At 46.6% G+C, this 121896-nt stretch overlaps 1 protein-coding gene across 5 annotated transcripts; it reads left to right on the forward strand.

The window, feature by feature from the left end:
- The first annotated feature begins 36675 nt into the window (after positions 1-36675).
- WHRN (whirlin) lies at positions 36676-121619 on the forward strand. Of its 5 annotated transcripts, none has more exons than XM_053564760.1 (13): positions 36679-38041; positions 60935-61153; positions 69541-69666; positions 99952-100154; positions 101184-101220; positions 102364-102576; positions 103210-103419; positions 105643-105675; positions 116198-116269; positions 117248-117785; positions 119662-119843; positions 120353-120475; positions 120764-121619. In XM_053564760.1, exons 1-13 carry the CDS (start codon positions 37424-37426, stop codon positions 120944-120946), a joined length of 2757 nt encoding a protein of 918 aa, XP_053420735.1. In that variant the 5' UTR covers positions 36679-37423; the 3' UTR covers positions 120947-121619. The 5 variants fall into 5 exon arrangements, with proteins under 5 accessions (XP_053420772.1, XP_053420735.1, XP_053420743.1 ...); XM_053564768.1 differs by having other exon boundaries at positions 119665-119843; XM_053564797.1 differs by lacking the exon at positions 69541-69666 and having other exon boundaries at positions 36676-38041.
- The last annotated feature ends 277 nt before the right edge of the window (positions 121620-121896 follow it).

Genomic DNA, 121896 nt, shown 5'->3' on the forward strand with positions numbered 1-121896 from the left:
TGCACGTACCCCCTTTCATTCTCAAAAGGTAACCCTATCTGTCCTCCAAAAAGTTGAGACTCCTTAATAAATATTTGGTGAAACACAATCTGGTATAAGAAGACATCTTAATTGGTCCTTGTCCTATCCCTGGTTCCAAGCGAGGAGCTTCTAAATCCTTTGGAATTTTCTGAGTAATAAGATCATCTTTTTTATTCATAAGGGTCCCTTTTAGCCATGTATGAAAGTGTATCCAAATAAGGTAAGTCTTGGTGGGCACCTGGGTGGCTACAGGATGGGAGTTGGGAGTCATTAGAAAAACTAATACAATTCGAGGAATTTTCAGCCCCACTAGGGAGGGGGAGCGGCTGGAGGTTGAGGATTAATGGCCAATGAATTAATCAGTCAGACCTATGTAATGTAACTTCCACAGAAGTCCCTAAACAGTAGGTTTTGAGAAGCTTCTGGGTTGATAAACACATGTATGTGTTAGGAGTGTGGCACACCCTGATCCCTTCCCCATGGGGACAAGCGCTGCTCCTGTACTTGGGACCCTTCTGGACTTCACCCTGAGCACCCTTTCATCTGGCTGTTCATTTGTATCCTTTATAATAAACTATAATAGTAAACATGGCATTTTTTCGAGGTCTGTGAGTCGTTCTAGCAAATTACTGAACCTGAAGTGGAGAGGAGTCACAAGGATTTCTGACTTTGTAGCCAAGTGGGCCAGATGTGTAGGTAGCCTGGGGACCCAGGCTTGTGACCTGTGTCTCCCCTGTGTCTGAAGAGGGCTGTCTTGCAGGACTGAGCCCTAAAGCCTATGGCATCTGACACTAATCGTGGGTAGAATTAGGGCTGAATTGTTGGGCATCCAGCTGGTGCGGGAAAATGAGAGATAGCCCTTCAAGTTACAAATGGTCTAGAGATGGGTCTTAATGGCAATGCCAGACAGAGGCTGTGCACCTCTCACCTCCTCCCTTGAGGTGCCAGGACCGCTGTTTCACACACCTCCCTGGGCACCTCCACAGCTTATTTTAGGTAGAAGTATGGAGTCCTTCTTCTTTATCTCCTAGGGAGTAGAAACTCAAGGTGACCTTCCTGGCACCCTCCCATTCTGATCAGCCTCCACCATGCCATCATGTGACAATTGTCCTTGCTCAGGTCGTAGATGAGAAGTTTATCAAACCAGGTAACTAAACAGACCCCAACTGAGGAACAAGATGCCAGTGTCCTTCCTTGTGGACACTCCATTTGGAACCCTGCATTTGTTTTGGCATTAGGGAGGGGAAAAGGGGGCATCCCTGACTGAACACTGCACTATCTACAAGGGCAACCACCTCTAATATCCTTTGGGGGTGTGTGTATCAATTCCACCTTTTCTTCTGTGTGCTCTGAGAAAGGGGACGTGCTCAGGCTGGGTAGCGTGATAAATGTGGCCACCACTGTGGTCCTGCTGCTCAGGCACTGAGGCTTGTTCCTCCTCTGTTCATATGCACATGTGAGGCTTCCTCAGGGACCTTCTAGAAACATGAGACTTTACCAGGCTCTGGGCTTTTGTATCAAAAATCGAATTATCCATTCTTTCATATGCATATTAGTATATTTATTTGACAAATATTTATTGAACACTGCTTTATGTTAGCCATGTGGTCTAACCCCATAGCAGAGAAAGAAGGAGTCATCTTTTTCTGGCCTGGGCCAAGGCCACTACCCCCTTCAAGTCTTCCTCCACCTTCTCCCTCACCTCCAACTAGAGGTCATCATTGTCTCCTCTGAGCCCTGGTGACGCACCAGGCCAGAGCCCCCACTAAAGATCCGGGACCATTTACTTATGTCAGTGCAGAATGATTTTGGTTACAAGTCACAAAACCCAACCTGTAGTGACTTAAATGGAACAGACACTTATGATCTGACTTAAGAAAAAAACTAGGAGCTGGAGGATCCAGGGCCAGGATCCAGTGAGGTCATTGAGCCCAGTCTTTTCCTACCTTTTAGGTCCTCCTAAGCTGTTAGTTTTTCATGTTCTTGTGACCACAGCAGTTAGGCACTAATCTTCATACCAACTTCTCAAACCAGAAAGAAGGGTCACAAGCAAAAAAGCCTTCTCTATTTATTTATTTATTTATTGATAGACAAAGTCCTGTTTTGTCACTAGGCTGGAATGCAGCAGCAGCATCTTCGCTTACTGTAGCCTCAAACTCTTGGTTTCAAGCAGTCCTCCTGCCTCTGCCTCCTGAGTAGCTGGGACTATAGGTGCAAGCCACTACATCTGGCTAAATTTTTCCGTTTTTAGTAGTGTAGGGGTCTTGCTCTTACATAGGCTGGTCTGGAACTCCTGACCTAAAGCAATTACCCACCTCGCTTTCCAGAGTGCTAGGATTATAGGCGTGAGAGACCATACCCTGCAAGTCTTCTCTTTCTGACGCTATCTTTTCTCCAGAAATTGAGGGTCTCAGATCTCTTTGGCCAGAACTGGTGCTGAAACACTTACAAAGGGAGCTGAGATCGCCAGGGCTGACTTAAACAGGGTGACTCATTTCTGGTGCTGGGGGCAGGAACTTGCCCTTACAACAAGCCAGGGAAGGAGGTGGAAGGGTGGATAATAGGCATTGGGCCCTGAAATGGGCCAGTGTTGACCACCTGTCTTCCCTTACAGGTCAGGTCCTCAAAACATCTGCATCTTCAATGCCCCCACCATGCTTGCAGACACCCCAGATGAAGACCCCTTTTTTCTCTCTCCCAGAAATACTTCACTCTTCCCAAAGACTAGAGAGTACTTAATGTTTCATGAACAAATGAAAATCAAAATAAGAAAAAATTGGTTTTATGAAGGGTAGGGGGAGTGTGGAATTTGGAAGAAACATATTTCATAGACTTTTTTTTTTCACAGCAGTAGAATATTTTTGCAGCCATAGACTTATTGAACAAGTAGAGCACAGAAATTCTTTGCCAGAAGCCTACACGTGGGTGTCAGAAGGTTCCCTGAACTCTGAAACTATACGGAACATTTTGTACAAACGTATATACGAATTTGGGAGAGGATGTGTCCTTGGTTTATTCACATGCCGAAAGTTTCTACAATCCCCAAGAGACTTGAAAGGCCCACCTCAAGTGACCTAGAACAACACTCTCCAGTTATGAGTCGGCAAAGTAGAATCCAGTGCCCCACAGTGAATTGTCACCTAACCAGGCTGGGCACTCAGGGCCCCTCATTCCCAGACACCCTTTTCAGCTGCAGGCTCTGTTGCTTCTATTTTGAAGAGGCCAGTCTAATCATGTTATTATTCTGTCTCCCAGCACAGCCGGAGCAGAGTGGCCAGACTAGGGAAGGCGTCACTCCTAATGACTCGCCACCACCCTCCCCTGAGTGATGGTCTGCAGGCTCCATCACTCACTCTTGCCGACACACTGGACTGGAAAGAGCTGAGCCTGAGTCAGTGGTTATTTGTGTATGTCAACTACTGGGGGACAGGGCCACAGACACTCCACCCAAGAAGAGGAAAAGACAGTTTACCTATAGATGCCACAGCCAGCCAATCAGTGTCAAAATTCCCAGCAGTCCCTGCAGAGCTGACAGCTTGTAGACAAAGGTGACAAAATGGGAAGGCAGACCTCCTCGCCCTCAGTGGACAGCTCCTTCTCACTTTTAGGATGCAGAGAAGGTGTTGTTGAGTCTGGCTTGGGAGTCTGAGTGGGCTGATGGGAGGCTGGCACCCCAGCCCCACCCCATAATTCAGCATATGAGACCAAGCCCAAGAGAGTGTTCACCATTCAGGCCCCTAGGTTTGTACCCTGGTTGTTGATGCTGGACTCATTTTGTGATCTTGGGAAACTCATTTGGCCTCTCTGGTCCTCGGCTGATTTCCTTGTTGGAATGTTACAAGGTTACACTAGGTCAGCAGTTCTACATATTTCTCCCCAAAAGCCTCTGGCTCTACAAAGCAAACTCTGGGCAGACTATGGAGGGGGAAGCTCCAGTGAGGGCCTTAGAGGCTAGAAGGAGAGGCGCCTTGGGAGATAAGCGGGAGCCCCCCAGAAGAGGAAGATGGATGTTGGCCTCTGGACATTTCACATTGATGATTCTTCAACATGCCTGCCCTTTGGAACTGCAGATCTCGGTAAAAGTCAGAGTTGCTTTCTCCAGACCCACCCATCTGAGCCTTACAGAGATGCAGACTGGAACCTGGACTTTCAGAAAGCTCTCCAGAAACTTCCAAAGCAGCGGGAAGTAAAGATCCAAGATCTGGGCCCACCCAGTGTGCTGCTAACTACCCCTTTCCCGGCTGCACTCTGCCCCCAGTGGACATGCCCCTTCCAGGAGGTAGCCTCTGCCCCAAAAGCAGAGAAGAAGCTTTCTGAAGCCAGGAATCTCTAAAAACAGTGATTCACCAGACTTCACCAGGCCCTCCGAGGGCGGCAGATTTCCTATTGCCAGATGCTCCAAATGCTTTCAACTCACATGCATCTGTTGCCAGGGCCCCAAGTTTATCAAAATCCTGAGTAGAAATATTACCACGGTTTAGCTGGTGACAGACACAATACCAACGGTATACTTATTATCACTAGAGAAAAACATTGAATGGGTTTTAAATAGCCACAGAATGGCTTACACAGTGCACACAAATTCATTATCAGACTTGGCCCCCACTCCTCCCAGACATGACTTTGGCATGACTGGTTTCTCAAATTTGCATTCCTAGACAGAGGATGCCGGTTGCAGACAGCAGGCAGCTGGGATTGGGTGGGGACGAGGAGGGCTCACAAATGGGCTGGGTGGTGGTTGCTAGAAAAAGAAGGATATGGGCTGGAATTCTTCAGTGGTAATGACAAAGTCTCAACTCTAAGTGGTTAAAGAAAAAGAAATTTACTGGCGTCACAGGAGAGCTCAGAGTTACAGCTGACTCAGGATCACAAGGAATCGCTCTGCAGCTCCCGGTTCTGCTTTCTTCTGTGAGGGCTTCCATCATGAGACAGGCTACGTGGCAGGTTACCAGAAAATATGCTCCCCAAAAGTACATTGCCAGCAGGCAAGACAGGCAGATAAAGAAATAACCATGTAGTAGACAGGCGCAGTGGCTCACACTTGTCTTCCCAGTGCTCTGGGAGGCCGAAGCAGGAAGATCACTTGAGGCTAGGAGTTCAAGACCAGCCTGAGCAACACAGTGAGAACTCCTCTAAAAAAAGTTTTTAAAAAATTATGTGGGGCATGAGCCCAGGAGTTTGTGGTTGCAGTGAGCTATGATGATGTCACTGCACTCTGGCCTGGTAGACAAAGAGATTTCCTGTCCTTAACAAAAAAAAAAAGTCATTGGTGGCCATCTCTGTGGCCTTCCTCTTTGGAAGGGCTTACCATGTCAATTGACCTTTTTCATATGGGCTTCTCCACAGAGCTGCTTGGGCTTCCTCACAGTGTGGCAGCTGTGTTCTGAGAGTGAGAAGTCCAGGAGATGAGACATGGAAGCTGTCAGTGTCTCAAGGTCAGGGTCCAGAAACTGGCACAGCATAACCATAAGCTGCTGTTATTCCACCAATTGCCCAGATGAGTTCACAGCTGACGGCCACCCCCATATTGCCAACCACACGAGTGAGCTACCTTAGAAGTGGATCCGCCTTTTTGGCTTGTTCTTTTGCTTCTGGTCTGTGCCTTCACACTTACACCTAACTTTAACCAGCCCCCTCACAGCCCAGAAGCTTCACTGGCAGCCCAGAGTTCTCAAGATGACATTCAATCTCATTATGCTGACACCAGGACTTTTACAATCTGGTCCCTACTTACTTGACCAGCTTCATCACTGTCAAATGTCTCCCTTGAATATATCACATATTTTAGTCACTCTGAATTATTCAGACTTTCTGAAAAGATCAAGTCTCTTCAATGCCTTAGAATCTTTCCTCTTCTTATGCTCCTTCCTCTTCCTAGAGGGCCCTTTTTGTTCTGTCTAATTGAGACTTGGATCCAATGTCACCACTTCCATGAAGCCTTCCTTCAATCTCCTTATCTCCCAACTGGATCAGTGCACCTGTACTCTGCTCCCACAACCCCAGTGCCTCTTTGGCCATAGCAACTATTACACTGTATTGATGACACTGGTTTTTCATTTTTGTTTTCTTTTTTTTGGTGACACTGGTATTTATGTCTGTTCCCCACCATCATCATCAGGTTATGATCTCTTAGAGAGCAGTGATTTGAGCTTTTTTTCTCTTCTAATGCCATGGCCTAGCACAGAGCTTGGAATGTGGTTGGCATTCAGTAAACATTTAGCGGATAGATAAATAGTTGCCCATTTTTTTAGATGATTTAAAAATACAGAATAAACTTTATTTATTTATTTTTTTTTATTAAATCATAGCTGTGTACATTGATATATTCATGGGGCATCATTCACTAGCTTCACAGACCGTTCAGAATAAACTTAAAAGTTAACCAATAAACTGGTTAAAAAAACCCAAATGGTTGTTTTATATATATGACCAAGAGTTAATATATCTATAATACAACGATCTTTTATAAAGCTACAAGAAAAAAATTGGACCTCCAAAGAACAATGTACTAAACACATGAATAAAAAATAATGAACATCAGTGGCCAATAAACATATGGGGGAAATGTCTAACAAAACATTACAGAGGCCAATACTTGGTTTCAATGAGGTTTTAGGGAAAGGAATAATCACACTGCTGGTGGCCTATCCCTGATCTCAACTCTACAATATGTTCTAAAAGCCTTTGAATGCACAGGCTCTGTTGACCAACTATTCTACTTCTGAAGTGTTTACTTCTAGGAGTTAGTCAGTAATACATACACATGTTTACATGTAGCTCTCATTAATTCCTCATTATTTCCTGATTGATTGCCTTGCTTCTGAGAACTGACTAACATTGTAGTCACAAGAGCTGATAGTGACTTACTACTACCTTAGGGACAGGAGCAGAAAATCTTCTCGTTTGACAGTGGTTTGAGTACTGGCTGCTAACCTGTGGGAAGCATTTCTGAAGTTGCTGCAATAAAGTTGATTCAACAAGTTCACCATCTGCTGAACCATTTGGAAAAGACCAAGCAATTACTTTAAAGATCAGTTTGGGAGGTGAATTCTGGCTTGCCGACTGAGAGAGGAAATTATTAGGCACTCTTTGATGTGCCAAGAAATTACTTACATGATCTCATTTTATCTCGTGTTGGGTAGCCATGATTATCTCTATTTTACTCTGGGAAACACTGTAAGGAGCAAAACTAGGACATGAACTCTATCTCCCCCACTCCAAAGCCCATGACATTTTTCACTGCAGCACAGTAGAAGAATCCATAGCAACATTGCACTTGAATGTGCCAATAGTTGTTTAAGCCAAGGAGGATTAAGCTCAGTTATTCTGGTTACTTTTCATTCCTTTTCACTGAATGAAATATTGTACAACACCTACTTCCAGCAACCTCAAATCTTTCACCAGGTACAAAATAATAGCCTATCATTCAAATGAAATGAGGGGGAAAAAATTCTGATGGCAAACAGGACAGAAGGAAACAGATTCCTAAATAGATTCTCAGGTTAATTCCTTTAAGAAGTTCTTAATCAAGGTAACTGAGCATATTGTGATGCTTGATTGGGGACAGACTGCCCTGACCTGGCAGCTTGGAAGTTCATCTTAAATGATTCCTTTACACATTCTATAAAAAAACACACAAGCCTCATTGCCTTTGCATCTAAATCATAAGAAAATGTTAATACATAGTGATTGGCTGACACCTCCGGGCATCTCCACCTCCCCATTCCCCACCCCCTCGCCCTAGAGCCATATGTATTGAGTTTTCATGCCTTACGGGAGCCCTTTGGTGGGTGTAGGGAATCGAGACTTGGATCTGAAACTGAGGTCAGACACCAAAGGGGAAGGACCAAGAAATACTAGTTAGAAATAACTCAGCGGGTCTTGTGTTTGTTTTGTTACTGTTGTTTTCAGGATTAGTTCAATTCTTAGTGAAAATTTAAAAAGTATTTCTGTTTGGTTTGTTGGAGGTTCAACAAATATACATAGTTTATTTCAAGATTTTGTTTGTTTAAGTTTGGGTTTTTTTGTTTTTTGTTTTTTGGGGTTTTTTGCTTGCTTTAAGTTCAAGCACCTGCTTTGAATATAGGATGAAATATGTAATTATTCACGAACACACACATAACAATATAGCCATGGAATATAATTTGAACCATTCATAACAATAATCAAATTATGTAACTAATATTTTTCCAAGAGAATGATAAAAAATGATTAAAAAATGTAAAAAATGTTATTATGTGGAATATTTTCACATTAACTGTCGTATTTTATCTTCTTGGTCTTTCTATGTACTATCATTTTACAAATGGGAAGTTTATTGTAAAAATTAGTTAACTTTCCAATATTATATCTTTATCTTAGCCAATAGTTTTTCCAGTGATTCTCAGTCTTCTTGAGGTAGTAGGCCTTGGAATAATGGAGTTTGGGGTAGGCCATATCTAGGGATTCAAAGACTTAAAACATGTTGAATGCAGTGGCTCACACCTATAATCTTAGCACTCTGGGAGGCCAAGGCGGGAGTATCCCTTGAATTCGGGAGTTTGAAACTAGCCTGAGCAAGAGTGAGACCACATCTCTACAAAAAATGGAAAAAAAATAGCCTGGAAGCTGAGGCAGAAGGATCACTTGTGCTCAGGAGTTTGCGGTTGCTATGACACCACCACCGTACTCTGGCCAGGGTGACAGAGCGAGACTTTGTCTCACAAAGAAAAGAAAGGAAAAGAAAAAGAAAAAGAAAAAAGGACAAAAGAACAAGATAAAGGGGGTAGCAAGAATTCTGATGGCTACTAGAGTGAGAGAACATTCTACAGTACCATTAAAAAGGCAGACATCACACTATTTCCAGGGAAGGACCCGCTCCCCCAACTTGCCCCTTACGAGTAAACTTCGTTGCCCTGACCGTACACACACACCCTGATATCCAGACCTGTGCTGGGCAGTAACCACCATCCTCCTGTTGCTAGTGAACACTTGAAATGTGGCTGGTCTGAATTGAGATGTGCTGTAAGCATAAAATACACACAGGATTTTGAAAGCTTAGTAGGAATGAAAAAAATGTAAAATATCTCAGAAATAACTTTGTTACTGATTACATATTGACAGAACACATTGGGCATGTTGGGTTAAGTAAAATGTTATTAAAATTAATTTCACCTGCTTCTGTTTACACCTTTAAATATGGCTCCCAGAAAATGCGGGATTATGTATGTAGTTCACATTATATTTCTATTGGACTGGTTGCTTGAGAGGTCAAATTTTGTTGTGTTCCAGAAAATACACAGCACGTCCTTGGGGCTGGTTTTGCTCCTTCCCTCTTAACAGGGCAATGCAGGGGTCTGAAAATACAGCATGATTCAAGACAGACCCTGACAAAGGCAAGTGGATACTTCAGCTTCCCTGCTCAAGAGACACAGCCATGGGTCAACAGCAGAAAGCTAATGTACAATTCATCCAGCCCCTTTACTGTTCGAAAATTATTCTTTGTACAACACATTATTTTTTTAGTTTGGGAGCACTTGCTTTATTGTAAATTCTGCACACAAAATAAAAGCTTAATTAATATCTTTTGTATCACAATATTTATAGTCAACCAAATTCCGATTGACATGCAATGTGTCCTTGGAGTGTGGTGGGGGGGGGGGGGGGGCGGTTTCTACTTTGCCCTGCGTCTCAGTGTTCCATCCAAAGGACAACAAACAGGGGCCAGTAGGTCTTCTCGTATACGGCAAAAACAATTTTACATCATGTAAAGTTTTGCACCACACAGGTAAAGACAGTCCAGAAGCTGAGAAATGCTGAATTAGTCAGGAGAGGGGTCAAAGCAGAGGGCTCTTTTCACCCTTAAGTTCACATAGAACAGCACCCCTCAAAGAGTAAACTTCGGACCCCTGTTACTCAGAGACCACCAGAGGGGGAAGCAACCTCAGAACTGTCGGCTCCAGCTTCTGCCTCATCCATGCAGGGTTCTCTTTTGCATAATTCTTCCCCCCTTCCCCCTGCAGTTTTTGGCCGGGGTTGGGCTTGAACCCACCACCTCCGGCATATGGGGCTGGGGCCCTACTCACTGAGCCACAGGTGCCGCCCTCTTTTGCATAATTCTTGATAGCAGCCTTCTGGCCTCTGCTTGGAATCCTCTATAATGGAATCCCTGCTCCTATCAAGGAAGCAAGGTGTTTGTGTGTGTTGTTATTAACAACTCTGTATGAAGTTTGTGTTTATATTGAACTAAAAGGTCACATGTTCATTCTGCCATGACTTGTGTGAGATCTAGGATTCAAAGCTACCTCCATCCCCCCCAAAATGATGAATGTAAATATGGGCTAAGCTATTTAAGTTTTTTAAAGCCTCATAACCAGTATCAATTGCTTCATCTGAAAAAAAGGCAAGGGAAAGGTATGAAAATACTTCGCATACGGAATTGTTGCAAAGAGAAGGCAGAGAAGGGCTCTGCAGCGGTTAAGGGCCCCTGCACCCCGGCCTGTCTCCACTCAGATGCCTATTTCTTGAAAATAGGCAGAGGCTGCATTCCAAGTGCTCAGCAAGTTCTTGCTATCACGAAGATGCATTGGCAATTACTCAGACGCCTGTTCTCTTCTGGGCATTTACAAATTGATTTGTTCCCATGTTTTCAGGTATGGAAGCTGAGTAATGATGCGGGGTGAGGACGAGCAGTTCAGAGAGGGCTTTCTATGTGGGGGAAGAGGTGCAGAGCCAGGAGGAGGGGATCAGAGCGCTGTGCAGGAGAACAGAGGGTGTGTGCACAGTGTCCACAGACTTCAAATAAACAGCAGGAGCTCAGAGCGCATGGCAGAAAGAACACGGATTTGGAGTAAAACAGGCCTGGGTGTAAATTTCCATTGCGTGAGCATGGAGAGGTCACATCATCCCTTTGATTTTTGTCTTTCATCAATAGATGGCAATATTAATATCTACCTTCCAGGATAAAGTAGTGCTCGGGTATTTGGCATCCGGAGCCAGTCTGCTATCTATCAGATGTATGACCTAGGGAATTTGTTTTTGTTTCTGTTTTTGGTTTTAGGATTGGTTCATTAAGGTAGCGGTGACCTAGACTAAAGTACACACGTTTCAAGTCTGCAATTTGATGAGTTTCAACATGTGTAAGTGCATGTGACATCATCACCACACCTCCGTCACCGGCAAAAGTTTCCTCCTCCCCCTTCCTCAACCTTGTGATCCTCATCTCCAGAAAACCATTGATCTGCTTTCTCTCACGATGGATTAGTCTGCGTTTTCTAAAAATGTACATAAATGAAATCATATGGTATGTGCTCTTTTTAGACTGGCTTCTTTCACACAGCAGCATAATTTATTTTGCAACTCAGCTATGTTGTGATGTGTGTCAACAGTTCATTCCTTTTTATTGTTGCGTAATATTCCACTGTATAGATATACCAGATTTGTTGATCCATTCACCTGTTGATTGACACTTGGGCTTATATCCAGTTTTTGACTGTTGCAGATAATGCTTCTATGGACATTTATGTGTAAGTAGTGGTATGGATATATGTTTTCATTTCTCTTGGGGAAATATCTAGAATTAGAATGGCTGAGTCACATTGGATGTGTATGTTTATCTTAAGTTCTGCCAAATTGTTTTCTAAAATGGTTGGACCACTTTTACATCCCATCAATAGCATAACAAAGTTCTCATTCTGCCATATTTTCGTGAATATGTCTTAGCCTGTTGGGGCTGCTATAACAAACTGCCGCAAAATGGGCAGCTTATAAACAATATAAGATTGTTGATCACAGTTCTGGAGTCTGGGAAGTTCAAGAACAAGGTGCTGGCAAGTTCAGTTGTCTGCTGAGGGCTACGTTCTCCAGAGGGATGGAATGCTGTGTTCTCACATGGCAGAAGAGCAAGCGAGATGAACACGACGTGAAGTCTCTTTTATAAGGGTCTTAATCCCACCCTCAAGGGTGGTGCTCTCATGCCCTAATCACCTCTCAAAGGCAATTACACCTCCAGACACCACCATGCTGGTCACTAAGTTTTAACACATTAGTTTTGTAGAAGACACATTCAACCCATAGTGGCCAGTATTTTTAATTTTAGACAGTGTAATAGATGTGCAGTGGTATCTCATTTTAGTTTTAATTTGCATTGCCTTAATGGCTAATGATGCTGAGAGATTTTCATATGTGCATTTTCCATCTATATTTCTTCTTTGGTGAAGTAGTTGTTCCAATTGTTTGCTTATTTTAAAAATCATAATTTTTATTTGCTTGTTGAGAGTTCTTTACATATTCCAACTACAGGACCTTTATCATATGTGCGATTTGCAAATGTTTACCCTCAGGAACATTTACTGACAAAGCTATCCTCTTTCTACCAAATTGCCTTTGTATCTTTGTCAAAAATTGATTAAACATATATAAGTGGGTCAATTTCTGGGCCTTTTTTCCCAATGACTTGTTTATCTTCACACTAGTACCACTCTGTTTTGATTACTACAGCTTTATGAACGTTGAAGTCAGGTAGTATAAGTTCCCTAACTTTGTTTTTTATTTTAAAAATTGTTTTGCTATTCTAAGTCCTTTGCATTTCTGTATGAATTTTAGAGTCAAGTCACCAATTTGTACAAAAATATTATGAGATTTTGATGGAGATTGTCTTGAATTTATAGATAAATTTTGGGAGAAAATTAACATGTTAACAATATTGAGTCTTCTGATCCATGAACATAATACAGCTTTCTATGGGGGGGGGGTGTCTTTCATTTCTCTTAGCAACATTTTCAGTGTATGAGTGCTATATTTAGCTGTTTTATATTTTTATAATATGTAATGGTTATTTTGAGAATTCAATTTCTCATAGTTTATTTCTAATTTTTAAAAATACCATTGGTTTTTGTATATTGATCTTGTGTCCTGCAACCTTGATAAACTCGTTAGTTCTATAAAATTTTTTTAGAGATTCCATGGATTTTTTTTTTTAACTTGAACAATCATGGACATCTGTCAATAAAGACAGTTTTGATTCCTCCTTTCCAATCTGACTACCTATTGTTGCAATTAGCAATATTGCACTGGCTAGAAAAAATGCTCGACAAACTCTATCCACTTTGACTTCCTGGGACTCTCAGTTCTGATTCCTCAACTGAAGGCATATATTGGCCTCTTCCTGGATTCCCCCTCTCTGCAGCAAGGGCTGGAAACTTTCTTCACAGTGTGCCAAAGCAATTGTAAGGTTCACCTCATTTGTTTCCTATCTTTCAGGGATCACGGTCCTATGTTAAGAACTGTTGGGATTTTCAGTTTTTTTGAGAGTGAGAGTAAATATGATCCCTATTATTTCAGTTTAGCCAGATATAGAAGCCAGAAAAGTTATTTAAATTCTCTATGATTCAATTTCTTCACCTACAAAATGAGAATAATAACAATACCCATTACCTCATAGAGAGTTGAAAGGATTCAAGGAGATACTAATTGTAAATCCCTTAATACAGTATCTAGGATATGGCAAATGGGCCATAAGTACGAGCTATCACCATTGTTGTTATTTGCATTATTGCCATTGTTGTTATTATTGTCAGCAATAGCTAGGATCTATGGGTGCCTTCTGGAACTCCTGAATTTTCAGTCTTCAGCACAGCACCTAACACTTCATTGTGTTAAATATTTGTACCTTACCTACCATATTGCCTACCCCTCCAACAGATAGTCACTTGTCTTCTTACTTTGGAGCAGGCTAAGAGTGACCTTTGAGATCTATAACAGCCATAATTTCTATGCCTTTGAGATCTAATTGATATTCTCAGTGAGCAAATTAGCTTTTGCAGCAAACATATTTCACTATGGATTTATTATGTTCCCTAAATTAATGTAACAACGATTTTCTGAAGAGCTAACCAGAGTTTAATTCATATGCATCTGGAGGTTGGCATCTGGGTTAGCTGGAGGAATTCAGGGCAGAAAAGGAAGATCTTACCCCAGTTTTTCCCAGGCAAACAGAATAGAGAACTCAGCTCCTTCAAAGAAAGAAGCCTAATTGAGATATGCAGTTGAAGAGAAAGAAATAGTGGCTCTAGTCCTCAATCCTTTTAATTTCCTACTCTTGCCTTCCCATCTTCCCTGAGTGTTGATGTGGTTAGTGTCAGATGTGATGTTTGTAACTCTTCACGGTCCAGGCACCTAAATGGATCCTCTTAGAGGCCAATACTTTGAGACAGATCACAAAGTGTCACCTGGGCAAGAAAGATGCTCTGAGGCAGCCTCAGGCAAAGTCTGCCTTTCAATTTTCTTGTAAGACCTTTCCCTTTCCTTCAGCTTCAATCAAACAGATATATAGGATCTGTTTCCCACTGGCCCATTTCTGCCCAAATAGTGTAAAGACAGGTCTCGGGGGGGCTTATTAATGCCCCCAATAATCACATTAGAAGTAGAAGCTCACCTGCATCTATTCAACTGCTTTACCTCATTTAAGAAAAGTGGTTTATTGTCATAACTAGAATTCTTATGATAAAATCAGCAGCAACCCCTTGACATCCTGGTTTCTCATTAATGGTATTTGCAGTTTATTAACAAGCTGGAGTTTCATCTCTGAAATCAAGATAATCACAAACATAATTTTCACAAATATTTATGCACTAAAAATGACTAAGTCTGGGCCTAAAGGGTAGAGATGATAGGTGGAATATGGGAGGATCCATGACAGGGAACATATCTGCCATAATTTGGGGCCCACATTAATTCTTTTATCCAATAGTTATTAAGGAAAGGTCTAAACTAATTTCTTGTTTACAGAAAGCTGCAGTTCAGCTGGGGATAAAAGAGAAGGATGTAAATAACTGGAACTCAAGGTAGAAAATGCTTTGGTCTGGGAAGTGGTATCACATAGCAGTTACGATTTAGAATTTTGGAGTCACATCCAGGTTCACCTATTGGTTTTGACTTTGACTTTGTGTGTTCTTGGGAAAGTCATTTTCTCTCCTGGGCCTCGGTTTCCTTATTTGTAATATAAGGGTGGGACAGCAGTTGTGGGAAGTAAATGAGCTGCAATATGTAAAGTACTTGGTACATGGCTCCAAGTCAGCATAGCTTTCTAATACAACAAAGCTATTGTTATTAATTGTTTTTCAGTCCAGAGAAGGATGAGCTTGTAGACTGTTCGGGGGTAGGGGTGACCTCTTGGTGGCTCTCTGGGCCACAAAGAGGGTGGGACTTTGGAACCTGAGCATTCTACTTATAACCCCTGCAGGCCAAAAGTTTCCTAGAAAATTAGAAATGATTCGACTTCCATCTGGAGACCCGAGCAGCCTCAGTGGTCCACTGCTTTTCTTACTTTATGTTCTTTGACTGTTATATTCACTCCTGTAGTTTGAACTCCTGCTTGAAATGCTAAGATTTCATATTTCTGGACAATACAGCTTTATCCCAACTGCTTCTCTGTCTGTGGCTTCAAACTCACTTATAAAAGGCATCATTGTTCCAGGGACTGACACCAGAACCTTACAGACAACCTTGGTGCCTCCCTTTCCTCCTTCCTTGACCCTGTATTTCCCCCCATCCAGCCCATTCCCCCATTCCCATCCTGTACCTTCTGGCAAGTCTGTTAATTTAACCAGCTAAGTATGACCTGAATCCATCACACGGCCCATCAGCTGTTGTCATCTTTCACCCAAAGAGCCGGAGCTGCTTCTCACTGTCTGCCTCTGCCTTCTCATTGTCAATCTTCTGCTCTGGACTGAAATCTACCCATGGGTGTGCCCTGCTGAAAAGCCAACCATGACTCCCTACACTTATTAACTGTATGTCCATCCTACTAAGCCTATGTTCAATTTCCCTTCTTTTCTAATGGATTCTCAATTTTTCTTGGAGCAGCAAAGCACTCATTGAGAAATCTTACTTGCCACACTCTCTCATCACTTTGTGACCAGGTCATGTCAATGAGATGTTAGCAGAAGTCTACAAGGCAGGGTCGCTATGGTTTTCCTAATAATAAGGAATGGATTCACCTGGCACAAAGCACCTTTTGCTCTAAAATCTTTCTTTCTGCCACACAGACTGATGCCTGGAGGAAGAGGAGTCATCTTGACAGGAGAAAGATGAAAGTCATATCTTAAGGCCAGTGCAGCAGGAATCTAGAAGGAGCCTGTTTTCTTGATGAATTCCTGGAACAACCACAGGAATCCAGAACTGTCTAGCTCCAGACTTCTTGCTATTCAAGAAAAGGAAATCTCTGTTTAGTAACTGCACCTTGGTTTCCATTATTGGAGTCAGACTCCGGGTTAGCTGATGCACTTTCCCATCAGCTATAGAAGCAGTGTGTATCTGAATCCCCTGGGGTATTTGATACAAATTCAGAGTCATGACCCCACCATAACAGATTCTCTCCCGAGTGCATTTGCAGTAGGGTCTTTGATTGGTATTATTTTAAAGCACCCCAGAGAACCTATTAAAACTATTGCACACGGAAGAATTAGAGAAACAACAAATTCTGAAAATTACAGTTAGACAATTAAAGAAACACACAAATTCTGGATTTAGAAGAAATTTTATAACTGGCCCCTGCTTTTCCCTCAGTCTCATCTCTGGCTATTCCTGTTGCCTCTATTTGCCCAGAACCTGCCTTCAGTGGCTCTATTCACGCTGCTTTCTCATCTTTCTGTCCCTGGAACCTTCCCAGTCTACAAGACATTACTCAGGCATTGCCTTGTCTGGGAGGACTCCCACGATGACAAGGCTGTGTTCACTTCAGTCACCAAGGAGCTCTTGAAAAGTTCAGGACGGAGAGAACATTTCTAGGATAGCATTCCCCAACCTTTCAGACACCGGGGACTAGGTTCATGGAAAACCATTTTTCCATGGATCTGTGGGGATGGTTTTGGGATGACTCAAGCACATTACATTTATTGTGCACTTTATTTCTTTTATTATTATGATTTTTTTAATAGATAATGAAATAATTATACAACTCACCATAATACAGAATCAGTGGGAGTCTTGAGCTTACATTCCTGCAACTAAATGGTCCCATCTGGGGGCGATGGGAGACAATGGCATGAGAAGTGTGTTGCTTATGTCCATCTACTCCATAATTTCATTGTGTTTGCTATCACTCATAAGGAGCGGCAACCTAGATCCTTGGCATGTGCCATTTGCAGTAGAGTTGGTACTTCTGTGAGAATCTAATGCTGCTGCTGATCTGACAGAAGGCAGAGCTCAGGTGGTGATGCAAGCCATGGAGCTTCACTGCTCCCCACTGCTCACCTTCTGCTGTGTGGCCCCATTCCTAACAGGCCAGAGATCAGCACTGATTGGTGGCCTGGGGCTTGGGAACTGCAGTTCTAGGAGATAGAGACCTGGAAGAATATATATGCATGGTCAGATTTACACGCCCACCTGCTGCCATTAGTTTGGCTTGAATGAGACTGGGAAGATGGGGAAGAGGCCTTTGGGGGAATTTTAATTTTTGTTGATTTTTGTTTCAGTTTTCCTTGTCCATTAACTCCTAGAGTCTGGAATCTGCGCCAGAGTTGAATGGCCCAGAAATTTACTATTTTTAGTGGGCCGTTTTCTCCTTTTCATTTTTCATTTACATGTCAAGAGTTAGTCAACAGTGGACATCATAAAAGCAATCAGATAGGCTCCAGTAGAGCCAAGGAGCAAACATCTCATTACATCCTTGCATTTGCAGGTCTAGCTTTCAAGGGAGGGGAAAATATCGACTAGTTTGATATTTATGGAACGCATTCATTCTTCATTCAATCAGGCATTCCCTCATTTATTTATTCACTCTGTACTGATAATATTCTCTTGGTTAGAGTAAAAAAAAATGCAACTCAAGCTGCTTTAAGTCAGAAAAAGAGAATTCATTGGCTCAAGTTTTGTCTCTGACTCTCTTTTCCCTCATCCTCCTCTCCTTCCTCTTTCCCCTCTTCCTCCCTTCCTCCTGTTTTTCTTTTTCTTTTTCCCTTCTCTGACCTCTCTTCTTCCCATCTTCAGTCATGCTCTTTCCTTGTGGCAAGGAAAAGAGCCTCCAGCCGCCATAAACAAACCTCTTAGCAGCTTAGCAACCCAGGGAAGAGAAGCTGTCTACTGTTGGCACCAGCCAAGAAGACCCAGGGAGAATGCTGGCACCTTGACTGAAAACAATTTATGTGGACAAAAGTTTGAGATAGTTCTGGGACACATGACAACAGTGAAGAGTGTGAAGGATCAAGTTCAACCCTACTTACTCACAGGAAATGTGTGCCCTTTGGGAAAGAGAGATTCCATACCCAGAAAAGGGAGGAAAGAACACTGAAGAGATACAAGCAACAGAGTCCACCATTCTACCCACTAGTCAATCTATCTATCCATCCATCCATCCATCCATCCATTCATCCATCTATCCTTCCATTCATCTGTGGGTCTATCCATCCACCCACCATGGATCTGTCCATTCATTTGTCATCTAGCAAGCATCTCTTTGAAGCTTTTATGCTGGGCACTATACAGGTATTCATGCACAGGTAATCTACCAAACAGCTAGAGGGCTAAAGCTGTTGGGGCTCAGCACAAGGTTTAGAACAAAGTGGGTACTCCGTAGGAGTTTGAATGAATGAATAGATGACTCTGAGTTTTAAGCCTAGGTTACTAGGACAACGATGATGCCCCCAACAAAATTGAGAGCATGGGCAGGTAAAGTGTGGCTGTAAAGTGTGGGGCGCCAGGCTTGGCAGAGTGTTTGAGTGTTTCATGTTGCCCCCATGACTGGTCATACCTCCACTTTTCCCTTGGCAGCAGGAGAGCCAAACAAGAAAAGAATTCTCTGCTGCTGTGCATTGCCAATCTCAGAGTCTGGGGACAGAGACAATTATTCTGAGTCACCAAATGAATAAATATTTTGCAAAGTAATGAGAGTCAGCAGGGAGATGTGATGGGATTTAAGCAGTGACACAGTATTCTGGGCTGCTTTGGGGAGCCCTTCTACTTAAGGGCATGTTGGAGAGATCAGAAAGACAAGAGCCCATCAACCATGGCACTAATCACGAATAAACCAGAGACTTGGTTCTTCATTTCCCTCCTTTCTCTTAGGGGTTGCTCACAGGAAGGGCAGGACATTATGCTCTGGTGTCCTTTTCCCTGTTAGGTTCATCCACGTTTGGATCATGTCAGTGGGCCTTCTGTGCATCCACCAGTGACGGAAAATTTCCTGGGAGGGAAAAATGGAGTTTGCTATGAGGACATCCACCACCCCACTTGCCACCCACCATTAAATAAGCATTAGCTTTGTGCTAGCCACATAGAACATGAGTAGAGTGGGAGCTTGAATTTGGTTGAAGGACAGAATTGTAATGAGTGTTCTCAACATTTAGTACATTCCTTAATTTATTGGATTCTTATTATAATTTGCTTCACAAACAAACTTTGGTGAGGCATATCATTAATGTTCCCTCAGATCCCTCCTTACTGATTCTGTGCCACACACAGAATGTATTCCAACAGCCAGCACCTGTGGCTTTTTAGGACTGTTCTTGGGCCTTCACATCCTCTCCAGCCTCGGAGTGCCCTTAACAAGTGACTGAGGAGTACAGGAGTCAGAAAGCCCCAGGCCCCTGGATTCTAATCAGGAAACCTCTGGTTCGGGGGTCCCCTAGAATCAAGTTGCTGTCTGAGGAATTTAGTCTAAAATCACATTCTTGTTCAGAGGGCTGGGACTAGGCAAGTGAGGCAGCCAGGGCACAAAATTTAAGGAGACATTTACTCTCGGGTTCACACACAAACCTTCTACAGTTGGCACCACAAGCACCTCGCTTGTGTCTCCCAGCCCTTGGCTCTGCTTGCGAATCCTCTTCTCTGTCAGTTTCCATCTTCCTTTGTGGGCTTCCTCTGGGAGCACGCCCATAATAAATCACGTGTCCTTGAATCTTCATCTCTGGGTCCATTGCCAGGAAACCTGAATGAAGATGGCAGAGTAACTTCAGTGTTCTGGAAAGTATTCTGTGTATACAAAACAGAATAAGGCATGGTCTCTGTCCCCAAAGACCTCACAGCCTGGCAAGAGTGTGCCATCCCTGAGGAAGGGAGAAGTTGACCCTAATGCATGAATGACTGGCCTCATTCCTACTCAAGGCTGCCCAAGGCTGCTGCTTTGAGGAGAGTCCACAACAAATGGAAATGAAAAACACTTTTAGAAATAATTGGCTTTGAACGATCAATTGCTGCAGACATTTGTGGATTTGCATGCTGTAAGGACAATGAGATTTGTTCTTAATTATCTTATAATATTTGTGGTTTGGTGCAATCCCAGCTACAGAGGAGACACTTGTCTATTGTCACCGTAAAGCCGCATGTAAAGTAAAGGCTCAAGGTCAGGGTGCTCAGGGATGTCCACAGGGAGGAACACTGGAGCCAACAAAGGGATTTCGATCTTAGACTAAGTCCAAGGAACACTCTGCATTCACCCTGTAGCAGGTTGAAGAGTAGCCTCCCTCCCAGAATCCATATGCACCTGGAACCTCAGAAGGCCACCTTGTTTGGAAATAGGGTCCTTGCAGATATAATTAGTTTCACACCAAGAGATGAAATCATCCTGGAGTTAGGATGGATCCTAAATCCAATCTCTCGTGTCCTTATAAGAAGAGCACAAGACACTCAAAGACTCATAGGGAAGATGCCATGTGAAGACTCAGGCAGTGATTAGGAGGATGGCAAAGCAAGAAAAGTCAAGGAATTCCAGGAGCCTAGGAAGAGACAGGGAAGGACTCTTCCCTAGAGCCTTCAGAGGGAAGGCACGTTCCCCTGCTGAAACTTTGATTTTGGACTTCTGGCCTCCAGAACCATCAGAGAATAAATTTCAGTTAAGTCACCAGATTTATAGTCATTTGTCACAGTAGTTCTAGGAAACTAATACATCCTCAAGCCTCCTCCAAGGGTTAAAGGAAGGAAGGGACCAGGTGAGGTAGAGCCACAGACAGGGAGTCAAAACACTGCAAAAAAGTGGCAACTGGCTAGCAACCTCTAATGTCATCTCTCTCAACTTCTCACTAAATCCTATGACTAGGCAGAACAAAAAAAGGAGAGAGAGAGGGAGATATCTGAAATTCTTATCCATGTAGGAACTTAAGTTGGGGTCTCAAGTTAAATCCAGAATCTAGGAGGAACTGACACTTATTCAAGGCTGCTGATACAGGTAGATTGGGGCAAACCTACCCAGGTTTAAGTGCAAGGCATACTCTCTTTTTGGTTCCAAGTTCAAGAGACACCCCCAGAGATGAGCTTTTCAAACTCCATGAGCACAAATCACTGAGGACCTTGTTGAAATGCACGTTCCTATTCAGCGTGTCTGGGTGGGGCTGGGACGGTGTGTCTCAGGAGATCCCAGTGCTGCCAATGCTACTGGACCACACCTGGATAACAAAACCTGAGTATTTTCGAACCAGATGCTGAGCATAGGAGAAAGAGCAGATGTTCACCAGATGAAAGCCTGTTAGAATCTGGGAGCTGAACTAAAGTTGGGGTCGACTACATTGCATTTGCTGTTCACAATGTTGGCGGTACCCTCAGGGAGCTCCCATTGACAACAGAACCTGATGAGCAGCTCTGCCAGGGGGATGTGGGTAGGTCACTTCTGGTGGACACCTGTAGACCAGTGTGTGGTGCATCACGCTCCCCTTCCCCTGCCATAGACCCGGCTCTGCCTGTTACTAGCCCCAACTCACTCTTCAGTATTCTCCTCTGTAATGCTGAGGCTCCTTTGCCACCTGTTGGAGGCTGCAGGTAGGGAGAAGGGAGAAGAGTCTTGCTCACTCCTGTTTGCATGCTGATCCTGTCGGTGTCTCCATAGAAACAGCCTTTCCTCCTGGCATTAAGGGTTTGTTCCAGTTCCCAGGTCTCTCAGCCAGCTCAGAGCCAGCCTCGTTGCACCTCATATGAGGTGCCTGCACCAGAAGAGCAGCACCCCTTCTTTAGAGGTCTGCCAGGAGCTCTGCTAGGCTCCAATAACCCCAACTTCTTCCTTTTGTTCCCCTAGACTCATGGGGTGGTCTTTGCTTCCTACAGTTAATTCTCTGTATTATTTCACTGTTCTCTTTTTATTTTTCATTAGTGCTCATTAAAACAATTCCCTGTACCAAATTCTCTTTGTTAAAATAGCAGTGTGATTTCTGTTTCTCTGATGCTCATGTCCAAGATGCAAGATCCATGTGAGATCCTCTAGGAGCTGAGTTTTGGAGTAAAATGATATAGGGCAGAGTCTTGGCCAACCTGCAGTGGACATGTGGTCTGAGCAATAAATAGATCTTCCTGCTGTGACCCACCAAGATTGTGGGAGTCATTTTGTTATGTGGCATAAATCTAGTTAGTCTATTTTGGTGAATACAGATGTCACTTCAGCTGGGGCTATGAGGAGTGTATTCTATCACAGTGCCAGTGAGCAGAGAGCCATACCCAGGATTTTACAGGTACTTCAAAGTCTGGACAGATCTTGCTGTGTGTAAGGTTGAGTAAAGGTGGGGAAAAAGCCTGATATTTAGGTGTGTATATTTTTATTATGTAAAGAATTCTTATAGTAAAGAAAAGACAAACACACTTGTAGAAAAATGGACTACATTTTGGAAAAATATATGGAAAACGCTCAATTGGATCCATACTCACAAAATAATATTAAAGTCATGTAATACCATTGTTATGGATTTGAATTGCATCCCTTCAAGAAAAATAAAGAGGAATGTTGAAATCCTAACACCGCCCCCTTCCTCCCAGGCCTTAGCATGTGACTTTATTTGGAAGTAGATCACTGCAGATATAATTAGTTAAGATGAGGCTATACTGGACTTGGATAGGCCTTTAATCCAGTATAATGGGCGTCTTTATATGAAGATGGGCGTCTTTATATGAAGATGGCCACGTGAAGACAAAGACACAGGGAGAGGGCCACAGACAGTGAAGGCAGGAATTAGAGTTAACACAGCTGCAAGCCAAGGCATGCCAAAGATTGCCAGCCAACCACTCGAAGGGAGGAAGAGGCACAGAATGACTTCTCTGCTGGTTTCAGAGGCAGTATGGCCCTTTGACACCTTGATTTGGAAGGCTAGCCTCCAGAACTACGAATAATAATTTCTGTTATTTTCAGCACAGCGTTCGTGGTACTTAGACACAGTAGCCCCAGGAAACTCATACAACCTGATTGATTAATTGTTTGATTTTCAAATTAGAAAAGAATTAAAAGAATAAATTCCCCAGGGCTTAGCAGAATGGTCATGAGGGGTGAGTTATTGGTGCTTTTACACATTCCGTTCATGGTAGACTGTACTTCTAAAGTCTTTCTAAGGAGTGAGTTGGCAAAATGTATCAATAATAGTCGTACAAAAAGAATGTACCCTTTGACCTAGTAGTTAAGTTTATATGAATTTATCTGAAGGATTAAAAAGATGAAAATTTGTTTATTTATAGCTATGTTGATAAGGGAATGTTAAAAAATCATCTAAGTGTACGGTAAGAGGGGATTACTTAAAGAAATCGTGGCACATTCTATGCAGTCATTAAGAATGATGATGTAGATTTATATGCACTGACACAGAAAGGGATTTCACAAAATATTGTTGGTATGGTAGTGAAATTAAAATTATTAAAATATATACAGAGGGGGCCAAAAAATTATATGCATATTATAAGCTGTGTTATCTATGTATTATATATTTATGTATATACTTTGAGCACCTCTTATAATTTACACATATCCATATGCAAAGGAAAAGGTCTTCCGGGTTTAGTAACGCACTTGGCAATTAGTGGCTACCCAATAAACATTACTGAATGTGTACAAGAAAAACAAACTTATTCTTTTTTTATTTAAAAAAATTTTTGAGATTAATATGAAGGTACGGATGATTAAGTTACATTGTTTGCGTTTGTTAGTTGAGTCCTAGTTGTGTTCCTTACCAGGAGGTGTGTCGTGTAGCCTTACATTGCTCCTGTTAGGTGAAAGCACACCAATCCTCCTCCCTCCTCTCCTGTCCCCTTCCTTCCTCGCCCCACAACAAACTTAATCTTTATACTCAACCACAACACTTTTGTGAGCCCAGGTGTGTGGGGTTTTCCCCCGCAATTCTTCAAGACCAGCTGGGTATCCTACAATATAACTTAATTCTGACACTATCGAAGTTAGCATAGACGCCACGGGTTGAGGACTCAGTCCCACTTCAGACACCAATCACAGGCTATCTATCACCTGGATGAGCTATAAGTGGGAGGTTCCCACAACCCCCTCCTCAGATTTTATCATTTGCCAGAACAGCTCACAGAACTCAGGGAAACATGTTTGCCAGTTATTATAAAAGCTATTGCTAAAGAAACAGGTGAGCAGGCAGAGGAAAAGACGCATCAATCAAAGCATACGGGAAGGGACGTGGAGCTTTCATGCCCTCTCTGGAGTGATCACATGTTCAGCAGCCTGGAAGCTCTGCCAGCCCCGTAGTTCAGGGCTGCTCACGGAGGCGTCCTCACGTAGGAATGATTGATTATTCACACAGTCCCCAGCTCCTCTCCCCTTCCCAGAGGTTAGGAAGAAGGGCTGAAAGCATCAAGCTTCTAACTACAGCTTCATCTTTCTGGTGAGGAGGCCTCATTCAGGAACCTACCCTAGAGTTGCCTCCTTAGAACAAGAGATATTCTTATCACCCAGAACATTCCAAGGGCTTAGCAGCTCTGTGCTGGTAACTGGGGTCAAAGAACAACACCACCAACAAAATAAATTTCTTATTATAAATCACATCACCCTGAACAAATGAATGAATAATTAAATAAATAACAATTAAAAACCAAAACGTATTCGTTTTCTGTTAAGTGGTGAAATTACAGGGTGATCATCTTAAAAGTGTGTTTTTACTCATTTTGAGTCACACCTAATTTCTAAATTTGATACAGTAAGCACGTATTACTTCTATATATAATGATAAAAAGAAACAAAGAAAAGGGTTTCTGTTAAATTCTGCTATGAACTTGTTTTCTGACCTACAATAGCAGGACCATCCCATCCTGCTTCAGAGTCCCCAGCAAGAAATGGGAGTTGGTGAGGTGACCCCTAGGCCCTTTCCCAGTGGCCTGGCAGAGCAGGGGTGCGGAGCTGAGGCAGGCTGTGCAGCAGATAGGACAGGAAGGAAATGGAGCTGGGAACAGAAAGATCCCCGTGAGCGCTGAAAGTGTGCAGGTGAGTCAGAAGCTGCTCTGCTTGTATCTTGTCAGGGCCTCAGAGCCCAAAAGGGCACCGTTTGTTAGAGCCGTGCAGACGCTGTTAATTTGCTGGGTCTGAAGCCATGTCACAGCTGAATCCTGGTTTGTAGAAAGCTGACAAAGAAACAAAACCACCACCACAAACAACAAAGAAGGAACTAAAAGCTACACCAGCAGGTGTTAGCTTAAAAGACCCCAAAGGCTGATGCTCAAAGGCTATAAAACGCTAAGGCTTACTGCAGCCCTTTTTGGAAAATAGTCTAGCAATTCTTTGAATGGTTAACATTGAGATATCGTACAACTCAGCATTTCTGCCCCTACCTGTATACCTTAGAGAAATGAAGACACACGACTACCCAAAAACTCAGACATCAATATCACAGAAACATCATTCGGAGTAGCCTAAAGGTAGAAACAACCCAAATTTCCTTCAATTGTTGAATGGATAAACCAAATGTGGTAAAGACGTGTGATGGAATATTTTCAGCCATTAAAAGGAATGAAGTGCTGATACATGGATTGAACCTTAAAAACATAAAGGCCGCGTATCAGGTGTTCCGTTTTTACAAACGAAGATCATGCAGAATAAGAAAATCTCTAGAGACAGAAAGCAAATGGGTGAATTTTCAGGGCTTTTCTAAAATTGAGATGATGATTACACAACTCTGTGAAAACACTAAAAACCTTGAATTCTATGCTTTAAGTGGGCCAGTTGGATGGTATGTGAATTATACTTTGATAAAGGTGTTACAAAAAAGAGAAAAGAAATTGAAGGCTGCCTTTGCCTAATTCATGTTACCAGTTCATCCTGCAGGAAGTGTAATTATAGGTTTCATTGGTTAGAGGCCTCGCCTATCCCCTGGTAAGAGTCTTTTTCCTGACATGGAATTGGAGGACAAGGGATGTGTGGGCCTGGAGCCCCACAGTTGCTCCTGGAGCCCCAGACAACAGCCAGTGAATGAACAGACTCATGAGTGAGGCTCTTCTAGACCATTCAGCTACCATCTGACTCTACTACTGACCATAGCCACATGAAAGAATCTAGCAGAGATCGGTTAAGCAGGGCCAGACCAGAAGTCCTGCCCAGCTGGCCCACAGAAGCATGAGCTAAACCAGCCAAGGTTGTTTTAGACACTATATTTGGGGATGATTTGTTACATAGCAGAAACCAACTGACACACTTCTGGGGCAAACGTGTGAAAGTTCCTCCAGGAAATATACCAAGATATGGAGATGCTGGGTGTAGAGTTGGCAAGATTTCAAGTCTACTAGCCGCTGCCAAGTAACGCTCCAAAGCGGCCGAGCCAATTTACACTCCCACCAGCTCTCTAAGTGCCTTCCTCTTGCACCACAATCTTGCCAATAGTTGGTAATATCAGATGTTTGATTTTGCCAATCCGGTATGTGAGAAATGGTATCTCATTGTGGTTTTAATTTGCAACTCCTTGATCACAAATGAGGCTGAAATACCGTTTCTGAAGTTTATTGGTTGAATGAGGTTTCTGCAAAAAAAATGACCTTAGTTAGCTCTGTGGTTTTGTTCCACCTTCTCAACCTGGCACACTCCCAGATGCCTATGAGTCTTCACTTCTCTTCTACCTGCCTTCTCCTTAAGCTTCAGGGCAGTCATTCACTCCTCCAGGAAGCCTTCTAGCCCCCTACTTTGCCCACTCTATGCCTCATCTGCCTCCATGTATTGGACCACCTACCTCATTGTCTGGCTCTCCTTCTAGAACAGGGATAGTCAATGAACGTTCATTGTATGGATGGAGGAAACCCAGGCTCCTCCTCTTAAAGGCTTAGCCTCTCAGCCTCTTTCCTTATCTGTTAAACACAGATGATACATAGATCTTAGAGAGTTGACACGAGACTTGAATGAAGACAGGAAGGTAATGCACCCGACACATAGTAAACTCTCAATAAATTGAAGCAGGTTTTAACTAGAGTAGGGGGATCTTCATCTCTGGGGCCAGGAGCCACACTATTTAGAAAAGACTCACTGATACACAGACATGCATAAATATTGCACATGCATAAATATTGTGCACTGTCCCTGAGATTTCACAGATACTCTGAAGCCATGAACCCCAAATTAAGAGCCCATAATTTACAAATATTTATGTTAATTGTTTTTATTATTATGCCTATTATCAGCAGCCCCTAATAAATGTTCAATAAGAGGGTACTACTGGACAAGTTACCTTGGAAGATGGATCAGTGTCCCCTGAAATTTCTCAGCCGCTGACCATCTCAGCCCATGATCAGGCCTTTCTGGCCCATCACCTGCAGGGAAAGAGGACTCCCAGCCAGTGGAGTAACCTTGGCTTTTTCCAACAAGCAAGAACAATGGCCAAAGCCTTCCTCACGTGACCAGCAAAGGCTCCCAAATTCTCCCTGGGCAGGCCACTCTTCCCAACCGCCTCACAGTCCAGTAAAAAAGCTATCATTTCCTCAAACTCCAAAATCAGAACAATGTGATTCTTAAATGTAACTGCAATCTCCTTCTTGCTACAGTGCCTTTTAATTAGGCAACAAAAAGCCCTGGAGATCACACTGCTGCCTTGTAACGGTGTGTTCCAGAAAATTACTGCCATCGGATTGCATGAAGGAAAGGTTATTCAACTGACTCGTTAGGCAAATTTTCAACAGTGTAAGTCTAGCATGGGGGCTGCTCCTGCTATTATTGTTATTTACAGAGCAAGGAAGGCATCTGCATCTTTCTGGAAGGTTATTGTTAAACAGACTAGTTTGCACAGAATAGTTAGGACAGGAGAGGCTGAGAAATCAAGCATGGACTTGGGACACAAGGATTGTCACCAATTAGAGGTGGAGGAAGAAGCAGCTGAGTTGGGAATACACCATTATGGGCTGAATTTTGTCCCCCGAACCCCCTCAAGTTTGTATGTTGAAATGCTAATCCCTAGTACTTCAGCATGTAACCATTTGTGGAGACAAGGCCTTCAAAGAGGTAATTATGTCAAAATGAGGTTTTAGAGTGAGCCTTACTCCAATATGATTTATAAGGAGAGGAAATTTGGACACAGGCACACACAACAGGTGAAGACCATGTGAAGACAGAAAGAGAAGGCCAATTACGGCCAAGGAGACAGGGCCCCAGAGCAATCAATGCTTTCATCTGGGACTCAAGCCTCCAGAGTGGTGAGAAAATAAATTGCTGTGTGTTTAAGCCACCCAGTCGAGGGTACTTTGTCTCGGCAGCCCCGCCAACTCACTCAGGCACTGTACGCCAGACGAGAGCTGGGCAGTGAAACCACAGTCCGTCTTGGCTGCACCTTGATCATCTCTGTTGAATGGATGAGGAAATGGAGCCACAGGGGTCAGTCACTCCCTCAAGGCCTTACCAGCTGGCAAGTGGCAGAGCCAAGATTCAAACCCAGGCCAGTCTGACTCTGGAGCTTGCCACACTCTGCCAAGCTGCCTCACACTGAGGTGAGGACAAAAGGCAGCCTGGTCTGTGTGGATTCTGGAAGTCTCTTCCAGCACAAATAGTACGTGGTTTGGTATGCCAGAGAGGCCCAGACCTATTTTTAGGCAGCTCCGGTGTGTATCATACTCTCGACAGAGCGCTGCACTCACTGTGGCTCTTCAGGGAGCACAAGTGCGTCTGTAAACCTCTGAGAGCTGTTACAGGAGGTGCCTGAGGCTCCCCCAGGAAGAAGCAGAATCTGCACCTGCAAATGGAGGGCTGCCTGCTGCTCTGCCTTCAGAGCACTGGCCACACTGCTCGGCCCAGCTGCCACGTCTGTCCCAGCCCAGCCCTGCCCCTGTCCTCTGCAGCCACTTCTCTGCACATACTTGCTACATCTAACTGCCCCAAACTTCCTTGGTTTCCTGAATATATTGTGTCCTTTCTTGCTGCATTTTCTTTGCTCATGCTGTCCTCTGCCTCAGTGTCCTTCCCACCTGGCCCATCTGGTGACCCTTCTTTGAGTATCGTCCTTCAAATGTGCCTTCTTTTAGGACGTCTTCTCAACCTCACCTGTAAGAACCAGGGGCTTCTTCCTCTGGGCACTCATTATTCTTTGCCATTTTTTATGTGACAGACACACCCTAAGGGGATCCCCAGGTGAGTCACGCCCTTGTATGTCTGCCCCTTCATTTGGGAGAGAACCTGTGACTTGTTTCTAGCCAATAGAATAAAGGTAATAGGGTAATACTCCCCGGCTTAGGTTGTTTATATGACAAAATTGATGGGATGTCATCCTGTGATTGCATGAGATTTTGTAAGACTCCATCTTAGCAGACCAGAGAGAGAGAGAGACTTGTTGGCTTTGAAGACATCAACTAACATGTAGGGGCCACCTGCAAAAATATCATCAGCAACTTCTTAGAGCAGAGAGTGGCTCCCAGTCAACAGCCAGCATAAAGATGGGGCCCTCCGTCAGTCACAGAGGTGAACTCTACCATCCACCACATGAATAGGAAGTGGGTCATCCCAAGTGATGATTTCATGAGAACACAGCCCTGCTAACACAACTGCAGCCTTCTGAGATCCTGAGCAGAGGAACCAGCTAAACTGGAGGTCCTCAATCTCTTTGGCACCAGCAGTTTCATGGAAGGCAATTTTTCCACAGCTGGGGGGGAAGGAGGTAGTAGATTCTCATACGGAGTGTACAGCCTTGATCCCTCACGTGTACAGTTTACAGAAGGGTTTGTGGTCCTATGAGAATCTAATCCCACCACCGATCTGACAGGAGGCTGAGCTCAAGCGGTGGTGTGAGTGATGAGGAGCGGCTGTAAAAACAGACGGAGCTTCTCTCGCTTACCAGCTGCCCACCTCCTGCTGTGTGGCCTCATTCCTAACAGGCTACAGCCCAGTACCAGTCTGCAACACAGGGGTGGGGACTGCAGAGCTAAAGTATGCCTCCACCCCTCCTCGCTCATGGAAACTGGGATATAAAAAATGTGTGTTGTTCAAGCAATCAAGTAACAATTTGTTACCCAGCGACAGGTTATAAATATAGTCTATTACAGCCCATAGGCAGTATACGTTATTCCCAACTAGATGGCAGCCATACGAACCAGGAGAGTTCAGCTCTTTCAGCCACCATGTGGTGCCTGGCACATAGTAGGCACTTGATAAATGTTTGTTGAGTGAAAAAAAATTAATATTACCTTTAAGGTTCAACCTGTCCTAAAAAAAATAAAAAGAAGAAGACTACAATTCTAGGATGTTGAAACTCCATTTACTGTTACCTTCAAAGAAGGTCAATAAGGATATCCTATTTCCAGAGAACAAGGAAGAATGCAGAGAGCAAGCATTCTTCTATAACAGTTATAGATTCTTTGACACAATTTGCCGAGTAGTTGGGCATGCTGGGCTGTAATAACAGTGTCTGCCAAGTATCTTTGAAGATGGTCAAAGTCAAAGGCAAAAATCACAAAATCTGCTGAAAGGCAGCTAGGACCATTAGCTGCTATTTGAACTCCTGAGACAAAGGGACATTAAGAGCCTCAGACCAGTCAGCCGTGGAGCCAGGGACAGAATTCTATAGCTGCATTAGGCGAGAACCTCCTGAAAAGCCTTCATGCCCCTTATCCTCCTCTCCTTCCCTTCCCCCACCTCCTTCTCAGCTGGAGAAACAAAAACATACCCTTAGAGCTAGAAGGGCCTGCAGGCCACCACTCCAGGCCCCTCACTGGACAATGGGAACACTGCAGCACAGGGAGAAAGGACTTGGCCAACAGTGTACAGAGGGGCTTGAAAACAGAATTTGTTTTCACAGTTCTCAGAAGAATGAAGTTAAAAACAAACAAGCAAACAAATAAATAAAAAGCCATTTTCAAGGATCACTGAGGAAATGAGGCAATTTCACAGAAAGTCAAATAGCTTTCTATGTTAAAGAAGATGTTTGACGGCAGCTACACAGATGTAAATGTTTCGTGGAAGCTACACAGATGAGCAAAGTGAAGGAGTGGTTTTCTCAGAGCGTCCTGCTTCCTATAAGAAGCCCTGTTTCCCTGGTCCCAGCCACCGCGTGAGGGGCTCCACATGTATTCTCCCCATTAGTCTTCCAACCACCCCTTTGTATAGCTCTTTTGGCAAACTTCTTCTATAGATGAAGAAACTGAGGCCCAGAGAGATGATGTGACGTTTCCAACTTTACTTAACCAGCAGCAGTGAGCATGGTGCTATGATGCTGAAATGGGTTGGGGGCTGAGGCTCAGAGAAGAGGATGCAGCTGGCTGGGAAGCCTTGCTGGACCCTCTTCACAACTCACAGGACCCTGTCCAGCCACCCATTACCACATTTGAGGCACACAACAGGACAGCTCCTGACTGTCAGCTCCAGGGGGGCACAGAACAGGGTAGTCTTGCTCCTACTACTGAACACCCAGAATGCAGAACGGCAGAGCTGAGGGTGCTAAGTAACCTTTGAATGGTGAATAAATGAATAGAGTGAACGCATGTGTGAACAGCAGCCCGGGTTAACCATGCCGATGGCAAGGATGGCAAGGATGTTTTTGCCGAGGGCTTCTCTAATCTCAACCAAGCTGGTGTCGGAATGAGTGTCCCAGTGTAACCAATATTTAATCCCCTGATTTAAGAAGCTCTTCCAGGCTTCATAGCAATCGGATTATGGCACAGCATGTCTGATAAGGTCACTTCCACTGTTCTGCCTGTTTCTAGCCCCCAAATTGGCTCCCTACAATTTTTTTTTTTTTACTGTCATGATAGTCTGCTATTTCCCCCAAAGCTGTGCAAGAGAAATCTGCATCAATTCATCTGTCTTACTGCAAGTTTCAGTGACAGTGCAGACTTTGGGAAAACTACTTAAATTCTGGACAGTTTCCTCATCTGTAAAGTAGGGGTAATGATAGTATGCATTTCACAGGATTCTGAGAATTGAGAGAAGCAATGCCCATAAAGTGCTGGCCTTCGGGGGCACTCAATACATTTTCCTTTTAGCTACTAATGAAAGAGCCTGCGACACACACCACAGGCTACTGGTAGGACACTAAGCAGGCAGCAACCTTCCTGTCTGCGACACAGGGTGGGAGAGGGAGGGGCCAAGGAATCATTCAGCAAATAATCCCTGAGCACCTACTATGTGCTCGTCCTTGGCTGAGCACTGGGCACAGAGAGATTTATTGTGCTCTTGAGAGGCTCCGGTGTAGTAACAGCTGTAACTGAGAGATGGCTGCTGAGTATTGTAGAAGCACCTGGTAGGTGGCAGGCATAGTGATCTACACTTTGCATTCAACAGCACAATCAATATTCCCAGTAACACTAATGACAGTGCCACTGTCCCCATTTTATAGGAAAGAGAACTCAGGTATAAAAGCCCTTCATGGTTTGCCCAAGGTCATAAAGAAAGAGAACAGCAGAGATGAGCTTTGAACCTGAAGATCAGCTCTGCACTCTAATGCCGTTCCTGCACAAACATCACATGATTCTCCATGACGACGAGACTCTTAAGAGATTACACCCAAGCCAAGATAAATACCTGGTTCTCTCCTCTTGTCCCAAAGTTTCTGTGCTTTGTCTTTTTCTCGCTTCTCTCTTATCTCCTCTGCACTTCCATCAATATCGTCTGCATTATCTATCAGTCAGAGAAGTGACTGTTTCGCTTTCCTCTGCTGCTACCACCCCCACTGACATTGCAGGGAAGAGACAGCCTGTGGTCCTCGAGCAGAAGTGATAACTCCAGTTGCCAATGTTCTTTCTCTAAGGATCTCAGAGCTGGGAAGGGCTCCTCATGGCACACAGCACCAGCTAGCTTTGAGCCTTTTCTTTCTCCTGTGTCCAGGCTGAGAACCCAGGGGTCCCCAAATCCTCTCCATGTCCATCTCTCTCAGTGACATCTTCTTTACTAAATCTCTGTTCATTCTTTCCACCACAAAATGTCAGTTTACCAAACAGAAATGGGGTTTGTTTTTAATCTCTGATATTTCCAGGCAAACTTTCTAGAGAAAATGTGGTCCTTGAACTGTTTCAACCAATGGGACAATGTGGTCCTCATATGGGTACAGCAGAGAAGCTGGGACAATTCAGCATCTCCAAGCCAGACATTTGGGAGACTGCACAGAACAGGGTTCAGAGTAAGAGTTCTGAGGCTAGACTGGGTTCAAGTCCAAACTCTTCCATTAATCACCTCTGTAACCTTGGGTACAGTTACTTCCCTGTGTCTCAGCATCTTGTCTGTTTTACCAGAAGTATGATGATGATGATGATGATGATGATGGTGGTGATGGTGATAGTATCTCCCTTACAGAGTAGCAGAGGATTGAACGAGTTAAAATGCAAGTGTTTAAAACTGTTTACATACTAGCTATATTTTTCTATAGGTCCCATGGGAAATGCAGCTCAAATTAGTCTCTATCACCTTCTAAATATATATTCTGGTGGATAAGAGAAAAGGAGAGAAGCTCCCAATGACTATGAAATAGAAAAAAAAAACACCTTTAAAGATGCCATTAAAAAGTTGGGAAAATAGGGCAGCGCCTGTGGCTCAAAGGAGTAGGATGCTGGCCCCATATACCAGAGGTGGTGGGTTCAAACCCAGCCCTGGCCAAAAGCTGCAAAAAAAAAAAGTTGGGAAAATAACCAACATCTTTATGAGAGTCTATGAGTCCCTACATGCTTTTTTTGACTGCAGGGGGTATGAAACATATAAGTTGCAGGTGCCCTCAGGGGAAACAGGAGAGGTTTGAAAGCTGCATGTTACAGATGAAAAGCAAAGCCACTTCCTGCGGGTCATGCAACTAGTTGAAGGGAAGCTCTGAGACTAGAATAATGGTTTTCTGTCTGATACCCACTGCCTTTTGGTTAAAACTAACGCGTAAGATACAAACAACAAACAAAAATCCAGTTCAACACAAAGCACTTATAAGCATTTCTAAGTTGTGCTAACTGCAAAGCACAGCAAAATTCTCTGGTGTGTTCAAATTTTCAGGAACCTTCCTATGGGAAGGGCATTTATCGGCCAGAGTTGGAAAGCAATAATGGGCAATTACAAGTGGCTTTGGTGAAGAAAGCAAAAGACAGCCTGCAGTATGCGCGGGAGAGTAATGTTTTCCTTCTGAAGAGGGCAGTATGCATCTCATGGTTTCTTCTTAGGGCTTGAAGGCTGGAGACGGTTCAGCCCGCAGGAGCCCAGGCATCTTGGGTTCCTAAGAGCTTATTCCTGAACGACAAACATATCTTCACATATGTAATAGGATTCTTGAGGTTTGAGCACAGTCACACACTGTCTCTCACCCCACAGGCATGGTGCAAACTGATGCTAAGGTGGTTATGCATGACGGATGGAGGAAACCCCAGTGATTTCTTTTTCTATGCTCTCATACTTGTCTGCCCTCCCAAATCGGCCTTTATGAAATTAAACAATAGCACAGCATCCCAGATGGTCTCCGATGTTTGCAGAAGAAAGTGTTTCTTTTCTACTAAGACTGCCTGTGCAATGAGGCTTCTGTTGCCTAAAGCAAAATACCTTCTGGAAAACATCCTTTGCACAGAAATAAAATGCCAGGAAGGGGAGGAGGGTCTTAACCCCTGGGATGCATTTATCAAGCCAATCACAAGGATTATAATTAGAACACAAACTGAGTGAAGGCTGAGCATGAAATACATTTGCAGAAAACCTGAACTGCATACAATTAAGCCCTGCCCGGTGGCACTTTGAAGTATGCCATTAATACATTTTAAGGCTGGAGAAGAGTGATGTTTTTCTTAAGTATCTTGGTCTAGTAGCATTAAAGCATTCAACAGCAGTTGGGAAGGAGGAGTAAGGATATACACTGTTAACCGCTAAACTTAAGAGGCCTAAGGAGTCATCCCAGGGCTGCTTACCTGATTATTTTTCAAAATCTTCTTCAGATACCCTATTATTTAATATATGTAGTTATACTCATGGGCGTTAGTTAACCCTGGGTCTGTTTTAGGGAACTGAAGAACAGAATTGATCTTTAGGGAAAACATAGCTTCAATTCCAATCCTCATTTGGGGAAGAAGTTAAGCCAACAGTGTTGAAAATCTTTCTACTATTCCTGATGGTCCAGAGAAGAAAATCCATTTTTCAGGAGTTCTTTATCTAGGTGCCATCTCTTCAATGAAGTCCTTGCTATATTCTCCTTCCCTAAACCTGGGCTCCCACAGCCAAGAGGACACTTACTATACTAGTTTTTAAATTTACTTACTCATATGATTTTTCTCCCCTGGGAGACTGTGACCTCCTTGAGGTCAGAGATTTTGCCTCTTTGACCTGCGTCTCGGGCACCCGGCATATGAGTCAGTACAGAACAGATGCTTGGAAAAATGTTGAATGAAGAGTGACCAAATGAATATACATGAGTGAGCCATCTTCTGGATCCAGCTTTCAAACCTACTCCTTCAGGTAATAGCCTAGTTGTTCCTCGCCCAGATAGAAGTTAATCAGCTCTGCCCTGACAATTCCAGGACAGTTTTATGGAAAATACATGGCAGAATAATTTAGGAGAGGCTATTTTGGTTGGAAGGGATGTGTGGCGGTTATGTGGGGGGGCGCTGGGGAGCGCCTTAGAAAGCTCCTTTTGTATAAGGGCTTTTACTTAGATTACATCGGAGAGAATAGGTCCTAGGACATACTTTGGGGTTGCTTCTCATTTTGTCTCCGGATGAACTTTTTTTCACAATCCTCTATATTCTTTAGAGAGAGAGAGAGATAAAGATAATTGTAGATCCACATCCTGTAGGAAGAAATAATATATAAATATTCCACCTACTCTTCACCCAGGTTCCCCTGGTGTTGACAAGATCACAACCAGGACACTGGCACCGATACAATCCACCCACCTTACTCAGATGTCAGCGGTTTTAACACGCACCCATTTGTGTGTGTGTGTGTGTCCGTGGTGTGTTCACTTTATATTTCTGAAAAGGCTTTCCCCCTACCCCCGCACTGGAGAACAGGAAGGGTCCAGTCTGATGGATCCCGGCACAGGAGGAGGCTCCCGCAGACACCAGTACGTGCTTGCATTCATCTCTTGCACGCACTAGGTGCCCCCAAATCGTCCACATAAACACTTGAACTTGAATGCCAATGCGTGTGCACAAGGAGAGAGCAAAATTTTAAGGTCGAAAACCGAGCCAGAGGAGTCCAGTATTTTAAATGCAAACAGACCAAACAAAAAAAAAAAGTTGCCTATTTTCCCCCACAATCGTGGATTAGCTAGCTGGCTAACTGCTTCAAAACGATCCTGGTGCACCTGCCGCGACCGCCGAGGGGCGCTGTTTTTGAGCTCCTTCCGCGCTCTGCCCCTGGGGCTGGAGAACTAGGGGGTTCCTCCAACCCTACCCCCCACCCCCCACTTTCACCCCTTTCTTCCCTGGGTCTGGACTGTTTCACCCCGTCTCCAGGCAACCGCCAGGCGCGCCAGGCGGGACGTCATTTCCTGAAGAACCCGCTGGGGGACAGGGCGGGAGAGGGGGAGGGGCGAGGGGGCGGGACCAAGATTGGGTTGGCGACGGCGACGGCGTCGGAACTAGCTGGAAGACTCAGCCCCGGGCGGCTCAACAGTTCGGAAAGTCTGGGCTCGCAGTGGTGCAGCTCCGTCTGCGCCCGGGCGGTGCAGGGGCGCGGGGGTCCCCGGGCTGCCCCGGTCATGCCTCGCACTCCCTGCCGGACACCCGCGCGTCTCCATCGGCTGCGACCCTGGGGGTTCTGGGACTAGAGCAGCCTCCGCCCCAACTTCTTACTTTGGGGTCCCCCAGCCCGAGAGGAACTGGCGGCCTGGCTGGGGGAGCCCCGGGCATGGTGTGACGGGGCGGTCAGCTTTGCTGCGCCCCCCGCTCCAGCCACCCGTGGTCTCTGTGCCCTCCAGAATGTAGCTGCTCTCTCCGCGCCCCCGGGTCTTCAGCTGCAATCTCTGGCCTCCGGGCTCCAGGAGCCAACTCTTTATGCCCCACGACTCAGCTGTCTGTCGTCTCGGCGTTCCCCTGATTCCAGTTTCGTGACCTCCGCCGTTTTTGCGCCCCCCGCCCCGGACTCTAGCAGCGGTTTCCGCAACCTCCCGGGATTCAGCCACTGTTCCCGTACCCCCTACACCCAGTCTTCCAGCCTCCGTCTCCGCGTCTCCTGGGATTCAGCTCCGTTACGCGTCCCCCAAACCCAGACTCCGGCCGTGATCTCCGCTTTCCCCCGGATCCAGCTGTCGCGCCAGTGCCCGCGAGTGCCCCAGCACCCCACCACGCGCCCCGAGTCCGGCCGCGCATCGGCGGGGAGATGAACGCGCAGCTGGACGGCCTGTCGGTGAGCTCGTCCTCCACCGGCTCGCTGGGCTCCGCAGCCGGGGCGGGCAGCGGCGGGGGCGCGGGGCTGCGGCTGCTGTCTGCCAACGTGCGCCAGCTGCACCAGGCACTGACAGCGCTGCTGAGCGAGGCGGAGCGGGAGCAGTTCACTCACTGCCTGAACGCGTACCACGCGCGCCGCAACGTCTTCGACCTGGTGCGCACCCTGCGAGTGCTGCTGGACAGCCCGGTCAAGCGGCGCCTGCTGCCTATGCTGCGTCTGGTCATCCCGCGCTCCGACCAGTTGCTCTTCGACCAGTACACCGCGGAGGGCCTCTACCTGCCCGCCACCACCCCCTACAGGCAGCCCTCTTGGGGCGGCCCCGACGGCGCGGGGCTGGGGGAGGTGCGCCTGGTGAGCCTGCGGCGTGCCAAGGCCCACGAGGGCTTGGGCTTCAGCATCCGCGGGGGCTCGGAGCACGGCGTGGGCATCTACGTGTCGCTGGTGGAGCCTGGCTCCCTGGCTGAGAAAGAGGGGCTGCGGGTCGGGGACCAGATTCTGCGCGTCAACGACAAGTCCCTAGCCCGAGTGACCCACACAGAGGCCGTCAAGGTAGGCCTGTGGTTTGGAGAGGAGTTCTGGACAGAGTACAGGTGGTGTAAAGGAGCTTCTTCAGTGGCTCCATGCTGTGTGTCCCTAGGCAAATCACTTAACCTTTCCGGGCTTTATTCTTGACTTCAAAATGGGAATATTTAGTTTGTGGAGTGAATAGATGCCAAGCACTGAAAATGTAGTGATTCACAAGACAGACAGACCTTGCACCTCCTGGGAACTTAAAGACTAGTGCAGAAGACAGTATCAAATACCAGAGCCAATGCATGATCAAAAAGTGTGAAAAGGGCTGTGGATTCTTAAGAGCAATTAAAAGAGATAAAGACTTTGCTTGGCATAAATATAAATGTTAGTAATCAGTAGGTGCCACCCCTCCACCCTCCCACCTCCGCTATTGTTGTTGTCCTGTAGGTTTTTGCCTTTTGAAAGAAAGTTTTGTTGGCTCTTAAGTGGCCTGAGGAGACTGGGTGATCCACAAAGCTCTGGCCTGACCCTGCTGTTTCCTGGACCAGGCAATGAGTCACTTGCCCTCTTAGAACCTCTTGTTCTCCACTTGGAAAATAGGGCGACTGGACCAGATAAGTGGTCCCCAACCTTGTTGAAAATGAGGCTCCTGCCAGAATGTCAAAAATAACCCCACTCTTCCAGCCCCTGTGAGAGTATTTGTACTTATTGTGTCTGTTAATTGAGAAAAATAACCTCATGACAATAGGCTTCCAGGAATTTAATCAAGCTGTTTAAAGGAGTGTGTGTGCTCGCAAATCTCACAGCACAAGGCTATTGAAAACCAGTTAGACCATGAGATGGATAGTGTTTGGTTCTACTGGTGGATTCAAGGACCCTTGCAGGCACTCAGCTCCATCCCTACCCCTACCCCTATGTATACAGTGAAGAATTTGGGGGCAAAGGAACATCAGCTGCTGATGCAGAGGAATGCTTCTCAGGGGGTGGGGCCGACCTATGACCTGGCCCTGCGTCCTGGTCTTCCTAAGTGTAGGTTTTGAACTCTAGTGAGGGCTACTGGGAACCTCCTAGTCAGCAGAGGGCCCTGGCTACTTCCTGTAGGCTATTCAGTGACCTGTGACCAGGTGAGTCTTGAGCCAATTTCCTGACCGTGCACCTAGGACACCGCCATCTCATCTCCGACCTTGGCTTCCCTTATTTGTTTCCCACCCCATCCACCCCCTCAGGGAGGCCCCGTGGTTTTCAGAAACTTCTTTGCTGGAAATAGGCCAAGGGTTTTTAGTGTTCCAGGGTGCAACGGGCAGAGCTCTTTGTGAGTTTCCATGCAACAATTCTCCTCTCTGTCTCCTTCCCCTGTATCAGTCTTTCCCCTTTGTCTAGCATTCTATGTATTTATAAAGAAATAGTACATTAACCTTGGCCCTGAAAAATCTAGAGTTCCCAGATGATAAATTTATGCTCTAAAGATACTGGATTCACATGGTCATTTATAAATATGGATTCAATTTTAGTAGCAATTTAAAAAGACTTGGGTAACTTAATCATCACCAGTTGATAGGCTTTGGAAAGGCCGTTAGTTAACCTGGACAATAAAAACATTGATTCATTTTGCGGCCCAGACCCAGCCATACTGTAAGGATCCAGCAGGGTGGCTGTGCATTCAGTTTACCAGCAGGACTCCCCACCCTTGCCCCATTTTGTTGATTGGGCTCTACATCTTCTGTCTGCATCTCCCTGAACAACATCAAGGTGCTGTTAAGCTGTGACTCAGAGCAGCACCGGACTTAACTCGTTTATTTACTCTGTTGCTTCCAGAGTAAAACCTGAACTCTCCATGTCATAGTTTTTGAAGCCAGAGAGCCCGAGAAAGAATACTTGCCGGCCAGGGAGAGGTTGATAGGAGCAGCGGTGTCCTTGACCCGTAGGAGCCTGTGGCCCAGGAGCCTGTGTGAGCTGAGCGCCCTTGTCTCCGACTGTCATTTTTGCAACTGAGGCAGCTACTAAGACAGACGGAGCTCAAGCGTCAGAATTGCCTCTCTTCCGGGGCCATTGTCAGACGCTTAAACTGCCTGGGATGGATCCCTCAGAAACAACAGGCAAGATGAATGTTGCTTTGTTTCACATTAACTCCAAGGTGAAAACGAGACAGACTTTTCTTCAGTAGGTGGAATTTAAAACGGAGGAGGCGGAACTTAGTCCCTGAGGCCTGGGCCGGGTTTGCTCCTTGGGTAGATCATTTCAGGGACAGTTTAAAAGGACACCTAGAGAACTGTTGACACATTTCCACAAAATTAAGACTGTTAAGTCTTTTAACTGACATCCAGAAGGGGTCTCAGCTTATCTACTAGGCAAAAACTGCTCTTTCTCCACTGAGAACCCCTTTTTGTAAGCAACCAGGGTGTAAGGCACTGTGTCAGGGACGTTTTGGTAAAGGGGCATTATTGTTAACTAGACTTAAGACGTTATTCGTATTTCACCAGTTTTTCTGCATACATCCTTTTTTCTTTCTTAGGATACCACGTTGCATTTAGCAGAAGATATGTTTTCAATCTTAAAATCTTTATTTTTTTTTCTGTGATAGAAAAATAGGAAGAAGGGTCCTATGAGTATTCCAAAAGGAGAGATCAATTGTAAGCAAAATGAAATGAAATTTTAGCAATCAAGTTAATTAAGAGTTTATGAACAAGAGAGGATTGCCACTTGTTTTAAAGGGGCTTGAGCAGACAAAGTTGTTCCCATTTCTGTTTCTGACAAATCACGCATCCATTGTTACCCCCCAACAGTTCAGTGAGAATTTTCTCCTTCATCCACTGGGGCTCCTATACCTCTCTTGAAACCCATTTGCTAAATCTGCAGTGACAAGTCCAGATAAGGCAAGCCATTCGCTATTTGCAATTATGTTGAAATGTTTGATTTTTGAAAAATCTATCTCACTTGAACAGGAGCCAACTAATAATGATTTTTAAAGAAAAGTAGATCTTTCAAAGGTTTTCAGCCAAATACTCTTGATAAATTGGCCAAAGAGTTCACAGACCAGGGATGCTGCCTTAGACTGTGCTGCACACTTGCTGTGTGACCTTGGGCAAGTTGCTGATCCTCTCTGTGTGTCCCATGGTCGATGGGTCGGGGGCTGTCCAAGGTCCCTTCCAGCTCAGTCTGATTTGGTTTGGTATGTTCTGCACAGAAGGCGTTTAGAATGTCTAGTCTGATGTGTTCTGGTTCTTCTGAAGTTGCCTTCCTTTGAGGCAGGGTAAAGAAGGTTGGCTACGGAACTGGGAGACGAGACTCTTGGCTCTGCCAGGTAGCATGCTACTAAATCAGGAAATTGATGGATTACACACCATACTAACGAGCACTTGACTGCTATCTTTGACCCAAGAACATAAACCCTTGTGCTATTCCAGAGGACATGAGAAAATGACAATAGGATTCTGGCACAAACAGCACCACCCTAGGAGTGCTCAAAATCAAACTCAGTTACCTGCTTGCTTTCCTCATCCCCCGGTTATGAAAGTAGCAGAATGCAGGCTATCCAGGTATCAGTTTGAGGTGTGTGTGTGTTTTATCTCGATAAAAACTAAATGACTTACTCTGGTCTCAGCATCCCCATGGGTAAATCCAAGGAAAATATTAGAATTTTTGAAAGAGTCCAGAAGTTCAAAACTGTTACCCACCCTTTCATTTCATTAGAGCTATCACACCCTCCTTTCCTTTGTATGACAACCCAGGAGGAATCTGTCTCTATTAATATGTCATTATATTTGGTCCAGCACGTTCCATATGACATGAATGTCCTTTTTCCATTTTACATGGTTAGCTGAAGCCGTTACAAATGATTACCACTTCCAACTTTGTATCTGAAATGTAGCTTCTCCCTCTGGGCTGGTTCCTGTATTCCACTTTAGAAACCATAGGCGTGCACAGACTTTCCTCTTGCCCTGCATTCATCCTTGAGTCCTGTTAGTCCTGCCAACAATGACATGTGGAAGGAAAGCTCACTATTCACAAACGCTTTATGGAGTAGATGTTGGGTTGCTGCATATCCAGGGTGATGCGGTATATTGAGAGGGTCCATTTATTTAATTTAGTCTTGTATATTTAGTTGACTCAAACTGATACTCGAGGTTTTAGAAAATTTTGATACCTAGATAGGGCAAAATCCTTTCAACTGGTTATTTACTATTCAAAGAAACATTTTTGAGGGTAGAAGAAAATGCTTTTTTCTTTAAGAATCAATTCTATTTTGATAGAAGATTCTTGCCTCTTGACTTGAAGCTGGACATCAAAGAGATATAGAATCACTCCAGCACCAGTATCTTGTTTTTCTATCATTCCATTCTGCTAAAAAAAGAAAAAAAAAAAAGTGTTGTTTATTACTCCCCATAGATTCATCATTTGGATGGAACTGCGAAGATAAGTATGATCCTTTAACCCCCAACCAATTGGATTGTGTGTGTGATGCTGCTTGTCACCTCTGCCTGTCACATGTGGTACACAGCCTGTCTGCACCTGTCTGCACACAGCCCCTAGCACGAGTGCCTGTCTGCTCATGCTCAAGGCACATGCACATCTCCTTGGAGTCATAATCCCCCCTTCCGCCCTGCAAAGGGCTTTGCACTGAAGCAGGCATTCATAGCGGATTAGGCTCCAAGTGGCTCTCCAGAAAGGTTCTTACTACGACTGGAAGGGCAGCTTTTGGTCTCCACTGCTCAGGGACCCCAGACTAGTCCCTAGCCAGGACTAGAGAATCTGATTACAAAGAATGACAATAAATGGCTAGAGGTAGCTGGAGGTTGAAACACAAATCTTTCAAAACTGATTTTTTTTTTTAAGCTCCTAAACAGGAATGTGATATTAAGCCTGAGCTCACAGAGACTTCTAATTGCACCCCAGGGTCGGGTGATTTTTAAAATTTCTGTGCTGCTGACATTTCCCTTTTACTTTGACGGCCTGGCAGGTGGAAAGGGGTACTGGGAGTAGGAATCAAATGCATTTTCTCCGTTCTTTTCCTGTGCACTCCTGGTGTCAGCTGCAGGAAGCACTGTAAGGCTAGTGCATTTGTGATGTGGTTTTTTAAATAGACTTTTTATTGTTTAGAGCAATTTAGGTTCAAGGCAAAATTGAGCAGAAGGTACAGTGATTTCTCATATGCCCTCTGCTCCGTGTGTGCATAGCCATCCCATTTGCAACATCCCTCACCAGAGTGGTAAATCCATTAAAACTGATGAACCCATATACACCGATACATCCTTATCAATGAGGAGCTGTAGTTCACCTTGCACTGGCTTTTTAACTTTGCTTTCCTTGAAGAGTATTGGGAAGAGAGGAGACTGACATTAATGAGTGCCTACTATGTGCAGCTGTTTTGTCTTTCTCGTCCCATTTAATCTTTCCTAGGGAAGAAAAGAGTTGAGGAGATGAAATCAGTGAGCCCAAGGTCACCACTGGGATGTACCAAGAGTTGTGTAGCCCAAGAGTTGTGTAGTCAGCCTCCTGGAAGATAGTTCCCCTGCTGGAGGGCAGGCAAATGATGCATTTTGTGCCTGTTAAGAATCACCCAGAGACTGCATTTCACAAAGCCGGCGGGTGGGGGGGGGGGTCTGAGACCTACTCATCAAGGGGGGTTGGGAGGTGGTGTATCACAACCCATTCCATCATTTGTCCATGCATCCTCTAAGCAGCATTTACCCTGCCACAAGGCCATGGCTGGTACCTGGAAGTCAGAGATGAACAGCACACAGGTCTCCATCCTTGGGGAGGTCATGGGAGACATAGACCCATCCCTGGCCACCGGGCCCCAGCATTTTAAGTGCTATGACATCCTCAGGCCTAATGTATTCCTGCTAATCCATCCAAAGCAGCACTGCCACCCCACCCACCCCTCCATCCCTTTACCCAGTTTTAATTTCCTCCAGCCCACTCGTGACTACTAACAGGACATACTGCTGTTTATCGTCTGCTTCCCCCATTACAAGTATGCTCCATGAGAACCAAGATTTCATCTGCCAGGCTCATTCACATATCTCCAGCTGCAGGCACACAGTAGGTGTTTGAATAAATAAATGAATGGATAGAATGATCTTGCTTCCAATCCAGCACTGGTGAGTTCAGGATTCTCCAGCTCCTGTGGGTGGCAGCCTAGTGAACGCTGGATGGTAACATCTAGGAAGGCCAGAAGCTCTAGAGCAGGCGTCCTCAAACTTTTTAAACAGGGGGCCGATTCACTGTCCCTCAGACCATTGGAGGGCCGGACTATAGTTAAAAAAAAACAAACTGTGAACAAATTCCTATGCACACTGCGCATATCTTATTTTGAAGTAAAAAACAAAACGGGAACAAATAGAATTCACACTGCTTCATGTGGCCCGCGAGCCGCAGTTTGAGGATGCCTGCTCTAGAGTATACTACCCACCTGGCTGTGTGGCTGTGGGCAGTTCACATGACATCTCTGAACCTCCATCTTGGGAGCTGTGAAATGGGCATACGCACCTCCCACCTACGTCCTTTCCAAATGGCTGTGGGGATCAAATGCCTTATTAGGTGTGATAGCACTTGAAGCCTTTTGCTACTATTTTAATGAAAAGCCATTTTAAAAACGCGATCCATGCCTGGGTGGGCAATATCTTTTCCCACCCCCTGCAGTCCAGATCTACCCTATGAGACTCCTTCAGCTAGTTCATTTGTCACTTTGCTCTTAATTTTCAAGCCACATCCCCAGAAGTGGGTTATTTCAGCAGCCTGAGTGTGTCTGTGATTCCAAAATAGAATCATTTATGCATTCTGAAGCAATCAATGAACCAATTTTGGGTGAGATAACATCGTCTGTCTTTTTTTTTTTAACTGTTCAGGTTTCTAGCAGCCCCAGTATTCTGGGTGAAGGCTGAGTCCCCAGTAATCACAAGCGTGTTTAAAAGCTATTTTATTCTCTACCAAGAATGCATAAATGGATTTAGTTTTTCTTCCTTTTCAGCCCCAGAACCTTTGCTTCCTTTTCCCTTTGAGAATTTGTGCTCCTACTAAATTGGCTGGAGCTTTGCTTCAGTTGGCAGCCAGTTTTGTTAAGGTTGTTTCTCTCTCCCTCAGTTTCCTACCATCAGCATCCTCCCAACTTTCAATGCAAAGCAAGTACATCAGCCATTCATAAACAAGTCCCCAAATGTCCTCTTTCCCGGTTTCTAACCCTGCAGGCTACAGGGAAGAACACAGTAAAGTGACATCCAAAAGGGTGCCTCCAAATACACAGGTGATGGAGTCTTAGAAGTGGCAATTCACACATTAGCTTGTCTGAGAATTAACAAACACCCCAGGCCAGTCTTCCTAACTACTAAAGTTGGGGAAGCACCATCTTCCTTTAGGATTCCCCACCCCAACTCTGTTTGTCCACATAAAGACTTGACCAGCTCCTTAGCTGTTTGGGAGCAAGATTCCAGATGTGCAAAGTCAGTCGATACATTAGAAAATCCAAGAGATGAATTTTGGAGATAGACCTGGGTTCATCTGGCAGTGTTACTTGGCCATGGCCTTGGGCAGGTCCCTTTGCCTCTCTGTGACTCAGATATCCCTACCACCAAAGCTGACAGAGAGTTCTCCCCCAACAGGTCATCACTTCACATCAAAAGTCTGAGAATAGGGCAGTGGAGGTCCTGTTGCAAACATTGCGATGAAAAATGTTATCGACTGCATTTACTTGGTTTTGAAAGTCCTCTATTGTGCCTGCTTAGTGTTTTTGTTTTTTAAAGTGCCGTTGGAAGAAAGTATACCTGGACTCGGGGGCCCATGTGATCTGTCGTAGCTGTTTGAAATTGCAGAGTCATTTACTAAATGTAGTCAATATTCCCATGTGGACAGATTTTCTTTACAAACCTATTTGCTGCTATCTGGCTTATGGCGTCTGTATTTTTGCTTTACAGCAGTAATAAAGCCCAGTGGTTGAAGGGAATTGTGTGTCCCCACTTCTCTTCTGATTATCTGTGAGATCTTAAAAAATGTGGGGAGGCAGAGAATACAGACACATGGCCCAGAAGGTGACAGCGTTGCCCCCAGCATCGGCCACGTCCCTAACCTCAGCAGCATCCTTCCCTGATGGACTCTCCAGGGACCCTGATGGAGAGGGAGAAGAGGGGGCTATTTCCAGAGCCCATTAAAGCAATTAATGCAGATGAAAGCGGTGATTTGATAACATGGGCTTCTGCACTTAAAAAAAACCCAATCTGTGATTTATCTGAACCACATCTGCAATCGTGCGCTAAACCTCATTAAGCTGTTCCTGATAAAGAAAGAAAGGGGTCCAGCTTTTGGAAGTTAACTTCACGTGTAGGTCAGGGGAGGGGTTCTCCTACCATTTCTGTCCTCCTGTCCCATGTGGACAGGTGGCATCCTGCATTGTGTCTGGACCCAGTGTACCCTTTTCCTTTAGTTCTCTTCTTGTGCCTGCCTCCTCTCCCTCTTTGGGGAGCCCTAAACCTCCCAAATTTCTACCAGCTCTCTCTAGTCCTCCTCCAGGAGTCCCTTCAAATCTTGAGATTTTTACTTCAAAGGTCAACATACACATACAGATCTTCCTCCAATTCTTTCTCTGCTTCCCTGGATGTCTGAATCTCCATCCATCTGCTAGCCTTGCTGTCTCTGCGGAAGATCTGTGTCTCCTTTTAGTGTAGGTATTCATTTTTTATTTATATTTTCACCTCTTCTCCAGTATTAGGAATCTCTTTATTTGCTCTGGAAATCCTGGCTCATTTCCAGCCCTCTGATGGTGGTTCCTCCTTTCCCCCTCAAATCACGGACTTCTCACAAGTCAATGACCCTGGCCTGGTCTTCTCTGCTCTCTCCCTTGGTGACTGTACCAGGCCTGGCCTCTCCCCAGCACTTTTCATACCATACTTCCCCCGGTCCCTGCCATCTCTACCATCACTGCAGAGCTGCAGCGGCTGCTCCCCCATCTGTCTGTCTCCTGTCTCGCTCATCTGTGCGCCAGTCCGTTCTCCATCCCGGAGGTGGCAGGGTGCACTCTAAATGTGTATCTGGTCAAGCTGATCAATCCGCACACAGACCTGGAACGCTGCGCTTGAGCTGGGAGCCTGCAGGGCAGAGGCCAAGCTCCTCAACCTGGCATTTGGGCTGCCCTGATCCAATCGCCTTTTATCTGCTGACAATCCTTTTCCCAAATCGAGTCCACACTTGGCCAGACCAGCAGCATGCCCTCTTCTGAAACAAGGCTTCTGTTTTCTGCCCCTGTGCTGCCCACAGGACAGTAGGTCCAACCTCAGTGCACGCTTCCCAGCTGACCTGCCCACCCAGCCACTGCCCCCATCTCGGGAATCTTCTTTCCTGCCCTGTCACTTGGGCCACGATAATATATTCCCTGGTGATTTCTTTGTTGCTTGCCGAATGATAATAAACTTTGAATGTAGGGCTTGCAAAGACCACACACTGTTCTTTGTACTTTGTATGTATAAACTAATATAAACATCAAAACAGCGTCATGAAGTTCAAGGTAGGTACCACGGTTACCGCTTTGTTTTGTGAAATTACCAAGTTTGTCACTTGCCTGTTGCCACAAAACCAGAAAGTGGCAGGATTTAACCTAGGTTCTGTGGACTTGAGGGCCTGTATCTTTACACCCATAGTGGCGAGAGAGACACCCTGTAGTGCCTGAGCCTGGGCCCTGAGGCCAGAGTCTCTGGGTGTCTAACCCTGGCTCTGCCTCTTGGTAGCTGTCAGGTCTTGAAAAAGCTTCTTAACCTCTCTGGTGCTCAGATTCCTCTTTGTGAATAACAGTAAAATGGCAGGTAAGTTACTTCACTGTTCAGGTTTCTTATCTCTAAAGTGGAGATACGAATGACCATTCAGGGAAAGAATTGAAGTGTGAACTTTTGATGATCACCTGTGTGCAAACTGCTGTGTTAGGGTCATTTTCCTACAAGATGATGCCCCTGGTGGCACTGTAGAATACAAAGAGACAACATGTGTAAGATGCTTACAATACTTAGGACATTAATAAGTATCCCCACGGTGGGAAATCTTCTGTGTGATGTCACGAGCTCTGCGTGGGTTTCGTGTGTGTCCCTCACTGACCTTAGCCCCCCAGGAGAGGAAACAGAACCAGAAGTGACTCGCCATGGACACAACAGGACCAGCTCTTCTGCCTCCAAAGTGCATGCTCATTGCCACGGCTTTCGCTGCCTCTAACAGGCAAGCGAGGTATGTGGCCCAGTGAGGTGCTGGCAGGAGCAGAGGTTCAGTAAATACACATTTCCTCCCTGAGTTTGTTCCTGGCATGAAATGTCATTATAGCCATTTGATGAGAAAACTCAGAAGGAACCAGAATGCCCTGGCTAGGGCCACCCTGCCCTTTCCCAGGCACACTCTGTATCTTATTGATTAGAGATCAGGGGCAGAGGTGGCACTGGGCACTTTTTCCTTTCCTTTTTTCTCTTCCTTCTTTGTTGTCTCTTTCACCAGTCATGACCTTTGTCAGATTTTTATTTCAGACATTGTCTGTGGAAATACCCTGATAGTTAACTGTGACCTCAACTCAACCCCCCTTGAAATAAACTGGTGGTTGGTGAAATCATCTCATTGAATGACCGAGTCTGAATTCATCAACACTACCAGATCAGCTCATTTTGAGGATGAAAGCAGGGTCTTTTCTGGGTCTCAGGTAAAAGGCTGGTGGTCATCAACCCTGTCCAGACTGGACAAGTTAAAAGGTCATTGTGTTCGGTTCATAGGAAACATGGGGCGTAGAGGGATCTGCCCCTGTGGGTGTGTTTCCTTCTTTTTAAAAATGATTTAAGCTATATGGGCTCAATTTTTAAAACGTGGACAGCCCAGGAAAAAAATGATGAAAAACAAAACTCATTGATAATCCCACCCTCCCACCTACCCAGAAGTAATCACTGTTGACAATTTGAGAGCATCTGTGTTTACACTGGATAGTCTCTACAAAACTGCCATTCTGAGCAAAGTTATCTAGCCTGATTCTTTTACCAGGCAATGTATCATGGCTGTTTTCCCACCTTGATAAATGTTTCTAGAACACAATTTTTAACAATTGCATAATATATTGTAGTGAAGAGGTACATGATTTATTTAACCAATTTCTTCTTGTTGGACAGTTTGTTTTTTAAATATTATCCATATTGCTGCTTTAAACATTCTTGCCCGTTAATCTTTAAGTGTGTCTCTAATAATTCCTTGGGCTGTCTTTCTAGAGGTGGCTTTGGCTTGGGGAAGAGGCATAATTTTAAGGCTTTTGATTAACTGTTGCCAAACGGCTGTTGGAAAGGAATTTGTTTTCTTTATAATCCATCCTACCAACATTTAACAGTGTTTGAGATTCTTCATTTTTCTCTAGCTATGCCAACACCGGATATTATATTTCTTTTCCATTTTGCCAATCTGATAGACAAAAAGTATCCTATTTTTGCCAGTCTGATAGACAAAAAAGTATCCCATTATTTTAGTTTGCATAATTTAAATAGTGAAGTTGAACACTTTTACATATTTATTGTTTGTACATAAGTATTTACACATGTATATTTGGTATATGAGTTATTGATATCCTATGCCCATTTAATGACAAGAGTCTTACATTTTGATGTCACCAAATCTATCATTCTTTTTCTTCCTGATATCTTATGAGTAGGTTTTTTAGGAAATAGTTGATTCATCCATCTTAAATTCAGATTCTTCAGTGTGAGGTTGTATTAAGTTGGAAGCCCATCACCTTTTCAACTGAGAATGTTCAGAAAGTGATAAGAGACAATGATATAAAAGAGTCTGGGAGGACAATAACCCCCATCAATATACAGATCTACTCAAGAAGATGGTATTGGTATAAACAAATATCCCTGATGGATCTGTGTGCTTTGCACATCAATCCTGGACAGCAAAACACGCCATTGCAAACCCATCGGGGCTCATCTCTTAGTGATTATATTTACAATTCCTAGAATCTTGTTAGTTCTTCCTTAAAGAAAAAAATAGAATAAAGAGACAAAATTTAAAAGAACATTTATAAAGCAGTTTACTTAAATTATAAGAGACTAAAAGCTAGGATTAGAGGATAATTGAAGAATTGCATTAAAAAGGAATCAATATCTTTCTGGAATGTGCTCTGTCCTAGTTTTGTGAGTTGTTTTGCAAAGGGGTGGACATTCTGTGACTTTCTTGCAGATTTCTGGTAGCATTATCCCCAAGGTCAAGACTCTTTTTCCCTTTCTTTGATTGTTCATGTTTTTCCTTTTCACAGAGCCTAAACATTCAGGAACAATGATAGTGGAGAGCAGGGGCTCAAAATGTCAAGTCCCTATTACGCCCCTGAGATCCCAGCGTTTCCAGTAAGGGAGCCAAGGTTTCTTTCTGCATCTTCACACTGAGCCCTTGGAGAAGGTCAAACGCATAAAGAATAGGAGGTAGAAGGGATGAATGCTTTATTATTATTATTTTTTTTTTTTAAAAAAAACTTACCCTGTAAGGCCCAAATTAAAGGCAGATTTAAAGAGCCGTAAAGAAAACCAAAAAGAGGAGAAGAAGATAACTCCATTCCCATCCTACCCAGTCCATTTCTTCACTCTCTCCCCTGGCCTTTTGTCCCATTCCCTCAATTGTTGAATCATCCACTTCCTTGCTTTTCTGTTTCAACATATATTGTCATGCTGTGTCATGATCTTTCTGCTGAGAGCTGAGATGCATTTCAGGGAGGGGGTCTTGGAAGGGCTCTCACAGCTGCCCTGCCATCCAGTTGATTTACCTTGGGATGTAACAGCTCAAGGAAGCGAGATGACCACACAGAGCTGGAGCAGGTGGGCCACCTCGTGGCATAGCTGTGCCCCGGGTCCCGGCCCCTTGGCAGGTGCACAGATGTTGGAGATGCTACTGTGAAGCCACAGTTGTTTGAGAAATAGTGAATTCTCTCTCACCAGAGCGTTACCCCGGTATGTCATCATTCCAAAAGAATACAGAAATAATACTTTTTTGACTTTTTTTAATACATGTACATGTGTTTATTTGGTTTCTACTTTTTGCCTTCACAAAATTAAAGAGGCTTAAAATTGAATAACAATAACTATGTTTAAGATAAGGACTGGAAACAAAAACCTTGTAAAGAACGAACGAAGATAAATACCATCGGAACAGAAATCAGTTTTTTTTTTTGACTTTTTAAAAAGGAAATATTTACAAATGGCATGTGTTGTTAGACTAGACTCAGCAGCTGCAAAGCAGCTCTGAAGAGTGGATAGAGAGGTAGGGGGAGAAAGCAGTTACTGCCCAGACATCAATAAAAAGTATTTCTGCCTCTACACCTAGAGATGTATCTACACCTAGAGATGTGCTTAGATCAAGGTATTTATTCATCCACTTGGCATTCGGTATGTTGAGCATCTACCATGTGAATGGTGAGGTTTAACATCCTCTTTAAACTCTATATAGCTCATTAACTTATTTGTTAATATGTTTATAATTAATATTGCTGCTTAGGTAAAAAAAAAAATGGAGTGAATTAACCTGAAAAGCACCTCATTAGAAAGGTAATGGAATAAAGAATGATGCTGGAAAGTATGTGTGTGGGTGTCCTTGACAGGAGCAGTATTTCATCTCTAAATTGAATTCTGAGCTTCCTAGCAAACAAGGCAAAAAGAGAAATTTATTTAAATTATTTCTATTTCACTAGCGAAATCACTGGTGCTTCGGGAGAGGTAAAATTCCTTGTTCATGGTCAATTCCTTGCATTTTCTTCACTGTTTCTCATTTTATGAGGAGGCACTTACCACCTCCAAGGTGTTCTATTTATTGCTACATTACAGATCAGGTTGTAAGAATTTCTTGCCTTTCTGGTCAGTTGAGAGAGGTCTACATAAAATAATCACTTGTTTAAGTAAGTATGTTGAGATGTGTACTTTCAGGAACAGGAGCAGCATGTGCAAAGGACTGAAGTGGAAAGAGCTTAGAGTACTTGATCCTGTACAAAAGCTCAGGTGGCAGGCAAGAGACGAGGTCGGCCAGACAGCAGGGCTGGCCACGTGGGCCTGAGACGCACTGCAGGGAGTTTGCATTTTACATCAGAAGCTGTGGGGAGAGTTTGTAGCAGAGAAGAGCCAGGGTCCGCTTATATTTTAAAAGGACTCACTCTCTGCTGCAGAGAGTGGTTGGGGCCCAAGAGAGGAGGCAGGGAAGCTGTTGCAGTTTAGTGGTCCCTATAAGAGGTAATTAACACAGATAGAAATGGTGCAGATGGAAGGCGTTCTGAAGACAGTGCTACTAATTAGGGCTTCACTTTCTCGAGACGTGAAAATATGCCACTGGTGTGGGGAGTCCACAGCACCATTTTCTGTCCTTCCTGAAGGGAGGGCTGAATGGGGAGGGACTTTTAAAGCCCATTTGCCTGTGCTCGTATCTGCTTAGGGTTCAAGAGTCTGAGGGGCTCTCATTTGTTTACAGCCTGTAACTCCCACGTCCTCTTTAAAAACCCTCTGCTTGTCTGTCTTGGGCCACGCTGCAGGGTTGGCCTGGTGTTATCTGAATCCCTTTGAACAACTGGTGAGAGGGCGGTAGGGAGAAGTGGGAGGGGACATGAGTTGGGGGAGTTCAAGATTTATATCCTTACCCTCTCTGTAACCTTGCATTAGAGACTCTGCCACCTTGAGTCTCTTTTTTCATCTGTGCAGTGGGAAGAATAAACATGTGGTCATCATTGTAATTTTACTGTTACTAATGTCAGCCCCCATTTACCAAGCACCTTCTGGGTATCACACCCAGTGTAAGATGCTTTGCATACGTTTTCTCACTCATCCTCATCTGGTTCACACGATAACCCATGAGCTTAGGCATTAATAGCCTTATTTAATAGATGAGGAAGCTGAGGCCCAGAGAGGTTAAACAACTTGTCTGAAGTCTCAAAACTAGGAAAGGGTGGATCATTGTTTTGGGAACAGCTTTCCTGCCATTGGAAAACTCTTAAGGGGGTCCCCACTCTAAGACACCACCAGGTTATTCATTTTATTTTGGTGGTTTGCAAGAATTTAGAGCCCAAGATTTAGCTCCCAGATGAAGTTGGAAGATTTGCCTAAACTGGGAGGTTTCTGAAGCCTGTGGAAGAAAACAGAGTGAGCCCTGCCTTGGGAGAAGACCATTGGGTGGTCCTCACCCAGCCCCATCCAGTGCTGGGATTCAGGATCTGTGTAGGCCCAAGTGGTATAGTGCTGCCCCCTGCAGATGTTTATGGGAACTACAACAGGGATGGCGGTGTGCCCTAGAGGATAACTTCCCAAAGAAATGTGGCTGTGCATGAATAGACACACTGCTTGCCGCCTTAGAAATTCCACTTTTCTGTAGAGCATTACATGCACCTGTGCTCCAAGATAGCATGTAAAAGGATGTCAATTGCAAGTGTTTGTGCTGGCAAAACACAAGAATCAACCTAAATGTCCATTGATAGGGGAGTGAGAATTCAATGGCAGTGAGTCCCTGACAGAGGACAGGAGGTAGTGTGGGAAGAGATGAGCTTAATGTCATTAGAGTGGTGAAGAAAGATCCTTAAAATAGGTTATTTGGCTGGGAAAAAAAGAGGGAGTAGAAAGTATTCAATATGAGTCGATTTATGTAAAAATCAGGTGATAGTTTTACATAGGTACATACACATGTTTATAAAATGTAAGAACAAGTCAAGAGGGACAGACACCCAAATGTAACAGTGGTTACCAAGGATGGTGGGTTGAGACTTCCACTGTGGGGTCTGGGTTCTCTATAACACCTAACCCTTTTATAGTTCTTACTTATGTTCCAGATATTAAATACTTTGTATATATTAATGAATTTAATCCTCACCAGGTGAAATAATGTCACTGTTTTTGGTTGGGCATTATCGAGTTAAGTAACTTGCCCAAGGTTGTGGTTGGCAGGTGGGAATTACTGCTTCAGCGTTTCTCTCTAGATTCCATGTGTATCATGGTACACGCTCACATCAGTGTGGAGAAGCATGGGCTGCCTGACTCTAAGTCTCATGGGCTGCTCTTTCCATGCCCTGGTTTGAACAGATTCTGGGGGGTACCTGGCATATAGAAAGCTCATTAAATATTCTGTTGGGTAAATAAATGGGTAAATAAATGAATGAAAAGGAAGTTATATAGGAAACAACATGAAATATGCCCCAAGAAACTTATCATACTAAAGACAGGATTATGAATGTGACTCAGAGTTATAGCATAGAGGGCAACCAAATTATAGAAGCGTGATGGATGCTCTCAGAAGACAGAGCTACAATCTGGGAAGGTTTCCTGGAAGCTGTGGGAAAGGCGCTGAATGTTAAAGGCAGGGCAGATATAAGGAAGTGTGGATTAAAGAAAAGAAGAATGTTTCTTTCTTTCTTTTTCTTTCCTTTTTTTTTTTGAGACAGAATCTCACTCCATTACCCTGGGTAGAGTGCTGGGGTGTCATCATAATTCACAGCAGCCTCAAACTCTTGAGCTCAGGCAATCCTCTTGCCTCAGCCTCCCAAGCAGCTGGGACTACAGGAGCCCGCTACAATGCCCAGCTAGTTTTTCTATTTTTAGTAGGGACAGGGTCTCACTCTTATTTAGACTGATCTTGAACTCCTGAACTCAAGCAGTCCACCCATCTCGGCCTCCCAGAGTGCTAGGATTACAGGTGTGAGCCACCATCCCCAACCAGAAAAATGTTTCTTAAGAGAGGACAGGAGGAATGGCTAGAGTTGCTCATGTATTTTGTGTCCACCTTGATTTAGAGAATTTCTGAGGCTTGTGTTTGGGAGAAGGAGCTGGCAGGCTCAGGAAGGGACTTAGCATGAATTTAGTAACTACTACATGTTAGGTACTATACAAATAGTCTACCTCAACTTAATAATCCTTGTTGCTTTTTAAATGCAGAAGCAGGCACAGAGAGGTTAGGTAATTTTCTCAGTGTTACAAAGCAAGTCATCAGCAGAGCACAGATCACTGCTCAGTGTGTCTGACCGCAAGCCCCAGAAAGTCAAGGAGAAGAACAAGAGTACATTGTCCTTCCCTCCTTTCCAGATCACTAACCTGCATCTTAGATGCTCTCCTTCCTGAAGTGGAGAATCTCTGTTCCCAAAAAGAACAGAGACACCCTTGCCCCTTGAGGCCGGTGCCTGAAATGAGCTGGTGAATCACCATTATGTGTCCTTACTTGGGACTTGTTCGGAACACTTCTTCAGCATATGTTTCTCAGCACAGTAATCTGATAGTCTTGTGACCTTGTGGTTTACTTCATGCTTGTACTTGGTGCACGCCTTGAAACACAGAAGCGTACTTGCGTTATGCTGTGTTAATACAACCCATTCGTCCCCACACCGTGACACTCTCCGGTCTGCCTCACTCCTCTGCTGAACAGAGACTCTGTCAGCCTGATCTGTGATTGTGGGGCTTCAGAGACAACTCCAAAGAGCTGAGTGAGGCATATTTGCCTCCTGAGAGCATTAATCCAAGTAACAGGTTATTAAGTTTGAAGACATAACACATATAATTTACATTTCCATAATCATAATGTGCTGCCTGGATCGTCATCTGGTGATGGATAGCATCTCAGCCATGCCATCTGCCGGGTCAGATCGAGATTTCTCTATGATCCGAGGTGGTGGAATGCCCCAGGGTTGAATTTCGCCAGTGAACCCATAATGATAAACAAGGGAATAGAGCACTCTGATGACTGCCCCGGCCCTGCATTGGGCCCTGTCTGAACCTTAACTTTTTTTCTTCTTAGCTGTAGCTCATAGTATTGCTAAATGACAGGCATTGTGCTAACAGGGCTCCTGTACCTGGAGAGAGAGTGAAGTTATGATCTCCATTTTGCAGGAGACAGATGGACAGAGAGGTTTGGTAACTTACGTGAGGTGGCACAGCTGACAGGCGGTCGATTTGGGAAGACTTGCCCACTTGCCATGGTGGGAGAGGCGCACACAGGTAGAGCTTGCAGGTTGCTCTAATGTGATCCACCCTCTGTAGGCAGCTGTCTCCAAAGAGCAAGGACACAGCCATGACCCCATCTGAGGGGCAACCTCCTGGCCTTCAAGGCCCTTCAAAGTTCTGCTACTGCCATGGACAGTGCTGAGTTGGGGTGTGCATCCTGCCATGCCTCAGGTTCTCCATCTGCCCTTCTGGTATTCTCTTAAACACTGTGGAATCTTAAAGCCCCAAGTTCTGGACCAGGTTCAAGGATCTGCTTCAGTGACCAGGTAGCAACAAGAGCCAGCACAGTTTGAGTGCTCATTCCTGAGATGGGAGAGACTGAGGACAGTCCCCCAGGGGTCAGGAGCCTGGCAGGCCCAACCCTCAGGCCTGCCAGGAGTCCATGCATGGATGTCCCAAAGCACTGACCTCCATGCTATAATGACCCTTGACTACCGTGCAAGTAAACATAGCTGGTCCTTCTACCTGCAGCCCTGGAGCAGGGAGACATAGAAATTTAACTGGGGGAAGAACCTTAGCAAACACTTGTCTTACCTGCTTATTGCCAGAAACCGAGCCTAGCAAAGGGAGGAGGTAGCCCAGATCACCAGCAAGCCAGGAGGTAGCCCAGGTCACCAGGGCATAGCAGGGGTGTGCCTGGGCCTCTTGCCTCACGGGCCAGAGCTTTCTCGTTTGCCCTGCTGCCTGCAGCTGCTGGTGATTGAGGTTCGCTCTGGTGAGGGAGGTAGAATGAATGGGCTGGTGTACCTAACCGTGAGCAAAGACTCGCCATGCCCCAGATGGCCTGAACCTCAGGGATAAAGGCAGCAGTGGTAATTGAGTGTGGAAGGCCGGCGGAGTCACTGTTGGGCAAGAAGCAGCCAGCTTTCTTTAGGAATGAGCTCCTCTGTTTAATGATGTCCTTTAGAATAAGAGCAAACAATTGTAAAGATGGAGGCAAAAAAGCATTGGACTTTAGACTCCCCGCTTCCCCTTCCTCTGTGAGACATACACAGATTCTAGTTATATTAAAGAGCAGCAGATTTGGGAGGCTGAGGTGGGTCGATCATTGAGGTCAGAAGTTCAAGACCAGACTGCAGTAACAGAGTGAAAGTCTGTCTCTAAAAAAAAAAATTAAAAATTAACCAGTGGTATATGCCTATAGCTTCAGCTACTTGGGAGCTGAGAAAATAGGGTCACCCTGGGTGATAGAGCAAGACCCTGTCTCCTAAAAAAAGAAAAAGAGAAAAAGCAAGGGGTGAAGCCATTCCCAGGGGATGTCAACGGCCACTGCACCAAGCCTGTGTAGATGTTGAAAATGGGTCTCAGGAATCTTGTTTTTCTTCAGTTTTGCCAGAAAAAAATAAAGTGGCAGAGGAGTATTCAAAGGGTCTTGTTCTCCAAGACCCATGGAAAGCTCACATTCATGCCCAAATAGCCAAAATCACAGGTAACGGAATGCTCTTATGATGAAGAAACTGAGGCATGGGGAGGCAAGGGCTTGCCCAGCGCTGCCCCGTGTGCTGGGCTGTGCCTCTCATACCCACACCTGTCTGTCCCTTCCCAGCTCGAGGTTTCAGGGACCCCCTCTGCAAAGCCTCGGGGGCAGCAGCATGTGGGAGACTCAGTGACCTGCCGGGGCCTCTCCGGCGCTGGCTCTCCGTGGTGTTCTCATCAAAAGCATTAACCTCCTCTTGCTCTCAAGGTTGCTGCTTGCCTATTTATAGAACTGACCAAGAGGATTCTAGTATTGCCAGCAATAAAGAATACAAATGATGCTCTGCACATTATTCTTTCCCCCAGGTTTTTGGGTTTTTGTTTTGTTTTTTGTAACTCTTTGGATAGTGCTTTTCTGCGGTGTGATTCTGCCTTCTCCATGCAGACGCTCTGGGGGAGAGGCGGCAGGGGCAGTGTTGTTTGCTGAGTTCCTACTGTGTGCCAAGGCTCTGGATTTCATGCACATGCCTAATTTAACCCATTCTACCCCGGGGAGGTGGGTGTCATCCTTCAGTTCACACATGCTGCTTTGTGAGCGGAAGTAGCTGCCCAGGGACTCTCGGATCACACGCAGGAGTGCGGTCAGTCCCATTCTGCCTGACCCCACAATCCATGGGGTTGCACCTCTCTGTTCCTGACTCTCCCACAACCTTCCAAATTAGATGTGGCTTCAGGAGAACGCCTGTGGATGTGATGGGGTTTGGGGGGAAGGGGAAGGAGGGGGAAGAGTACTTACTCGCTTTCTCAATCAGACCAGTCTTTTCTTAGGACCTACTGTGTGACAGGTTATTATACCTTTTCTCTTACCAGGCACAAGTATCATAGGGACCTACTGTGGACCTCCCTTGTTTCTCACCATGCTACAAGCATAATAAGGACCTACTGTGTGTCAGGCAATGCCTTTTCTGTTACCAGGCTTACGTATCATGGGGACATACTGTGTGTCAGACAATGCAGGCACAAGTGTCATGAGGACCTACTGTGCACCAGGTGATGGCTTGTTTTTCACCAGGCTGCACGCATCATGAGGATATGATGCTTTATGTCCTGTCGCCTGAGCACACAGTCAGTCCTGGTGGATGAATGATGGGGCATGATCTCAGCATGTCTAAGAGGGAGCAGAGCAGGAGGCAGGCCAGTTGGAGCAGCATCAGAGCAGTGAGCTGCACCCTGTGGAAGAGGGAATGGGAAGAGGGGCTGGGAAGATGTGAGGGGACACAGAGGACAGGTGGCCTCCGAGGCTTCTGCTCACACCACCTGTACCCCAGGACCCACACTCCACTTTGTTCTTGCAGAAGTCCACTTGGTCCCAGGCTTGCTCCATTCTGCATCAACCTAACAGAAATTTGACTTTCCCGACTATTCTGTCACAGGAGCGAATGCTAAAAGAAGATTGCAAATCTTTCTGGGCTCATCTTCTCAAAAGTCTTTTTTAAAGGCAGAATTTTGGAAAGCTGCCTTCCTCTCACTGTCCCTCCACTAGGACTAGTATTGAGTTGGGAATGGTGGGCCCGGGCACTTCCTGGCTCACTCTTCCTCCTCTGGGAGAGATTAGATGTCAGAGTCACCTCTTCTTGCAGGCCCTGTCCAGCCAGGGCTCTCCACCATCTTTGAAAGCTCAGCTCTTTGTCCAGTTCATCTGTTGGAGGTATTGGGGCCTCAGTAGAACTGAGTATGTGGCAAGTTGTCAAAAGTTCTGGAGAGAAAGAGCTAAGTGTTCCCCACCTTCTTCGGGTGTTCTTTTTTTCTGATGTTGAAAGCAGCGTACCCTCACTGTAGAACATTTGGAAAATATTGGGACACAGGAAGAGCAAAATAATAGTCACCTGTCATCCTCCCCCCAGAGAGAAGCACTGCTAGGATCTCGGGTATTGCTTCTCAATTTTGTTTTGTTTCATTTTTCCTGTATGATTTTTCTCTCAACTGAGTCCCTACAGTATGACATGATTTATAATCTTTTAACCCCACATTACAAATATCTCACACTTCCATGGCATCACAAACTCTTTGTCAACATGATTTCAGTGCAGCATAACATTTCAGTATGCAGGGATACCATCCTTTATTCACACAGCCAGTCAGCTGCCGCTGCCATAGCAGAATACCAGGGTTTGGGTGGCTTACCCAACAGAAATCTGGTTTCTCACAGTTCTGGAGGCTGGAAGTCTGAGATCAGGGTGCCATCGAGGTGCTGGTGGCCTGCTTCCAGGCCGGCAGACTGCTACCTTCTTGCTGTGTTCTCATGTGGAGGAAAGGCCTGAACTCTTCATGCAGAGACCACATGACCTCATCTAACTCTTAATTTTCTTCCAACGGCCACATCTCCAAAGTAGCATCATGTTAAGGCCGCGGCTTCTACATAAATCTTTAGTTTCTAACACGGGACTTGTTTGCTGTGAATCCTACAGCTAAGTAACTATCTCCCTGAATAAGCATCTTCATCTCAGCTGCAGGTGCCTTGGGGGAAAGCAATATGGTGGATCTCAGCTTGCACCCCAGGGCTAGAGCTTGGGCTTACCTCTCCACGTGGTGGTTCCATTCACAGACTGGAAAATGTCCAGTCAAGATGGTGCCTACCATCAAAATCAGCTACTATGGGAAAGGGATTTCTTAATCGCTGCGTGGGCAGGTGACTTCCCTCCATTTCCTCATCTGAGTAACAAGATCCCTCCCCACCAGGATTGGGTTCCGGGAGGATTCCATGAGATAATGCGGCCCAGGTGCAGAGCAGAGGGCCTGACACGTACAGGTCCTTTATAAATGTCGAGCTATCATTACTGTTTGTATCTCTTGACTATCTTGTCTGGTATTGTATCGGGGTCGGCAAAACCACACCTGGGTTCAGTGATTCACAGGAAAGGCTCATGGGATTTAGCATACGGGAACACAGAGCAAAACAAGCCCAGGAAAAGGCTCACTGACCAAAGTCCAGAGGAAACCAGGCACAGACTTCCAAGGGTCCTCTCTCTGTGAGTCATACAGGACTCGCTCAATTCCTCCAACATCAAGGTGTGACAATGTGTGTGAAACACTGTCCAGCAGGGAGCCCATTAGAGACCACCCCAAGTTTTTAGAAGGGGCTGGTCACATAGACGCCGCCTACCTGGGCTCACCCTCCAGACTCCAGAAGGAAGGCAGGTGTTCAGCATAAACCACACTGTTTGCACAGTTTAAATACAGAGAGCCACACTTACCATGGTGAGGACACTCCCCAAGTCCAAGTTCCCAGATACCAGCCAGAGGCCAGCCTTGCAAGCAGGCCTGCAGTGGTAACCACTTTCCACACAAGTAGCCTAAGAGAGCATAGTTCTTACATTTGGACCACTTCATGAAGGCAGTAGGACAGGACAATGTCCTTGTTTCCATAGGACAAACTGAGGGTTTTAAAAGGAAAGAATTTAGGAGCTGGCTTAAGAGGCATCCTGAGAGGAAGGGAGAGCTGGGTAATGGAAAGGTGTTCCTCATCCCCCACCTTTTCTCTAACCTGTGTGTCCCCCTCTCTCTCTAGGCTCTGAAGGGTTCCAAGAAGCTGGTGCTGTCCGTATACTCAACAGGGCGCATCCCCGGGGGCTATGTCACCAACCACATCTACACCTGGGTGGACCCGCAGGGCCGGAGCATCTCCCCGCCCTCGGGCCTGCCCCAGACCCACGGCAGTGCCCTGAGGCAGCAGGAGGGTGGCCAGAGGAGCACCCTGCACCTCCTGCAAGGCGGGGATGAGAAAAAGGTGAGCAGGACGTGGGAAGGAGGCTGGCTCCTGAGACACACCCAGAAGAGTGAAGCTTCTATCAGGCTGGAAGAAGGTCCTGTGTTCTATGGGGGCTCTGCCTCAAGTCCTCACTGAAGGGTCTTTATTGTTTTTTTCTCTTTCTTTTCTTTGTGACCTGTGCAGTGTATATTATGATATAAGCTAAGCTGCCGCAGTGAAAGAACCCAAATGTAATTTAAATGGGAGGGATCCTTTCTCTCTCACGTAGCAGTCTAGTCTGGGGGGACAGCTGTGCCCTAGGACCTTCTCATCTACATCCCTTCCAGCTTCCATCCCCTAAGGTGTTACTCCCTTCTGATGGTTGAAGCTGGGCCATAGCAGGCCCCCATTCTAGCCCCCAGGAAAGGAGAAGAGAGAAAGCTCAGGGCACTTCTTCAAATTAGAAATAATTGAACTTCCCATTGATCCTGTCCAGCTACACGGCCGCATGCAGCTGCCAGTGCTCCCTGTTCCCCAGGGAACCTTTTGCAATGTGGATCTTGGGTTATAAGCAACAGAAACCATACCTGGCCATTCAATAAAGCTGGAATTTACTGGAAGGATACAGGTAGTCCCAGAATTGAAGCTGAGAAGCTCAGGGTGCCCCACCATTCTTTTCTCTGTGTCCTTCCCTGAAGATTCCTATTCCAGGGAGGGAGCACCTCCTGGGCTGGTGGGGACTCCTGGGCACTTTGATTGATGGACATACCAAGATTGTAGCTGGTGAGGGATAGTTGCCCAAGGCACTGTGGGATGTTGTAACCTAAAGAAACAGACAAGGGCATCAATGGATGTCTCCCATGGAGCCCTTTTTACCCCAGACCTAGACTGTTCCTTAAAAATCAAAAAGACTGAGATGGTCCCCTGATGTTTTAGTCTCCTTTCTGGGTGCTGTCTGCATTGCATCCCTTGAATGCTCCTGGAACCAGGAATGTAGCTCCTCTAGACAGCTGTCTGGTTTTAGGACCTGGATGCCAACAGCCAGGAGGCCACACAGCTTGGGGCTCCGGGCCAAATGCTTTCCCTCTGGAGACTGTTTCTCAGCTCTCCTTTTCCTATTGATAAGACTATAAAGTTCATTTAATGTGTTTTGTGTTCTTTGCTCAAACATCAACATGCAGGACACTGCAGAGATCAGAGTGGCTTCTGTCCCAGGTACGAGCAGCAGCGGGTAGCTCTTGGTATGCGCTGCCACAGCAGCCACCTGGCCTTCAAGGTTGCCAGGGCTGGGTGGGCTCTCACTTCCCCTCCCCACCAACGAATGTTTCTCTCTGGCAATTTTGAGAGATGCTGTCTGTAGCATTAAGTCATGTTCAAGGGCAGCCTTCAGTGTTGGGCAGGAAACGTGCTTTATCTTTTCCTGGAGCACCTTTCCTGAGCATGAGCTTTACAGTAGAGATTCTCATTGATTGACAGCTCTCACGGCATCTTCCTAAGTCCTCAGAGCTGCCCTGCAGTGGGTGTCATTGTCCCCATTTTACGGATGAGGAATCTGAGACTGAGCACTGTGGCCACCGGGACCCATTCACCAAGTCAGCCAGTGTTTCCTGAGCACCTGCGGTGTGCCCGATGACGCCACAGGAAGTGGGAATAAAGTAGAGGCAAGAGAGATGCCCTGCTCTGGGGAAGCTTCCAGTGAGTCTGGAGGTGGTGGGGAGAGGGCGACAACAATCCAGAAATGAGTGTGAACGAGCAAGGTAACTCAGATGGTGAAAAATCATGGAAATGAAATCAAAAGTGGGAAGGGAGTGACAGGGTGGGAGGGACTGCTTTGGACAAGGTGGGCCAGGACAGCCTCTCCGAGGAGATGGCTTCTGAGCTGAGACCTAGAGAGGGAGAAGGAGCCATCATGTACCATTTCAGAACTGAAAAGCCAAGTAGCAAGGACAGCACATGCAAAGGCCCTGAGGTAGGCCTGAGGCCAGCAGCTTCAAAGACATCTTGCGTGTTGACTCTCTGCTGGAGTTGAGTGGGCCAGAGGGTTGGTGGCACATAAGGTGCTCTCTGGGAGTCTTGGAGCAACTTAGATAAGAATGCAGAGGGCAGAAAGAATGATGCTCCAGGGAGGACACATATACCAAAGGAGGCAGGACGCACCCTGAACCACGCTAGAGAGAGGCCTTCCCAGAGCCCGCAGCTCTGCACTGAAGCGTCGTCTACTCTCCCCCCGCTCCTCTTCTTACTCACCTAACACAGAAACCTCCATTTCCCTACTGGAAAGCAGGATGTGCTAATGTCTCTAGAGCCCTTGCACTGATCCCGGGCCTGGGGCCAGGTGGACTCAGATTCTGTTCTTTACAGCGGCATGGTCCCATCATCTGATATTCCAGAAAGCTGCGACCAGACTCTTGGTCTCTCCAGGTGCAAAAATCCTAAATGTAACCTTCACATGGGTGCATCTCTAAGGTAGTGGGTTCTCAGGGCAATGATGAGGTGAAAATCACAGGTGTAGCCAAATTACCCTTGGCAACCGTTATGCTGTCCACTGAATTTGGTTTTAGTTTTGCAGCCCTTTCCAGAAATGACCTTCTCTGTGCTGCAGAGTGAGAACCATCCTGTGAGGCTGAAGGCAGGAGCAGAGGCAAGAACATGGGAATCAGACCTGTCTGCTCTCAGATGGCCGTCAGGCCCTGAGAGTGAATGGGGCAGGTGCAGACCGCTCATCGTCACAGCTTCCCTCCCACTCTGTGCTAACCCTCAGCTTCTATAGTGATAACAAATCAGAATCGATCTGTCAGGGGGTTAAATGGGATGGCATCAGTGTGGCAGGGAGGGCAAAACTGCCTGGGTCCTGATCTTAGTTCTGCCACTTGCCAGCTGTGTAACCTTAGACAAGCTGCATACCTGTCTGAGCCTAAGTTTCCTATTCTGTGAAATGGACACACTAGTAGGCCCACTTTCCTCACCACTATGTAGGCTCTGTGGTGGTAAGGAGCTTGGTTTTGAGCCCTAATACATTCTTAGTGCCTGGAAGAGCATAGAAGCTCAGTGAGTATTTATTACATGAATGACTAAAACATTGTCCTAAAACATAGCAGAGTCTTGATAAATGTTTGCCACATTGGAATCAAAGTTCTGTTTGATCAGACCCACTCACATATGCTGTTCTTTGCCAAGTTGCAGAGAATGTGTGTGACCTCTGAACAGCTGCCATGGTCATACCCTTGGGGAAGGTGACACTCATCCTGATTAGCAGGTCGCTGGCCCTTGAACCTTGGGGTTCTCACCTGGTTAACTAGGCCTGACAGGGTGTAACAAAACATTTCTGTTGCTTTGAGTCCCACCTTGGCCCTCCCATCTTGACAAGACTGAGAAATAATTTAGGGGCAAGGTGGTGGATTTGAAGTTTTCTGAGTTTTTTTTTTTAAATTGTGGTAAAACACATTTAACCTTAAATTTACCATCTGAACTATTTTTTAAGTATACTGTTCAGTATTGTTAAGGCCTTCATATTGCTGTGCAACCAATCCCAGACCTCTTTTCATTGTGTAAAACTAAAATCCTTTAAACAGCAATTCCCCATCCCCGCAACCCCAGTTTCGTCTAACCACATTCTACTTTCTGTTTCTGTTAATTGGACCACTGTAGGCCCTTCATATAAATATAATCACACCATGGTTGTCCTTCTGTGACTGGCTTATTTCACTTAGCATAATGTCTTCAAGGTTCATCCATGTCATAGCTTTTGCCAGAATTTCCTTCCTTTTTAAGGCTGAATTATATGCCCTGTAGACTGTCATGGTGATTTTGGGCTGTTACAACAGAATATCACAGACTGGGTGGTCCCAGAGGCTGGGAAGTCCAAGGTCAAGGTGCCAGTATATTTGGTGTCTGTGAAGGGCCTCTTCCTAGTTCCTAGATGTGGACTCTGCTGGTGGAAGGAGTTGGGGGGGGGGTCTCAGTGAAGCTTGTTTATAAGGAAATTAAGCTCATTTCTGAGGGGCTACACCTTCATGACCTCATCACCACCCAAACCCCCACCTCCAAATTCCATTACATCGGGGATTAGGTTTCAACATAGGAATTTGTGGCAGGGACACATTCAGTCTGTAGCACAGGTATATACCACATTTAGCTCATCCATTCATCCAAGTTTACAATTTGGGTTGTATCCACCTTTTGTGTATTGTAAAAGATGCTGCTATGAATATGGGTGTATAAATATGTCTTTGGCACCCTGCTTTCCATTCTTTTAAGTATATAAACTCACACATACACATACACACTCATAAGTGGAATTGCTGGATTATATGATAATTCTATTTTTAATTTTTTCAGGAACCACCATACTGTTTTCCATAGCGGCTACACCATTTTACATTCCCAACAGTATCCAAAGGTTCCACCTTCTCCACATCCTGGCCTATACTTCCTATTCTCTGGTTTTTGGATAGTAGCCACGCCAATGGGTGTGAAGTATACAAGTTTTTTCCTGACCAGTCTTCACGATGCCTGTGATCCTTACAGGTGGCCGCCTAAGGTTCCGTGGCTAGTCAGAAAGGGGGGCGACTGGGCCCCCAGCTGTACATGCCCCATGCAGGTTGCACAATTCTCATTTTACCAATGGGGAAACTGAAGATCGGAGAAACATTGGGGCCTGCCCCAAGGGTGCCCAAGAGTGAAGGGCAGAACCAGGACATGCCCCCAGGCCTGGGAGAGGCAGCATGCAATGCTGGTTAAATGCTGCACTCTGCAGGCAGGCAGGGAGGGCTGCCCACTGTGTGAACCTCAGGGAGGGGTGAGACTCAGTTTCCCAATCTGGAAAATGGGCATAACAGAAACCACTGAGGAGGAAAAAGGATTAAATAAGATGATGTGTGTAGAGTGTGTAGAGTGCTGACTGTAGTATACCATATAATTCAAGGGAAGGAGAAGCGAAAATTAAGCTTGGAACACTCTGTAACTATAAGAAAACACGTGTGATATAACATCTCGGTAACACCTTGGTGATAAGGGCATGAGGAAGGGATTCGGCTCTGGTTAATATGAGAGTACGTGAGACAAGAACATCAGTGCTTGGCAGTCTCCACACCTGTGGTGCAAATAGCCACGGATTACATCTCTAAGCAGATGCAGGAGAGGTTAGTCCAGGTTTGTTCATTCGTTTTTTCTTTCACAGACCCGCTCACTCTGACTTCCGCTCTTCCTGCTCGGAGGGTGTCTGCCTGGCACCTTCTACGAAGACTCCTAAGGCTGCTCCTCTCCTACTAAGACTTCTCTGAGATGGCTTCTCTCCTACTAAAACTATTTCTTTCTCTCTCCCTCTCTCTTGCTAAGACAAATAGCCCCCGGGCACCTAAGGGGAGTTGATCCCGAGCGAGGAAGCACAGTGGTCCGTGTGCAGACAGTTTCAGGGCCGGGGCCGGAACCTGGTGTCTTGGCTCTGATGAGGCCCTGGGTCGGGGCCAGCGACCTGGCCAGTCCCGGGCCCCGACAGCTGGGCACAGCCCCTGGGATGTAGGAAATACCGAACTCGTTTACTGACTAATTCAGTGAGTTAGTATTATATTAATACTGTTAGTGACAGTGGTGGGCCAGGCTGCCTCTTGCAGTTTCATTTGCTTTCCCACAGATGAATTCTCTTTCATGCCAAACGCTGGTTGAATTTCCAGCAAGTGATTGAGGCAGATTACCCTGTGGTTGATAGAACTGTTATTACAGTTCTGTAATAAAGACTCAATTTTATTCCAATGTAAAGAATTTACAGGGAGGTGGCAGGGAGGCGGGGAGGTTTGTTTTCATCTTTAGTATTCAGAGGGGCCTGCTGCAGACAGCTGCTGCCATCTGTGTGTTCCTGGGCTGGCTGCAACGACGCCCAAGCTCCCAGCTCTGTCCTAAAGCTCGGAGGGACTCGGGGAGGGGCAGGATTGACTGCAGTTGGCCCTGGGGGCTGGCGCGTTAGTGTGTTTTTTCCGTGCCCTGCAGGGGCAGAATGAAGGAGGGATCTGTCCTGCCGAGCATGGCAGGGGTGGCAGGGGTTGCAGGTGGGAGCTGCCTACTCTGCCCTCAGCCAGCCTCCCTGCCCTCCCCTGTCCATCCCTGACCCCCATCTGAAGGTGCCTCCCCTCTCCTGGGGGATCTCTAGTTGTTGCTTTCTCTCCTGCTGCCTGTGCCCAGGAGTCTTCCTGCTAGCCACATCTGAACCTGTCACTGTCCCCTTATAGCCCAGTCTTCTTGGCCTGGCTCCCTGCCACCCCCCAGGCTAGTCTCAGCCCTTCCCACCCCCCACTTCACCACCCTGGGCATTCGGCCCCTCCTGATGTCTCCATGCCCCCTCGGTCCCATGTCTGTGTTCAGTGCTGCTCACGCTCTCTCCTCTCTCCCTGGCTGCCCACTCAGCCTTCAAGGCTCCATGGTCACATTTCTGGGAACCTCCACATTCCCAGGAATGTACCCAGAGACTAAGACTTGTCTGAATGAGGTTTATAGGAGAGCGCTTGTGGTCGGTGAAGATGTTTTCCTCCTCCTTCTCCTCCTCCTCCCTAGAACCTGTGAGCAGGGACCTTACTGGCAAAGTGGACATTGCAAATGGGATTAGGTGACTGTCTTGAGATGAGGGATTATATTGGATTCCCTGGTGGGCCCAGTGTCATCCCTGGGGTCCTTAAAAGAGGGAGGCAGGAGGATTGGGTTCAGAGAAGAGATGTGATGAAAGCAGAGAAAGGTTGATTGAAGATGCTGGGCGTGGGTTTGGAGGTGGAGGATGGGGCCCTGAGCCAAGGAATGCAGGCAGCCTCTGGGAGCTAGAAGAGGCCAGGAAATGGTTCTCCCCAGACCCCCAGAGGGATGCAGCCTTGTCTGCCCACTTTACAGTTTGATCTCAGAACTGTCAGATCACAACTGTGTGTTTCTCTGAGGACCCGGCTTTGTGGTGATTTGTTACAGCAGCAGCAGTGCCCTGGGAGTCAATGCTGGCAAAAGAAGTGGGGGACCTAGGAGTGACCCGAGAGAAGGGTAGGCTGTGATGCCATCACCACAAAGGTCTCAGAAGGTCCCATGAGGATCTCTGGAGCTGGGATGGCCCTGCAGAGTTGACGTCAGTGGAAGAGGCAGGGGTCAGCTTCTGCTGACCCCATCGGTAGACAGAATAGGACCTGCTCCCAGGGAGGAGTGTGACCTTGGGTGAGGGGCTTCCATGGCCTGGGGCAGTTTCCAGGGAGGGCCTCCCTGCCCTGCGGGAGGAGCACCTTGGTCCTGGGGGGGGGGGAGCACAGCAGCACTCCTACATTCCTCTCAGCGTCCTCTGACCACCCAGCCACATCCCGGGCCTCTCAAGGGACCCAGTCAGATTCTTCTCTGACTCCGTGTGCAGCACAAGGCTCAGCAGGGGCTCGGCACTGGGCGAGCAAGTGGATGGAACCCAGCCCTACAGTGTACCCCCACAGCCTGTCCCTGCCTTCCAGCAGCCCACGTGCGCCATCTCCCTGGAGGGAGGCCTCATGGTGATTTCCAGCACCTGGGGAAGCTCAGCCTCGTGGCTTTCCTGGGGTGCCACCCTGAAGATAATGATATCCTCCATTTTGAGGGCTTCCTCTGTGCAAGGCAACATCTTGTGTGTGACTCGTTCATCCCCCGCAGCAGTCCAACAAAGTGGGCATCACTAATCACCCCACTTTCCAGTTTAGGAAACTGAGGCACAGGGAAGCAAAGCAACTTGCCCAGGGTTATGCACTTAGCAAGTCACCAATCCAGCGCACAGCCTGTATACACAACCGCCACGCAGGGTCACCTCCCAAACACACACGGACCTGCGTGTGGCAGAGGACTACGTGGGCTTTGAGCCCAGGTCACCTCAAGCCTGTTCAAGCCTTAGTAGTTGTTCCCAAGTTAGCCCTATCTCAGGGCTAGTAGTTGTTTCCAAGTTAGAGCTCATGTCCACAGAGCCTGCTGTTCCCAGGACATCTGTCTCTAAGGGGGACCTTGTGTGAGTCCTCTGCCCACGGCCCAGAGTTGGGTGGGCCTTGTAGGTACCTCTCCTACCCTGTGGTCATCCTGTTTGGGGAGCAAGGCCCACCCCACTGAGCAGTGCCCACCTGGCGCTGTCCTGCAAGATAGGCCCCTCTCACACACCACAGAACCCTCTGTGTTAGAACTATACACTGTAGAGTCGCTGTCTGTCAGGCTCTTTCCTGACATCAGTCTGAATACAATAGCAGCAAAACTACTTTTGCTCCCAAGAGGGAGAGAAGCAGAGGTGGCAGAACCCAGGTCTGACTTGGCCATGAACCAGCTGTGACTGTGTGGTGTTGTCCAGTTTCTTAATAGGACAGTTTTGCAGAGTGCAAAATGGAACCAACAAAAGCTAGGTTCAAATCCCCAACGGCATGGCCCCCAGGCCTTCTAACGCTCTCCCTTCCCTCTTGCAGGTGAACCTGGTGCTGGGTGACGGCCGGTCACTGGGCCTCACAATCCGAGGGGGAGCCGAGTACGGCCTTGGCATTTACATCACAGGTGTGGACGTGGGCTCTGAGGCTGAGAGCAGTGGGCTCAAGGTGAGGAGAGGGGCCACGGGAAGGAAGGATCTGATGGTAATCTGGCTTCCGGCAGAGCAGTCAGCACCCCATCCTCAGGGCTTGACCCAGTGGGAAACACCCTGCTCCCCACCCTGACCAGCTGCTGTGCCTCTAACTCACATCTCAGAGCAGCAGCAGGGTGGCCTCCTACACTGTGTGTGCAGCCGGCCAGCCTGAACTCGTCAGGGCTACTGTTTTGCAAGCACTGTTGATGGCCTGTGATGGCCCTGACTTCAGGGTTTATTACAGAGCATGGAGAGGGAAGAGGAGAAGAAGTCTTGAGCTGGGTTGGGGTTCACTGGGCAGCTTCAGGCGTGGCATTCAATCTGGGACAAGCAGCAATTATGGGAATATTATTAGCTCACATTTTAAAGAGGGGTTACTGTGTGCCTGGCCTTTTTGATTCACTTCACGTGTGTCAGTGAATCCTTGTGCAACCCTAAAGAACAGATTATTACCCATATTTTCCAGTTGGGGAAACTGAGGCATTGGGCAGTTAAACTGACTTGCCCAAGGCCTTATAGCTGGCAGGTTGCGGAGTAGGATTAGAAATCAGGAAGTCTTAATTCCACAGCCCATGGCCTTAACCGCTACACTTGGCAGCCTGCTGGGACAGACCAGGAAGTAGCTCAGAGAGGCTGGACTCCGCCGTGAGGAACCTGGAGCCAGGACAGAGACGTACATAGCAGTGTGTGCTTGGGCTAGATCCTGACACTAGGGATGGCACAGCAGCGATGTGGAGTAGTGACCATAGACACAAGTAGCCTTTGAGCCAGGCCTTGGTGGGGTAAGAGGGTTGGGTGGGTAGAGGGGCGAGGGATGGGAGGAAATGTCTGGTTGAAGGACCGTGCACCTTGACTGTGGGTGACTCAGGCGACTATCTGTGTGCAGAGCCAAGGGAATGAAGTACAGGATGAGGTGGTGTCTGGGTAACAAAGGGCCTTGAATGTCCCACTGGTGTCAGGGGACTTGATTCTCCACACAGATGAGAAGACAAGGTCGAGGTGGATTTGTGTAGACTCAGGGGTGCATCTTGGCAGATAGGCTGTAGTGCAGAGGCGAGGTGTCTATCAGGTTCTCTGGGGAAGCAGGTATGGAGAGAAGAGCTCTGGCTTTGCAATCAGTGAGACTGGATTCAGGCCAGGCACCATGGCTCACACCTGTAAACCTAGCACTCTGGGAGGCTGAGCCCCGTGGGTTGCTTGAGCTAAGCAGGCGTCCTCAAACTTTTTAAACAGGGGGCCAATTCATTGTCCCTCAGACCATTGGAGGGCCGGACTATAGTTTAAAAAAAAAAAAACTATGAACAAATTCCTATGCACACTGCACATATCTTATTTTGAAGTAAAAAAATAAAAGGGGAACAAATACAATCATACTGCTTCATGTGGCCCACGGGCCGCAGTTTGAGGACCCCTGAGCTAAGGAGTTTGAGACCAGTCTGAGCAAGAGTGAGACCCCATCTCTACTAAAAATAGAAAATATACTGGCTGGGCATGGTGGCACATGCCTGTAGTCCCAGCTACTTGGGAGGCTGAGGCAAGAGGATTGCTTGAACCCAGGAGTTTGAGCTTGCTGTGAGCTATGACAGCACCGTACTCTACCCAGGACGATAGTCTCAAAAAAAAAAAAAAAAAAAAAAAGGACTAGGTTCAAATCCCAGTTTTTCTTTTAAAACTATGTGACCTTGGAGAGTCACTCCACCTGTCTGAGCTTTTCTTTCTTTGTAAAAATAAGAAATAGCCTCCCTTTCTCATAATTATTGAAACTACAGCATCTGAGTTGAGCAAGATAGACACGGTGTCTGACTTCCTAGAATTCCCATTCTAGTGGGAAGACAAGAGACAAACAAAACCAAACCACACAACTGGTTATTTAGTTATCATAGTGATAAATGGAAATCAGGGAAGGCTTCCTGAAGGAAGAAACATTTCAGTTGAAATTTAAAAGAAAAGAACAAAATTAATTATGTGAAAGAGGAAATGAGAATTTCTGGCAGAAAGGACAGTAAGTGCTAAGTCCCTGAAGGGGAAGGAAGTGTTCCAGGATGCACAGGAAAGCTGATGAGGCTGAATACAGAAAGCCAGGTGGGGAGAAGGTGCCAGCCAATGCCATTAAGGCAAGCAGAACCAGATCGCACAGGGCGTGCAATTCCCCCAAGACTGTGCAGCTGCGAAAAGATGGCAATGGAGCCCTGCAGTTATTAATGTGGAAGGATGTCCTTGGTCTATTATGAAGTGGGAAGCAGGCTGCAGAAGCCACAGATCTAACAGGATCTCATTTGTGTTGTATGTGTATGCAAAAATATGTGCCAGGAAGCATCTCTGCTGCCCACACGCCAAAATGTCAACAGTGGTTATCTCAGGTGGGAAGATTAAGGAGGATTTGCACTTTGTTCTTCACCTCCTTGAAACATTGTCTGAATGGAACAAGAATTCTTTTTTTTGTAATCTTGAAAATAGCAACAATAAAGTGATTTCCATACTGCAACAAGGCAGAGGAAAATATTCCATCGAAGTTTCCACTCACTTTAGTTTGCCTCTCCGTTGCAGGCAATCTAAGGCTTTATTTGCTCATAAAGTGCCCGCCTTCAGTAAAGTCCTTTCCATCCTCAATCCCCTCCACGGTAAAGCGTTTTATATTCCCTGCCATTATTTTACTTTCCCCTCCCAGGCCCCTTGGATCTGTTAACACCTGCCTACACTCGCTTGGGCATCCAGGACTGATTAATTCTGTTTATTGCCAATGCACTTTTAGTGGAATTAGGCATATTGAAATGGAATAAAGGGGCTTGCCTGTGTGGGCGGTGGAGCCAAGAACAGGCTTTATTTGTAAATAGGGTTCCGTGCTGCTGTGCAGAGCTTTTTCCTGGAGTGTAAATGTACCTTTTGCCTAGCTTCCAGCTGTTCAGCCCACTTAGCTCCTGAGGATCCTGTTTGAGTCCAGGGAGGAGGGGGAGTGACAACGTACCAAGTGAAGAAACAGAATCAGGCAGGTTCCAGCGTTTACCCTGGGGAGGCCTAGTGGAACTTGAAACCTGCCTGCCCTCCCAGTAGGGGCTGATGCCCCCTTCAGAATGACTTTGGATCTCTCTTATTCCTTGCACCTGCCCGGACTCCCCCACCTCTAGCTTCAAACTCTGCCAAAGAATGGACCACAAAACCTTCTTTGTTCCTTTAAGGACACAGGTGAGATGGGCATTTAAAAATAAATCATAATGAAGCAGTTGCCATTTATTAACCAGTTTTTACGAATCAAGCGCTGTACGGAACCCATCGGGCACACTTTCATTTAACCCTCCCAAGAGCCCTGTGGTGGGCATCAATGGCACTGTGTGATGGAGGAACAGCTGAGGCTCAGGGAGGTGTGGTGGCAGGCCCAAGGTCACACCAGGATCCAGGCGACGTGCTTTGCTCTCCCACCTTCCTGGTACCCGAATTTCATCAAGTATCAAAAGACTACGGAGAGAAGAAATAAAGGACACTGAGCCTTCTTAGAAACCACCAAGCTCTCAGAGCCCAGTGTGATTCCCATCTCCTGCCCAGCCCTGTGGCCTCCACTTCTAAGGTTATCCAGTGGTGGGAAGCCAGTTGCCATGCTGGCTGAGACTCCTTGGAATAGGATCTCTGTTCCCATGAATGTCCCTCTCTCAGGGTCCCTGCTGTGCTGCTTGTGGTTGTGGGGCAGGCCCATCAGGGGTGCAGAAATAGTGCTTTGGTGACCATGGGGACAAGCTGCTGCTCTGCAATCTGCCGTGGGTGCTAGGCTTCACCAGGAGCCCTACTGTGTATCACCTTCATTGGTGAAGTCAGTTTGGCTGGGGCTGACCCCTCAGTGGATTGGCTTTGGTAGGATCTGCTCTCCCCACCTGCCCTCTCCGGACAACACCCCTTTGCTGAGCACCCACCAAGTAGCAGGTGACCTCCTTGTACCATCTCTCTAAACCCACACTCCAGCTCTGGGAGGCAGGAGCTCTTAATCCCATCTACAAACTGAAATGTTTGTTTAATGACAGTCATGGCTACATGGGGCAGAGACTGTTGCTCTTCACACTTTGTAGCCCCCTGCCCAGGACGGAGCCTGTCACGTGTTCAGAAAGTAGTTCCTGACTTAAGAAGTGACTGTGGCTGAGGCAGGACCCAAGCCAGCCATTTGACTCCAAAGCTTCAATCCTGAGTGTTGTCGCCTTTGCATCCTGGCCTGAAGCCAGCACAGAGCTGGCATTTTTACTGAAAAAAATGAACTCTGTTAAGAAGTGTTATTATTTTCCCCACTTGTCTGGGATGTGAACCGAGAATCAGACCCTTTCCCGTGGAGGTGCGTGCCTTTGGGCTAAAGGAAGCTGAGTAGCAGCACAGTGAGGTTTGCTCATCGCAGGTGCTCCGTGCACCGTACGCGCCTCCCCAGCTCTTCCCTTGGAGGGTGGATGGTGGAAATCAGGCTACACTCACACATCCAGCTTCCAACCTCCCTCCCATTTTACACATGAGAAGACTGAGGGCCAGAGCGAGGGAAAGGGCTGTCCAAGAGGGGTAGGGCCCTTTTGCCATCAGGCATTTGGACCTTGACTATGGACTGTCTCTGTGCTTCTGTAGGGAGAAGAGAATAAGCCTGAAAAAATCTCCAAACCCTCTGTTTATTCTTCCTGGGGGAAGAGACATGGTTACCATAAAGTATTTGTTTAACTGGGCTCCTTTAAATGTATTTTATTCTTTAATTGTGGCTGATTTTATGGCAGTCCTAACGAAGATGACAAAAGTAATGTCTCAATGTTTATATAATTCCTGACAGGGCATATTACAAACAACTCTCTGCCTTTAAATTCTACAACTTCGATGAATGGAGCAATTTCTTATAAGAAACAAACTACTAACACTCCAGGAGGAAAAATAGATGACCTCTATATATCATATAGGTCAACTAAATTGAATTTGTAGTTAAAAACCATCCAGAAAAGAAAATTCAAGCCCAGACATTTTCACAAATTATCTCTACCAAGCGTTTAAGGAAGAAATATAGTGTAGTTTCTTCCTGAAAATAAAACATGAGAGGATGCTTCCCAACTCATTTTATGAGTCCAGCATTATGTAATAGATAGCAAGAAAAGAAGACTACAGATCACTATTCTTTATGAATATGGACATAGAAGTCCTCAATGAAAATATTAATGGATCAAATCCAACAATCTTTAAAAGGATAAAAACCACAACCAAGTGAGTTTTATCCAAGGAATGCAAATCTGGTTCAACATTTGAAAATCAATGTACTTAACAAACTAAAGGGGGAAGAGCCATGTGATCAGAAAAAGCACTCAACAAAATTCAACACTCATTCATGACTGAAAAACAAAAAATTCTCAGCAAATGAGAAATCTAAGAGAACTTCTTTAAGTTTCATAGTGAAAAACTAAGTGCTTTCCTCTAAGGTTGAAAGAAGGCAAAAATTTTCTCTCTAAACAGTTCTATTGAACATCATGCCGGAAATTATAGTTATTTCAGTAAGTTAAGAAAAAGAAACAAAAGGCATACAGATGAGAAAAGAAGAAATAAAACTATAGTGACTAATTACATAAAAAATTGCAAAGAAAAAAATTGCAAAGAATCTGTAATAAAAGTCCTAGGACTAATAAATGAGTTTAGCAAGGTAAAAGAACACAAAACCAGCATCCAAAAGTAAATTATATTTCTATATGCTAGCTGGACTTCAAAGACAATAATAAATAATACAGTTTGCTTAGGTATAAATATCTAACAAAATGGGTGCAATTTTCATGTGCTGAAAAATGACAAAATTGAAAATACCTAATTAAATGGAGAAATATCCAGTGTTCATGGATAGCATAAAGATGTCAAGTCTTCCTAATTTGATCTAAATTCAACACAATCCCAATCCCAGTCCCAATCCAAGGAAGCTTTTTTGTAGATATTTACAAGCTGATTCTGAATTTTTTATGGAAAGACAAAGAAAGTAGAGGAGCCAAAATAATTCTGAAATAGAAGAACAAGATGAAGGACTCTGTACCTGACTTCGAGACTTACTATAAATGTACAGTAAAAAGATAGCACAGTATTAATAAAAGGATAGACACACAGGTCAATGGAATAGAATGGAGTCCAGAAAAAACCCACGCAAATATACCAAACTGATTTTTGGCAAAAATTGCCAAAGTAATTCACTGGAGAAAGGGTAATCTTTTGAACAAATGGTGCTGGAATAAGTGAATGTCTGTATACAAACAAATGAACGTCAACCTCACACTTTATAAGAAAATCAACTCAAAGTCAGTCATAGACTAACGTGTAAAATGTAAAGCTATAATACTTGCGAAGGAATGCAGAGGAGAAAATCCGCCTGACCCTGGGTTAGGCAAAGCATGGAATTCATTAAAATGAAAAACACTTGCTCTGCAAAAGAAATATTTAAGAGAATGAAAAGAAAAACTACTGAAAGAAAACACTTTCTAACCACATTTCTAAAAAAGACTTACAAATATGCTCCTCTGCATATGATGGGGTTATGTTCTAATAACAGTGGTGCTGGAATGACCCTGTTAACCCCATCAGTTGAAAATATCTTAAGTCAAAATTGCATTTCATACACGTAAGCTACTGAGCATCATAGCACAGCCGACCTTAAACATGCTCAGAACACTTACATTAGCCTACTGTGGGGCATAATTACCTAACCCAAAGCCTATTTTATAATAAAGTATTGCTTATCTCATGTAATTTATTGAATACTAAAATAGAAACAGAGAGTAGTTGTGTATTAGTGCTCAAAGCACAGTTCCTACTAGGTGCAGTACCACTTTTCGCACCACTAGAAAGCTGAAAAAGCTCAAGTTGAACCTTTATGAGTCAGGGAACTTCTATACTGAGAACATATGAAGAATCGAAATGTGCAAAAGGCCTGGGAAAGCACTTTGTGTTGGGACTGTAGCAGTGGGCACACGATCACACGATTCTGCATTTGTCAAAACCCATAGAACTGTACATCACAGAGTGAGTTTTATTGTGTATAAATTTGTAAAACATAGCCAGGCAGTGTATGCTTGTGGAGTAGAGGGTAGGAAGGTAGAGCACAGATGAGGCAAATGAAGACAAAGGATTCTGAAAAAGAAATGCACTAACCACACTGCAAGGGGATCGAGAGGCGAGGATCTAAGTCCCTGGACAATGCTGCTTCAATTGATGCTGTAAGGCAGAAGACCAATAAGTGAATGTAAACTGTACTCCAGTGGCAGTTATTCTGTTCTCAAAAGGGTGTGGGTTAGGAAATCTGAAACCATTTCAACTAGGGTTGAAATAATGAGGCTAGGCAAGGTGGCTCACACCTGTAATTCCAGCACTCTGGGAGGCCAAAGTGGGCGATTGCTTGAGCTCAGGAGTTCCAGACCAGCCTGAGCCAAAGCCAGACCCTGTCTCTACTAAAAATAAATAAATTAGCTGGGCATGGTGGCACAGGCCTGTTGTCCCAGCTACTCAGGAGGCTGAGGTAAGAGGATCACTTGAGCTCAAGAGTTTGAGGTTGCTGTGAGCTAGGACACCACAAGACTCTTCCCCAGGGTAATGGACCAAGACTTTGTCTCAAAAAAAAAAAAAAGAAGTAAAAAGAAAAAATGATTAATGAGAGCCAGGTTTCTCACTGGGAAAAAAATTATAAGTAAAAAGAGGAAGTAGATAGAAGAAGGTCTGTGGTGTTGAATTAGAGTCAGCTCATCAGTATGAAATAATTTTTTTAAAGAAGGGGGCGGCGCCTGTGGCTCAAAGGAGTAGGGCGCTGGCCCCATATATCAGAGGTGGCGGGTTCAAACCCAGCCCTAGCCAAAAACTGAAGAAAAAAAGGAAAAAATACTGTATATATGTACACAAAGAGATAAATAGATACAGAAATAAATACAGATATATGTGTGCATGCGTTATTATTCATGCCTATGGTTTTCCACTTCATCTATTGAGAGGAGCTGAAGGCAGTGACACCCCAATAAAACAGGCCCACCTAGCACCCCGATCTTACTTTCTAAATACTATTCTTCAAGTAAAAAGAAGCCAGAAGTTATCCTCGCTGCCAAAGGAGAAGAAAATAAGTATCTAAGAGCCCATACTTATGTAATTACATAAATAACTGGACAAATAAATAGATGGGAGAGAAGGGACAACTCTTCCTTAAGGAATAATTCCCAGTAAGAAATGAGGAAGGAACATGGGCATGGAAAATGCCCCTTAGAACACGGTAGTACAATGATCTTTTCTGTGGCAAGATGTGCCCAATGGATGCTAGAAAATGAGCATAAGTTCAAGCAGAAACAGGATTTTTTTGGTGTAATTCCAAAATATTTCATAATTATGAAGGGAAAATACTAAGTTAACAGAGGAGGATCTTGGTAGTCACCCACCCACCTTAGCAGAGTGTAACATACATTTTCAAAGTCTTTAATTAATTTTCTTAATTAATTTTCAAAGTCTTAATTTTCAAAGTTTTTGAATTGCAGTAGTACTTGGTGGTTGTAGAAAAGAGGAACAATTTGCTGGCCCATGTTTGCAGGGAAGGTCTGCCCCGCGCAGCCCCGGGATGCTACAGCTGACAGCAGGTGACATCTCCTTCCAGATCACTTTTGGTCCATTCTGCTCTGTCCAGCGACTTGGGATCCTTATTTGTTCTATTCCTTCTGTGATTCAATCATCAGCTTTTCAGAAAGCTGCTTCCCTTCTCAGGTAAAAACCTAACATTTCTGATTTCTAAGGCTTTGACTAAGCCAGAAGTTATCCGAGTTGTTGCCACTTCAGAGGATTGAGATGGGCCTCCTCAGAAGAGTAGCAATCGTGTATTTTCAGAGTCTTGGTCTCATCATTTTGTTTCCTATTGTGATTTAAAATCTACAATGTTCGCTCTCTTGCCAGAAAGAGAAGAAAATGGGGAGGGGGAGGAGAATGACAAAATGTCTCCTGGACATGCTCGTCTTCCTTGAGTGGGGTTTGCAGAGCTGGTGGCAGAGGGAGCAGCCGTGTCCCTCCCTCCCTGGACAAGAACTGCCAGCCTTGGGGTGGGCTCTGGAGAGATGTGTGTGACCTAGATTTGTGCCTGCTGTGTGTTCTGCATGGAAATTATGTTGAATAGGGATGGCAGGAGTTGGGGATAGAAGGAGGCGTTTCTCTGGCTTCACATGTGGGCACCCCAAGTTCAGTGCCTGCACATCAGGTGCATCTGGTTGCTAGAGCTCGGGCCAGCCTGGTGCTCCCTTTTATAAGGGAAATAATTAGCAGTGAGCATTTCCTCAGCCTCTGCCGTGGCATATGGCACATGTGAAAGGCAGTGGGAGAGGTAGATAACTATACCAGACGGTGCTTCGGGCACTTGACCGTGACTACGGATCGCTGAGAGACTTTGTCAAGTGCAAATTATGCTTCAGCAAATGCTGTGGTTATCGGGGCTGCATAACAACCCCAGAACTGCGGGGTGTGTAATAACCACAGATTCTGCTCGTGGATACTGTGCCTCAGGACCTGGACAGGGCACAGCAGGGGCGACTTATTTCTGCTCCGTGATGTCTGCGGCCATAGGTGGAAGACCCAGCGTCTGGGCACTGGAGTAGTCAGAAGGCCCATTTCCTCTCAGGTCTGGAGGGTGATATTGACTGTGGGCTAGGGACCCTGGGTCTGTTCTGTGTGAACCCCTCCGCATCATGCTAGCACAGGGCTAGTTAGGGCTTCTTCTAAGCATGATGGCTTAGAAAGGACTTCCAGGGAGTGAGTGGTGGGAGAGAGGTGAGTGGAGTTACATTCTTTTTATGACCCAGGCCTCAGGAGGCATGTGGTGTCCCTCAGCTGGGCTGTGTCACTCAGAGCTGCCAGGTTTAAGGGGAGAGGGAAATAGACTCTTCTTTTTGGACACATGTTCCTGGGCTGCTATAACAAATGACCATTAACTGGGTAGCTTAAACCAGCAGAAATATAATCAGTTAGAAGTCTGAAAACACGGTGTCAGGAGGATCCCACTCCTGGAGTCCTAGGGGAGAATCCTCCTTGCATTTCTCAGCTTCTGGGGCTCCTGGTGTTCCCTGCCTTGTGACAGCACCATTCCCATCTCTACCAGTCTGTATGTGGCCTTCCTCCTCGTGTGTCCCTCTGAATCTCAAATCTCCCTCTCCTTTCTCTTATCAGGACTCCACTCTTTGAATTTAGGGCCCTCCCTAAATCATGATCTCATCTTGAGATCTTTAACTTAATTACATCTACAAAAACCCCATTTCCAAATAAGGTCATATTCCCAGGTACTGGGAGTTAGGGCTTGGAGATATCTTTCGGGGGCACACAGTTCAACCTACCACACTTTAACATGGGCTGGCAAGGCTCTGGGAGAGTGTGTGAAACCTGGCATATGGCTGTGGCTGCTTCAGTAGGTTTGGGATGAGGCCTGAGATTTTGCATATGTGACCAGCTCCTGGGTTTTGCGAACCAGCACGGGGAAAGGGAACAAGCCAGAGTGGAAGTGGTGGGGATTGAGGAAAATACAACACAAGAGAAAACACAGAGAGGAAAGATGGGATCAGGAGGTCTGACTGAGCTGATGCCTGCAGCCAGCCCCAAAGCACAAAATCAGCTTTATGTTATAGGGTTGTCCATGGGGAGTAGCACAGACAGAAGACATATCTTTGGTCTTACACTATGATTGGAAAATGTAAATGACTTTAATAAAGACAAATCATCCTGTTAATGGTTTCTACTCAACTTCATTAACATATGATAAGAAGTAAGAAGGGAAAGATCACAAAGACCTCTGCATAGTTCCTAAAAATTAACTAGATAAAGAAATAACTACTGACTTCTGGCAGGGGGAGCATGAAGAAAGGAATATGGTTGTTTTGGCAAAGGAGGAGAAGCAGTTGAGGGTTCATTCCCTGAATGTTCCCCAGGCTGTGGGGGCCCTGACACCTCACAGCCCACTCTCCACACCTAGGTTATGGAAATACCACTTGTGTTAGTCTGTTTTAGTAGCCATAACAAAATACATGAGATCAGGTGATTTATAATGAACAGAAATTTATTGGCTCACAGTTCTGGAGGCTGGAGTAGGGGGGTGGAGGGAGAAAGAGAGATGGGACCTTCATGGCCTAATCACCTTTTAAAGGTCCCCTCTTTTAATACTGTTACAAAGGCAATTAAATGTCAGCAGGAGCTTTGAAGAGGACATACATTCAAACCATAGCATGGCTGATCCACGGACAACCTGGGGGCGATCCCTTTTAAACTGCTGCCAGTCTAGTGAGGGAGAGGGAGGTACACAGCAAACTATAATACAGACAGACCCTTAAAGAGGTAACAGCCATACTGTTAAAACTAACATTACCTGATGTTTGAATTGAGCACATAGCGCTATTGTGTACAGTCACTGCTCTGGGCACTTTGCAAATATCAGCTCCTTAGATCTTCCCAGCAACCCTATGGTAAGTGTTCTTGTCCCTTGCTCACTAATGTGAGGCTCAGAGAGGTTACATAACTTACCCAAGGTCACACAGCCAGGAAGTGTTGGAACTAGGCAGGCTGGTACAGCGTCCTTGTCATTAGCCACACTCCCCTGCCTGTGCTGGGACTTCAGGTGGAAGTGGTCAGCCCAGGTGAAGAGGTTTGGGGGAGTGAGGGGGACTGCGGCTCTCGAGCTGGGCCCTGCTTTAGCATCTCTGCACATCTGACACGCAAGTGTGAGCCAAAACCCACATGATTTCTGCCCTTTGGGAGGGTGCAGTCTGGTTGGGGTGTTGAAAGTGGAGAATTATAGTAGACAGAGAAATAAAAGGAGAACTCTCCTAGGAGGAATTAGCAGGAGCAAAGGCACAGAGGCATGGGGTGGGAGCCCCGAAGGCCAAGAGGCCGAGAAGTTGACAGAGAGGAAAGGAGCAGAGAGAGGGAGCACAGGACAGGGACAGAGTCACTGGCTCCAAGAGCTTTTCTCAGGCCTCCCAGCTAGTCAGATGGGCCTAGGGATACACACAGTAGTAGGAGTGACTGTATTTATTGCAGCTGTTAATGATAAGGCAGCTGGAAGGAGGCTCCAACTTTCTGAATTTAGAATGTCCAAAGAACTGAGTGGGGCTGTTCTCAGAGCTGTGGACCCCAGACTCTCTGCAGAATCTGTTTCTTTCTTTTTAGTTTTATATTTTTCCAGCTACTAAAGTAGTAAGTTCAATATATAATTAGTACACAAACACATGCAGAAAGTGGAAGGACCCAGACCTCCAGAAAGCAGCTTTTACTACCGTCTTTATTTTTGGAGCTATAATTCACATGCCATGGTTTTACTCTTTTAAAATGTACAAATCTGTGGTTTTTAGTATCATCACAAGGTTGTGCAACCATTACCACTATCTAATTTGAGAATATTTTTATTACCCCCCCCAATCCTTGAACCCATTAGTCACTTCCCATCTTCCCCTCCCCGCTACTCCCTGAAAACCACTAATCTATTTTCTGTTTCTCTAGATTTGTCTGTTTGGGGCGTTTCATATCAATGAATCTAATAGGTGGCCTTTTGGGATTCGCTTCTTTCACTTAGCATAACATTGTAGCTGCAAATTCTTGTTTATGACTGAATACTATTCTGTCATATGGCGATACCACATTCTGTTTATCCCTTCCCCAGTTGATGGACATTCGGGTTGTTTCCATCTGTTAGCGTCTCAACAGAGTTTCTTTCATTCTTTTCTCTGTGTCTCCTGAGATGTCTCACACTATCTGGTACATTCTGTTTTGCATTTCAAAGTTTTCACTTACATTTTGCCATGTAATTAAAAACTAAACTTCTCATAAGCACAACTTGTAATCGTTGCGTAATATTCCATCTTGTGGCTGAAGTATAATTTCCCTCACCATTCCCTTGAAGTCAGGCATTTAGCCGTTTCTAATTGAAATAAGGTTTTATAAGGAGCAGCAAATGAGAGAAACCTCAGAGGACCTTTTCAGAGGAGCTTAAACTGCCTCCAAGCCTATCTGTGCTGGCAGGCTGCAGAGCCCGGTGGAGGGGCAGGAATGATTTATCCCAAATCACTGAGAGGCATGGAGTAGTTGGGGTAGGATGAAGATTCTTCTCTGGTGTGGCACAGCACATCTACCAAGGCCCCAGGCCCCCCAATGTCAAGGGAAATGTTAGAGAGACTGGGAAGATGATGATGGTCTGTGCTGTGTCACTCCCCTTCCCCCAAGTTGTAGCATTTTCTTTTTAGCATTTTTTTCCCCTTTTACCCTTAACAGTATGGTCTGCGTATCCTATTTGGAGAGCACAGAAAATGAATAAGGAGCTTGCACTTAAAATTGCCTGGGCTCTACCGCTCAGAGGCAACTCTTCTGAACAGTTTGGCATTTGTCATCCCACCCCTCGGAGCACAGTTGAAGACCACGTTAGATGGGCTGTGTTAAGATGACAAGCCCCAATTCAGACGTAAAGCATGTTTACTCGAGACGATGCAGCAGATCCTGCCCTTAAAGGAGACTACTGCAGTGATCTTAGAGCATTCTCTTCTGGTGTGTTATGCTACGTGGCGCTACATGAAAAAAATCTTGTAGCAAACTTGGGATCAGACTATCTTCTTTCCCACCCTCCGTAGCAAGGGAGCATTTAGCGCCTTCCGTGTCAGAAAGACCTTTGCCAAATCTAAGTGAAGAAAAACCAAGGCCCAGAGTGTTAAGTGATCTCATTTTTGTTTTTTTAAAGAAGGGAAATACATTTCTTCATACATCCTTCTATATGTGAAGAGAGTTCCTTAATGTTCCACGGGATTAGAGTTTTTTGTTAAAGGAGGCGAGAGGGAGAGTTCCTGAGAGAAAGCTCAGGAAACTCAGAGTGGCTGCTGCTTAGTCTGTCCCGGGGCCTGAGCCTTCAGATTTCAGGACCTGAGGTATGTTTTTAAGAGAAGATTTAGGAGGGGGATATTTTTACAATTTGTATATGCCCCCTTTTATTATTTTATTTTTACCATGCGCTTATGTTGGTTTTGTTAATTTTAAAAATGTATATTTGGGAAAAATCATTATATGGAATTAAATATTTTAATCTATAACATTATTTTTAATGGTATTGTAATAATCACTATAGAGATATGCCATATGGTATTTGACTAATCGTTAATTCCTAGACATTTAAGAGGGGAGAATCCAGATTTTGTATAATCATGATTATTTGCTTGGTGTTAATAGTTGGAAGAAAATTGCAAAGGTTTTTGCACCTTTCACAACATTTTGTCACATGTTCCTTAGCCAGTTTCAACTGAGTTGTGCTCCAGCTGGCAAAGGGGCCAGATGCCCTGTTAACGCTTTCTCACCCAGACTGGGTAGTGGGGGCCTTTTGGTACTCAGTTCAATTTGGCTGTTCATGAGCGCCCACCATGTTCTTCTTACCACAAGCATGGTAGGCAGAATAGTATACCGCCCTAAATATCTACATCTAATCTGAGAACCTCTGACTACATCAGGTCATATGGCAGAGAGAATTAAGGTTGCAGGTGGAATTAAGGTTGCTACTCTGCTGACCTTGAGAGAGTAGATGACCCTGGATTGATCCTAATGGGTCCAGTATAATCACAAGGGTTCTTAAAAGTGTGAGTGGGAACCAGAAAGAGGGAACTACAGAGCTGTCCTGGAGAGGAGGACTTGGCCCTATGATGCCGGCTTTGAAGATGGAAGAAAGGGCCACCAGCCTAAACACACGCACAGCCTCTAGAACTGTGTTTTTTAAACTTTTTTATCTCATAGCATGCTTGAACCTATAGTTAAGCTCCCAGGATACAAATTATGTTGATCAAAAAAGAGAGTTAAAAAAGATCATATTTACCGTTCTTTTGAAAATAATTTAATTAATGATCTTTAAAAATTTTCAAGGCATTGGGCTTGGTGCCCATAGCTCAGTGAGTAGGGCTCCAGCCACATACACCAAGGCTGGAGGGTTCGAGCCCAGCTCAGGCCTGCTAAACAACTATGACAACTGCAAACAAAAAATAGCCGGTCATTGTAGCAGGCACTTATAGTCCCAGCTACTTGGGAGGCTGAGGCAAGAGAATCACTTAAGCCCAAGAGTTAGAGGTTGCTGTGAGCTGTGACTTCACAGCACTCTACAGAGGGTGACAAAGTGAGACTCTGTCTCAAAAAAGATTTTTTTTTCAAGGCATTGGCTGGGCATGGTGGCTCACGCCTGTAATCCCAACACTTGGGGGGGCTGAGGCAGGTGGATTGCCTGAGCTCACAGGTTTGAGACCAGCCTGAGCCAGAGTGAGACCTTGTCTCTAAAAAATAGCCAGGCAGTGTGGTGGGTGCTTGTAGTCCCAGCTTCTTGGGAGGTTGAGTCAAGAGAATCACTTAAGCCCCAAAGTTTCAGGTTTCTGTGAGCTGTGATACCACAGCACTCTACCCAGGGCAACAAAGTGAAACTCTGTCTCAAAAAAAAAAATTTTTTTTTCAAGGCACACCTAAGATCCTCTCATGGCATACCATTGTGCCATAGCACACCAATTTAAAAATCCCTGTTCTAAAAGCTGGGGGAGGGCAAGAAAATGGACTGTATTTTAGACTCTGCAGGACTCTGTATTTAGACTCTTAGAGGCTGGCACTGCTGACTTCTTGGTTTTGTATCTCATATATCAGACTTGTGACCTCGAGAACTATAAGATGATACATTCGTGTTGTTTTAAGTTTGTGCTCATTTGGCTCAGCACCTACAGGAAAATCACACAACTCATACTGTACTGTCAACACCTGTTTGAGCCCCAGGGCTCCTCCAGCGCCTGCTGCTGGCCGTAGCTCTTTTGCTTTCTTCCTGGCAACAGTTGGAGAATTCAGATGTATTTGGAAGAGGAGGTCCATTTCCTTCTTTATGACCATGAAGCACAGAAATGGAAATATACTCTAGTCCAGGGATGTCCAACCTGTGGCCCAAAGGCCACATGCAGAAATTTTGAGGACTGTTTTGCTTATCTGTGGAATCAGATATCATGAAAACTATACATGGACCTTTTTCCTTTTTTTGCTCATCATCTTGCATTTGTGTTCATGTATTTAACGTGTGGCCCAAGACAACTCTTAATACTTCCAATGCGTGGCAGAAAAGAAAAAATTAGTCACCTCATCTTCTGGTCTGTGATCTCTAATTCTTCCTACAAAGGACTAGACCAGGAAGTTTGGAGTTTTATTAAAGTACTTTGATTTGAAATAATTTCACACTTACAAAAAAGGTGCAAGAATACTGCAAAAAGCTCCTATATACCCTTCACCTGGATTCACTCATTTTTCATGTTTCGCCATATTTGTTTTCTCTTTTTTTATTTTTGCAGTTTTGGACCGGGGCTGGGTTTGAACCCACCACCTCCGGCATATGGGGCCAGCGCCCTACTCCTTTGAGACACAGGCGCCGCCCCCATATTTATTTTATTGTTCTATTTTTTTTCTTCTTCCTCTGAAGCATTGGAGTTATACATTTCATATTCCTTTATTCCTAAGTACTTTGACTTTTTACCCTAAAAACAGAGACATTCACTTAATACAACCACAGAACAATGATCAAAATCAGGAAATGTAGCATCAGAACAATTCTATTATCTAATCTGCAAACCCTCAAATTTTGCCAATGATCCTGATCATGTCCCTTTTATTGTAATTATTTTTATTTCCAGTGCAGGAGCCAGTCCAGGATCAGGACTGGCTCCTGTGTTTTGTTTTCATGACTGTTTTGTTTCATTTGATTTGGAACAGTTCCTCAGCCTTTCTTTATCTTTCCATAACATTGCTATTTTTGAAGAATTCTGGCACCTTATTTTGTGGCGTGTTCCTCTATTTGTGTCATCTGGGTTTCCTGTGATCGGGTCAGGTTATACATTTTGGCAGAAGCGCTTCAGCGTTGGTGCTGCTTCCTCAGTGTCTCCAGCAAGGTCAATTTGACATTGTTAGTGAGGGTAACCTTCACTTGGAAAAGTGATGTCTGCCAAGTTTCTATACTCTGAAATTACTATTTTTCCTTTCATAACTAATGAATAATTAGTGTGTGAAATTTTGAGGCTCTATAAATACCCTGTTCCTCGTCAAACTTTTACTTACTAGTATTGCCTGATTCTGTTTTGCAAAAATTTTTAAAATTCAGTTGCTTTTTACTATAGGAAAAAACTTTGTCCTCTTCTCTATCTAGTATAAAGATGGACTCACACACTCTTCATTCATTAGGTTATAATTCATGATTGTCATTCTTCATTTTGGTACTCAGAGTGTCCCAGATTTGGGCACGGCTATCTCTTCCAGCTGGCTCCACATCCTTTTGACATGTAGCTGCTGTTCTTTGGGCCCTTCCTTACTTTCCAGCCCGAGAAGATGGTTCAGGCTCGTCTTTACTTTTCTTACCTGAGTCTTGGAATCATCTGGGCCCTGATTTTTCAGTGGGGAATGGCATTTAGACATCATGATCTGGGGGCTAGATGGCTTATGGCTACTGGGGTGTCATTACTTACAGGCCTTTCAGTGGACAAAGCTAAGAAATGTACATGCCTACATTTGCATGCATAGTTGACCCTTGAGCAACAAGGGTCAGGGTCGCCACCCACTCTACAGTTGAAATTCACATACAACTTTTGACTCTTCCAAAACTTAAGTATTAATACCCTAGTGTTAACTGAAAGCCTTTCTGATTAACATAAAACAGTCATTTAACATACATTCTGTATGTTATACGTATTACGCATTGTATCTTTCCCAAAAAGCAAGCTAGAGGAAAGAAAGTGTTATTAAGAAAACGATAAGGAAGAGAAAATTCATTTATAACACTGTACTGTATTTATCAGTATTGTTACGTGTACATCATCTGTTTATAAGATAAATCATCTGTCTGAAATGGGTAACCGCAGCTGCAGGCCTCAATCTACTGTACGTATCAAGCAATTCCGTTTGGGGTGGGGGGGTTGTACTGTCAGGACTTTCCTGCACTTCTTGGGAGCACTTACAGCATCAGTAGCAGTACTTTGGGTACCATGGTGTCATTCAAGGTTTATGTTGAATTAAACATGTTGCATTAAACATGACGAAAATACATGAGAACTGAGAAAGATCACTTTTTTCTGTGACATGCAATTTGCTGGAGAGATGAACTGTTCACTCAGAGATGACGAGGGTCACATGGTGTTGTAAGCCTCTGCTTGTATACTCATGACACTGGAGCGTACCACAATAGCAATACCAGGTGGCTACGAAATGATTACAGTAGTAAAGTGTGTACTGCAGTGATATTAATTTTATGTGGTCGTGACTTAATACATCTTTACATTTGTTTACCTTTTTCTCAACTGCGAATGGTACCATCTGTGGTACATCTGTAAGTGTTTGTGTGCATAAGTCTTGGTAAACTTTAACTTTTACTCATACATTTGTGTGTATTTTCTGGTAGTAAATAGACTTATACCTACATGCTATATTTTATGCATTCATGACATACCTTTTTTTCAATTTCGTTGATATTTCTGGGCTACACTGTTCGTCTTTGAGTTTTTTTCAAATCATCACAAATCTCCAAAAAATATTCCAGTACTTATGGAAAAAATCTACATCTAAGTGGACCTGCCTAGGTCAAGCCCGTGTGGTTCAAGGGTCAACTGTGTACATACAACACTGACATAGTGAGAGCCAAATATGCGTGTATGTATACAAACATATACATACGTGTGTACATGAAATACATGCATTTCAATATTTCTCTGCTTGTCTAAAACTAAGAGTTCATTCATACTGATACTTCCTCTTCTAGTCTAACATTATAGGGGTCTTCCTAGCCTTCTTTAATGGTGAGAAATCAAAACCCCATCTTCACTATATTTGCTCATTTGTCCAATTTTACAAGATACAAAAGTAACTTCAGAATTGCCACATGCATACAACTGGGAAAAACAAACCTACTAAGTAGAGTTCCTGATTTGTTCGCACTTTGTCTCATCTTTAAAGCGAGGGTTTCTAGTCAAAGTGTTCTGTTACTTGAGTTAGTTATTTCTTTTCCCCTTTACCTTGATTCTACTATTCATTCAAGCAAGGTTCATTCGCTTCTGCTCGCATTCAGTAGTGTTTCTCCCCATCTTCATTAATTTAATTTTATTTTCTGAATAACTAAAACATCAACTCTATACAAAGGAATGTACTCAGGTAACTCCTCTGTCCATTCTTTCTGCCCATGTTCATTCACTCCTTAAAGCCAACCAAATCAATGAGTTTCTGGTTCTATTCCTTTTGCTTCTTCTTGCAAAAATAAGCAGATTAATGTATCTTTTCTTTCTTTCTTATATAAAAGGTAGTTTGTGTGTGTGTGTGTGTGTGTGTGTGTGTGTGTAGACAGAGTCTCACTTTATCGCCCTTGGTAGAGTGCCATGGCACCACAGTGTTCATAGCAACCTCCAACTCCTGGGCTTAGGCGATTCTCTTGCCTCAGCCTCCCAAGTAGCTGGGACTACAGGCACCCACCACAATGCCAGGCTATTTTTTTGTTGCAGTTCGGCCAGGGCCGGGTTTGAACCTACCACCCTCAGTATATGGAGACGACGCCCTACCCACTGAGCCACAGGCACTGCCAAAAGGTAGTATGTTATTGATATTCTTTTACACTTAATTTTTTAATGTAGCAATATCACATGATTCAAATTCCATTGTTGCCTAACAAAGTAAAAAGAAAAAAGAACTATCACATTATGTCAGTGAACAGAGATCAGTCTCTTTTATGACTGCATAGTACGCCACTGAATGGCTATATCGTATTTTATTTAATCACTTTCCTCTATATGGGCCTTTAGATTATTTTCAAGATTTTGCAATTACAAACCATCCTCCACAGAGTAACCATGTGCACATGTATTTTATTTTAGAAGTACATCTTCAGGATAAATGTCTAGCATGGAGATATCCTAAGGGTTAGAGCACCCTCACTCCCACCAGTCATGTGTGAGTGTACCAGTTTCCTTGTAATCAAAAGCTACTGTCAGATTTCCCAATTTTTTCCCAATCTGATAAATGAGAAATGGTACCTTGATGTAGCTTTATTTTTGCAATTTTCTTATTAAGAGTGAAGTTGAACATCTTTTCATATATTTAAAGGCCATTTTTAATGCTCTTTTTGGTAACTTGTTCGTGTCTCTTATTATCCCTTTGCTATCAGGATTTTGGATCTTTTTTCCCCTAAAACTTGAGAATTCTTTATATATTAGAGTTAATTAGCCCTTGATTGGTGATATATGTAGCCTGTTACAAATGTTCTCTCCCTGTGTCTTAGCTCAGGCTGACTAAGATTCCAAACACACAGTGGCTTAAACAAAGAAACTTATTTTCTCACATTTCTGTAGTCTGGGAAGTCCAGGATCCACGTGCCAGCCAATTCGGTTCCTGGTGACAGCTGTCTTCTCGGCCTGACTTCTTACTGTGTCCTCACGTGGCTGAGCAGAACTCTGTAGTCTCTTTGTTTTCTTATTAAGGGCACCAGCCCTGTTGGATCAGGGCCTCATCTTTATGACCCTATTAACCTTCATTACTTCTCACAGGCCCTGTCTCCAAACACAGTCAAATTGAAGGTTATGCTATAAATTGGGGGGAGACAGAGACGTTCAGTCTATATCATGCTAGTTTTCCTTTTCTCTGACTTTGCTGATAGTCTCTTTTCATGCCAACGCTGTAAAATGTTTTATTGGATTTAATTATCAATCTTTTCTTTTGTTGAATATAAATTCTAGTTAAAAAAATGTTTTCTGATGCCCAGGGCATGGAGAAATTCATCCATTTTTCTCTTAATCCTTATAAATGACACTTTTTTCCCATGAGATCTTTGATCTGTTTGGCATGTATCCTTGTGGAGGGTGTGAGATGTTTTATCTTTTTCTAAATGGCTACCCATTTATCCCAGCACTACATATTAAAAAAAAAAAAAAATCTGTCTTTGTCAGAGTGATTTTCAGTGCCACCTTTATCATATACTAAAATTCCATGTGTCCTTGGGCCTATTTCTAGTCTGGTCCACCATCTGTCTATCTGCTCACAAAGTCAGTGCCACACTGGTGTAATTACTGAGGATTTAGAGCAGGCTTTCCTATCTGGTGTACAGTAGCTCTTCTGTATCAGGGTTTTCAGAGCTGTTCTTGCACTTTTAATTTTTTAATTAAAAATGTTTTTATTTTTAAATAATAAAATAATTTTATCTTTTTATTTTTGTTTGTTATAGTTCAATAAAATTATTGTTTTAGTCTTAAAAATAAATGGATTTTTTAAAGAGCCGTTTTAGGAATATAGGAAAACGAAGCAGAAAGTACGGAGTTCTCATACACCTCCGTCCTGTGCACAGTTTCCCCTGTTTTGGGCATCTTGCATCAGTGTACTAGAGGTACATTTGTTACAACTGATGGGCCAGCATTGATGACACTATTATTAACTAAATCCATAGCCTATGAGGTCTGACAGTTAAGTTCAAGAACTCATCCAAGAAAAAGTGCTGCATACCTCCCAGCTGAATATGACTGCAGTCACTGTCCGAGTACTCCCCTTGAGAAGCTATGAGCCACGTCTACCCTTCAAAGCCATTTTGGAACTCTTTCTGGAATGGTCATCAGAGCTGTTGGTATTTCTCTTGATATCCTGAATTTCATCAAAATGTCTCTCTTCACTATTTCCATTATATTTGGGTAAAGAAAAAAGCTACTAGAGGCCGGATCAGGTGAATAGAGAGGGTGTTCCAATGCAGTTCTCTGTTTACTGGCTAAAAACTCCCTACAGACCGTGCCTTGGGAGTCGGTGCATCGCCAGGGATGCAAGCGCCTATTTTGCACACACCTTTTTCATGCCGATATTTTCAGTTAAGATATTCCTGTTTCTCTATCGACATTTACTTGGTCTGCTATGCTTCTCACAATCAGCTGACGGTTTTGATGCATCATTCTATGAATTTTTGCCATGTTTTCATCTGGTCTATGCATGGTGGCAAGTTTACAAACTTAATTTCAGACCTTGTATATTATGAATGTCATAGAGCCAACATTACAGTATCATACAATATCATCCCAAAAAATTCCTGCGCCCTTCTTATCACCTCCCCAGAGCCTCGGGCAACCATGGATCTTTACACTGTGTCCGTCAGTTTGCTTGTTACAGGACTGGAACCACCCAGTGTGCAGCCTTTTCAGAAAGGCTTCTTCCCCTTAGCAATGTGCATTTAGGATTCCTCTATGTGTATTTTAATTTTTTGCATGAATTTTTATTTTATTATTTTTTATTCTGTATATATGTATATATTTTCTTTTTGGAGGGGCACAGTCTCTCTCTGTCACCCTAGGTAGAGTGTCGTGGTATCACAGCTCACAGCAATCTCAAGCAATCCTCTTGCCTCAGCCTCCCAAGTAGCTGGGACCACAGGAGCCCGCCACAGTGCCCGGCTATTTTTTAGTACAGACAGGGTCTCACTCTTGCTCAGGTTGGTCTCGAATTCCTGAGCTCAAGCAATCCACTGGGCTCAGGCTCCCTGAGTGCTAAGATTATAGGCAGGAGCTACTGCACCCAATCTCTTTAATATATTTTTGAAATTTCAGAATCTTAAGAAGGTACATACGTTTTGGTTATATGGATTGCTTTTGTGCGATTCGAATTAAAGTTGCATGAGGTTTTATATTGACTTATGTTACAGAAGCTTATTGGTGTTTTTATTGGGATAATTTTAAGTGTACGAGTGAACTGAGAGAGTTTGATATCTGGATGATGTGCAACTCTTTCCAGCAGCATGACTTTCTATTGTGAGGTCCTCTTTGAGTGTTTCAGGAGTGTGTAAGGTTTGCTTCATACAAGTGTTGCACGGTTCTTGTTAAGTTTATTCCTAGGTATTTTGTTTCTTCTGTTGTTATTACAAAAGGGGATTTCCTTCCATCCTATCTTCCTACTGGTCACTGTATATAGGAAGGCTATGAACTTGAACTTGAGAACTTGCTGATTCTTACAGAGCAGCTCGGAGGCAGGTGAGCGGGCTGGTTTCTGGGCCAGCTTTGCAACTGACAAGGAGGGCTTGAACTTGTAACCCCCTCTCCTCTACCCCTCACCCCGTGTTTGTTCTTCCAGAATGAGGGGGTAGGTTAAATGTGCACATTTTCCAGAATGTGATTCCAGCCAAAACGAAAACTCTGTGATTTGTGTTTTTGCTTCTTTGCTTCCCTTCGATTAAAAACACTGGATGCTCTTTTCCTGTTGCAGTCTGTACAGCTGGGCTGCATGTACCCAGCCTCCCTGCACAACCTGGCCTTGTCAAACTTAACCTTTACGCAAGTGGAAAATGTCTCCTGCTTGTCTGGCTTGCTCTTTACCATGCACACTCACTTAATTGCTTATTCATTCGTTCTCGAATCCTATCTTATGCAGGTTGGCTAAGAGATTATGGGAGTCAGACACAGAAAGAAGGATAACGCAGCCAGTGTGCTGCATCCCCCTTGAATGACACACGTGAGGTTGGTGCCTCCTGCATGCTATTCCAGGGGGATGCAGCACATTGGCTTTGAACTCAATGCCTGTAGTCCATCATGATCTCAAACTGGGGAGTGCCGCAGGGTGCCCTTGGGGGGATTAGTGCTACCTGCCTTGGAGGGAGCAATCAGGGATTCTTGGGGGAGGTGTCATTTGCGCTAAGACCAGAACATTGGTGTTATCCAGGTAAGGAATGGAGGGACGAGTGTTTGGGGCAGAGGAACAGCATCTGCAGAGGTCCTGAGGTGGGAAAGGAACTATCACTGGTTGAATTTTAAAGGAACATGGGAGACAGGTTGGGAAGATAAGGCCTCACTCAGATGAAGGGAGGGAGGACCAAGGAAGGCACCAGGCATGGCAAGATCAGACATGCAGTTTATATCAATCTCTCTGCCACGTGGGGAAGGCACTGGGGTGGTGAGAGCAGAAGCAGGAAGGCCACTTAGGAAGCTGCGGCACTGGTCCAGATGGGGAGTGATGATGGCTGGGACTAGAGTGGAATTAGTGGAGAGGGAGGGTCTTTTGGGGAGGAAAGGAAAAATCCAGTGGGCTTGATGACAGAGCCAATGATTTTGGAGGTTTAGGCCTGAATTCTGAGATGGGGAGCCCTAGAGAAGAAACAGGCTTGGAGGAAAGAGTGGGAACAGGTCAGGGGTTAGATCATGGGCTATGTCTAGAGCTGCAGCGTCCAGGATGAGAAGCACTAGTCACAGGTGGCTGTCCAAGTGGGGTCTTGTGGCTGGGGAAGCGAATTTTAATTTTATTTGATTTTATTTAATTTGAATAGCAGTGGCTACTCTCTGGGACATTTCCATTATCACAGAACATTTTTCTGGGCAGTGCAGATTTGGAGTGACTCTGAGTCATCACAGTTAAAATGTTGAGTGGGCAAATATAAGCTCAGAACAGCATTCAGGCTAAGTTCAAATCCTGTACCAGTTGTTCTTACTGTGTGTCCTTGGGGAGCTGACTTCACCTCTCTGAGCCTCACTGCGCTCATCTATAAAATAGGGAATCTTCTATGCCTTGTGTGGTGCTTAATAAGTTTAGAGGATAATTGAACAAGGTGGCTGATCTAGGCAAGGTGCTCAGGGGTTGATCGTTGGCCTTCTTTCTGTGTCTGACCCCATAATCTCTCTGTGTTGACTTTGGAAGCCACATTTTCCTGTGGGAGGAACTGAGGACTGGCCTCTAAGCCCTAGGTCTAACCTTGATTCAGACCATGGCTTCCCCCTGGCCTTAGTTTTACCATTGATAACTTCTAGGGGTTAGAGCTGGCCTTCAGGGCTGCCCATGTTATGAACAAAGTAAGCAGGTACTGCAGCCTATCTGCCCACATCAGAGGGAACCAGAAGGAAGTAAGGGCTATATTTGGAGTCATCAGCTTCTCTGGGTCCGCCTGCAGCATTTCTGTTCATGTCCTGGTTGGTGAGAGCTCTGAACCAGGGGGGCTGTGTGAACAGCTCACCCAGACCCAGCCCTTACCCAAGCTTGCTCCAGAAACCTTAGTGTTCACCTTGATTTTTTAATTTTTTAAAATATGGACAAGGTTTACTGACTTCTGAACTATAGGGAAAAACTAATGTTTCATTAAAACTGCATTGTTGACTCATACTGAACAACAACAACAACAAAGCCCATTTAAGTTTTATACCTGACGTGGACAACTATTAAAGATTCTTAATCACAATAAGACTCTTCAATATAATTTGAATTTTCATTGTGATAATCCACAATCAATGGGGTCCTTTCTTGAAGATGCAAAATTCATTTTAGTACCGCCTTGGAAGGGTGGCACAGGCAGCCCAGAAGCTGGATGCTTCCAGAGTCCTTTCCCTGAGTGGCTGGCACTGGTGCACACAGCCCCAGATGGTGGGTTCCTATCTCTAGGCCCAGCACAGGGGTCAAGTCGTTTGCAGGCATCATAGGTTCTTCTTGCTAATTCCCTTCCTCAAGCCTGAATACTCTGCCTGCTATGTGCATGGCACAGCGCCCAGGGCTGACAGGGGTCAGACATGGGGAGAGAGCAGGCTGGCTTTTCTTGGAGGAGAGGTTCATACTTGCTTGAGCAGGATGTCTTCTGGCTGCCAGAATGAAGGTCAAACCCCAGCTCTTAGGACTCCACTTCTATCCTCAGATTCCTCATCTGTAAAATGGGGTAGCAGTCTGTGCTAGATGGGTGTGGTCACCATGTACTGGTCACCTGAAGGTAGAGAGGCAGGGCCTAAGCAGGAGGCAGGCGGAAATGTGGGGGTAGAATTTCAGGATTTCATTGGTGAATGATTAAGGGTGATGTCAGGGGTAAGCATGGTTCTTCAAAAATGTAGCTAACATTTATTGAGCACTTACTGTATACTAAATACTCTTTTACGTACTTTCTATGTGTTCGTTCAGTAAATATTCATTGAGCACCCACTCTGTGCCAGACACCGTTTTAGGTGCTGGGGATACAATGGTTAAGTGTATTAGCACATCTATGAGGTAGGTACTGATTTTATCCCTGTTTTCCAGAGGAGGTAACTGAGGCACAGAGAAGTTAAGTAAATTACCCAAGGTCACGCAGTGAGCGAGTGGCAGAGTCTGGGATCAGACCTGGACTCCTGGGTCTGTGCTCAGAACCACACGACAGATGGCCTTTTGTGTGGTTTGCATAACACACTAGCTGTTGGCAGTCTTGTTACCCCTGTTTTGAGGGAAGGGTAAAATTATTTTCCTGTGTCTCTTAAACAGTAAGAGGGACTGTTGACCAAGCTTGGCTGAGCACTCACACTGCCCCACGGGCATCGTCCTCACTGCCTCTGGGGCCGCCTCAGACCTGGGGGAACTGTGCTCCTTGCTTCCTGGTGGTTGGCCAAGTTCAGGGAGATTAGTGTCCTGTCCTCTTTGAGGCCCCTTCACGCTGTCCTCAGAGCATCCCAAACACAAGCCTGTCATTTGGAGGGATGTAGCTGATGGAGGAGTCTTTTTTCCAAACTAAGATGAAGGACATTCCACAGTCGACCCTCCGCTCCTCCATCAACAGTAATAAATAGTACACCTGTGGTGACAAATAACATCAGGCTGCCTTTATTTGTTTATCCTTCTGTGTCCTCCCCATCTCCGCCCCCCAGGTGAGCCGTGCAGTTTCAGACACTCATTCACGCTCTGCACCTGTCTCTATCCTGTCCCAGAGAGTCCTGGGGGCTGTGAGCGTTCTCCTGGCAACCCCAGGGGCTGGGCTTTGCCATTGCCTTCTGCTGTGGTCCTGGGCAAGTCCCTGTCCTTTCTGGGCTTCGGTCTCCCCACCTGTAGGGAAAACCCTGACAGAGGCAGCGTCTTTGCCTCTTTATTTTATTTTTGGCCTTGTTTACCTATGTGTCATCTGAGTTGGCTTCAGTGAGTAAGAAAAAGCCACATTGCAATGAACAGAGCTCTGGCTTCTCTTTGGGAAAGAGTGAGATTAAGACCTTTGAAAATAACACGTCAAAATTCACATCCCACAGACTGAGGATAAAGGGGAGACAAACAGAAGTGAGACCTAGAGTGGCGGCAGGGCAGGTCTGCACCCATTCACCACTTACCAAACATCTGCTATGTGCCAACACGGTGCTGGGATGAAGGTGGCACAGGGTAGTAGGAAGATGAGAGGGTTGTACTCAAATGCTGGGCCGTGTCAGGCAAGCGGCTTGGCGTCTCCAAATCCAGCTCTTCCCTATGGAAGGAAAGCATTTGATTCTCACAGCTACCTGGGAATTGTTAGTAGTATCGCACCCATCTCCCATATGAGAAAACTGAGGTTCAGAGGGTACTTGAGTGTTGTGCAGGACTACTCAGCCACTTTGTCATGGCTGCCTGCCTTTAAAACTAGGGGCTGTAGGGTAGAGTGGAGGTACACACCTCACTGGCCACCTGGGGCTGCTGTGGGCAGCAGGGGAGGCCCTGGACCTGTTTGAAAGTGGTGTGTGAAGTCCATCGCAGTGAGCACGTAGGCAACTGTCCTGGCAGGGTTCTGGACCTCACTTTCCAACAGATAAAAAAAAAAAAAAAAAAAATGAGAGAGATCTGGACATAGAAAAGTGGGAGTAACTTAGACCAGTTCAGATGCTGGGGAAGGCCTTGTGGCTACCCTGAAGTAACCCTGCCTAGAAATGGTTTGAAAGTAAGCCCTGGAGCAGGGGTGTCCAACTTTTTTTTTTTCTCTGTTGCACATTAGAAGAATGAGAGTTGTCTGGAGCCCACAGTAAATGTACAAACACTAATGAAAGCTGATTAGCCATAAAAAGGTCTGTGCATACTTTTCGTGATATTTGACACCAGAGATAAGCAAAAAAAGTCCTCACAAAATCAGCATGTGCCCCCCACAGTGCAGGTTGGACACCCTACCCTAGAGAGGAAGAGACAGGAAAAGATTGAAAAGAGACTGGGAAGATGGGCTCACACCCCCAGTAAGTCAGGTTTTCCTAAGAATGACTCCCATTTCCTGGCTGTTCCCCAGCTAAATTGCGCAGGCACCTGGCGCTGCCTCTTACAAATCTCACAGGGATGCATTTATTTAACAGGCATGAGGGAAATGTGACTAGCACAGCAAACCTGTAATTTCACAGATATTAATGCTTAGGATGAGGCTGAGGTAAGTGGCATGCTGGGTAATCCCAGGGACTCAGGTTGAATTAGTGACAGGTGCCTGGCTCACGGTGAGGATGAATGAGTGAAGTTTGGAAACCATAGCACTAAATTAGCCCCATAAGAGCCACCGACACACAACGAGGTAACCAGATTTATGTAATGAAAATACAGGATGCCATTTAAATTTGAGTTTCAGATAAACAATGAATACTTTTTGTAAGTATATGTACGCCCCGTGCAGTGTCTGGGGCATACATGTATGTTTAAACTATTTGTTGTCTATCTGCAATTCAAGTTTATTTGGGGATGTTATACTTTATCCAGCAAACTCCTCCCAGGCTCATAGAAGGTAAGGTTGATGCTCTTGGAATTAAGTTGTCCCCTCCCCTCCAAGACCCCGCGCCCAGCCTGGATCTTTGGGGAAAGGCCTGCACACAAAAGGCTTCCCAAAGGCCTGCACACAAAAGGCTTCCCTTACATATCTGCTCTTTCAGACACCAGTTCCTTTAATTACACTGCCTGGATGAAATATAGTGTGTTAAAGGGAAGATTAAAATCGATTCTCTTAGTGCAACAAAAGCGAAAGCTATTGAGGGGGATACTTAAGAAAACAAACCACTTCGGATGAAAAGTGCAGCTGGCTCTAGCTGAGAGCAGCGGGTAGCAGCTGAGAGGACTCAGAGCTGAGAGATGGAGCTGCATGGAGGGAGGTTGTGTAACTAGAGGGTGCGACTGGGCCTGGCAGGCGTGAGTCTCCTCATCACTCTCAGCGAGGCCTGAGTGCCCAGGAGAGCCAGCCTTCACTGCAGCTCTGCCTTTTAGCATCAGAGGGAGAGGCGAGGAAGGGGCTGCTGAGGCCCTTCCCCAGGTGGGGACTGGCACTATCCACACCTTTGTGGGTAAGCACTTATTATTATGCACTTGCTGGATCCCAAGCCCTGAATGAGGTGTAGAGTCTCATCTCAAGCTCCTTATAGGGAGCCTGGCTGGCAGGGGGGTAGGAGTGGGGGTGGGGGGGGCTGCCTAATTCCCCAAGGACCTAGGTTCCTCAACCCTGGAGCTCAGAGACACCGAAAGGAAGAAGGGATTAGAGATATTGCTGTGTGGCATTGGGAAACAGGTGCTGATGACTATAGGAATTTGGAAAAGGAAAATCCTGGGCTAGGACACCCCCCCCTTTAGAGATGGAGTCTCATTCTGTCACCCAGGTTGAAGTGTAGTGGCATCATCGTAGCTCACTGCACCCACAAACTCCTAGACTCATGGGATTCTCTCTCCTTGGCTTCCTGAATCTCTGGGACTACAGACTAGGATCCCCTTTTTACACGCTGTGAAAGTAAGGCACAGAAGTGACACAGGATTCCTTAGGTCACATGGCATGGAAATAGCAGGGCCAGGATTTGAACCTAGGTCTGATAATGTTCAAAACCCATGGTCATAGCACTTTGCCGCCTCCTAAATCATGGGGGCCTTGGAGGCTTTTAAGCAGGGACAGATAAGTTATGAAAGCCTTATTTAGTCCAGCACCATGGCCAGCTCAAATGGAAATACACAGTGAGGAAGATGCTGGCTCAGGACTGTAGAGGGAACATGTGGGGACCCGGAGATGGGGGCTGCTGGGGCTGGAGGAAGAGACTTGCTGAAGCCTCTACTCCAGGGAGTGCAGGCAGAGTCAGTGATGGGATCAGATTTCCAGATGTGGCTGCTACAGGTGGGGAAGGATGGTAGGATGATAGCTTTGGACACGCTGGGTTTGAAATGATACCACATGGTCCCCAAACAGAGCTCCTGGTGGGAGCCCAATAACAGAAAGCAGATAGGCCTTGGGGCCAGCCTGACCCCAGCACTCGTCCTCACTAGCACGGTGGTCATAATCTATGTGTTTAACTTTTCTGAGCCTCAGTTTCCTGAGGCTTAGGATAGTGGGATAGTAATCAGAAGAAATATATTAAGGAGCAAACTAGTCTGGTGTGATGTGCTTGTCCTCACTCGGCTGTGTCAGAGATGGTCCTGGAGTTGGGAAGGATGGAAATCCACATCTTTTTAATCATCTGATGATTTTTTTTTTTTTTTTATTGAATTCCCACTGTGTGCTGGGCTCGGGGCTGGGAATCTCCAGTGTGAGTTAGTGCTCTGCAGTCAGGCCAGGCAACTGTGTTTATGGTGGTCTTGGCAGGTTGGGGACCAGATTCTAGAGGTGAACGGGCGCAGCTTTCTCAGCATCCTACACGATGAGGCGGTCCAGCTGCTCAAGTCGTCTCGGCACCTCATCCTGACGGTGAAGGACGTCGGGAGGCTGCCCCACGCCCGTACCACCGTGGACGAGACCAAGTGGATCGCCAGCTCCCGGATTGAGGAGACTGCCGTGAACACAGGAGGGTCAGGCCACTTTGCTCACTCTGACCTGCAGACTCCCAGGCTTCTGAGCGCTACAGACAGCCCCCTCCAATCCCACCAGCACACCAGCTCTCAGAGCCTGGGGTCCCAACACCAGAACATGACCTGGAATCCCTCCCTCTCCTCTCCTGGCCTTGGTTTCGTCCTACAAAGCTGAACTATACTCCAGTGCTCTCATTTTTAATTCACCCTTAGGCACATTACTTAACTCATTCTCAGCCCTTCCTTGCTTCATCTGAAAGTGGGGATCTTCACCCTGCCCGTCCCAGACCTCTTAATGAGGCCTGTGAGTTAATGTGGGTGAAAAGGTCTTAGCAGCGATAACGTGAGACCCAGTGACTAGGAGTTGAAGAGCTACAATGATGTGGCGTGTTAACCTTTTGATCTTTTTTCAGAAGTCAGCCTGGTGGCCCCTGGGCCAAATACACCCCAAATAATCTTTTTTTCTCTCCTGCCCTCCCTTCCTTTCACCTGCACAGTAGTGTACATTTTTTAAATTGGTTGCCAACATTTAAAAGGACATCGGATTTTATGTTAAAAGCTAGATTTCTGGGTATTTCTTAGAAATCAGGAAGTCTGGCACCCTGGGCCCCCATGGTCAGCAGCTGAGCTGCACCTACAGGTTGGATTTGGGATCTCCAATTTGCCCATTGCCACTGTCCCTGGGCTTGGCCAGACCCCAAGGTCACCTGTCAGTCACCATTTCTTCTCTCCATTCCTTGAGTCACCTGACTGGTGATGGAGGGTTGGCAACAATGCAGGAGTCCACCTTGAATAATTTGGGGGTACACTGTCCACATTGTTAATTGGGAGGTGAGGCTGGAAGCTGCTCATCTGTCCAGGGGTTCATATACCCCTGAGCAGCCCCCAAACTGAGCTGGTGGCAAGTGGCAGCCATGATGTGTGACTCTCTGAAAGCTTCGCTCTTCCTGCTCCAAATCAGCCTTTTCCCTGCTCATGCCTGTTTGAACTACTCAGGCACACCTCTGAAGATGTCGTCTCTCCCCACAGGTTTCCTGGAGATCTCAAAACAGAGGGCACAAACAAGGTAGGCATTCTTCCTCCTAGGGTATCTCCGCTCCTTCCTAGCCCCCCAGTGGGGGAGCCCTGGTCAGGCACAGGGTGCCAGCAGCTTGCACACGCTGTCTCATTTTGGTCTGGCAGCCCCTGACTGCCCACCCCACCATCCACAGAGTCAGTGTACCTACCAGGTTCTGGGCACCACCCCTGGCACCAGGATTCACGGCAATGGACAGTACAGACTAGGTCTGTACTGTCATGGAGGTCCCACCCTCATAGAAGCTTAAAAACAAAACAGACCTTCAAGCAAATGTGTAATTGGAACAGATGCTCAGTACTGCCAAGTTGGGTGCTGGGAGTTATTGGAGAGAGAATAGGGATAAGGCACCTAACTTCAGTGGGGCAGAAAGGAGAGGGAGAGGGCACAGACCTCTTCCACTTAGGTGCCAACATACCCTTGATCAGTAAACTCAATGTTAAATACAAGTTGTTGGATTACAGGCGGGGGGAGGGGATGAACCAGTCTGAGGGAACAGCATGTGCCAGAGCCCTGAGGCCGCGAGGGCCTGGATTGTTGGAAAACAGAAGAAAAGGCACCTCTGGTGGTGTTGGAAGCAAGACAGTAGCAGGAAGGATGGCCAGATCACATGGGGTTTCATGGGCCATGCTGAGAGGCTCAACTTCTAACCTAAAACAATGGGATGGCATTGAAGGGCTTTTAGCAAGGTAGCAACACCAGAGGTGTGTGTTTTCACAAGATGGCTTCAGCAGCTCTGTGTAGGCGACAGGACTGAGGGCACCAAAGGGGAGACAGCTGGTGATCGGAGGGGCTGTGGCAGGGGCACATGTGCAGGTCTGAGCTGTATTTTGTAAATATAGGTGCTATTATCATCCCTGGTTTCCCAAAGGAATTTTGAAGCCTAAGGAATAAAACAGGAACCGTAGTAAGATTACTTGACTCAGATGGTTGCAGAGATGAGATGAGATAACAAAGTGCCATGTGACCACTGTGTGACTGATGAGGGCCCCCCCATCAAGATGTCCCGTGGGGGTTCCCATGCATGCTGAGACCACTGAGGGAGGGGCCTCTGCAGTGCTGCTGCTGGCTGGGTTTGGCCTCTTGGTCCCAGAGCAGCTCAGAATTCCTGGCCTCTGCCTTTCTGTCCTTCAGCCCGGGTTTTATAAAGGCCCAGCCGGCTCCCAGGTGACCCTGAGCAGCCTGGGGAACCAGACACGTGCGCTGCTGGAGGAGCAGGCCCGGCACCTGCTGAACGAGCAGGAGCGGGCCACCATGGCCTACTACCTGGATGAGTACCGCAGTGGCAGCGTCTCCCTGGAGGCCCTGGTCATGGCTCTGTTTGAGTTGCTCAACACGCACGCCAAGGTGACCACACTCTCCCCCGGCCTGGCTTCAGCTTTTCAAAGGCTTTCCCTCTGTCCACCTGAGCTCCTACAGCTGGCAGCACCTCCTCCAGAAAGCTCCACACTCTGGGGAAAACAGACAGAGTGCCCTGGGATTGGGGCCCTAACTCAGGGGTTTCTAACACTGAGTGCACATTTAGAATCACCTGGATTGTCCTTAAAAAGCAATGCCAGGCACTATCTTGGGCTGGTTAACTCCTCACAAATAGGGATGGTCATTCTCACAATAGCCCCCACCCCTGCAGATGACTGTGCCGAGCCACCTGACTGCTGTGCTGGGAGTCTGACATTCAGAAGCTGAACAAAGGATTTAATCCATTGGGAGAGGTTACATTTTGAAAGATTTGATTTAGAGATAAGTAGGGAGAAGGGCACTCGAGGGGAAAGGACAACCACAGGCTCTGCAGTGTGAAACGTGGTGTGTTCAGGGAGTCACAGGTGCACATGCCAAGGAGGTGTCCAGAAGGGATCATGCAGGGCCCAGTGTCCAGGCAAAGGCATTGGCCTTCTCCTGAGGGCACTGGAGAGCCATAGAGGGTTGAGGAGGAGAGGACATCAGGGAGACCTACTGAGTGCCCTCTTGTCCCCACTCCAGTTCTCGCTCCTGTCTGAGGTGAGAGGCATCATTTCCCCACAAGACCTAGAGCGCTTCGACCACCTGGTGCTGAGGCGCGAGATCGAGTCCATGAAGGCACGGCAGCCTCCAGGCCCTGGGGCTGGGGACACCTACTCCATGGTCTCCTACAGTGACACAGGATCATCCACAGGCAGCCACGGCACCTCCACCACTGTCAGCTCGGCCAGGGTGAGCTGCCCCTGCCCCATCCCTGGCTTGGCAGCCAGGGCAGGATTAAGATACAGGCTTTGGTGTGAGACCAGTCTGTCCAGATCCCAGCACTTCCCAGCTCTGTGCCTGGCCTCTCTGAGCCTCCTCCTCACCCGTAAAAAGCTGATGGTTGTTGAGTGCCTGCGTGGCTATGCAGGACACCAGGGGAACAAGAGAGACATGACTTTGCCTCACAGGGCTCACAGTCTGGGGACCTGGGGGCTGTGGGAGAAAGGCGAAAAAAAAAAAAAAAAACAGGTAATTAGGTAGGTAGAAAAAATAATTACAGTCGTGGGAGGATGAAATGAGAAAGCACAGCCATGCATTTGGCAGGATGCCCGGCTCCTGCCGAGCTCTCAGTAAGTGGCAGTGGTCACGCGGAGTTGGATTGTGCTTTTTCTTGCCCTAGAGAGGCCACCCTGTTGCCTATGGAACCCCAAGCCCAGCTTGGCTTTCCTGCAGACTCACCAGATCCCCCAGAAAAGCATCTGGTTCATCTTGGGGTGTGGTTTTGTCCCCAGGATGCTTGGAGGAAAACCCAGGTGGCCTTTGCAAGAAAGGGACAGGAGCACATGCCTTGATATCCATCTACGTGGTGGGAAGAGCAGGGCTGAGGCCGGGATGGCCTCACATTCTCCTCCACGCTCCCACTTCTTGCCTTTGGACCATCCACCCACTCCTCTATGGAAGGGGAGGGAGGAAGTGCAGTGCCTTAAGTACCATTAAGGCGCCATTGCTCCCAGATGCTGAACTGGGTGCCCTTATTGGTGGATTCTCGACTCAACACGGACACAGCATTAGTTGGCCCAGTGAACCGGAGCAGGGGCAGTTGCTCAGGGGTGCAGGGATGTCAGGGTTGAGACGCATGTGGTAAACGGGCAAGGGTGGGCTCACAGCTGCTAGGAAACAGCCTGAGCTAGAGTGTGTGCCTCTCTCCTTTGCAGATCCCAACTCGCAGTGTGGCTTTCCTTTAGCTCTGGGTTCCTGGGGGTATCTTCTGCTCTTCTCCCCATCCCTATCATCCCCAAGGGTGCTCATCCCCTTGCCAGGATGAGCCCAGAAGTTGCCATGCATTTCTTTAGGGCTGAGCATGGCTGCAGTGGAGGCTGTTTCATGTTTTGGGACTTCTAGGGGCAGGGAGGAGGCCGCCCCTGCAGGGAGTCTTTGGGGACAGATAAAAGGGTGTCCCTAAGCCCCTCCCCAAGTTTCTGAGGTGGGAGCCACTCTGAGAATTGGGTGTTTTGAAAGTCCATGACCCACCAGGTAGCACACACATGTCAGGGTTAGGACTAAGCTTGACCAAGATGCTATCCTGAAGGTGGATTCTAAGAAAAGTCTCCAAGCAGGAGAGTCAGCATGGAGAGGTTGCATCACCTCTTGGTGCCTCAGCTTCCTCACTTCCCCCAGCTTATTGGGAGGATGCCCATGGGCCCAGGAGGAGGAAACTGCTAGTACCAGCATCCCACAAAAGCTGCCCACACCCTGAGGGCAGGTGAAGCCGCAATTCTTTCTGACCGGCCACCGCCTGGCTAAAGAAAACCACCTGGAGATTTGCATCCAGGGCCTCGTGGACACTTGCAGGCTCTGGAAAGCACTAGGCTGAGGGACTACCTGCCACTGCTCCTGTGACCTTCAGCCCACGAAGGTGCCCTCCATGTGCACAGCTCAGACCTCCATTTCACAGACTCAGCTGCTCTGCTGTGGCAGGGCTTGGGCCTCCCTGAAATCTAGGCCTTCTCTGAAGGAGGCTTCCAAACAGGCTCCTCCTTGAAGTTCTGCCTTTTGTTAGTAGGTGTGACCTTAGACAATTCACTTCCCTTCTCTGAGTCCATCTTTCCATCTGCCAAATGGGATTAATGGCCCCAGCCCTGCCCTAAGGTGAATGACCATCTCCTAAATGCCCTTCGTCAGGGACAAGTTCATTGCTTCAGAGCAGTGGGGACTCAGCTGTTTCCCTGGGGGAGGCAGGCACCATGAGGGGTGTTAGTTACAACAATGGGGCTCTTTCTTCCCCTCTCCTTCCTTTATTTCTGCCCAAAGCCTTCACAGTAAATAGAAAAAGGATCTGGAGACCCATGTTTACTCTGCATGTGTGTGTGTGCGCGCGCATTTGGGGACTGGGTTGTTGCTGTGCCCACCCATTCCCTAATATTTATTTGATTTATTTTTCTTTTTGCCTTTTGCTCACCCTTCCTCCCCCAGGAGCGGCTGCTGTGGCTTATAGACTTGATGGAGGTACTGTCCTTCCTGCGGGCGGGGACTGTGGGCGTTCCTTAGCCAGGGTGGAATTTGAGGGCTGTGGTCCGTCCTACCACCCCCTCACATCTGCACCCAGTCCTGGTGGGGACCAGGGCTGCTTCTTGGTGCTCACCGTCTCTCCTGGTCACCCATTGGTCAGGCTTCCTCAGGCTCTAGAGTGAGAATGCCCTCCATTCAAATCCCAGCTCTGCCACTTCCTTACTGTGTGACCTCAGGAAGTGGTTTGACCTCTCTGAGCTCAGTTTCAGGATCTATAGAATGAGGGTGGTAATTCCTGTGCTGTGAGGTTGAGAGACCTCTTGGCCTTTGCATATGCCATTTTCTGTCTGTCTAGAATATTTTCCTTCCCAGTTCACATGGCCTGACTATTTCCTATGTGCACTTCAGCCCTTAGTTTAGACCCACCTCTTCCGAGAAGACTTCCCTGATCTCAAGGGAAGTGACTTTCAGACCCTGGCTCCTCAGGCTCCCTGGGCTTCCTTTGGTCACACCTCCTGCCTCATTTTATTCTCATAACTGCACAAGTCTCCCCAGTTACCCACCCCAGGACCTCCAGCTGCATGGGGCCAACGACTGTGTCTAGAGTCACCTTGGAATGCCTTGTGCTCAGCTCAGAGCCTAGCCTGTGTTACTGTTAATAGTTGGGCCTTTATCCATAACATTAGTAGCTGACACTTGCCGGGAGTTCTCCATGGCACTTGTCTGCTTTAAATGCAAGTAGCTAGGAGTGGCAAGTGCTGCTGTGATCCCATCTTACAGAGAAGAAGACTGAAGCTCAGAGAGGAGACACAACTTGCACGAGGTCACACAGCCAGTGAGTGGTGGAGTTAGGGTTCAAACCCAGGCCTGAATCTCACCGTCTGGCTGAGATTCTCCCCGGAAGGATCGCACCAGCTGCCTGCTCAGCACCGTCTGGTCATCTGTCCGTCTCCTCCTTTCCTCCTCCTCTTCCTTCCCTCTGTTCAGGAATTGATTGAGGACATGCTAAGTGCTGTGTGCAGCTCTAGGCACAGGGGATATAGTGTTGAACAACAAAGAAATACTTTCCATGGTGGAATTTAGAGGACAGCAGGAGTGGCAGACAACAAACACAAGAGAGCTGAAATATACAGCAGGCTGTGATGTGATGACAGGTGCTGAGCAAAAAAGGCAGGAGGGGAGGAAGGGAGGCTGAAGACCTGCAAGAGGTGAGGGCCAGAGCCCTGCCCACATCTGAGAGAATGAGAGAAGACCGTTTTATAACACAGGATGTGCAAAGGCCCTGAGGTGAGGGCATGCCCTCAGTGCCTGAGCAAAGTCCGGGAGGCCAATAAGGCCAGAACAGAGAGAGTGCAGGGCAGAGCAGGTGGTGTGCTGAGGACATTGGCCTTGACTGAGTGAGATGGGAGCCCTTGGCAGGTAAAAGCAGAGGGTTGACTTGGTCTGACTTACTTTTAATCCCCCACCTTGATTATTTAGAATACACAAGCTCAGGTTTATACCAGAATGAACTGGTTCATTCTCAGGAATCAACCAGGCCCAAAGGTTTGTGTGCCAAGAAGGGATTGGGAAGGCTGTGTGCAGACTGAGTTGCTAAGATGTGTGACGATGGTCTCTGCAGGTCCCAGCTCCTCCTGCTGCTGGGTCAGCCCCTGCCTTGGTATCTCCTGGGAATGCCCCTCCCCACCAATGCACACAGCAGGCCTCAAACTAGAGACTGATGGACCCACGCTGTAGGGACAGAACTACCTCCACCTAGAAAGCCTCCCACAGGCTGTGCAGGGCACTGTCCCCCTTAGGAATCTGGAGCCCCATGTATTTAATCTACCCTGGCCCTCCCTCCCACACACTGCTCTCAAGAAAGCCCCTCACTCACTTTTGGCCTGTCTCCCCATCTGTACAATCAAGGTAGACCTCCAAGGTTCCCCCACTTTTGAGAGCCTCCTCTGTGTCTGGAGGACACAAAAAAGATTCTTTGGAGTGTATTTGCCCCAGGGGCCACCAGGCTGACTTCTGAAAAAAGATCAAAAGGTAGCACGCCACATTATTAACAGCAATTCAGCCACCTGGCCACCGTGTCTCATGTTATCACTTACAAGACCTTTTCACCCAAATTAACTCACAGGCCTCATTAAGAGGTCTGGGATGGGGCAGGGTGAGGATCTCCACTTTCAGAGTCACAGCCTGGAATAGCAGTTCTGTGCTCTGACCACTTCTGTGTGTCTTCAAACAAGAGCCGTAACTTCCTCCAGAGGGAGAAAGAGCTTGAGATAATATTTATTCACCAGTAAGTGCCAGCTACTGGTCTGCAACAGTGCCTCATATTAGTAAGCTTTTGTTGCAGTAATGCTGAGTAACAACCCCCAAATCTCAGTGGACAAGAATCAAAAACATTTCTCTCCTCTGGCCAAAATTCCTTTCCACGTGGAGCTCCCAAGCTTTTCCTTTCTCTGCTAAATCACTCATCGCATTGCTTTAGCTTCTTTTTTTTTTTTTTTATTAAATCATAGCTGTGTATATTGATGCAATCATGGGGCACCATACACTGGTTTTATATACCATTTGACATATTTTCATCACACTGGTTAACATAGCCTTCCTGGCATTTTCTTAGTTATTGTGGTAAGACATTTATATTCTACATTTAGTAAGTTTCACATGTACCCTTGTAAGATGCACCATAGGCTTTAGCTTCTTCATGGGTTTCCCCTCCACAGTGGTCAGAGAGAGCTGGCAGGGTGCAGGCAGGGACCACATCTTTCTCCTCTCTGTGTCCCCAGTACCAGCTCAGAGCCTGGCACTGGGTGGAGCCCCAGAAACATGGAGCAGAAGCAAAAATGAGACCATCTCCCCAGCCACCTGAAGGATCCTCTTCTACCACTTGGCCTTCCAAACATTTGGCTCCTGTGTTGTAGGAAAATGTCTTTTGCTTTGGCATTCAGACTGTCAAGGTGGCATCAGGCAACTGGCTGTCCGTGACCCAGATGGAGCCAGTTTCCATTTAGCCTGAGTTCTCTGGGTCATTCTGTGCCGTTATCGATCCCAGGTTAAACATGGCTCATTCCGCAGCCGCTTCCCCTCAAACCAGAAGCAGTCAATAGAAGGAGAGCAGAGGCAGCTTTTCTCCCATCCACAAATTACGTTTATTTTCCATTTGTCTAATAGAGAGTCAGCCTTGAGCATTTTTTACGGCCTTCAAACAGTATGATTTTTCCCCATAAAGATGTTGGCCAGGAGAGCAGAGTGAAAGAAGAATGGCCTGCCTGACATTTCTTGAATGCCTGTTCTAGTGCCAGCAGGCCTGTGGCGGAGGGGCTTAACTGCATGGGCTTTGGATTCCTCCCAACCTGGCTCAGGTCTTCAGACTAGTAGCCATGTTACCTTGGGCCGGGCATGCAAGCCTTCTGAATCTCAGTTTCTACATCTGTACACTGGGCTAATAAGACTGGCTGTCTGTTGATTGTTCTTAAGGTTCAGTGAGGTTAAGAGGGTGTATCAGATGTGGAGTGTGGAGGAACCAATTCTGTTACTGCTGCAAAGGCTTGGAGAGGGCACTTCAGAGGATTGTGGGGAAAAAGGGCTTGCAGAGGTCAAGGCCAGCATTGTACCTACAGAACAGATACCGTTGAAGTCGGGACATGGCAACTGGGACGTGCCCTATTTAGGAAGGAAGTGATATGATCCTTTTTCCATCTGTTAAGATGCCTCCCCTCCCATGTGTATGAAGAGAGCCCAAAGGTGCAGGGTGGGTGGGGGCAACCTGGAGAGACTGCAGCTCCTGTCCAGGTGTGCAGCTGTGTCGGCACTACATTCTCCACCCCAGGAAGGGGGCACAGAGAGGCTGGGACATGTCCTCCTCCTTGAGTAGAACACCCCACTCCATCTCAGGGAGGCCGCAGCACATGCCCCCTGACTTCCCAGAACCATACATTTGCCCAAGGCGTTAATGCCTCTTGGTGGCTGCAACTTCACCATGGCCAGGTCTGAACAGGACATCTCCTCCCAGCCAGCACATTGCTGTATCTACAGTGGTTTATGGGACTCTTACCTCCCCCTACCAGACTCAGGAGTGCTGGAAGCTGTTTCCACCAAACACAGCCCAGTGTGGGGAGGTGAGAGCCTGCCTGAAGTGGGCTGCCCCCTGCTTTCCTCAGCACAGACTCTCCCAGCTGTCAAATGGAGGAATCAAGCCAAGCATTGACTTATGACAGTTTTTCATCATTTCTGTGCCGTGGACCTCTCTGGCAGGCAGGTGAAATCCTGGGGCCGCTTTTCAGAACAACAGTTTTAACTGTTTAAAGATAAAATGGGAAGCAAATTATTTCACAAAATACCATTTTCAAAATATGGAAACACATTGTAAAACACGTGCTACTTTATTAGCAATAATTAGCTTGAGCTGCAGGTCAGGGACTACTGTCATTGTGAAGCTGTGATGAGCGCAAAAAAGGATTCTGTGACATCTGCAACAGCTGGGATGTGGTGGGGGAGAGGGGTGACTTCTGTGGGTGACAGTGGCTGATTGTACTGAGGCTTTGTCACCTCCATCGGTAAAGGAAGGCAATGTAGCATTTCAGTCGGAGGTTAATGAAAATGGAGCGGAGTGTTTTCCCCAGCGGCCCCGTTCTCAGGGTCCCGCCCTCCATTGCAGGAGCCCTGGTTCCCAGCCTAGTCCTCAGGCCTTTCCAGCCCTAACCTTCCGGAGATTCTGGGTCATGTTCTCTTTCCAGGGAGGGAGCTGTGGGGCCAGGTTTCAGCCTAGTGGGAGGAAGCATGGTCTGTTCAGTGGTGGTGCAAGCCTCACAGAGAAGAAGCAGCGGCTCCTACCCTGGGTTGTAGGCACTGGCCTGGTGGCAGGGGCCGTCCTCACTGTCTCAGCCACACCAGCCACTCTGGGTCCCATTTAGCTGCTTTCGGGAATGCTTCTCTCCAGCCCACTCTTCTAACCTTCCCCTTCTGACCACCAGACTTCCACCCCCACCCTGTGCTTGGAAAAGTTGGGGGTCCAAAGATCCCCATCTCCACCAGTGTGGCTGTCACCCCAGGGTCTAGTCACACCAATGGTCTGGCCCCCCCAGGAGTACCAGGGCGACTGGCTTACCTCAGCTTAATCACTGTCCCCCTAACCCCATCTGTCTTCCCTGGGGTGACAGGCTCCCCTTCTCGCCCCAGCTCTGACGGGCCACCACCCTCATGGTCCTCTATTCCCTGCGGCTGTAAAGTGAGTGGGGGGCACCTGGCAGGATTAACTGAGCTTCCAGGTCTAAGTGCTTAGTGGGCTCTGGCCTTGGTGGGTACGGGGAGGGGCTGTCTCTCCCCATCACTCCCTCCCTTGCTGCCTTGTCTCACGAAGTCTCTTCTCTTTTCCCTTATTCTCACTCTTCTCTATCTGATCTCTCTCTTTCTCTGCCCTTCAGGCAGAAATCTATAGCTCCCCTGGTGACATTCCAGAAGACTTTGTGGCCTAGTGTCTTGGTTTCCCCATACACAGAACTGGGGAAGAGCCACACAGCCTCAGGCTCTTGGTGCAGTCTGGAGCGGGGTTGGGGGAGCCTGTTGGCCCAACCTCAGACTAAAGAAGACAAGAGCTGAAAATAGCACCTTTATGGCCTAGAAACTGGGGTTGGGCTGGGGGGAGGAGCCCCATTCTGCTGAGGTGGCCCTGAGCAGGCACCCAGGTGGCATCTGGGATTTGACGTCATCCAAGCAAGGGCTCGCCTGCCTCCTTTGCAGATTCCTGCGTCCACCTGCAAAGTTAGCACAGGGGGTTGCCCCCTCATCCTTTCACTTCATTTCATTCCCTCCCGAGTCCCCCAGACAAGACTCCTATGATGTCTGGGCCCTGAGTGGGCCACAATAAGGGCTTCTTTGCCCTGAAGGAGAGGACATTTGTGAACTGCCACAGGTTTGAGGAGGGACTGGAGACTTCCTGGCTCTGTGGGAAACAGTTTTCTCATCTGGGAAGCAGAGTCAGGCCTTGAATAGAGTTCAGCTTCCTGCCTTGTCCTTGCTATGTGACCTTGGGCAGATGACCTTCCCTCTCTGATCTGCGGTCCACTCAGCTATAAAGTGGTTGAAGGGTACCTGGCAGTATTAATTCAGCCTCTGGGCCTAAGCCCTGAGGTGGCTTCAGCCTCGGTGGGTGCAGGGAAGCTGCCCCCAAGTAGCAGTGCTTGTGTGGGGGTGGTGGCCAGGACACACAGACCCAGCTCCTGTGAGAGCTCTGACCTTGAGCCTCCTCTGGAAGCCTGTTCTGCAAGCATTTCTGCTGACGCATCCCCAGGGTTCTTAGCCTGCTGTCTGCAGCTATTTCAGATGCACAAGGAACATGGCTTGGGGACTCGGGACTCCTGAGCGTCTGGATTCAGCAGATGGAGTCTGGCAGGGCCAGGCTCCAAACCGTCTGCCGTTTGCTCCACTTCAAGCCTCCCTCCCATGGCTGGTGTTTGTCCCCTGGCCACCCCTCACCCCCTCCTCCATCTCCACCTTTGTTCCAGGATGGGCCAGCAGTGACTGTGTCCTCTCCTTTCAAAGAGGGTTGTTGTGGGGCCCTCTGGATCCCATGACATCAGGGCCTTGTCTGTCTCTGGGTTTAGAATAGTGCAGCATGGACTTTGACCCAGACCTGGTTTAGAAAGCTGATCTGCTATAGGATGACCATGCATCCTTGGACAAGTCCCTTCCCTCTCTGAGCTTTCCTTGTAACTCATGTGCTGAGAGAGCATCACTATGCCTGCCTCCCAGGGGGAAGCAACTGAGATGATGCAAGTAAAACACGCAGCATGGGGACTGGTACACAGTAGGTCCCACAGTTTGTTGTTCTCTAGTATCCTTTCCAGGAGAAAGCCACATACCCCTGAGCTTCCTCATAAGACATAGCTGCCTGCTCAGTGCTTGCTGAGCGGATAAATGAATGTGCACAGCCCTGATGCACCAGATGGGACAGAATCCCATGTCTCTGGTCCCACCATGTGTCATCTGCACCTCACCATGGCTGCCCCCAGGGTCACCTATGCATTGTATTCCTGGGACAGGTGGCCATGGCTATGTTTGAGTGTGGCAGAGGGTCCCTTGTCTTTGCTGTGGACACCTTCAATGCTCTGTTCCTTCTCTGTGATGCTGAAGTTAGAGCCAAGACTGTTGAGTCTTAAAAAGTAATTACATGTAACCAGCCTGCACCACTGTTCACCTTAATTCTACATGCCCAGCTGGGCTATTTCTAGGGAGCATTAGACTCATTCTGGTTTTGGAAGCGAGAGCTATACAGGACAGCTGCCATTTCCTTTGCATCTGAGGTGTTCACACATTCAGGATACATTTTGCAGTTCATTTTATTTGCAAGGCCTCCCAGCCTTCTGATGTTTGTAATGGTCACCTTCCTTCATACCTTGTGGTAGGCCCTGCTCTGAGTGCTTTGTAGGTATTAACACATCAAGTGCATGAGGCAACTACAGCTGTTAGTCCATTTTGCAGAACTGAGGCACAGGAAGGTTGATTCACTGACCACCACTCGGTGATTCACCCACTGTCACTCAGCTGTAAGTGGCAGAACTGGGTGTGATTATAAGGAAGCCCCAGAGGTGACAAAGCTGGAGCCAGTGTCACTAATCAGTGGGGTGGGTAAGAACAACCCCATCACTTCCCCTTCTTAAAGAACCTCCCCCCACTCCTGCACATACACACACACACACACACACACACACATACACACTGTCCTTGTGTCACCAAGGCTGTCAGCAGCATCTTCCTGGGAGGTGGTATGCAGTTAACAGATCAGGAGGCTCAGGTTTGCTCGTAAGCATCAACTTTGTTGGAAAAATGGGGACAGCTTCCCCAGCCTGACTTTGCCCAAGAGGCATCACAGGACCAAACAAAAAGGTCTGGGTTTGCCAGGCTCAGAGCCAAGAGGCCTGAGCGTGCTGTGGGTTCCAGTCACTGGCCTTTTACAGTGGGGGCATGACTGGTACACTGTACCTTAGGTGTGTGGAGTTGGGGCCTCCCCCTGTGACGGCTAGACTGAGTGATTGATTCATTCATCCATTGATTGATACATTCATGGCATAATCAATTTTCTTAGTATTTATCAAGCAGAAATCTCTAAGCTCCTGTTCTAAGCACTGAGGAGAGAGTGAGGACCAGGTAGTCCTAAGTCCTGCCAACTCAGACTTTGTATCCTAGTGGGAAAGAAAGAAAATATGCAAATCGACTGTATAAAGTCAGAGTGTGATACATATTATGTAGAAAACCAAAGCAGGGTCAGGGAGCAGACAGAGGTGGTGGTGGGCTGGGGTATTGTAGACCAAGCTGGTCTCGGAGGGTCTCACCGAGGTCAGAAAGGGAGGAAGGAAATGAGCCACGAGTGTGTACAGGCAGAGAGCCGTGAGTGCAAAGGCCCTGAGGCAGGAACGATGGCATCCTGTTGCAAGAGAAGCGAAAAATTAGGGCACTATGCAGGCACAGTGAGTGTGGGCTTTGGAATTTCCTCCAACTAATGAAAAGGTCCCAAGGTGCATAGCAGGAGAGAGATAGGACCTGACTTAGAGCTCAAGGCTAACACCCTGGCTAGTGGCTAGGGAATGTGATCAGTGAGATGAGGACAAGTGAAACTGGGAAGGGCTGGTCAGGGCTAGTCAGGGCAGATCTCACCCAGGAGGTCTTGAAGGAGGGGCACCAACAGTATGCCTATGGATAGGTAAGAAGTGTTCCAGGCAGAAGCAACAGCCGTGTGAAGACCCTGACACGCCTGCAGTGATCCCGTGTGGCTATAGGGGATGTGAGCAAAGGGCCTCTTTCTAGAAGGCAAACTTGACCGCGTTTCTATGGCAACCCACTGTCCTCAGGCTCAAGTCTAAGCAGCCTCACACGTGACTTATGTGACAGCTGGCAGCAGTGGGTTAAAATGCTACACCTTGCATCCCTGGGTGGGCTCAAACCATTAGCCTATCAGTTAACAGCTGAACGTGCTGGCCAATTGCACCACAGAGACAAGGCCACACATTTAACGCGGTGCTACCCAAAGAATCTTAAACAACCTCTGTCTCCTTCCCATTTTATGTACACCCTTTCCTCTGTCTGAAATACCCACTGTTTCCTTCTTTGCTCACTCAGAAGACCCAGCTTTGAGTTTTGTCCCTTTCCTCCAGGAAGCCTTCTTGATAACCCCTCCCCAGCTGCTTTATATGTCTGTGTCTGCTGACCACACTGTCTTTAAGCTTTGGAAGGCAGAGGCGTGATGTCTCACCTCCTCTGTTTCCCCAGCCCCGTGTCAGTCTACAGCAGCGGTTCTCAACCTCTGAGCGACCCACAGGAACTGTATTAAAGGGCCACAGCATTAGGAAGGTTGAGCTTCAGAGATGCTCAGTATTGATGCACTTGAGACTTGAGCCAGGTGTTGGTGGCTGTATCAGGGTTCTCCAGAGAAAGAGAACCAATCAGATATACTATATAGGTGTAGAGAAAGATTGATTGTGAAGGATTGGCTCATGCAGTTATGGAAGCTAGGAAGTCCCATGATCTGTCGTCCACAAGCTGGAGGCCCAGGAAAGCTGGTCATTTAGTTCCAAGTCTGAGTTCAAAGGCCTGAGAACCAGGAGCATGGATGTCTGATGGGTGTCCTGGCTCCAGAAGAGACAGCAAGTCCGCCCTTCCTCTACCTTTAAGTTCTATTTCATGGGTTGGATTCTGCCCACCCACACTGGAGAGGGTAATCTTCTTTACTCAGTTTACCAATTCAAATATTAATTTCTTCCAGAAACACCCTTGCAGACATATCTAGAAATGATGTTTCACCAGCTTTCTGGGCACTCCTTAACCCAATCAAGTTGCCACATGAAATTACCCATCAGAGTGGCAGAGGCTGATTGCCATCCTGGCTCTGTGAGCTGGAAAGAAATGGCTCCCCTGATCCCTCAGGAGAGCCCAGCTCAGAAAGGAGCTCTGCTCAGCCACCCACAGACAGTTCAGAAGTAGCCTTTTGGAAGCTCAGTGACATTTGAGGAAGCATCAGGCTTCTTCCTGTGATTGGGAAAGGCAGAAAGAAATAGATATTTTTGCACAATAAGACCCATTCAAACCTTAAATCACCACCTTGGTATTAGTTTCAGAAAAGAGGGAGGCTCTCCTTAGCTGCTTCTCACTTGCAGCTTTGCCATTTTCACACCTTCACATCAGAGCCATGGAGAGACAGACCACGGGTTTTGAAGTGTTGGGTGTGTTAACCACAGCATTCATGGCTGAGTCCAGGAACGTCCAGTCAAGGCCAGAGACGCACCAACATCACCAGGAGTTCTGGGGAGGCCTGAAAGTGACTAGAAAGTCCCAAAGAGAAATTAACTTCAAAGTGACCAGCAGGCAAATTGTCCTTAATTTTAATGAGTCAAGTGACTTATGACAAAGTTGGATAGGCCAAGCATCACGTGAGGATGTCATAAGGCCTCCAAGATCTTGATGTCCTAGAAGACAAACCAGTTTTCCCCTGTCAGCTTCTCTTTGCTCATCTTGCTTTCTTGTCTATTTCTAGAACACTCTGGACCTGGAGGAGACCGGTGAGGCTGTCCAGGGCAATGTTAACACCCTCCCAGATGTGTCCGTGGTAAGACCCTGGCTGGCCCTTTGGTTGTGTTCTGCCCTTCCTGGTCTGCTCAGGTCCCAGGGGCTTACTCTTCTCTGCAGCAGCCAAAGGGTGGGGAAGGGGACAGAGGCCCCTGCTGTGAGCTCTCAGACTGTGCTGCAGACCTGTGTATAAGTGTACCCACCACTCTGCTACCTCTAGCAGGGACCAGGATGGCTTGTTCCTGATGATTTTAGGTGGGACTGGTCACTGTGTAACTTTCAGCACGTCTCTGTGTCTCAGTTTTTCCATACGAATGAGGATAATAATGTGCCTCTCCTATAAGTTTATAGCGAGGAGTATGTTAATTAATTAATTAAAGCACGTAGGACAGTGCTTATGAGGCTCCCAGAATTATGCAAGTGTCAGACGTTGGTCTAGGCAGAGGGGCCACAGGGCCCACTATGTACCTGCTGCACATGGCTCCTCACACCCCCACACTCATTCTGCTGAGTAGGTCTGCCTGCCCCAGTGCCCAGAGATGTGCTCAGAGAGGCACTGTGCCTTGCTCAGGGCCACACAGTACCCAAGCCCATATGCCCATCCACCTCTTCTCCATTCTGTCCACTCCCAGCCCCATCACCCTTCCCACCTTGAGTAGCCAAGATCATCCCCTAAAAAGAAAATGGCATTTTTGTGTTTTCATCTCCTCCATCCTGTCTCTAATTAAGTCTTGTTCCCTGTGACATGCCCTGGCTGAGGCCAGGAACTTCAGTTCCCAAAGGTAATGACGCCGTCCCCAGAGACACCCTCTAAGATCCCAACGCTTATCAGCTGCTGAGATACTGGGGAGAAGTTTTCCACTCAGGTGTTACATTATTCAGAGCAGCATGGCCAAGAGCCGGCAGAGCAGGGACAGAATTCCAGCTGGGGTCTGGTACCACTCGGCGGCTGCAGCCTCCACTCTCTCCCAGAGCGATGGGCTCTGACCCCTTCTACTCCTTCTGGGTCTTTTGGCAGGATGATGTCAAATCCACCTCTGAGGGGCTGTCCAACTTCAAGCCACCATCTCCCCCACCACCACTGGGCCAAGGCCATGACCGCCCACCCAGCCAGCTGAGGAAGCCAGGGAGAGAGGACCTCCAGCCACCTTCCTCCGCATCCTGCCACTCAGGCATCATCTTGTCAGCTCCGCAGAACCGCAGCCCACCAGCGGGCACCGCACCCACCACTGGGACCTGCTCTGCACAGGACTCACCCCCCTCCCCCATCTATGCCTCCATCTCCCCTGCCAACTCTGGCAGCAGGAGGCCCCTGGACGCCCATCTGGCCCTAGTCAACCAGCACCCCATCGGCCCCTTCCCCCGGGTACAGTCACCCCCACACCTGAAAAGCCCCCCTGCCGAGGCTACCGTGGCTGGGGGCTGCCTTCCACCTCTCTCACCTTCTGGACACCCAGACCAGACAGGCACAAACCAGCACTTTGTCATGGTGGAGGTCCACCGCCCCGACAGTGAGCCGGATGTGAATGAAGTGAGGGCACTGCCCCAGACGCGCAGTGAGTACAGCAGACCGGGTGGGGGCTCCGGAGTCCCGGCTCTGCCGTCCTTGCAGATCCTGGTCCTCTCTGAGTTAATCTGCCCGTTAACACGGTGAAGGGTGGGACAGGTGCTTGCCAAGCGGCCTGCTAGCCTAGACGGTCGCTGGCTCAGGGTCAGAGTGGCCACCAGAACAGCATCCCGAGTTCAGCGTTAAGGTACTTCGGGGTTGCAGACTCTGGTTTGGATCCCAGCTCTACTTGTCCTGCCTGCCTGGCTACTATGCCTTGCGTTGCTCATCACGAAATGGAGATAATGGGGTTGGCCCTGCCAGGGCTCCCCCAGCTCCCTCCTCCCGGCCACCCTGTGTGCACCTAATCATCTCCCCAGGAAGACTAGGCTCATGGCAGGTGGCGGTGGTTTCTGTGACCCCTGTGCTCCAGAACCCAGCACAGAGTAGGTGCTGGGGGAAAGCTGGGTATTGAAGGTGCAGTCTGGACCCCTGGCAGGTTTCCTGATGCAGGGCAGCAAGAATCTTCCAGGCACCTGGGAGGCCAGCCAAGACTACAGAGCCTGGTTTTCCAGAGGACATGAGCTGAGGAGGCGGAGGGAAGGAGAGAGCCTGGTCTTCTCTCCCAGAAAGCTCTGGGTCACAGCCCTCCTTAATTTAGTGTTTGTGTGCATTTAGTTAGGTTCTGCTGCCATCTTGTGGCTGCAGTGATATGTGGGGCCAGCTGTGGCCAGGGAAGAGGCCCGGCCAGGTTGGGGGACGTTACCTGAGAGCCTGCTGTGTGCTGGGCAGTGCACAGACGAGGATGCAGAATTCAAGGCTGTGGTGGCCAGTAGCTTAGTGAGAAGAGGCAGCTAAGGGGAGGGCAGGCAGGATGTGGTGGGAGAAGCCAAAGCTAGCATGGTGGGTCCCTGCTGCCACTAGACGTGTGTTGAGCTGATTACACACGTGATGCTAGGAACTAGCAGCCTCACTAATAAGCACGTTCCAGGAGCCTCGCCTGTACTGTTGACTCTGTCGGTCCTCCCAGCAGCCCTATGAAGCTGGTTCTATCATTATCCCCATTTTACAGATGAAGAAACTAAGACACAAAGTAGTTGTCAAGCCTGTTCCTTTGACTGCTTCCCTCCGTCCGTTGTATCTGTGAGTCTTCATGACAGCCCCACAGGGCAGGCATCATGCTTCCTATGTGAAAATGAGAACTCAGGAGGCCCAGAGAGGCTGTGTTTCTAGCCCAGGCTTGCACAAGCGGGTCAGTGTAGATTCAGACCTGATCTAGTAGATTCCAGAGTGGGTGTTCTTAATTGAAGGTCTCAAGTTCAGGGCCTGGGTCATTACGACAATAAAGTAGCTTGACTGGTGAGCTGGAAGGCATGTGCCCACCCACAGCTTAGCTCAGCCTACATCGGGTCATGCAGGGGTACAGGCCAGGTGTGGCAGAATTTGGTTTTTCCTTGAGAAGCTATAAATTTAAATTTTATATGAAATCTTATGATCTGAATGTGTTGTTGGTCCCATCATTAAAAATTGATAGCACTGTGTGAGTTTTTTTAAAAAAATAAAACAAACCCCCGTATCTATGGGCTTGGTTTGTCTTCTGATCTCTGTTGAAATCATTACACTAGTTGCTGAGAACTGGGAGGTCAAGGCAGATGTCCTGGAAGTCAGAGCCTTTGAGCCAGGTCCGGTTGGAAGGGCAGGTCTGCAGTAGATAGAGAGTGTTATCAGGGGGTCTCCTTGCCCTCTAATCTCAAGATCCTTTCCTTTCTCCCCCTGTCTTTGCCTGGGGAACTCGTCCAATCTTCCTGCCTCTAGTTTGATTGCCATCTCCAGGAAGCCCTCCCTGATCCAGCTGTATGCCTCTCTCCTCCCATTCCCCTTCCCAGCAGCCTCCACACTCTCTCAGCTCTCCGACAGTGGGCAGACTTTAAGCGAGGACAGTGGTGTGGATGCCGGTGAGGCAGAGGCCAGTGCCCCCGGCCGAGGCAGACAGACAGCATCCACCAAGAGCAGGGGTAGCAAGGAGCTGCCCCGGAATGAGAGGCCCACAGAGGGGGCCAACAAACCGGTGAGTGGGGGTGGGGGCAGTGCAGGGGCTGAGAGGAAGGCAGGCCCCAGGTGGGAATGGAAGTTCTCAGGGACCCACGGTTCAGCTTGGCAAGTGAGCACCAGGCAGTGAGCACCAGGCGGCTTGGCAAATTCCCATCACTTGGGGACTTGGGTGTCCAGAATAAACACTATATTAGAAATATGGAGGTCAAGTTTAAGTCCTGTCTTCACACAGATGCTAGGTGGCTGAGGCCAAAGACTGGTCTTGAGAATCTTGAGGCTCATCAAGGTGTGATGCCACCCCAGACAGCCCTGGGAAAGCCCTGTAACCTCCAGAGCCTCAGAGGCTTCTTGTAGGGAGTAAAGAACTAGGAGACCAAGTGCTTGGCCTAAGGCCTGGCACACTCAAGCCCCTAACACAGACTACAGTCTGAGCCCTGTTGACCAGGGTGAGTCAGGGCCCAGCCCAATGTCAGCCATGCCTGTCCAGTGAGTAGGCCTCAGTGATGTCCTTCCTCACACCCACAGCCTGGACTCCTGGAGCCCACGTCCACTCTTGTTCGTGTGAAGAAAAGTGCAGCCACTCTGGGCATTGCCATTGAAGGTGGCGCCAACACCCGCCAACCCCTGCCTAGGATTGTCACTATTCAGGTACGTCCTTAGGGCCTTGCTCACCCATCTCTCCCTAACCCTGAAAGACCCTTTCTCAGCATCTCCAAGGCTTTGCCACTCCCATAGATGTCATACCCTCCAAGAACTCATATGCAACCCAGGCTTGTATCACCTTTCTTGAGCCTCAGTTTTCCTAATTAGGGCAGTGGACACCCAGACTGTGGCTGCCTGGGTGGCAGTGGGGCCTGACCCGGTGGGTGGTCAAAGCCAGTCCTGCCTAACTTTTCGGCATCCCACATGAGTCCTGTGTCCTTTCTCTCCCTGCAGCGAGGTGGCTCAGCCCACAACTGTGGGCAGCTCAAGGTGGGCCATGTGATCCTTGAAGTGAATGGGTTGACGCTTCGTGGCAAGGAGCATCGGGAGGCCGCCCGCATCATTGCTGAGGCCTTCAAGACCAAGGACCATGACTACATTGACTTTCTGGTCACTGAATTCAATGTGATGCTCTAGAGACCGAGGCCAAGGGCCTCCCATTACTGTCAGCCCCTGCTCCTGGGCCCTCCCCACTCTCGGCTCTATGAAGCTCCTTGAGGAGTCGGGGCCAACCAGGGTAGCAGGAAGACACTCCCCCCTCTATCCAGACCCCCTGGACCAGAACCAGGAGAAGAAGATAGCCAGTGAGGCAAACAGAAGGCCAGGTCAGGATCTGGTGCTGTACTGGGTTCACAATAGGCACTCAATACATGTGGCTTGCAGGAAGGGAAGAAAGGAAAAGGAAAGGCAGAGGGCCTGTCTCTCTGGGTTGGGTCGGGGGTGTTGTCACTGCTGCCCTTAGCCAGTGAGGACCCAGACTGTCCCCAGATGCCTGGGCTTCTGTCCAGAGTGAGGTCACTTGAGAAAACATGGACACAGGCCCCCACCAGGAGGCATCTTGCGGGACCTTTAGTGCCACAAATAAGCATCAAGCACCTCCCCGTCTTCACCCCCACTCCTTCTGACTCCTCATTTCCCCATGGTATTTATTATTTATTTCCCTCCCCAAACCCTTGGGGACCCCACAGCCCCAGCTTCCCATCTACCTTCAGCCTACCCCAGAGGCCTTGCAGGTGACCAGCAACGTCATTGTATTTATATACAGAGCTTATGACTTTAATTTTTCAATAAAGAAATCTGAACAAGGTTAGGGACCAGCGTGCTATGTGGTCTGCCTGTGAGGCTGGGATTTTGGTGTGGAGAGAGAGGGGTGGCTAGGACAGATGGGGGCACCCGGCACAGCCATGCCACTACCCGGCCTCCCTCTGCTCAATTTGGGATGTACAGTGGGACGTGCAGTCACTCTTGAGCCACGTCTGCTCCTTGGTGTGCCTTCCTTGAAGGTTTGAGGGCAAAGCTTAAGCATTTACAGATAATATTTGCAGATGAAAACATACAAGTATGTTACAAGGCAAAACGCACAGTGC

This window comes from Nycticebus coucang, chromosome 2, assembly GCF_027406575.1.
Source record: "Nycticebus coucang isolate mNycCou1 chromosome 2, mNycCou1.pri, whole genome shotgun sequence".
NCBI classification, from domain to species: Eukaryota; Metazoa; Chordata; class Mammalia; order Primates; family Lorisidae; genus Nycticebus; species Nycticebus coucang.

Excerpts from the sequence above, each read along its gene's own strand:
- WHRN (XM_053564760.1), top strand. The coding sequence starts at position 37,424 with ATGAACGCGCAGCTGGACGGCCTGTCGGTGAGCTCGTCCTCCACCGGC. Across the intron at positions 61,154-69,540 it reads AAGGCGGGGATGAGAAAAAG|GTGAACCTGGTGCTGGGTGA; the intron begins GTGAGCAGGACG and ends TCCCTCTTGCAG. Across the intron at positions 100,155-101,183 it reads ACTGCCGTGAACACAGGAGG|GTTTCCTGGAGATCTCAAAA; the intron begins GTCAGGCCACTT and ends CTCTCCCCACAG.